Raw genomic sequence first — 139,809 nt, 5'->3', positions numbered from 1 at the left:
ATGAGGCCGTGACATAATGTATGTTGGATGTACAATGTAATTGTAATCACATCTTACATGCCATGAGATAATACAGATTGTACAGCTGTAGGAGTTGTGATAAAGTCCATTGACCTTCAGGGAGTGCCAGTGTCACTTTTTTTTTTTCTTTTTCATCTCTACCTTCTTGAAATGCCTTGTATGCATCATACATGTGCCAGATGCAGCATTCTTGCAACATGACTATCGGTCATAATTGAAGTCACTAAAAAGTAACACTTTTTATTTTCTTAACTATCCCTTTTGTGATGATAAAGATATTTTACAAAGTTCATTGAGAATGATGTATGCTCTGTAAATGGAAATTATTATTATTATTATTATTATTATTATTATTATTATTACACGTTTATTATTGTTGTTATTATTATAACTACTATTAGCAAAACGATTCTGATAGTACAAGTCAGATGAAAAAGTCGTAGTAGTGCTTATTTTTTTTATATGCATTAATATTAGATATTTTGAAATTGAAGTAATTGTCGCTACTAGTATTTTCATTATGATGTGCACATCATTTTCTTTTAAATCATTGCTAAATGAATGATATGGCTGTGTTCACATTGATGTGAATGTGCCATGTTATAAAGGTAGCTGTAGTCTGTAAAATAAAATCCACGTCTCTTTACTCTTTCTCACCTACGTCATGTGTGCTATGCTTTGCGTGATTGAGTAATAGTAGTACTGTACATGTAGTTGGCAAATGCGTCGATATAATGATAATACATTGTATATGTAAGTGCGATTGAGGAAGAAGGGCTGCTAGCAGGCTATACTTAACCCTAAAGGGGCCGGGCTTTTTTGGCTATGCTCAGACCGGGGGGGGGGGGGGGGGGGAGGGGGAGATGGATTCTGCCCCCCGCCTCCCCCCCCCCCCCCCTCCCTCGAGATCTCGGCCATCGGTGGTGCGATCGCGATGAAATTTTGCATGCATGAGACCCACGTCATAATCTACAAGATTGTGTCTTTTAAGTTTTTTTGAAACAATCAATTTCTAATTTTAATTAATTAATTATGCAAATTAAGCTCAAGATCATATTTTAGCCTAATTAAAAGCATTGAGAGTCTAATTTTTGATCTGTAAATCTGTTTTAGCATATTCAACAATACATCACAAAAACTTCCAAAACTCATTTCAATTATTATGTATTTTATTGTTTTCAGAATTATGTATTTCCGTGTTTTTCAACTTTTGTTTTTTTTCTTTGTTTTTTTCATTGGAAATTGTCACTGACCACTTTTCTACCATAATTAGCGTAAAATTAATCAATGAAAGTGATTAATTGTAAAAATAATCAGGTTTTTATGACTTCCATGACAGAGCACTGTTTTCCATAGGAAATGTACACAAAATCACAAAATTGTGCCCGTTTTGGGGCGACATTCCGTTACAAAATGGGCATGGCTTCGCAAAAGTATGCGCGGACGTTGCAAATTTGGTCTCAAAAGTTGCGCAAGACTTGAAGGAAGAAAGTCATGAAGCCTTGCGAAGAGGCCTTCTCGCGTTACAGAATTATAGCGCGAAACGTCGAGGGGGGAGGGGGCGGATTCCGCCCCCCGGCCCTTTTAGGGTTAATGCAGCGCCATCACATACAAGGCCGTTGTTTATATATACATGTATAATCATAGTACCATTGATGTATGTATATGAATATATCATATAATGTATACATCTCGATGTGTAAAGGTGTATGATCTATACATTAACGAGTTTGTAGTTTGAAAGAACATGTGCTCTCCGGAACCATCATGCCCGAGCACCAGTTTAGTCTCAAGCGGAGCAGGCAAAAATACACATCCCCAATCTCACCCTTGAGCCGAAAGCCATAGTGTAAGTCTTAATTGACACTTCTATCAGGGACACACTGTTTATGTTCAGTCTATGAATTTCTGTTAGACACAAAACCGCCTGTCATCATCAAAAGATTGCTCCTCCATAAAGAGTAGCTGACACGGTAGTTTTTCTTATACAGTGTCTGTGGATTATGCAGTCTCAGAAGGTTCCCCATGGAATACTTGAACCCATCCCATTACAGTGGACTTCCGTTATAACGAAGTCGTCGGGACCGGCAGTTCGCTATAACCGAACAAATTAACAATAAAAATACAAAAGGCCAATGATGTTGCAGCCTGAATTTTTATTTTGTTGTAACCTTGTTCGTTATACCGGGAGTGCACTGTATAGTGAAAAAACAACAACAACAAACAAACAATAAGGGCTCTCGGCTTGTTACCATCCTCGCTAAAATTGCTGGGCGGTAGGCTAAACCACTATTTTCTCCAGATGGGGATTCCACACTTCAACGATTCAACAATTGGCCAGGGGAAGCACATCATCGCCACGGATCTCGCCGTCCAGTGCCTTTTATACCAGATCCACCTGTTGCAGGCAACATTAGGGAGTTTTCGCTACACGACGAGAAGGCCGAGAATACGCGGAAGCAATCAGCTGTGACAGTCCCCGTACCCGGATTCCCGTCCCCATATCTAAGCAGTTTCGCTTTCCTGTACAGGACGGAGGCGTGGGGACAAGATCGGTGATTGGCTGGCTGGCTGGCTAGCTCACTCGTGCCCAGCATCGGGACCGAACGCTATTTTGGCCGAGTACCGTACTCGGTTTCAACAGGACGGGACTTTTCTCGGATTTGATCATGCGCAGAAGCAAATTTTACACACGGCACGCTCAACTCCCGGTCGTGTCGTGCTTGCGAAAACTCCCTAATGAAGTGTTGCGACACATACGTACCCTAGACCGTGGTGTGTACGTATCTACACTCGTGCTAAGGGATGCTGGGCGGGCTCCGAGACTAGTCTCGGAGCCCGCCCATGAAGAGCTAATAAGCCGTGTCTTATTTTATTTTGATGCTTGCCACTTATCTCGTCTGTGGTGAAATCCACGTAGGGATCCTGATCCTGAGAGTCTGCACGTCTCTGCTGCAACGAATTCTATAAAAGTTAATTGTTTGCCCTAGTTTACGACAATCTTGGGCGGGAATCTTGGGTTAGCCGCGGTCTGATCACAAGGAGCATAGCGTATTGCTTTCCTCGCCTTTTTTTTTTCATATAGACATGGGTTCCTTCATCATAAAGGGATCGATGCTCGCATCTTCCCACAATGCTCGTCTTTCCCAGCTCCACTCCAAGCTGTAGATTCATGTCACCAGTCAATTAATCGTAAATCTCCTGGTCAGACAGCCTTCGTGAGTGCAGCTTAGCGGATGGCCCCCTTCCCCGCCTTTCTGACCAGCTCCGTGTGGATCATCGCAGTTGATCACGCTGCCAAGAAGCATCCATTGCTGCTACACGCCTTGTATAATGCCACTATAGGCAGGGCATGGGGCTACTAACAGTAGCTCCATGGGCAGGGTAAACAGAGAACTGCGGGTTTTGCAGAGCATAAACTCCGTGAGAGACAGTTCACATGGCTACCATGCCAGTTTGAAGTCCTTGCCTTCATCGCTGGCTGCTGACATTTTCGCCAACCGTATAACCCCACAGCTCTTCAGCTCAATGTGATCGTCAACCATTTTTTTTTTTTTTTTTCTGGGCTTGATATGGACTCCAATCTAACGCTGCCACGAGTGTGGAATCTTTTATACGTGTCACCCATTGAACAGTCGATCCTCGGTCTGCGTGATCCTTCCGCAATCATGGGAACTACCTTTGCGGCATGTGATTCCTGGGTGATGATCGCCTGTGTGTGGAACTACGTCCGTTCTGTGGTGCATCAGACGTCATACGCACTGATTCGGCCCCCAGACTTTGCATCACTCCACCAGTCTATGATGATACATGCCAATTTCGGGTTGAAAAGAAAAAGTTAATTGGCTATACCAATGACCTTTTGAAAAAAAAAAATCCCGGTTGCATCGGTTAGTTGGGAGGCGATCGAGATTCTCCGCCATGAACCCACAGGTTGTACAATCACACCTTTAACCCACAGGTTCTTCAACCACACCTTCAAGGTGTTCAAGGGTTCAAGGTGTGGTTGTACATGTACAATCCGTGGGTTCAATGTGTGGTTGTACAACCCCGTGGGTTCAAGGTGTGGTTGTACAACCTGTGGGTTAACAAGGTGTGGTTGAACAACCCGTGGGTTCAAGGTATACATGGTTGTACATGTACAACCACACCTTGAACCCACAGGTTGTACAACCATCATGTACACCTTGAACTCACGGGTTGTACAACGACACTTTGAACACACGGGTTGTACAACCACACCCTGATTGTTTGATGGTTTGATGGATGAATGGAGGGGAAAGGAAATTTATAATTATTTTGTAGGTTGGATGGATGAATACAGAGATGGTGGGATAGATGGAATGATGGTATGATACACGAATTATGGGATGATTGCAAAAGTTGGATGAAGGAAGAAGTGACGAATGATGGTTGGAAAATGGAACGATGGATACATTAAAGGTACTAGCCCACATTTGCAAACCCACGAAAATCAAAACTGCATAAAACAGGTCCAATATGACTTCAAGTACAAGTTATAACAGTGACATACCTCACCTGTCGCTCTTTGTCTATACCATTCGATAAAAGAGAGAAAATCATCGTTTTAAATCAATTTTCAAACCGGGTCAACCCGACCCAAAATCGAATTACGAGCGCGGGCTATAGCTACGTACATTGTACATGTAACACGTACGTGGACCGGAGCTAGCGAGCGTTATACGCATGCATACGGATTACGGTGCATTTTCATTTATTTTTATGAAAGTAATGGACTAATTGGAACGAAATTTTGCACAGGTGTTACTGCAATCATACCCAAACTCCATGCTAACTATGAGACCAATTGCTGCAGGTTTACAAATGTGGGCTAATACCTTTAAGGAAATGAGATGGACAGATAAATCGATAGAGAGTATGCATTAACACAATGAGGAATTCATTATCACTAAAATACTATGCTTAGCTGCATTGTCAAAAAGACAAGCAGTATTTTTAGCAGCAACTGGAAAAAGCCGTTATTATACACGTTGACTCATTACACTTTCGTCACATCCTCCATAGATCGTTAAATTCAATATATCAACTGTCAGGTCAAAATATTAATTAGTCTTGTGCCTCTGAATAAAAATCATACCTCTATTAAAAGCCATTGCACCCAGCCTATCTTTAATTGGTATCAGTTAATGATTGATGGGTTACGTGATCAGCGAGAACAGAAGCACATACCTAACAAAAGTAACAATTAACCGGTTGGTGCTGCAGAATGAAATGCTGCACATGTGACTAACATTTCTATGTATACCTAACTGATTTGGGTCCGCCTCCATAGTTTGCAGGCATAAACCCTTCCTGTTGGTCGTGAAGGAATCTGAGCCAAGACAACTACATGCACCACTGGCACTGTAGCCGGCTCTACAACACAGGGCTTGATTTATCCAGGGCTTCTATTCAACAGAATAGAATATGATGTATAATACTTTGAAAAGATTAATATGCAACAATGTTACAATCGACAAAATGAAAATATACCACCCACAAAAGGGCAATGCACAACAACAACAATATAAAACTTCGTCATTATTATGCATTATTAATGTCCTTATATACATGAATTTTGAACGTCTGTCTTAACTAAATATCTTCTTTGTATATTTTTTTTTTCAGCTTGAGACACATTTTCGCTGCGAAGACTCTCTGCCAATATTACAATAGACTCACAGGTCCTTCTCGAGTACACTAGATACCAGCAAGTTTTGAGTGATGAGGTTTATTGTGCTCGCAGGGAATTAAGTAATGGATAATTGTGTAGAGTTACATGCCTATAGCAATTAAAGCGGTATTTTAGAAAGTCTACGTGAACCCTACACTTGCACTTTTCATTCTCTTTCATTTATCCTTCAACATTAGAGAGAAACAGTGCTCTTGGACATACTTTAACGAAAAGTTCCTGGCTTCCCTAGAATAAAAGAACCAATTATGCTATTATAGTGATTATAATATCACAGTGATCTACTCACCTGAGCTCAAAGGAATGTCGCAGTGCTTTTTCTGAGACTTTTTTTTTCAGGTCAATCAGTGACACCACTAGAATTCTGTCTTCGTTGCTGACAAATCTTCGCAGGAGATCTCCAAAAATTTTGTAAGCATGACTTGCCATTTGCATCTCAAAATACTTTGGCAAGTCTTATCGCATGAGTTATTAGGGAGCTTTAAATAGATTTGCGGCGCGGACGTTAAGATTTTCAATTTCAATTTCAATTTTATTTTCGTATTTCTCGATGAAAATACATAAAATGTAACAAAATATAATAATACAGAATGTCCAGCTTGGCTATATACAAAAAGAAATAGAAATACAAACATAGTACATAGCGGTCGATGTGTCATTTTCGTCCAAAATAAAAGAATGCAAAGAGAAATACGATGGAACCTACTAAAAAGCAAAGCTTGTTGAGTCTAGGTCCCAACAAAAGCCTAGTGAGGAAAATAGGATGAGGAGCACGGGTACGTAAGACCAAACTAAGGATAAACAAAAGAGAATGACTATTAATACTCGGGGGTACAGAAGATTCTTCTCACATATTTTTATGTGTATGATAAAATGAGAACAAGTAACCACATGCTGCATACTAGCAGTTGCTCTAATAGCAAATTTGACATGGGAGTGATAATGTGAATGCGACATAATTTTAGGGTTTAAACATTCCGTCTTCCATTGGCACGGGGGAAAGAGTCGGAAAATGGAAGACATGAATCAACAATTAGTGGTATAGTGGATAGTGGATAAGACTCCCGACTCCCAATCGGAGAACCCGAGTTCGAATCCCGCCCAGTGCTATACGTCCTTGGACAAGATGTTTTTACCCACTATGTCCCTCTCGACCCAGGTGTATAAATGGGTACCTGGCAATGCTAGGGTAATAATAATAGCAGGGCCCTCTGGTAGAACAGTGGCAACACTGAAGAGGCTACCCTGGGTAAATAAGACCTTATTATTATTATCATTATATGTGATATACCAGCCAGCTGCAATGCGGCATGAAAAAGGAAAGAAAGAAGGGGAAACTATGACGCTATGCGACGCGACCGAAGTTTTATTAGAAGTGGAAGGAAAAACACCGATTGGCAGGAATTTGAGAGAGCATGAAACTACATGTATATGCATAAGTCTGTTCACATGGAAGCAACCGACCAGTATTGCAGAACATCCATGAGCATGATAAAAAGGAATGTTAGTGCACTTGTGTATTGTAGCTATTCAATAGATACTGTCTGAGTTTGCGCTTAAAGGATGACGGTTGACGGATGACGGATGACGGATGACAGTTGCGGTGACCGGTCTCCTCTCTCTCTTCGTCGTGTTGCAAAGTAGCTTTAGATTTCGCGAAGACGCAGCCTAGAGGAGCTCTTTGCATTGTGAATTGAGCGAACGCTTAAGTTGGCCCAGAACAATCGTGAAAACTCAGGCGACGCGAGATCAATTGTTTTGATAAGCCGTCTTGCGCATGGGTAGATCATTTCTTTTTTCCTCTTAACGTCTGCGTCGCAAATCAAAATCTCCCTATCATCAAAATTTTAATCCTACAACTGACATCATGTGTCTGGAATGAGGATATCACAAACGCCTTGTGCAGATGCTACAATGTTGGATTATCTTCGACTGGTTGTGCTTTGTGGAATAAAACACCTCCTTCTGTGTATTTCTGTAGGTCACGTTTAAAAAGATAAACAATGAATCAAATCCTTTTTTTTTCCTGTGACCTCTGTCTTGTTTCTGATTTGTTGGTTGGTTACATAGACCTGTAGATTGATTTAGATTTTTTTAATTAATGTTGATGTCTATTTCAGCAGTAAGGAAGGGGGGAGGGGAGCTTCAATATGCGTAACAATAGTTGATCAATGCACTGATACACAACAACACACGTGACTCATTACCCATGAAGCATCTGTTCTTCTTCAGACTGGACCCCTCCCCCCCCCCTCGTTGTTACCGACGGAGATCACAGGTGTTGTTGTTGTTTTTTTAATCGATAGGTCTATATTTTAGGAAGGAAGAGAGACGGAGATAGGGATAAGAAAGACTGCCAAGAAAGACCGAAGTGTTTGCGTTTTCATCCATTTTCTTTACTACTCTGCTGCCACAAGCTTTGAAGAAGATCTGCGGCCTTTCGAAATACTGTTATTGGTTATGCTATTTGGTGGAGGGACCCGCACCGAATACAATCACAGAGCGATTGTTTCGTCATGCTTGCAATGGACCAATCATGAAGAAACGAAAGGCGCAGCTATGGGTTCCTAGAAACGGAGAAGATGGTAGGCCTGCTTTTATTGCTGCATAAACGAATCGTAAAGGAAAACATCACACGGTTCACCGGATGCCAGTACGTATGGGCTAACCTAGAAACCCGAACGAATGAATGAGAATATTTTGCGCTTTCAGCGTTGAATCGTGCGCCAGGATTTTCGTGGTTCAATATGTTTTGTTCAAAATCTATTGGCACCATGAAGCTCTCAAATCACCAAAGCAACTAAAACTTGCTGATGTTACTATCGACAGTATGAAAAGCACTTTTAAAACCAAAGTCCTCTCGAAGTATTGCATTTTGTGTGTTTTCCTTATAAAAACTGACCGACGAAGAAGCACGAATCTGTTCTGATTCTTTCACCCAGCGAGAACAGACACACGCATTTTCACTCTCATCGTCGAAAACTTATATGACCGGTATCAAAAATCATCCGACGTTTCATAACTTGCTTTAGTCATCATCAATAGACTCTCATTTTTCTTCTCTCTCTATTTCGTTGTCGATCGACATTTTCGCCGACACCATCGTCGCATCATCATGTTTATCTACATGAATCCAGATCTCTTCGTAGCGTTGCTGTTTCTGTTCAGCGCTCTTGCGATCGTCCTTAACGGAGTCACGATGACGGCCGTGCTGTGCTCCAAAACGTTGCGGAAGACCTCCAATATATTCACCTTCAACATCGCGCTGGCCGACTTCACCGCATCCCTGGTGGTAGCCATACAAAGATGGCTGCAAATTTCGGCTGATATCTATGTGAGTCACCCTGCATACTATTTTTTTTCTGCTGATAGTGATCAAAGGATGGTTTCGTGCCAGGTTAAAGTTGTCCGAAAAGAAAGAGATATCATTACGATCACAACAGTAAAAGTCTCTCATAAACCGTTCACGTTATTAGGGTTAATTTCAAATTTCTGAGAATAATACATCTTACGTACCAAACGAATCAAAGTATTCAATTTATTTTGATATTTTTATACTTATCATACTTTTATTTTTTATACTTATCTTTACTAAATGTCAAATAGATACAGCATTAAATGCCAGTATAACATTTAAGTCCAGATTCAAGTTCAACTTTATCTTGTTTGCATCTCCAACATAATCAGTAGCACAAACGCACAATGTAGATAAAAGAAAAGAGATGTCAACATGAGTAATCCAAAAAGGAGACGTTACAGTTTTTATGAGAATTAAAGAAGTGAAACATTTTGAAAGATAAATGATTTAGGAGATGGAGACGGGGAACCCACCAGTTTGTAAAGTGTTGGTCCCACAAGGGCCCCATTTCATAAAAAGATGTTAGGATAGCAACTCTTGCTGGAATGGCAACTTCTAATAGCAATTCAGCCAATCCGGAAGGTGGATTCATGTCGTTACCGTACCATTACAGCAAGAGTTGCTATCATATTAACTTTTTATGAAACGCGGCCCAGATGTTGCTTACTATATAGGCCTACATACAAGAAAAAAAAAGCGTAAGGACAAAATCCACAATATTTGATCAATATTTTGATTCATGAATATATCGTATTGTTTTGGGGTTGATATAATTGAAAAGGTTAATAAATCCATTAGAGACGAGACCAGGATACAACATGACAGGTACATGAGCTATATCGGACACGCCTATAAGTCCTAAGAAGACCACTACAAACGCAACGCTATAAAAATCGGGACTGGTGTTGAGAAAAGAGAAGGAAGAAGAACGGGAGAGAGGAAGGATGGTATAATATAGAATCATTTAAATGCATGCAATAACTTAATGCTCAAATCATGGACATACTATTATACTTATCACATCTATCCTTGGAATAATTATTCATATGATCATGTTTTATTCAATAGATTGTAACAATATTCACCACAGTTTACTTTCAACTATAATGAATGACAAGGTAGTTATCATCACTCGGTGCTTTCCAAAACCTTGGCCTGTTATCATACAAGGCGTTTTGTGCTAACAGTGGCCTCAGTGAAGGTAAATGATTCTCTGCAGATCGCCTGGTAGGTGGTAGGATATTCATGAACGAACAGATTTTGACGAAATATAATATTAATGAAATAGCAGGTAAAGTGCCGTTTTTGAAATCACACATAATCTGTCCCAGTTGAAAACAGTAATAAGTTTTTTTTTCTCTCTCTCTTTTTGATGAATTTATGCTCAAGAAGAAAATAATGACTGAATAAGCGGAGTGTTTTCTTTTAGTTTCGTTATTATTGCTTGAAGAAGAGCAATCTGTCGAAGTATTTGACGAGTATTGCTGCAAGCTAACAAACCGAATTAAATGTAGGTAGGGTAAAATCAGTGAATAACCAAGCATGAATATACAATAGTGGAATAATTGGGAGGTGGAAACTAATCTCAATTTATAACACCAGTGCTTCGAGATATTATTTCACAGATAGTATCCACATGATATTTTCAGGAGAGTTTTATTTTCGACAGTAATCGCCAGGAATTTAATGGATAATAGAGTTAATAATTGTTAATTATGACATTTTAAAACAATTTCATGCTATATTCCAGCATGCTTGTGAAGATTATGATATGAAAGAAATAAGGTAATAATTATGTAGATATGCAAAAATATATAAAAGACATTATAACTATGTAGATATGCAAAATACACAAGAGACATTATGCCACAAGATTTACTGAAATCGTTCATTTATAGAATACAAGTGGGCCTGACAGGCTTCACTGAAGAAATCAGCTGAGTACATTTTGTTAACTCTGAGGCCTGGTCAGTTAAGAAAACATTATTGCTTTGATTGGAAACGTATGAATGATGATATTAAATTTGTCATATTTTATGCGGCAAATTCCTAAAATTAATGTGTGTAGCACTAGCAAAACTGGGTTTCATCTGAACATATCGTTTTGGTGCTTGTTTAATTGTTTGTTTGTGTGTTTGTGGTGTGTGTGTGTGTGTGTTTTTTTTAACTTATGAGCGAGTCGTCTTCCACTGAAATTGATGAATGCATGTGACTTTGGTTTAGAGAGTTGAATATGTGTGCGCGGGCTTTTACAATGATAATGTTGATGATGGTAATGTCTCTCTGTCTTTCAGACACCTTACTTGACAAGGGTGCTCGGAGCTGCTATGATGACAGGGATCCTGAGCACACTCACCGTGGCCATTCATCGGCTGATCATTATCCGCATCGACCCATTTAACAGCCGCAAACTGGCCACGGCGCCTCGTTGCATGGTCGTATGCGTGGTCATCTGGCTCGCCGTTTTCTCCGTGTACATGGGCACATACTACCTTCACGCCAGTTTTTTCTTCTACTTCATATCTCCCATAATGCTGTTGACGGCGATTGGAATCAGCGCGCTCGTCTACGGCATCGTTTACGTCACAATAGCGGCGTCTACGCGCGATGTCAAACTCAACAAGGGCGCCTACGCTCATCGTGTCAGGCAGAACAAGCAGATACTGTGCACTTTCGCGCTCATCGTCTGCTCTAACTTTGCCTGCTGGGTCATCATGTGTTTCTGCATGTTGTGTCTCTGGACAAAGCCCGCCTTCTCCAAAGCATACGACCCACATTATGGCATCTACCGTACCGCCCCGTGGTTCTACAACCTCTACCTCGTTGGATGGTGGCTAGTTAACGTCAACGCCATCATCAACCCCATCATCTACTGGACAAGACTCTCTGACTTTTGGAAGGTCCTGCTCAGTATCTGCTCCTGTGTTCGCCGACATAGGAAGAGGGAAGATCCCGTGTCAATGATCACGCAAGACAGCAAGTGCGACGGGGAGATCGAGGACTTAGCGAAGCAGGCACCAGGAGGAGAGAAAGCTGATGTGCGAGGTTGAAAAGATTGCATCAAATCAAAACATAAAATCGCCGGTAATAGCACCAAAACAATGTTTAAAATTTGTAGCTTTCCAATTGAGAACACAGTTCACGTTGTGAAAATGTTTTTTTTTTCTTTTTTTTTTTTTGCACAACTGTCAGTGATAGTATAGTTTCATCCTCTGAATGTGCTGTGTAAACAAAAAAGAAGTATGTACATGATTGTAATCTATGTCTGGTACTTATTCACTAAGTGCAGTGATTACAATATACAGTAGTATAAAATGAAATTATGCATATTATCACCTGCCCGGCGGAATGTCCCTGGCATGAAGTTTCAACCCGGAATCGAATTTTGGTTTGCGACATAATTTGACAGAGTTTTGAAAGCTCTTTCTTATGACGTAATCATTTTTCGAGGGTCGAAGCCCTTGTCCATTCTGCCTGACAGGCGATGATATTATAATATACAATGTACTATGATATAATCTAACGCAATGTGCGGCTTTCGAAAAAAAAAAATCATGATTATGAATATCTTGTCTTTTTGTTCTTGTCATTTGAATTCCAGAATCAAACTCAAGCAACCACGATACAACTCTAATGATTGCCAAAGTGCAATTACATGTACCTCTTGTTTAATCTTGACTGAACAGGTGTTTGAGAAAAAAAAATGGTAACTTTGGTGTGCTTGTTCTTGCGCTTGGCCAATAAGCAAAGAATATCAAAGTTATCTGTACACTTGGATCATTCTTCTTTCATAATAAAGATCGTTCCTGTGCTGAAAGAGGTTAATATTTCACTGGAAAGATTTATTTCGTAACATGCAAGCATGAAACACACATTCTTGAATACAATAAAAGAAGAGTGATCCAAAGTCTAATCCTTCTGCGTAGATCGATATATTAAAACAAAAGTTTGGTATTGATATGATTTTAACTGACAAGCAAAAAAAAAAAAAATCCTCTTTAAAAGAGAGACAACTGTTGTTAATCACAGCATAATTCCATTCTAGATCAATTTGACAACTGTAGCGTGCAGTCGACTTTGCTCTTCTTTGCTTATCGGCCATGCGCAAGAACAAGCACACCAAAGTTACCATTTTTTTTCTCAAACACCTCCAGGAATAATGTATTGTATTTTGATGGACGAGGGAATTGACTGTTCCTTCTCAATTTAGAAACAATATAACAAGATACATGTACCAATAAACCCTATGATAGTACCCACTTTCGTAATTGTATGATAGGCTATTTATTAGTTGTCATTGAAATAAAAATGTGACCTGTGAGTGAGCCCGTCATCAACTTATTGATCAGTCTCCAGGGGCAATATACCTTCACATTGCCCTCAAGAACAGTCAATTATAAGAATTCATTATTTGACTGATATTTCACGTAACGCTTTGTTTTTGCATAATAAGTGCCTAGATTAGTATGCTTGTAAAGACAGAACGGAGTCTTGTTTATCCATTCATCTGATTAGTTTGAATGTCTTTTATTTGACGTTGTCCTTGTATATTATCTTTTTCATTTCTTTTATCATTCTATCTATTAAAATAATGTACTGCTACAGGTGGCAAACAGAGGCTTGAAGATAAACTTTGCTGCATTGGACATTTGATTGACCAATCAAATGAGACACCAGAACGATTTTTTACACTCTAAACGATTTTCACCTTTTGCGCGCTATTGTAGTTTAGCCTATCACTGCGGAAATAATATGTCGTCTGAAATAATGAAAAGCCAAAATTCTTAAACTGTAACTGAAAAATTCTCATTTTAACGTGTAGGTATTGTATTCAAGATGAAATTTTCACCGTTCGTTCATTACGGCGAGAGCAGTGCATGTGTAGAATAGTATGTGGATTAAGAAAGCAAAATGACACACACACACACACACACACACACACACACAAAAGAAAACCAGCACCGTGTATCAGGTGTTTCATCCATAAATATTGATTGTTTGTTTGTTTGTTTGTTTGTTCTTTTGTTTGATATGTAGATAGATTGATTGATTAATTGATTGATTGACTGACTGATTTGACAGTTTTTATGTCTACACTTTTCATAAAGTAAATAAAACGTTACAAACAAATTGAAGAAAAAAAAAAAACCTTTGAACAGTGATATTGAGCGTATTGTAGTATTCTGGAAAACTTGGGAAATCTTTCATTATCCAGTCAAATTACTGCGAACAAATACGAAGGATGACTGGTTTCGATTTCTGACATGTAGGCATACTGGTCAACGTGTAATTGCAAATTATTTCATACTAAATTTTACTGCGTGGAGGGAATGAGTAGAAAATATAATTAGGGCAAGGGTGAGTGAGTTTGGGTGCGTGTAAGGAAGTGCAGTGTTGACTGTACCTATAGCTCTTACAGGGTTATAGCAATAATAGGGCAAGGTAAGACATCCCGTATAGGTGATTTACTCTGTTTTATGATGCACACCAGATCGTATCTCGAGCACAGTGTCCAGTGCGCTTTCGTTTTCCCACGTTGTAAAGAATTTCAGCGCAATACACATACCCGGATATTTGCTCTTCACTTTTGGTTGAACTCTGTTCGACAGATACATTATTAACGAATCATTAACCAATCAAAGACGTGTAGATTTAAAAACAAAAAACAACAACAACAACAAAAAACTTATGGCATGGAGTGCGTACCATCTTGTTTTCAGCGATGACCATTTTTGTGTTGCGATATGTCATAAGTAAATGAACTTATTTAATCATATACATTTACGCTTTATACCATATTTACGAACGAACTTGTTTGTTCACAGTGCTGGTAAGGTGTATCGCAGCAGGCAAAATGTTCAGTGTCAAAGGATAATTGATTCAGATGATAAGAAGACGAAGAACAATAATAATGATGATAATAACAATAGCAATAGTGATAATGTTCATATTACTACTACCACTACTATTACTACTACAAATAATAATAATAATAATAATAATAATAATAATAATAATAATAATAATAATAATAATAATAATAATAATAATAATAATAGTAATACAAGTGTTCAAAGAGGCAATGAGCTATTACGGAAACTTCGTTAGTTAAGCTTTTGCGAAGAGACTTCACCAAATCTTTGGAATTTCATGAAAGTCATTTCATGAAAGCTTCCTTCTCCGTCTTCCCTTGATAAAACGTTCCGTAGGAATCTAACACTCTCCCTCTCTTTCTCTCTCATAAAGATGGTAATAATGATCAAACAAAATTCTTGATACTATCATAAGATTCGTTATTCTATTTGTGCTCGCCTATAGAGTTGTCGAGTTATCACATTTGAGTGTGCTTACGAGTGGGGGGGGGGGGTTAAAAACTTTATATTACAGGTCTTTAAACAGTACAAATGTCTTGTAGATATAAGTCTAATGTAAGTCTAAAGCTGCCGGTATATGAGAACTTGGTCAGATCTGATCTGCCATTTCGAGATTGATGCAATCAGATTCATCAATCCAAAAGTTCAGAGGATTGGCAAATAGTACCAAGCGATAAATGGCAGTGAGCAAATGATGAGTTGTTTGTGTTTTTTATGCGCAATCTATAAGGCATATAATCTTGATTAAGTTTCGAACGGAATATACATGATACAGGCAAACATCAAATTTGATATGCATTGCGCGTATAAAATACATGATGCTCAAAAGCTGCGGATCAATAACTGTGAATTTGGTAATGATCGTGTAATGTGGATACCACAAACAAATCAAATTTAAGGCATGTATCGTCTTTCTAAACTCTTTGATTGAGCTAAATGATATATAATCTATAATCAAAATAACATGGATTCCTATAAAAAGTAAATGACTAAGAAAATAAATAGGCTCATGCATACACTTCGCTTTCATATTTGAGGGTTATATCTCTATTTTTTTTTACTTGCCAAAGATAGCAAGAAGTAGAATCACTTGCGCTATATACTGGTTCATTAAATACAATAAAACATTCACCTTTATCATTTGTTAATGCACTGACGTTCAATTACATTGACTACTGTTCACATCATTGCATTGTTTCTTGGATGGTCTTGTTTCACCCATATTCTCATTCTCATCTTATTTCATAGTTGTTGATATCGCAGACCTGAAAACTAACAATCGACTTTCACGCAGTCGAATGTATGTTAATGATATAATTCCTGATTCATTCTATGTTATATTTTGTTGGAAAAAAAGAATGAAAATAAAATGAATTCAACTGAATTGAATTGATCTGAATTGATTTGAACTACCATTTTGTTTTCAGTTCTTGGTATGTAGTTGTTAATAAAATCACTCATACTTATATACTCATCTCAAATAATGACTCAGGTAATAAGTAACATACAGAAATGTCCATATCGTAGAGTTTGAAATACTGTTCCGAGGAGGCTACATGTCGAAGGATGAAGTCAACTCACAATAGCTTCGATTGCATTTGCACCCTTACGATTAATCATTCTGTATAATAATGATCCCTCACAAGACAGACATCAGTAGAAAATATAATCTGAGAGTTAATTTTTCCTCATTCAAATATAGCTTAGCTTAGCTGCTACATTGACAAAGAGGGATGATACTTTATATTCGATTCGATATTCTAACCTATCGTTTTGTCGTTTAGTCCATCTTTTTAACCTTTCGATTAATTTGTCCCGATGAAAACGTATCAATTTTCATCCGAGATACGAAAGAAAGCAAAATTCACGGATCATTTGCAGTCTATGAGTTGTTTTGTTTCTTATCTTGTCTTGTTTGTTGTTGTTGTTGTTGTTTGGACGGAAGATGTAGCTCTATTGGAGTTTGTGTGGAGGTGTCTTTGTTTCTCTGCTTTGCTATGGACATCACTGCCCGTTGGCAGTTGCTGATGCATTAAAATCATTCTCCAGCCCCTTCCGTCGTCGCATGAGTACAGCATTGTGGATGCTCTTTTGTCACATATCTTAAACCATAGCGTACAGGAAATTGAAGCGTTGTAGCACTCTTTCGCCAGATACAAATTCAGTCAAGGCTAGATTTCCCGTTTGTTTCTTTTTCCGTACGACGCGTCGTGTCCCCTAAAACTTCATCTGTCGTTTCCTGACCGTCAAGAGCAGCTCCGCCGATACAATCTGCAGCACTTCTGCGTTTGATTTGCTTTCAGTCAATTTTATTCTCTTCATTCTTTGATACTACCTCAGCTCAAAACTTTCTTCCTTGTGTCTCATTGCTTTACTATCTCTACACGTCTCTGTGTTATCACGTGAAAGACTCTGTTGACCATCATGCTTTTGTAATCCAAGAGCCGTTTTCTTGTGGCAATGGACAACATACGATTCGGCAACACCTTTTTAGTATGATGAGTGGTTCACAGTATACAGCCATTGAATACCCCTGCACCTATACACAAGCACATCATTATGAATCTACGTAATAAAGATATAAATAGAATTGATCCGTCATGAAATCACTTTGAGCTGAAATAGCATTAGCGAGTAAGGAATATGGAGGGAACTTGCATTAAAAGCAGAGCTTGTATACAACTACCAAATTTCCTGAGTAAAAAAGGGGAAAAAGTATTTGTGGGTGAAAAACAAACAAACAAACAAACATGAATATACAATCCATCAAACATTCAAAAAAACTGACGACATAGAACGAATGATGACTTCGTCTTTAGACGGATGATGTAATCTGTCATCAGAATCGATGGATTGTCAAACATGGTTGATGTTTTTTTTTATTTCATGTTAGTGCTAAAGCGTAATATGTGTGTGTGTGTGTATAATATGTGGATGTTCGTGTGTATGCGTGTTTGTATTTGTGTTTGTGTTTTTTTAACAATATTTTCAATGCATCCTATTGGCCCATTTTTTTCCCTTACAACTGTTTGTTTTTTATTTTCACTTTTTTTCAACAGAATGTACAAGAAGCAATATGATGAATTTGACATGAACGTCGTTGAAAATATACATAACCAGACAGGGATAACAACATGTTCATGTCTACATGATCAGTACAAAAAAGAAACATACACTCTATATACACTCTGCGAAAAAAAAAGTGGAGGTACCCACTCAAAAAACTATGCTTGTATCCTCGCATATGCTTGTTTCTTCGCATAAACAATCTGATTATCGGTTTTGCTTTGTTTTTTGGTCAGACATTGCCATTAAATATTGCACACGTAGCTTCTCTTATTATTATTGTTTATTCAGAATTAGTAAAACTTATCCTCTACAGGCTCTGCCATTACAATAAATTTGCGTGTATCAAAACAGAACAAAACAAACACACGCACAAGCAAACAATTAGCAACCATGCATCGAAACTATATACCAGCAGTGCTTAATAGTAAGAACATTTAGAATACACATTGCATAAACAACACATAACTATTTAGATAAGGAATTTACACATAACTGTAGATCATAATAAACTGATGACATACAGGGTTTATCTAAAATGTAAAATAACGTAATGATTTTGGCTATACGAGATCAAGTTTTTCAAAAACAAATTATAGCTAGCTTGACCAAGACTAGCACGTCTGTGAAATCACTTATTGAAATTACACAATGCACTGCGAAAATATGATTCGGAAGAGGCTGAACTAGTGGAAAGACATGAATGACGTAAAAGCCAACATTCCACATAAATCGAATTAAATGTATACCTGTCGAAAACTCATCATTTACGTTGTAATGCCCCCGATAAAGAAATACATCTCTATATAAAGTATTGTGCACCTCATGTGAGGCAAAGAATGTCAAGAAACTACTTCAAATTGCATGGATAATCAAAGAAAAAAAACCCAGCACCAACAACAGATCGACACAAACACAAAGTCAGAAATAACTGGACAAGATGAAATTTGCAAAAAGCGCTTAAATGTTCTGAAAAGTAAGACAGGGCTAGACTGTGCTTTATCTATCTTCAAACTGAACAGCTAAAAGATCTTAGTGCTAGCAGTTCGATTCTATACACTATATTTCAGGGGCGGATCCAGGAATCCCATAGAGAGGGGCCGCCTTTACAAAATTAAAGGGGGCGCCCCATTTTTCTTTTTATTTCTTTTGTTTTGGAAAAAAATAAAGGGGGCGCACGCCCAGTACGCACCCCCTGGATCCGTCACTTTTTACAAATCTGTGTAAAGTTCATGTATGATTAACCACAAAAAAAAAAATATATATATATATATATATATATATATCACCTGATATATTTTCCATGGCAAGTGAAAGGTCCAATGAGCATCTGATAAGGATTTGATGAAATACATGCTGAGGCAAAGGAGTTTAAAGTGCTTCGTAAAGATTGGAGTGCGATGCCAGGAAGCTGCGTTACAATATTTACCCCAACAATAGAGCCCAGTGACATTGAATCTTCAGAATCATAGCTTTTTGACTGACAATAACAAGAGCAACAAACCGGGTTGCAGGGAGGAGGAGTGATGATAGTAATGGTGCCTAGGACGAAGTCAAAAGACTTGCCTTCGTGACCGCGTTCTAAATATTTTCCCCCGGTTCTTTTCAAATCAAGCCAGGCTCATGGAAACACAGACTGGTGGCTTTGGAGAACTTTGCGGATGGCACCAAAAAAAAAAAGTGATTATAAATAAAGAGCAGCATTTCATTGCGGAGGGTCTTCCATGTTTTACTTTTTCCATAAATGAAAATATTGCGTTTTTGTGCCCAGTTGAAAGAAGGGAAAAGAGAAAACAACAATAAAAGAAATGATAAAGCCGTATAAAACTAAACAATTTAGAGCTTTAAAGTTGATCCACTCATAAAAAAAAAATGAAATAAAACTAGAATATTCGTATTGGAGTTGAGCATTTTAAGCATTTTGATAACAAAAACAACAACAACATGATATTCATTACAAACACACCCACTGACATTAACTGTTTGATTTTGTTTAAATGAACGTCTTCAAATTGGGAGCACAATGTAGAGATTCAAACAGTCAATAAAATGCTCCGTCTTTGCAAATAATGCTGACCGGAGAGAACATCCGCCTATAACCTATTTAAAGTTGTTTTTTTTTTTAATTATTATTCCTTCATTAATGTTATTCCTTCCAACATACTAAAAACAACTTCCCCAAGGAAAAAAAAAAAAAAAGAGAAACTCTTAGAGGACTCAGCATGATAATATAATCTTAGAATGCCTACAGCGGTTTTGATTGTGAGAAAGATTTCACAACAGGAGCGTGCTCTCTTTTTACAATACAAACTCAAGTACACGTGGACATACACATAATTATACAGTACATACTATTATATTTACATATATCTATAATTCTGATTAATTTGCAAAGGCGACGCGGGGGTCATCCTTATGCACGAGCTTTTATATTTCCTTTGTTTATTTCGGTATTGCTCATTAGTCTATCTCTTCCGAAGCCGCCGGCTCCGGGCCGCCGCGACCGGTGCCGTCGACCACGGGAGAGTATCTTACTTCGAATGGGCCGGATTTCGTCCGCCCTCCGTTTCCGTGTCGACGTCGAGGAGGACAAGGAAAAATAATTTAGATTATGCATAATGCATGATATGCGTGACGCTGAAGAGCCTAGTGTTTTATATTCACCGAATTCTGCGTACTTGATTCTTCCGGTTATCGAGCGCAGTCGTCGTGCATAATTATTCAGTCATTTTTGATGGACACAAACGCACGATATCTACAGGAATCGTAGAGTATGTGGCCTGCACCTGTGCATTGTATGTACGAGCCTGTGTCGCATACCATACAAGGGAGATTTGTGTACTGGACTCTTTCGACTATCGTGCGCAGTCGTGCATATTCAGCGATTGCACTGGACTCTTTCTCGATCGTCAAGCTGATTGTTCGCAGAGACAATGGACACCAAAGAGTATAGAAGCGCATGTAGTGCGCTATAGAGGGCCTCCTCTCTCGATTTTGCGGAGTACGCTCATAGACAGCTGCAGGCGCCATTTTAGGAAGCAAATTGAGTGATAGAGGCCCCGACAAGACAGGTCGACAGGTGAATTGTGACTGTCAAAGATGTATTGTGTCTATGATAATATAACTGTGAACAACGTGTTATCATTCATTTCATATTCATCCTTATCATAATATGCTATATCTATCTAACAATCATCTTTGCACAGTCAAACACCGTCCTCTCAAGCTACAACACAGGGATCATGGGAGAGTGCAAGTGGTGCATGTAGTAGTCTTGGCGCAGACTCCTTTACGACCAACAAGCGTTTGTGCCTGCAAACTATACCTCCTCCTGGCTAGGACAATGGGGGAAAAAAAAACTGTTTTGCGGGTGTGCAGAACACCATTTTTCTTTTTTCTTTTTTTGCCTAAATAGCGTCGTCTTAGCGTTTCCGTCGCAGATTTAAAGCTCGCTAATCCCGGTGACAGTTTGGCATCGGATTTTGATAGAGGGAAGTCAAGAGAAAAATCGAAAGAGATGTCATGTTGACGAGTTGTTTAACTCACCAGACAGCATGCAGCCAATACGACGGGCGCTCATCAGACGCTTGCGCACAGACTCCTCAAAGAGGGTCCGGATGTTGGCGTGAATGTCTTCCTCTGTTCAAAACGAGAAATTCGAGACTTGAGAAAGGATGCACTTGTAGCAAGACGAAATAACAAAAGTCCATCCCAAAATGTCCTTTTCCGTTAAAATAATGCTAACATTCCAGAGGTGATTGTCCCCATCTTCTGAACTTTAACCTGATATGTCGCGAAGTCAAGTTGAACTGACACATTAATCGATCTATATCTCTTTCATGTCTATTCCTTTTTATATCAACAATGTGTTAGGCAGATCTTATGAATTCACCTGAAAGTACGGTCAGGTAGGTATACTTTGAGTATGAGTAATTAATAAATGCATGGACTAATCAAAGCTGTATGTTAGTAAGTAGCTAGCTCAGTATAACTGACTTCAAGATCGGCTAAACCTAGTCCTCTCATCTACTATTCAAAAGAATAGGTATTTTAAAGGTTCCATCACGATTGAATGCAGAATGCAACCAAAGCCAACGCTCTCTGTGTATTGTTGACCACTTCTGCAGTAGGTCCTCCTTGACAAGTGAAACTTGTTTCATGTCATAGAGCAGGGTTGGTGATATCATTCCCCCTTCTCTCATTTCTCTTCCTTATTTTTCTTCTCTTTCTTCTTCTGCATGTCCATCTTTTCTGTCTCTATCCATCTTTTTACAGCTCTCTCTCTCCCTCTCCTTTTCTATTTATCTGTCTATCCTGTATGTCAAAAAAAAAATACAACTGGGACCTCCACAGTGATTTAACTTTAAAAACTTTAAAAATAGTGAATTAATCCAAATAAGATTTCAGGATATGAAACTATAACTTATTACCCACATCTTACAGAAAACCCCACCCGATTTACTTCAGTGGTCAAATAGAAATGAGGATTTTTGTAGAGCATGTCAGGAATCCCTTCCCTCCAAGTTCTGTCCATTGTGTTCACACGTTAATATGCAGTTCCGAGTGCATCTAAGTGCTAAATTTGGAAGAGTCAGACTCATGACATGCTTTACAAGAATCCACATTTCTCCGTGACCACTTAACCAAACTGAATGGAGTTCTCTGCAAAATATAGCTATGATGTTATATTCTAAGACTCTGAAATAGCATTCAGATAGTTTTATCATAATGGAAATTTTCAGTGCGGAAATCTGATTGTAGTTTTTTTTTTTGGGGGGGGGGACATACTGAATATCCATCTCAAGCCTATTTATTTATTTATCTATTTATTTATTTATTTATTTATTTATTTATTTATTTATTTATTTATTTATTTATTTATGTATTTGTTTGTTTATCTATCTATCTATCTATTTATCTATAGTTATTTCTATATTTCTTCTCACTGTAGGACAAGTAATTGATTACACCTTACTTACCGTCAGGTTGGACACTGCCTTCCACAGACGCCCATTTCGGAGTCTGCCCGATGGTGGTGTACAGGATTCGCTCCAGCGAGGACACCTTCCCGCTGGGGAGGAGGTTGAAAGACTGAACGTGACCCGGAGGAAACTGGCTGATGGTAACCTCGGAGTCGTCGCATCCGTGCATCAAACCCAGCAACCCTGCGGAGACAGAGAAGAAAACTCCTCATAGCACAGACCTCTGATTCCTTCGTTGTACAGTATACGTGAACGTAACATGCAATCACTAGTTTATCTCACATGAATGGTATGCATTGTAAACGCCAACAAAGGACCATGCAGAATTAACCCGTTTAGGACGGTTTGCTTTGGCGAGCGAACACCCCCACAGACGGACAGGTTTTCCAAAATCGAGCCCGAACCGAGGGTTACTAAGGGGGTGTGACTTACGGTCCCGCTTTACCCAATCATCAAATTGCCGTGTATGCGGTGTAGGAATCCGCTTTCTGATTGGATGAATAACGACCGCTCATGAATAATAATATCGGTTCCCTTTGCTATCTGGGTTCGCGCGCGCGGTTTGAACTTCACGTACTGTACGATCGTCAATTTACGTTCCCTCGTCAACTCAAATGAATAGCGTCTTTTATTATTGGGCACCAGGCTATGTCGAGGGTGTCGCAAATTTCTACTACATAATTGTCTTGAATTTACTGATTCATGGAGGCAATCTTTTATGGAAACTGTAATCCGTTGATCACAAGCCTTCAAAGTCTTTCAATGAAAAGCGATCGATCGGAGGATTGTGTACAGGCTTGCGTATTTCCATTTACACGACTGTAAGACACGCCAAGTAAATCTCGTATTGTGGCGATATCAAAGGCACACGAACCCACTCTTGACTTCCTGTTGTTCACAAAATTCCTTACCTTAGCTAGTCAATGAATTTTGGAAACAGAAGGAAGTTTATTCATTGTATACAATATTTGAAAATCTGTTACACCTTGTTTGTCCCCGCTACTTGTATCCAAATACAAAGCTCGCGTGTCTGTAACAAAAGCACGTGGCTTTATTTCAACACTAGGCAAACCATCAACGATGTAATATTACAAGTAGAATTGGTGATACTGATTAATCAAAGTCGAATTTCGTAATAGAATAACGTCCACTTGAGTTTATTTCTTGGTTCTGTTTCAGTAATTCCCATAAAATTGACAAGAGCCTGGAATATGTTCAATATTCAAACAAATCTTTGCATCTTTCTAACTTTCTTTGAGACAAATAAAAATGCATAATCCACGCTTGCGCGATACCTGCCATCCCCTGAAGAAGTCTGTATAAAGAAGTTTGCTTTCTGAAATTATCAATCGTGACTACCTACAAATTTCGATCGTGCGACTTATGATAGGTTTTCATTGGATGCATACAAGATATCACCGAGTGGATTTGTGAGTTTATTATCGGGGTTTGATGCTGCTATTTTTCTGTGCGATCTTACAATTCCTTTACAACTTCGACGTAATGTCGGGAAGATAATGATTATTCACTATGTATCAAGTGAAATGAGATTTCACACAGTGATACAAGACATATATTTAATTATTATAAAAAGTAATCACCAACCTAAATGAGTATCGTTATTTCTTACATAGAAAAAAAAAACAAAACAAAACAACTAAGAATAAAACACCGGTCCTGTTTAAGCCAGTTGACAGAACATGTATGAGCTCTTCAGATGAAACAGGGGAGTCTATACGATGAGAAGAGAAAAAGGAGAGAAAAATAGGCTGGTCATCTAAATTTTGTTTGATTGACGGTAGATAATCTGAAAAGATTTTTCAAACGCAATGTAAAATTATACAAGATGAGGTTTGCCTACAACCTGTGTTTTGGTAATATCTTTCTACGTTTTATATAATACATATGTATATGTATATATGCATATATATATATATATATATATATATATATATATATACATATATAAATTTTATGGGCAGAGTATCTTGGAGAAGCGATCATCACCATCAATGATAATATTCAGTCTACAGGTTTGTATATGGGAATGAAGAAGGGGATAGCTGGAAAGGAAAGTGATGAGATGTAATGAGATAAAATGAAGGAACACTAAATGAGACAAATGTATTACAAAGGAAGAGCAAAACGGCAAAAAAGGGCAAAAGGGTACAACATTATGCAAAGATTTTGCAGTCATTTTTTGTGTACGTTTGCCTTCCAATTTCGTAGTTACGTAATTCAGAATAGCCAACAAAAAAAAAGAAAAAAAGATAGCGCCATGAAGATGTTCATTCAACCTCGTTTGCCTTTCACTATGTCCTATCACTTCAAAAAATGTAGCGTTAGCACAATTCAAATTAGAATTCCCATCGAGAATTCAGATTCGCATCAATGTGAGAGAGTATCTTTTCAGACAGGGTCGCAGGTGAGCATTTCCGAGTTCGTCGGAGAAGTTCATTCATATTAGAAACAAAAAGGTTGACCACCCGCCAGCTGAGAGAAGAAGACGACATGACCATGGGAGAACGGCGAGCACATGTCACACAATCTTGAAGGTCTAAAATCATTACATCACTTCAGAAAATAACGAAAAGATGATATGTCTGTTGAAATAAACGACATTTCTCCCGACATTCTTCGATCTCTCATAACAGACGGTTAATTTTGCTGAAATGATCTTCTCTTATGTCATGAGTGTAAATCAATATTATTTTGTTTTATTGTGTATACCAGTCATCGCCCGGTAAAAGACAGAAAATGAAGTACTATTCTCATTCAATAAGCATAATGTATAAAGGAAACGAGCATTTGCTGCAATCGTTTATGAATATGAAAATGCTTCAATGCGATTTCACGAAGTCTAAAGGAATGAATGCAAGAAGGTCTACGTAAATACAGAGATGTATAATACAATTATTATAAAAAAAAAAATACGCAGCCACGATAAGTGCATAAACCACTTCAATAACAGCATGAAAACATTTGATCACATCAATATATGAGATGGACAAGAACATTTCATGCTTTTATTGCTCGAAATTCCTTGCTCCTAAACAAAGTAGAGTGTTCAATTGAAGCGACGTGTTATCACATCTCCGTCTCTGGCAAAACTGAATCATCACTTCGCAAATTTGGTGTGCTTTCTACAAGTTTACATAAACAAAGTTTATTTTTTTAGGCATGAGTTACCATATTCTACTGATTATAAATCGATTGAGCTACAAAACGGTAGTGCGTTGCTAAAACCATTATAACTCAATGATCGCGAAATCATTTGACTTGTGAACTTCCGAAAGAGATGGACTGAAAAACCCAGACTTCTAAACGTATGAATAATTGACAGAGCGACTATAACCGAAAATTAGCATATTATGTAGAATTCATACAAAACTAGAACCAAAAAAGACTAAACAGTCAACATCGCCATTGTCGGTATCGTCGTAATATGGGATGTAATTTTATTTTGACTGCCTCTTTGAAATGCTGCAAACATCAAATACTGAACATCATAATTTTTATTTGTGAATTCTAAGCGTATGAGAGAGAGAGAAAAAAAAAAGACAACTTCTGCCGTATGTCTTGTTTCTCGCTTTATTGCAGCGTATGTGGGTACCCGGTAGGATGAGAAAGCTTATGTTGGTTTATCAGCATGTGCGCGCCTGTAAAATGGCTGCGACTGGCTGGAATGCTCCCCAGGGAGTGGAGAATGAGCACTGTTAGTGCTGGTTGGAACTAATGTATCCAGTGACCGGGGTAATAATAGTCTGTAAAGCGCATTGAAACCCTGAAGTGTGTGAAATGCGCTATATAAAAACCAGATATTATTATTATTATTATATGTCATTGTCGAAGTTTAAATTCTGTAATACCGTCATGTTCGTAACAAGTACATGAGAACTTGCACATTGGATTTTCAACAACCATAAAATCATTGGGGTCCGTAAAAGCGGTTACGTAATACATACGAAGCACATCACTATAGTGCATTCTATGGACCGGTGCAGAATAAAGAGACTGTCTGTAATCGGCCTTTGAACTTCTCTATTATGCTCATAATCCCCGACTTTTCGGATGGCGTCTACGAGTGCGTCTTAGGAATGTTTTTGTATCAACATCCTGTCTATTCAAGGAGGTACAATGTAACCTGATACTCTGGCCACCTGGTGTATTCAAAGTGTTCTTGCCTATAACACGCGCACATGTTACGCTGTGTTTCACCATGATGAATGTAATTGTAAGACCCCATAGTGGCAATATCGGCTCTTGCATTGTATGAAAATGATGACTATTATACAGTATATCCTCTATTTGGTTCGTTGGCCGAGTAGATTTTTTGAACGATCTTATAACATAATCACGCTGTCATTCATAAGTATGAGAGAGAGAAAAAAAGCTTCAAGCAACATCGAAGTTGAGTTTCTCAAACCAATCTTCCATTTGAGTTTGTTTCTTGGTTTTGTTTCAAAAATTTTCATAATGTTGACAAGAGCCTGATGGGATGTTCAATATTCAGATAAATCGTTGCATCTTTCTTGCAATCTTTGACAGCTAATGGTGACTAAACCTGCGAACTCCATGCATTTTTGTATAAAGACGTTTGCTTTGTGAAATTATCCATCATGACTGCCTCCAGATTTCGACCATAATTATATGACTTAGGTTTCCATGAGATGAATAAAGGAGATCAACGAGCGCATTTATTACGAGCTACAATTATTACATCACTTCAGAAAATAAGGAAAAGACGATATTTTTGTTGAAATAAACGACATTTCTCCCGGCATTCTTTGATATCTCATAACAGACGGCTAATTTTGCTGAAATGATCTTCTCTTATGTCATGAGTGTAAATCAATATTTTTTCTTATTGTGTATACCAGTCATCCCCCGATAAAAGACAAAAACAAAAATGAAGTACTAACAATCTCATTCAATAAGCATAATGTATAAAGGAAACGAGCATTTGCTGCAATCGTTTATGAATATGAAAATGCTTCAATGCGACTTCACGAAGTCTAATGGAATGAATGAATGTAGGCATACCTAAATGCAGAGATATACGTAGACATAAAAAAAAAATACACAGGCACGAAAAGTGCATAAATTACTTCAATAGCAACATGAAAAAAATTTGATTACATCGATAAACATGAGATAAGACAAGAAAATTAATTTCATGTTTTTATTGCCCGAAATACCTTGCTCCTAAACAAAGTGTTCAATTGAAGCGATGTGGTTATCACATCTCCGTCTCTCGCAAAATTGAATCACCACTTCGCAAATGTGGAGCGCTTTCTACAAAGAAAAAAAAAAAGAAAAATCGGTGTGTTTTTTTTTTCGGTATAAGTTGTCATATTTGACTGATTATAAATGGATTGAACTCAATGATCGAAAAAAAAAAATGACTCGTGAACTTACGAAAGAAGTGGACTGAAAACACCTCAGACTTCTAAATGTATAAGTAATTGACAGAGCGACTATAGCCGAATATTAGCATATTATGAGGAATTCATACAGAACTAGAACAAAAAAGACTAAACAGTCGACATCACCATCTTCGGTATCATCGAAATATGGGATATTATTTTATTTTGACTGCTTCTTTGAAATGCTGCAAACATCAAATACCGAACATCATAATTATATCTACAATTTTTTGGCGAATGCTAAGCGTATGAGAGAAAAAAAAATGCCATATGTCTTGTTTACTCGCTTTATTGCAGCGTATTTCGTTGTCGAAGTTTAAATTCTATACATTATGTTGGTTACAACACATGAGAACTTGCACATTCGCTTCTCAACAACCATAAAATCATTGGGGTCCGTAAAAGTGGTTACGTAATACATACGAAGCACATCACTATAATGCATTCTATGGACCGGTGCAGAAAAAAGAGACTGTCTGTAATCGGCCTTTGAACTTCTCTATTATGCTCATAATCCCCGACTTTTCAGATGGCGTCTACGAGTGCGTCTTAGGAATGTTTTTGTATCAACATCCTGTCTATTCAAGGAGGTACAATGTAACCTGATACTCTGGCCACCTGGTCTATTCAATTTATATGAATTTACGACTTCAATGAAGTAGCACAATCGACTGCGTTGTTTGTATGCAGTACATCCCCTACTCGGTTTGTTCTTGGCCAAGTGGTTTCTTTTTTTTTTACGATTTTATAACATAATCAGAATATTATTCATGACGGTAAAACTCTTCAAACAACTACAAGTAATAACATCGCTGTCATGATAACAAACAGACACAAAAACATTCACACACATCACATGCATGCAGGGACACGCAAAAGATTTACTTTTGAATTTATTCAATTCGCCGAGTTTTGGCAAATCCCAGGACTCGGCAGCGGAAGAAGAAGGCCAACACTTCATGCCAATAATGGTAAGCAGGTTGTCATGCCGAGATGGCTTTCATAGAAGATCCATAAGTACGACATTGCATTCCTGATATAACACGAAGTAGTATGCTATTTACTTTATCATGTAAATGTGTGCTAATAAGGTAGGTGCGAGCACGCAACGGTCTTGACCGCCGCACGCACGCTTTTCACTTGAGTGTGACAATTTGCATACCGATGCAAATGAGATCGCCAGAGCGTGCGGCTGGTCGCTCGTCATTGGTCAGTTTCCCGACCGTTGCGAAGGTCTGAATGTCGTGAAAATTGCACTCATGTTTGTCAATATTTTGCTTGTTTATAGACATAAGATATGACCAATCATCACAAAATGTTCACAGATGGCAACTTTGATGTATGTAGTCCCACAAAATATAAATCATTTTCAACATAGGCATCGTATTGTTGGTGAAATTCTAAATTTAAAAATGCGTGTTCATTTCACTCTCTCAGCCCGAGTATACTCGGGACCAGTCCACAGCCTGGAAAACGTCAGCCCGAGTATACTCGGGACACGTCCTAAACGGGTTAAGATCATAAAACTTATAAGGTAGTTATTCTACATTTAAAAAAAAAAAAAAAATATATATATATATATATATATATATATATATATATATATTATAATAATATACACAGTGTTCATGAAAAAAAAAAAAGAAGAAATCCATGTGCATAATGCCGGGATACATATAAGTCTTTTAACATAGATATTTTTGTCTGATGAAAAGAAAAGAAAATCTAAAACATACTGCAACATTACTGTAGAAATATCCATGAGAGAATCAAAGAAAAGGAACATAGACTATTGCACTGGTTACCAAAAGTGTCAATGCTAGAATATAGTTTTGGTAATTTTATTAAGAAAAATCTTCACAAAATTTCTGATTTTGATTCAAATGAGCAAATGAGAGAACGAATATGTTGTATCATTTGCATCAAATTATTGTAGTCTTTTAATAATCATGCAACCCGAAATCAGTTATGCTCTGTGAACCAAGGAGGTGCTTCTTTCATGGTTGAACACGTTGAAAGAATTCATACATTCACATGTACTGATTTTAAAGCATGATTTTCTTTACTGCTTTGCACGCAAACCGATATAACTGTTTTGATGAAATAACACCATCATTTTCTATGTGTGATTGTAACTGATATCTTGATAAAAAAATAATCTGAAATCTTGGAATGCGATAATTTTTATGATGTGTCTCATTTTGATGAAACTTCTCCTATAAAGTGATCTCACTGATCTCACTGTACATACATCATCAAAGTCAACTTCAACATGATGTTGCATTCCAATCTGAAAGCACAAGAAGACATGTTTGTACCCTACGGAGGGTGTTGTTTAGAATTACGCAGCGTTGATCCCAATGGAAGCAGAAGCCCGAATCCTTGATCTTACGGTTTTATGTGCAAAGAAGCTCGGGATTCTTTAGGTTGCATCTGATTCTTAGCTCTTTGCGCAGACATCCATGCAGGTCTCAGTACCTTTAGCCTCGGAGCAGATGGCAAGGAACCCGTCATCCTTCAGCAAAGTGAACATAGGCCTGACTCCGTTGGTATCACGAGCAATATGTACCTGGCGCCATCACAGAAAAAAAATGTACAAAATAATATTGTTTCAACGTAACGCTATTGACCTTTGACTTTGTCGTACTTCACCAATATTCAAACATGACTGATATCTTTACCTTATGTGTGATGTAGTTTAATTGGTAATAATAATATAACTCCAAGCTGTGGAAAGATATCGAGATTACACCAATACAATGCCATCGCAGATAACGTGGACAATGGAAAGGCGACCCATAAGTATTGCTTGCGATATGCAGATGAGGCAAAAACATAATAGATTTTATCAACTTCGGAACTCATTTACGGTGAATAGGACCATCAGTGATGCCTTTGTGCAATTATAAATCATTCGATCTGCTGCACTGAATTAACAGATTATAACAGGATCTTATATTTGACATAATATATAAAAAATATATATAGATAGCTTTATAATTGCTATATAGAGAGATGAAGTGCCCCCGCTATGGAACGATCTTAACCCTTTGGACATGCTTTGCACGATTCACTATTGCACTGACCTTCCTAGCGGCCGTGTCAACGATGCAGAAGGCAAAGACGCCGTCGCACATGCTGGCGGCGTACTCCACGCCAGCTCGGGCGTAGAGGTGGAGGATCGCCTCACCATCCATGTTGGTCTCATAAGGGAAGTTGAAGGCATCGCCGACCTGTGTGATTTGGTTATGACCACGCAAACAAACAAAATTATAAACAAAGTGCGGATAATGTTGCTGCCTGAATGTTTACTTCGTTGTACGGAATTTCGTTATAACAGAACTAACGGGAGTGCAATGTCGTACATACTGAGGTAGTTTGTCTTTGTTCATTGCCAAGATTATGATCTGAACATCTGCGACATGCGACACAGGACATAGAATAGAGGACTCTTGGGGTCATCCCTCGAGACCGGCACTCATGAGTCATACAGCCCACGAGTTCGACGTAAAAAAAAACCCAACAACAACAACAACAACAACAACAACAACAACAAAACAACAACAACAACAACAACAACAACAACAAAAAACCCACCCAAAAACAAATAAGGCCCATGAGTTCGCCATTAGGTAAAAACAATCCACGTGTCCGACAATGCAACACGGAGCTTAATGTCTCGTGGGCCTTGTTTGTTTAATGTCGAACTCATGGGCCGTAAGATTCGTGACATGACGTGCACCCGACTCTCGGACCTCCAAACTGACATATATGTACATCATTATCTACCTCTGGCCTTAAGAATATTTCATAGCGCTATACATTTTTTTTTTTATTTGTCATCTCTATCCTCACAGCGTCATGTAACAGCTAGCCCTTTAGGAATTCTACAGTGTGAACAATATTGTGAAGGCACGAATATGTACCGAGTTGCCACGGAGAAAGTGCAGCACATGGAATAATCTAAATCTTGAAGGAAAGCCATAACTCAAGAACAGATTGTCTAATTTTCCTAGAATTAAATCAACTGAATTTTAAACTTTCCCTTTGCATGTCACTAATCGTGGGGCTGAGACGAGCTATGAAACCATAACGCCTGACAATGTTGTACTTTTTTTCTAATTTGCTTGCTTGTTTTGTTTGTTTTTGTTTATTTTACTCTCCACACCTTCTTGTAGTTGTAGATCTCGCCGTTGTAAGACAGAGGTTAGGGAATCGCTGAATTCTCAAGGGCTGCATGCCAAACACGTTCCCTACGACAGCCAGCCGATGGAACCCGAGGCAGCAGTTGTTGAACTCCAGCAAATTCTCTACGCGGAAGGCGTCGCGTCGGGCCCGCGGTGGGCTATCCAAATGGCGCAGCCAATCTGCTTGTACACATCAACTTCGCTGCCGAAAATTGCCCAACTGCCGCACATCTTGGATCGCGTGAGTTGATTTGAACTGTGAGAACAAAGTTAAGAATGCAATCTTTAGAACGTGATGTGATTTCTCGTATCTTTTTTTTTTTCCTCCTGCCGATCAATTTTGAGACGTCGTATGTTCTGTATGAATTGCACATCAACTTGTTTTTATAACACAGTATTTTCATTGCGAAATAGCTTCGTGCAATCTTTGTGCATTTCCTCAAATGTGTGTATAAATATGAGATACGTGTATGATGAGTTAATAGATTTCTAGTAAAGATTTAAGACTGGCGTTTGAATCGAACAATGAGAAACATTGTCACCATCTTTGATTACATTCTTTTTTTTCTCTCTCTCTATCGCTTGCAGAGCCTATGGGAAGGGGTCGCCAAGTCATATAATTTTCATTTTAGTTTGCCTTTTCCCATATTTCCCATATACTGATCACAGATACAAAAGATCAGTGGCTGATGGGCTTTCTAGAAATTCTGTGATGCGCAAGGCTGTCCGTGTAAAAGTGTGATTCAATAGTCAGGCAGGGCCACGGACAGTTTGGGATCTACTCCTATTATTGGTATAGGTCTAACATAGAATGCAAAAAAGTGTTGATCCCCCATCTAATCGGGCGAAGGACTCCCCATGGATGACAGCCCAGGCAGGGACATCTACTCTTGAACAGGTTTTGTTTGAGAGCATGTCCTGATGTAAGCCATCCCTATGTCACTGATCTTTCCACTTTGCCACTTGCGCCTAATAGCCTATAAAGGCATGGGGCCAAATTTACCAAAATATGTGGAAATATTATAGGATTCTCTCTTACATTCGATAAAGGAATTCTTCATAATGAATCTGAGTTGGGGTTTATCCAGGTCTCAGGCCTAGTCTGAGTCAGATAAGAAGTTTTCAGTCCCCGTGAGGGAGTCTTCCCTTGTCCAGACCTGATTTTCCTATGAGGCAAAAACGTCCGTGAGGCAAATGACTCAACATTGTTGACCATTGGCCTGTTTGGTTGTTCTATAATGAATCTTGAAGAAAGGGTTCCATGATGCAACAAACAGAGGAAAGGGATCTATTACTCTGCTTTCTTGCAGTATTTGGGCTTAGATACCAAGATCCTGGCACTAGAAGTGACAAGTTTACGTGTGCATTTAATCCTACGTTCTTTTCACCAGCCTTGGCGATAGCCTTACAGGTTCAGAATTTACCACTTGGGGAGCCATGTTGATTGAATCTTTCCCTGTTTGGAAAGTAGATCAACTCCAGTGAGCCATTCCTCTTCTGTGTCTACAGGAGCAATTAACATAGACATGTTCAAATTGAGTATGGCTCCCAACCGTCACTTCTTCAGGGCCCACTACTATTATTTTCATTATCCCTGCCTGCCTCAGTGTTAAAAAGTTACCGTAGCCTACAGAACCCTATGGGCCCACCGTCAGAGGCTTGCAGGTGATCAATACGCGAGACCGACGTCTCTATACTCTGTACACCATTTCCTAATACCTCATTTTGCGTCACAGAAAACTCCATTTTGTTTTCCTTCAGCTGTGACACAACCATTTACCTTCCTTGTGTGACCCTGGTGGCATTGATAGGGTAGTGGTATGGGTGTTTGAGGTAATCCTCATATATAATCCATTCCATACTGAATTCTGAAATGCCCATAGACTAATACGCAGGCCATCAGGTTCCTGTACGGAATGGGTTAAAATCCTATAGATACTGCCCCAAAGAGAGAATGGTGACCACGCGACAGATGCTGGAAGTTTCGTATGTTATGTCACTGGCCTCACTTTTCTATGTTATATTACCGTCATACGCAAAAGCAAATTCCGTTTGTCATTACAAACTTTGTCACTTTGACCCATCACACAAAAAACGTAATTCCATTCATTGATCACATTAGGACAATTAAACACAGGCTTCGGCCAACCGCTCAAAAGATCACATTGCTACTAACCTTTCATAGAAATGTAAACGAAAATAACATGCGACCAGCTGATTGGGTTCAAGTTTCGGTCCCCGGGGATCGGTTGACCATTCAGACGCACGGTGGCAACTCGTACCCGGCGAGATGTGGAGAAAATAATATCCCTCTATGTCCACTGTATTGGCAGCTGGAACCGCCTGCAGAAATAAGAGCTCTTTTGGGGGATTCTGTACCTTGGTATTGAATTGATAGTTGTGGGATTTGCGATCAAAACAAAATTTCTTTAGGCTCGTCGCGAAGTGCCGTCCTATCGAGAGTATAGGCGCTAATATATAAGTAATACAATACACAGTGACGCGTAAACACCCGAATTCACAATCTAAAGGCAAATTTTTTCTACAAAACCATAAGTATGCCCGTGTAACAATCACACTGGCCAGGTCACGGAGGACTGGTTAAGTTCTATCCAAGGGAAACTAGTTGGCATGGTTACTATTGATGTGCGAAAAGTATTTGATACAGTTGATCACTCTGTACTCCATTGGTATGTGTCCTCTAGCCTGTGAATGGTTAAGGGATTGAGTGGTCACTTTCAGTGCACCGAAGTTAATGCAGTTAAATCCCAACCTTTCAAAATAAAATATTGTATAGTTTAATGTATAGCAAAGGGACGTTATTTTCTTTTGGTTTTGCAGGAGATAATCATAATATACATTTTGTTATTCTGAGGTTTGGACTACTGAACATTTGTTTCTCAATTGTGAGAAATTAACCAGGTTTGGAAATTGTGTAGTCAATTGTGTAGCCCTTCTGCGTTATTCATTGCATCACTTATGTTCTGTTGTACATTGTAAAGGCAATGAAGAAACTCACCTTGTTAGCACTTAATGTTTATGTATATCCATTTATATGTATGGTTCCAACAATGTATATGATATATGTGTATGTATCTGCATAAGCAATGATATAATGCAGGAACCAATAAATCAAATCAAATCAAATCAAAGTTTTTGTTTGGCAATCTTTTCATGTCGATGTTAAAACGCAGGTTATTGGAAAAGGGCAATTCATAAACCATTTAATATCATTGACAAAATGGATGATAGTTGTATTTTCTTAAGGAAAAGAACAGGTCCCATTAATAAGGGAAGTTATTTTTGCATGATTGTTGTATGGTTGATTGCATTTGGTGATCAGGCTCTGTGTTTATTTCTTTGTACGTGTGTGTATGTTTGTGTTTGTTTGTAAGTGCTTATATATCTACTTGTATATATGTGCTTGAGTGAGGTATACCTGGGGTGTGCCTACAGTGTGGGAACAGTGTTGGTGAGGTGAGCGATGGAGGGGTAGAGTTCTGTAGACTGGTATGGCTTATGCACAGCCATTGATTATGTAAATTTTGGATTATTGTACGAATAAGTGTCATACATGTATATTTATAGGCTTTTTGTTGACCCCTTATCAATAATTGATTCCATCGTTTGAAAATTACATTACTGCTGTGACGAGTATAATGAATGCATTTAATGGGTTTTATATTTTTTTGTAATGTATATTGTATACTGTATCTGTCTCAAGATATATTATTATAAATTGATAACAATAATAATAATAATACATACAATTTCTATAGCGCCGTTCTCCACTTTGATTAAATGCTCAAGGCGCTTTACATCAAAGCAAACAGACTGAAGATACAAGTACATCACCGTAATAGAAGAAGATGAAGAAGCAGAAGAAAGAAAAAGACATGAAAGTCTGTCTTCAAAAGACACTGGTCTTCAAAATGCACTGCTAAACAAATAGGATTTTAAATTACTCCTGAAAGATGATATGGAGTATACAGTGTTGGTCCAGCGTGAGCGAAAGCTCGTTCCCCCCAAGATATCATATATTATATTAATATTATATATATATATATATATATATTATATATCTCAAGAGTAAAAACAGTCGTATAAAGACACCGCAGAAGGACTGACGTTTCGGTCAAAGACCTTTATCAAAGTAAGTCTGAACATAAAGAAAATAGATGCAAGAAACATCTAGCTTTTTTTAATGTTCAGACTTACTTTGATAAAGGTCTTTGACCGAAACGTCAGTCCAATATTGTGCCTCCTGTGGTGTTTTTATACGACTGTTTTTACTCTTGATATCTATTTATCACACACCGACGCAGAACTTTCATATATGTATATATATATATATATATATATATATATATATATATATATATAGGTTATATATATATATATATATATATATATATATATATAGGTTATATATATATATATATATATATATATATATATATATATATATAAGTATTATATATTACATACATAACAAAATGTAATATGGTTTCGTTGACCCATTATCATTAATTGATTGCATTATTCAGTTATTATTTTTGGATGAATTTATGAATGCAATTACTTTGTAATGTACTCTAATTAGAAATCTGACACAATGACAGTCCCAAGAATTGTTTTTGTAATATTTTATAATGTGCTGGAAATGTCACGCAGCTACCACACAATAATTGAATGTTCAATTACAATTAAGTATGGATGATGGAATCGAAATAAAATATTGTTTGAAAAATCTTTGAAAAAAAAAATGAATGTGAGGTGTGGCGTATTCACCACAGGAGTCTAATCTATGTTCACTTATGTTAATAGTTCATATTAATTACTTAATGATTTACTAACCACGGATGATACATGTATTCATTTTTCTGGAGAAAGAATTAATCAAATTGAAGCAAAACTTAATGCAGATTTTGAAAATGATAAATATCCAAATGGCTGAAGTGTAATCATCTAGGTTAAGTTAAAAAAAAATACAAAACTATGATTCAATTCAATTCAAATATCCACCATGATAACTGGATCATACAAACGATTTTAAAAGAAAAATCAATATTTCAATAATATCACAATCATCAAATAGGCATCTTGTTGCAAATATCTTGGCGCTTATGTTGATCAATTCCTTTACATTGATCATTTGTGTAAAAGTCCAAAAAATGTACAATGTATTTGTGGAAAACAGCTCTTTTATTTTTGAAGATATTGCCACTTTGTTCTAGAAATCAGTCATTTACAGTAAGCTGGATTATTTCAATGTCGTATGGAAGAAACACTAAGAAATATCATGTTAAAAGACTTCGAATTCTTCAAAATAGATCACTGCGTACTGTACTAAACATAAATTTAACACAGGCTGTAGTTTCCCTACAACTGAACGTCTATCCACAATATTATCCATTGATATGAAGGCCTATAGTTTCGCTCTTCTTTATAGTTCTATTTTGTATTCTCTATCGTGAGATTCTTAGATCTTGGAGTCAAAAGGGGCCTTAGCTTTCGATCCTCGTTGTTCGTCAGAGGCAAAATGACAAACAGGCAGGGACAGCAATCACATAGATTAAGGACTTCACACAACAAGAACCGTTAGGGACAGGCTGGGTACACTGAACAAAGGAAACAAAGGAGGGGGTGGGAGGTCACGGGCAAGGAGCCGAACAGGTAAAGGGAGGGGGATTAGAGCAGGAGGGCGGACAGACAAAAGGCAGAGGAGGGTCAGTGATGATCCTGAGGACCATGGGGGCAACCATTGAAGGAAAAGGATGAATAGGGAGGCAACATCAAAAAAGATAAGGAACAAATTACAAAAGGGATGTGTGATTGCTTTCCCTGCCTGTTTGTCATTTTGCCTCTGAAAAATATTCTGCCAGGATAGAAAGCTAAGGCCCCTTTTGACTCCATTTTCCTCCATTGGCTCGCCACTATTGGATAAGCAGTTTTCAGCAGTTTTTTTTTTTTTTTTGCTACACTACTGTCCTTAGATCTTAGTTGGCTGTATTATGGGGGGGGGGGGCAAAATTTAGATTTGGAAGATCTTTGCGAGAGAGCGGAAAATCCCTCCCCCACACGAAGGAGATTTTGCATTTTCAGACCTGAAATTCAGTGATTTGATATGGTACACACTTTTGGTGAAAACTTTAGAGGTTTTTTATTTTTATCAAACTAATAAGGAAGATAGGTATTCACAAATATGTGAACGACTAAATTGGGGGATACAGCTCTTCATTCGCATGTGGGTTATCACAGCTTCATAATTTGCCCGTACGCGTAGATTTTTTCGGCAAAACTCGAGTCTCCAGAAGCTTGGCCTTGGGCTTCCTTGTACCTTGTACTGAGTTACACACGCCACCACTGTGTTTGAACTGCTCATTTATGGTTATTATTATTAACAAGACTCGTTGAACACTTAGGAAACATGTACATAAAGAAAGAACACCGTATAAACAATAGTTTATCACAAATAATGATAATGTAAAGCACTTACCTGGCGATCAACAGGTAGTAACGTTCTGCTACGTTTAAAGGCTTCCTCTGATTTGGTGTCCAGTTAATACGGTCACTAACGGACAGTGGTTCAATAATACGGTATGGCAAGGAAATAAATTGTTACTATTGCGCGCTTGAACTCGAACTTTGAACTGTTATTCATTCCTTTCTGACGACTCCTTCCGGAGTGTAAGAAACACCCGAAAACCGGGTATAATTTAATGAGATTTTAATGATAAAACAACTAATATAAACAAGAATGATAAGGAGAAAATGACAGTTCAAAAAATAAGACATACATTATAACATATTTACAATATTCCATGTCGTACATGCATGTAAATATAACAGTGTGTGATGACAATATTATAATAATGATATAGCGGAAATCAAATCAGTAGGTTCACAAAGCGATTAGCAAGGTGTATATAATTCCAGGGTCGTTTGATGCACAGTCTATACAACCCTAAATAGTTATAATAGACTTGGCAAGTAGCGAGTTTTGATAAAGTTATCACGTCTTTGGTGGGCGTTTTTTAAAATGTTTGGGTGAATTGTTAGATAGCATGAAAAAAATGTATTTGATCATCGCTGAAGAAAAGAAAAGGACTCAGAACAAATGAAATTTGCCTCCAATTACATTCAAATTACTAAGGTTATAATATCTCATTTCATTTTCAATAGTGTGGTATACAATAACCATGTAGGCCCAATCCTCTCAGACCTAGGAAAATTACGACTATAAACCCTTTCATACGGGAACCTGGTGGCTTGTGTATTAAGTCTATAGGGATTTCAGAATGCAGTATAGAACGGGTTAATCAACAGATGGAAGGCAGTGGTTATCACTCCGTCTGAATTATCTTAATTTAATTAATCATTTCATTGCCATTGAGCTGAGTTAAGTAATATTCAAGCTCAATATTTCCCTAGAAAATCCGTGTGGCAACTTTGCACTAATAAGGCAAATTGTTATGAGCGGAGTTTTGATCGACTTCAATACAATAAAAACACTCCGAAAGAAATCACTTCTACTACTCACCTTGTGCATAGAGCAAGTGTTCGATACATCAGTGGTGTATGGATAAGTTTATGTGCGTGTTCATGTATACATAGATTGTAGGCCTCTTAGCTACACATACGTACATTGTACTGGGATATTTGGAATGTCTTTGCTACAAGGTATGCCACATCAAACTTGTCCCTAAAGGCTAACTGTCTACAAAAACCTTATTTCGTGTTGCCCTTGAGCTACCTTTGTTAAAAGGATGACTGTATGGATCGTACATACAGAATAATTATTATACATAGGGTCAAAGAAAAAAAAATCTCGCTCTCCTTATGGCTGTATTACCAGCTGTATTACCCTTAAACAGCGTCTATTCAAAGACACAAAGGATAGGCAAACAGAGGTGGTAAGGAAAGGATTGTGTACGGGACAGTCGAATCAAAAATTGTGTCCGTTTCTTGTATCTCTTGATTTTTCAGTGCTACCGCTGATGGCGTGAATTATTCACTATGAAAATTATAATGATGATTATATGAGTATATCTACAACTAAGACTGCTACTAACGATGATGGCTATCAAAATCATAATTATCGTAACGATGATATCAACACTGAAAATTAGAAGATTAATGCATGATATCATTTTGCCAAAGTTGCCTCTTTGGTGTTAGCACCGCTCTTCCAGAGGACCCTGCTAGTATCATTTAACAACCGACAGCATTCTTAGGTACCTATTAATAAAATGAATACCTGGGTCGAAAGGGGCGTCATTGATTTAAAGAATAATTTCAATTCAATTCACATTCAAATTATTTTATTTCCATATCAAGGAATACAAAGCAATATACATTTCGCTTACATGAGTACATAATATTACAGGAACATTGAATCACATAAGTTTCAACAAAACATGGATGCAATATTACGATAATATCAGCTTTAGTTTAGATGAATAAACAAGTAAGTAATACAATCTTATTTTGTAACTCTATATCGAAAAGAGTAATATCCTTTACAAGAAAAGCATGGCTTGTAAATTTGTGAATTACTCTTGGAGCTGAGGGCATCTTAAGATCCGTCAAGGACTCCATGTATGAAAATTTTGATATTGTGACGTCAGGCGAAACAAACAGAAAAAAGGACTATGAAAAGGACAAGAACGAAAGCAGAAATTGACGCAAAAATTGCGTCAAAGAGCGTAAGAATGTAGTGGAACTCAAACGAGGGACCTGTGTTTCAAAGTCAAGAACAATCTCATCCACTATACCACACAGTGCTCTCATTTTGCACGTGAGGACGATAGGTGGCGCGATCAAAACTCTGCCGTTCGCTCCCTATGAACAGCGTAAAATGTGAAACGCGTCTAGGGCCGTATGTTGAATGATAGAAATATACAATTCTCGTCATGATTTATCTAGCCATGATACACATTGGACTTACAGAATATTTTCAAAAATAATTTAGTCATTCATGATGAATTTTGTTCTGCAGATGTAACAGGTGGGATATTCTTCATTCAACAAACTGAATAGTTAGGTGTGGCATTCTCTGATAGAAGCGACATCCAAGGCATGAATTTATCTTTTCTCTTGCATGTATCATAGGGTTGTGCGCATTCTGTTTGTCATCCGTGAAATCACGTGACCAAGAAATACACTGATAAAATCGCCTATACATGTTCATCTGTCACAAAACCTTGGCAGATGTGTCACCTTGTGATAAGAAGATACACTCATAAATCGACCAGATGTTCGAGTGTATCCATCGATCACAATTGACATCAATCCGAGGTCATTTTCTTGTATATTTTCCATGGAATATCAACTACCGGTCATACAGCCCCATATTATGTCAGGGTCTGAAAACAGTTGCGTGCATGCAGGCGCGGTCAGTGTGTGTGTGCGCGCAATTGTGTGTAACGTACCCGTGTTTACATCAGGACAAAACGTTATTTTACGATGATTTTTCTTTCTCGTGTGGAGTGAGATGGCTGATACCTTTTAGTCAAAGGTTTGTTTGCATTTTCCAGTCATCTTTGCATGTATGTTCATTTTCAGACTTGAAAAGTCGAGATCGATTTTAAGAGGCCTGCTACCAATAATTGCTTTTTTGATTTGCTTTTTTGTTTGCTTTTGATTTGATACAAAACTCATTACTTACGACGACTACTTCACATTTTGCGTAGTCTGATACAAGAGTATCAGACTACGCAAAAAAAAGAACAAAGATCATATACTGATCAATATTCACTGTATACAGGTCCAAGTATTTGGAATTCCCTGCCCAGTGACGTTACATAAAGTTCATCGCGATACAATACACCTTGAGACTACAATGACAACAATTCATTTTTGAAAGTATTTAGACAGGATCTGACCAATTTCTGTGTATATGGAAGTAATGATATTTTGCGTAAGATGTGTAATAAGCGTGTGTGTGTGTGTGTGTGTGTGTGTGTGTTTAATAAAGGGGATGGCTAGTAACTGATCAGTGGGAATCAGTGGAAATGCTGAGGGATCATTGTTCCAATCCTTGTGGTATTCATTTAAGAGTACATTATATATCTATTGTTGGGTGAAAATTATTTGCTTCAGAATGGTCTCATATTCAAGTAATGTGCAGTTTAATCGCCCCGTCACTGTACAGGCATGCTAACCTGGAAACATTAAACTGCACATTACTTGAATATGAGACTATTCTGAAGCAAATAATTTTCACTCAAGAATAGATATAATTATAATGTTCTCTTAAATGAATCCCACAAGGATTGAAACAATCATCCCCCAGCATTCCCACTGATTCCCACTGATCAGTTACTAGCCATCCCCTTTAAGCTAAGCAGTTTTACGTATTACGTAGTTAAACTTTAATTTTATCATTCAAATGCATCGTGTTTGAGGGTTAAAGGTCCAGTTTACCTTTGGGAGCAGTGATTTCAAAAAATGTTCAAGATATCACATTTGATGCATATGTGTAGGTCTGTTGTATCATAAACCATCCTACCATATGAAATATTTGCAATAAAACCTAAAATATAAGGAGATATCAGGGTTTTTCTCAGTAAACCGTAACTGTATACGGTTTAGTCTGGAAACATTTTTATTATAACTATTGTTCACATTTTGTGTATTTAACAACACTTAACATTGATCATATGAATTCAAATTTTGACAGTGGTTGTTTCTATCCCTAACTCACATTTTAGAAATATTTTAAAGCACTAATGCTTTCATCTGCAAATGGTAAATTATGCCTTTAAGCAATCTGTGTGTTTATGCGTTTTTCTTACAAAAATAATTTGAAGGGTACTATCGTTGTTTAGCAGTTAGATTGTTAGTTACTTGTTTACTAGCTGTATGTACACTTTAACACATCTGTGCATCATGCTGAAATTGTTTTGTATACTTTATATATTCCTGTTTTTCCCTATGTCTATACATGATTTCCATTTTTCAAATTGGTAAATACTTTCATTCATTCATTCATCCATCCATCCATTCATTCATTCATTCATTCATTCATTCATTCATTACTTTATTCTTTCAATTTTCATTTTTTTTTCTTGTTTTAAAACGCCAAGTCACTATTTTTCTTTTCTGTTTTTTTTTTCCTTTTTTTCTTTTTTCTCTAGCAAAATGTGTTTCGTGTATTAAGATTAAGAGTTTTATGAGTACATTAATTGGTGTTGTATTATATTGGTATCACATATTCAGATAGGGCCTCATCCACGTCAAGCTCTGCTTATGATGACAGTCCCCTGTATTGATTTCTCCTTTGTTAATAAGTACAGTATGCCTTAATATGTTATTTTGATTCATATATGTCACTTCAGACTAATGTTATTACGCAAATGATATTTTTTTTTTTGTATTGATTTGTATGTTATCTGTATCATTCTGTTTTCATTTGCAATTGTATTCGGAGAAAGAAAATGCAAAAATAAACCAAACCAAACAATTTACTCAGCACCTGCTTATGTAATCGTTCTCCATCAGTGTGACTCTGTATGCCTATTCAGTCATCAATTCTGTTTGTCCTTCGGTTTTGTTTGTATTTATTTATCTAATTGTTTATATTTGTATCTATCAGTGTATCCGTCTATCTATTATGCATATCTCCACTACTATTCTTGCATCTTTCATTGACATATCAAAGTATGCCCCTTACATAACCTCCAATACAATGATCGTACCCTGAAATGAAAATCATAGTGAATGCTGCTAGTACATGCAGCATCTCTACACAGCCATTATTAGACCAAAGCCTTTCTACAAGATCTTTTTATCCATGTGTCCATCAATCATTTAGACAACCCGCACCGAAAAAAAAAATAGAATAAAGCGAAAAGACGCCGTGTTTTCGAGGAGTCGCGCAAGTGTCAAATTTGACCATCCGATCTATCTTCGAGTGACAGTCAAGTTGTGGGTAACCAGGATATTTTCACTTATCATGCTTATCTGGTCCAGTTTGAGCCGACGTAAGACGTTTAGATGACAAAGATAATGCTTACTTTATGTGTATGACTCTATTGTGTGTGTGTGGGGGGGGGGTGGGAGGCTTGACTTTGAGCGTTCATTTTCAACTTCGCATCCTTTTACGGGTCGCAATGATGGTAGTTGTTCTACTCTTCACCAATCGTGTCGTCTGGATCGCAATTTCGGCCTAAAGCATTCGTCTTTGCGCTGACTGATTAGTCCTCACCGCCGTACATCCGCGATAAGTTTGTGGCGCCAACTGCCATTTAGTCCATCTGGATTGATTGCGAATTGAAAGGCCACTGCAATCGACTAAAAGTTTTTGTTTGCCCAGCTTAAATAAAAAGGGAAAGGTGGGTCAGCTGGGAAACAATGGGTGAGTTCCTAAGCAAGCTCCGGGAGGATATTAAAGGGGAGGAGATTAAGACCCCCTTCACGATTCGCGTCAAGACCGGCGACTGCCGGGGTGCTGGCACGGACGCCAATATCTTCATCGCGCTGCATGGGGCGCAGGAGACGCGGTCGAAGAACGTGCAGCTCTCCGGGGCATTCTGGCAGGACAATTTTGAGCGGGGCCAGTTCAACACGTTCAACCCCAAGGAGCTCGTGGACAGCGGGCCCATCATGAAGCTGGAAGTGTGGCGTGACAATTCGTCCCTCTTCAACTCATGGTACGCTCGGTCCTGTTATATTTGATTGTTTTATATAATACACCTATTCAGTTGGTAGCAGACCCTATAATGTTTTAATCCTTCATCGGAGGCATCCCTGCACACACACCACGTATGATATGAATACATTACTTCCATCAGAAAAATATTTCACTAACTCACACGCATACGCACACAAAAATGAGCAGAAAGTACGAATTAATGGCGACAGATTTGTAATGTTAATTGTGTAACAAGAACATACTTTTATGCAATCTTGGAGATGGTGAACGAGGAGTCAGAGATATACCTAACATAATATAGCGGTGAAATAAAGGAACAAACAGTTCGAGTTAACCGTATACGCTAAGCTTTGCTGAATAGAATAAAGATAACATTTAAAATCAAAATACAAAAAAAAAAAGGATCTATTAGTCCCGAAAGTTTGCTGGTTTTGGATATCTGACTACAACATTACTATATATGATATACTACATTATGCGTCATGTTTACACTATCAAATACGAGAGGGAAATAGTAAAGACTTGAATTCCCTTTATTCTATCGTGTAAATTTAACATAATGATGGCTGATTATTACAGATCGATGCAGCTCAAGAACTTAAGTACAAATTACTTTGAAAGGTGAGCAGGTATGAAAATTGTTAGTATATACATACATATATGTATTATATATATATATATATATATATATATATATATATATATATATATATATATATACATATATGTATATATATATAGTGCTTCAAAATAGCTCTAAAATGTGAGCTAGGGATGGAAACAACCAATGTAAAAATCAATGTTAATGAGTATAATCAGTGTTACTATAAGTGTTGTTGATTTGTGTGAGCAGTAGTTATAATAGTTTATAAAAAGACTACACTTTCATTAAGAAAATAGTGATATATCCTTATATGTTAGGCTTTATTGTGAAATTTTTATATGGTAGGTTGTTTTGTGATACAACTGACCTACATTACTATATGCATCAGAAGTGAAGACTCGAACATTCTTTTTTTAAATCACCTCGCCCGATAGTAAACAGTACCTTTGAAATTTATCCTCGTGATTCCATAATCGGAGATAGTTGCTACAAGCATTAAACATGTTAAATCTCATGTGTGATAACTGTGCCCAAGTAGGCCTACTCCATTGCTTCATTCTATCCTCTTGTCTGCAATCAGGTTCGTGGACCTCATCGAAGTCGAGCGTCACTCGACGAACACGACATACGTGTTTCCGGTCAATCGATGGGTGAAAGAGTGGCCGCGACTGCAACTGGTGGAGTGGGATTGCCGACTTCCCCAGGACGACGTGTATCGGCGCGACCAACGTCTGGCCGAGCTGCGTAGCATGCAGGACAAGTACCAGTTCGACTGGCGTTACCGTGGTCTCATGCCGATGGTAAAAATTATACCATTATCCACGAGGGATCATTTCAGTGCAACGAGTTGTGCCTTGCAAAACTAGAAAACGTATAGGATTAAACCTCCAACCCTGCATGTTCTTTCAAAACTATTCACTGTTTTTGTTTGTCTGTTTGTCTATTTGTCCGTCTGTCTGTGTGGCTTTCTTTGTTGTTGTTATTGTTATTGTTGTTTCCAGTATATCATTCTCTTTGATCGTCATCCCGTGACCCAGCTTTTACATTGACATGGGATCCTACATGCACATGATTGTTTCACTCAAGTAGCATCACGTGACTCGGATTAGCCAATCGGTGTCTTGCTGTCATTTCAGATTCGAGCCGTTCCGGACGAAGAACTTCAATCAAATGGAAATCAGGTGAAAAGAATTTATAATGTTCTCTCTTGACTCTTTCTTTGCCAGAGAATTTGGATAGTCTGTAAAATCTTAAAAATCTTGTCCTTTCCTGAGCAATTTGAGACCCAAAGCATAAAACGGGTAAACTACTTGGTTAAATGCAACGATCCTCGACAGTGGACCTGCAAAGTGGCCCATCTTTAGAAATTTTTAGGTTTCTTCAGGCCTATACAGCAGGGTCGTCGTCGCGTTTTTATAAGGGGGAGGGGAGGCAGTTTATATTTCTGGTAGCGCTTCCGGAGGAAAAAAAAGAAAGTTGGGGCCCAAGTGGTTAGACCCCCCCAAAAGAAAAAAAGAAAAAAAAAAGTGGAGGCCTGGGAGGGGAGCCCCAGCCCCCACGGTTGTGCCGACCCTGTACAGTACAATATCGATCAAAATAGAGCAGGTAACGGTTGAGATAAACGTCGACAGCGACTAACGGGAATTTGAACAGCGTAAAATGACGAGATGCATTGAATTCTGAACAACAAAGTATTGCATAACACCATGTGAAATAAAATATTATAGGTCCTACTTATGACTACGAAATAGCTAGTCTTCTTATGTTGCCTTTCAACTAGTACGATTCGCACCACGATTGATCGTGGAGTAATCGTGGTGATCGTATCCATCGTGGCAATCGCGTCATATCGCTTTAGAAATTTTACAGCAATGGGATTCGACACTCCTTTCTTTCCGCTCTGTCCTATCTGATCCTCTTTCGCCCAAGCCTGTCAACCGAACTGAACTAATTTTGTTAATGTCCATAGTCTGGCTTTGTTTCAGCTGGACGTGACAAAGAGGAGCTTGTATCTCAGCTTTCAAGGGCTGATAACCCGAATGAGATCGATATTTTGGAATTCACTCGACGATTTGGCAGACATATATGGCAAAACTCTCCCGCCTCCAGCCGTGAGTCCAGTTTTATATCTTTTAATTTAATTCGTTAGTTTAACGAGTCTGTGAAAAAGTTTCATTTCTTAATTAGCTTAGATTACAATAGTCTGACTCACTTTTAAGTATGTAGTATTACGAAATGGGCGGATGGTACAAACAATTATTTAGAAGAGAGTGACGTATATTCTAGTCTTTTTCAAGAAGGAGAATTTACTTCCTTGATTACATAAAATGTGCATTAGAATGAAATTATATAATTTGAGTGGCAGACTTTACATAACACAGAACCACATACATGTACTTTGTACTATTTTGTACTAGAAACATACAGTAAGAACTAAAATGTATGCGCTGTTCATCGGTCACCATCATTTTTCTCTATGGCTCTCTAATCTATACAATTCATAAGCCTTATCGCTGAACATGCTTAATTACATGTTTTCTACATTTTAATAATCACTAATTCATACAATCACTTAAAAAATATTGGTTGTTATTTAAAAATGAAAGAACTTTTCCAAAATTGTGAGTCACTACAAAAACCAAAACACTTATGGCGGATCAAAATGCATGAGACACCAGAACGGAACAGCGGCAACGACTGTGGTTTGTGTCATGTTTATGCCTCTCCTTGTTTTCTGAAGTGCCTGGAGTACTGGGAGACGGACACGTCGTTTGGTATGCAGAGACTCGCTGGCTGTAACCCAACGATGATTAGGCTCTGCAAGAAAATCCCGGAGAAGTAAGATTCACAACCCGCTCATGTATCTGGATAGAACATAATTTTCATCACCAGTGATATCATCACCACCACCGTCATCGTCATTATTATCAGCAACAGCAGCAGTATCACCACCACCATCATTATCATCATCATCGGCAACAACACCGCCATTATCATCATCATTATTATCATCATCATCATCATCATCATCATCACAATCAATCAATCAATCACTATCACCATCATCGGACATTATCATCATCAGCATCACCAACAACACCATCATCATGATTATCACCATTATCATCAGCAGCATCACCAACAGCTCCATCATCATCATTACTATTACCGCACAATCATCATCACCAACAACGTCATCACTGGGCATCGTCATTACCATCACTATGACTATCACCATTACCATTACACTCATAATCATTGTAACCAACAACTCCATTAACAGCAATATCATCGTCATCATCATCACCAACACCATCATTATCACCATCTACATCATTACCAACATCGACATTATCATCATCAGCATCATTATCATTAACGCCACGGCCCTGATCAACGGCAGCAACAAAAGTAATAGTTGCCTTCTTATATTAGCAAAATGTGCGTGTGGGAAATGTTCTGATAAATTGAGTTCCTTTCTTGCTAATATCGGAATATATGCTATTAATTCAACAACAACATTTGCGAACGACAATCACACAAAGCAATTTTCAAACTTGGGTCGGGAGCTTCTGCGGAATTGATTGTTTAGTTTAAGAAATCAAGCCGAACCTACCTGAACTGAGAGGTCGTCGTCAAATTCAAGCGTTATTACTCATATGAACTAATAAAATGCGATGAATCTATCTACTATATCTTATTTATCTCTAAAATAAGTTTAATTCGTTTGATTGCATTCTGTATGATGTTAGTTGTTTTGGATTTTTTTCTTTCTTGTTTTGCTTTAACCATCGCCATCTCTCCATCTACTTGTAAGTTTTGTTTTGTTTTGTTTTTTAATTCTGGTGCTTGATCTCCGCATGACCTAGCTTTGTTAATTTATCCGTACAGCACGATGAGCCGGGTTGATAGCATTTACTGACTATAAACAAGTCACATACAGCTATCCATACATGTAAAGGTGTGTGTACGTAAAGGCCCACTTCAGAAGTGATAGCTATTATTTACCCACTGACGACAGGAACTCATTTCGTTATTCATTAAATCTATTGAGAGTTGGAAAGACCTCAGAGGAAAAGATTCAACTACAGATACATAAAAACCACACGCACCTTATGTAAATTTATTTTTGTTTTTGATCTCTGTATCATTATTTCATTCATGTAGGCTCCCTGTCACTGATGCCATGCTACAACCTCTCCTGGAGGGCATGACCAAAGCTAAAGCTATCCACAAGAAACGCCTGTTCATCATAGACTACGAGATCATGAAAGATTTGCCCACCAGGGAGGGCGCCGTGGTACGGTTTGTGGGATATTACTTCAACTTACTGATAACTATTACAGTGATAACAAAATGCTACGGAATACTACTACTACTACTACTACTACTACTACTACTACAATTACTACTACTTCTACTGCTACTACTACTACAACTACTACTACTTCTACTGCTACTACTACTACTACTGATGATGATGATGATGATGTTCTTGTTGCCGTAGCAATGATTGTTCATTTCTTCTTTTCTTAATCGAGGAATAAAAATCGCTCAACTAATCTTGAGTTATACGATAACCACTGTTACGACAATCACAAGTATGTCTTGCGTTCAAATTTACAAAATTTGCCCTGATCAAAAATGTTCGGATCCATCCTTCTTCTTAGTATTATTATCATTCTGCTCCCTTTTTTTTCGGTTTTAAATGAATAGACCTTAATGTTTTGCAAATATCCATGTCGACACTGCGTTTGTAATGCTGCTATCATTTGTTTCGTTTTCCAGCTGCCTGCTCCCATTGCACTGTTTTTCCTCACCAAAGACAAGGAACTGCTTCCGGTGGCTATTCAGTTGTTCCAAAAGTGCAGCGAAGATAACCCGGTAAGATTATCCCAGAGAGAGAGAGAGAGAGAGAGAGGGAGAGGGAGAGAGGGGGAGGGGCAGGAGGGGGAGAGGGAAGGGGGGGGGGGAGTGAAGAGGGAATGCAGATCGATAATCTTTAAACCACTGCTTATACTGCGGATAGAAGATTTGAAAGTGTACTGCCAATTCGGGACTCGCTTCAGATTAGACCTTGCTTCTAAGACGCACTTGACATTATACCTCTATCGTTACCACTTGTAATTCTACGGTATAACATCTCAATGGTAGTAACCCTTTATGTGCTGGGAGTGTACCAATTGCCACAGAAATTCCCATTTCATTGTACACACTGTCCAAAGTCCATGGCACGGCAAGGGTTAAAGCAGTGGTCCTGAGAGCGGTAGGTGCCGAATTAGCATCTCCCCTTGATATAAAAGTCATATCTGGTCACAGTCTTATTTAGTACACGATCTTGATCAGCCAGGCGCCACGGTGACATCATCCAATGTGATGTCGACAATTTGGTCGAGTAAGATTGTATAATAATACACCAAGTGTCTTTTCTCTCTCTCTCTCTCTCTCACACAAATTTTTCCACAGATCTTCCTCCCGACGGATCCAAAGTACACCTGGATGTTGGCCAAGATGTGGTTCAACCTGGCTGATGCCTCCTACCATCAATCCGTGCTGAACATCGGAATGTGCCACTTTCTGATGGAGACGGTTGCCGTGGCAACGCATCGTTGTCTGTCACCGTCTCATCCCTTGTATCGTCTGCTGGCTCCGCATTTCAGATTTCTCCTGGCCATCAATCAGTAATTTCTTTATCAAATATTCCTTATCCACTCATAGATCCTCCTTGTAGCTTAATCATCATATTCAAAAACTTCAGTTATTTAGATATAGCATTATTTGTAAATACACGAAGATCACTGAACTGTATAGGAAGTATCTGAATATCTCATCGGCCACTCACTTTGAAGCCATTGTGCCGCCATCTTACATGGCACATCTCCCATGCATACACTAACTTCTGTACGGAGATCATCCAGGTGACCCTGGTGACAGCTCTGCTGGAAAATGGGTGCAGATCCAGAGTGCGTAGTAACATGACGGCGCGGCGGCTTCACTTGATTTTACAGCGTGAGTGGGCTAATTAGTTATCCAGATAGTTCCTATAGAGATAAGTGATGGAGATACCAATCTTGAACCTTTCTTATCAGTCGTGGCTATGGACCCATGCTGGCGGAGGATGGCTGGATACAAGAAACACTGACCGTGGGCACCGAGGGGACCATAGAGCTCATCCGCCGTTCCTGGAAATCCTGGGACATCTCCAGACAAGGCCACCTTCTCCACGACATGGAGGAGAGGGACGTGGATGACCCGGACGTACTTCCGAACTACCACTACCGGGACGATGGGATGCTGATCTACGAGGCCATCGAGAAGTACGTGCGAACTGTGGTGAACGGCCACTACGGTACGTCAGCAAAAGTTTTATACTTCAACAATATCAGACAATCATGCAGACATTGAAATGGTGATCAGAGGCCTGGTAAATTTAAAGGTTGGTTTTTGTATCTTTTGTACAAGTCATTGAGATTAATGCTAACGCATACACAAGCAGACGGTAGCCTACTAATCACACATTTCATGTCGTGAAAGTGCTCGTACATACCTTTGGGGGATGGGCTTTAACCATACAATAATTAAAGTCAAGATTCAAAGTCTTGAATTATTCAATCATTCTTGTTTGAATAAGTGTTTCTGAAAAAAAAAAAGAAAAGAAAAGAACAGCGGAGTGCATTTCAAATTTTAAGAAGGTGTGATAAATTTATGCGGGATGGAACATGTTCCTCTCACAGTGTGTCCAAAGCCCTACAATGTTGGTTTTGATGTTTAAAAACCCTAAAAATACGTACAGGAGCTATTTATGAAAGACGCACAAATCTTTTGCGACCAAATATCAAAATTTGCAGACCAACACTCTTAACATGATTCAAGTGAGATTGGAGTGTCAATATTGATGAATATCACGAGCATCCGGGGTTTTACATATACAGTGGACTCCCGTCATAACGAAATCCTCGGGACCGGTAGTTCTCTTTCGTTATATCGGAATTTTGTTCTAACCGAGCAAATAGACGATAGAAATACATAGAATGGATGACACTGCAGCCCAAATTTTTACTTCGTTATAACCAGAATTTTGTTATAACCGTGTTCGTTATAACGGGAGTGCACTGTAAAACAGGGAGGTGGGAAGAGAGATTCCACTCCTTCTCTTCCCACCTCATGTAAACATTCCGATCGACCACGAAGAGAAAACATTCAAGGACGTCGCTGCGTGTCGATTACACGCACCGCAGAAGAACGCCGATAAATCAACTCATACAGGGTTGACCACTTCCACAAGTTCCAGCAGCACGCCGCGTTAAACAATGACTAACTGCTCAGTGACCATCAATTATTACAACTCTCCAAATTGAAACAGAAGCAAAAATAAAGTGTAAAAGCGTTCAGATGTTTGAAGTTCGCTTGTTACAACTAATGTATCTTTGAAGTTGGAGTTGAATGATATACATTGATGAACAATATTTTTCAATTATTCGACATGTTGGTGATGATCTACAGGTAGTCAAATGTGGCTTGATCTATATCATAGTGTATAGCTGTATTCACATATTTTCCTAATTTACCTACGGGATAGGTAATAATTATGATATTGACTGGCCTTGAGGGACATACCAGATAAATATTGCCCGGACTGAAAGAATATTGCCCTCGTCTTCGACTCGGGCAATATTCTTTCAGTTTCGGCAATATTTTCTGATATCTCACTCGAGGCCAGTCAATAATTGTGACTGATTTCGGTGGAAAAAATCACAGAATGCCTCAAAATGAGGACTTACGATGCATCACTCTGTTCGCTTCGTGCGAATGGAGTGAATTTTCCAGTTTAGAAGGTTTTGATTTTTGGCTTTATTTTGGTCACTCCATAGGGAACGCAAGGATCATCAAAGATGACCCGGAAGTACTTGAATGGGGTCGAACGCTCGCTCGAGAACCAACGGCCGCAGATCAACTCTACACATGTGGAATCAAAGTATATATTTTTGATGTGGCTTTTCACCCAGAATTGATTGTTAATGTGACGTATGTATAGGGTAAGGTATGTATATTGTATTACACTTTTACATTAACATCCTGTTTCTCTCGGGCAGGTGATCGCGCCATCGTATGTCTTTGTCCACTCAGTGCAATTCTTTTTACATAGTTTCAATAAATGAATAAGTGAATACACTAAATAAGTAAGTAAGTGAGTAAATGAATGAATAAATAAATAAATGAATATATAAATACATGAACAAATGAATGAATGAATAAGTAAATTAACAAATAAATGGATAAATACATAAATGAATAAATATATAAATAAGTGAATAAATACATAGATGACTAACTACCTAAATAAATGATAAACAAAGCAAACCTGAAAAGAGTTCTTATTTCAGACTACCATCAGCAACTTCCCGTTTAAACTGCTATCACAGGGTATCCCTGGAAACGGCCTATTCAAGAATGGTCAGCAACTGACCGCGCTCTTGACCAGTATCATCTACACGTGTTCGGCCGGCCACGCAGCGGTCGCCTTCACACAGTATGAGAACTATGGCCTCCTCCCCTTCTACCCCGGCTATCTCCGCTCCAGCCCTCCGAAGGACAAGGTGCATTTCCACGGCACTGTCAATTCATTTAGATTCGATTATTGTTTTTTTTTAATATAAAAGAAAATGACACATCCTCAAATATAGAAAACCCCTAGAGTGTTAAGGATGTTGTGAACTATCTTTTCTTTTGAGTGATGACATAGCGTTTTAGGACATTCCGACACATGTTTTTACTTAAGACATCCATTTTATAAAATGGCAAAGACCAATTCTTTAAGGAAAATTTGTAACTTTACAGGACAAAATCACAATACATTGTGATTTTGTCCTGTAAAGTTACAAATTAAATTTTCCTTAAAGAATTGGTCTTTGCCATTTTGCTACTGTATTGTTGATGTTTTCTGTTAGTGCACAGTTTTATGTTTGCATGCAATATATTAAACCCACGTAGAATTTACAAAATCGAGTGTACATACAAGACTATAGACAGAATGGGTACGAGCGGTCCAGAATTATTCTAGGTTGCTGTTTGATTTCGATAGAATAGAAAAGATGCTGATCAATGTGTGGTGTGTTCTAAACGGCATTTGCCATGCACGATTTGGTGAACATATTCTGCGTTGTACCATTAACAATGGATACAGCAAGTGAGCACGCGTAATACGAATTCTTTCACATCTGACTATGATTATTATTCTCTGCCCCAGGCCGCTCGTACAGAGGCAGACGTCCTAGATACACTGCCGCCAAAGGACTTGACCATCCGGGCCATTGTGATGTCACGTCTCCTTAGCAACAAGGAGACCAAATCCCTGGGAGATTTCGAAGTCCAATACATGTTCGACCCAATCGGCAAACGGGCAATCCAAACGTAAGTAAAATTTCTTAAACATCATCTTTGTTACTGCAAGTGATTGAAAAAAAAATGGTTAACAATCGAAGAAACTAGCCGCGGTAAAAACAAGAACCAACATATACAAATAATTGATAGGACATGTAAACTCTTCCGTCATGTTTTGTTTACGAGGTCAAAACATTATTTTAACTTCTTCCCCTCCCAGACTCAAACAAGAGCTCAAGAACGCATGCGCAGAGATAGAGCGAAGGAACGCCAACCGGGACACGCCATACCACGTGCTTCATCCCTGCAACATACCAAATTCCATCGCCATATAGACGTGACGTCTCTTCAGGCCCTCTTCCATCCGTTCGTACACTGTCTCCGAGCAACATTTAATAACGAGATAGTCAAAACTTGATTATGTTTTTTTTTGGGGGGGGGGGGGATGAGCTCACATACTGCAGTGATTCCACATTCTTCTTTTTTTTTTAATCTGGATGAGAAAAAATGTAGGTAATGATGATTATGCCCTTTAATGTGAATTCATGTATTATACTTTCGTATGTTTTTGTGTGCGCGTTTCATATCGACAAGCTTCTATTATGCAATACATTCTACGTGCGTTTGCATGTAAAAATGTGCTCTCACTGATTCTTCACTTACATGGGGTTTATGTTGCTTGAAACACGATCAATTTTTACTGGTTGAAACAGGCCCCTGTAAAAGAGTAGCTAAATGGCATTGAGATTCGTTATTGAAGGACTATCTCACTTTAATATAGGGTAATAAATTTGTCATTCATTCATTATTCATTCATTCATTTATGTTTTATTATTCTCGGAACTCGGAATGAGACTGACCTTGGGAGGTATGCGGTAATAGAGTTATCATCCGATGAATTAATATAAATCATGAACAGTATTATTGAGATGTATCATATTATGCTGTGACATCGTTTGTAAATAGAAATATACAGGCAACACTTTCAAATAAACTCTGTTACCGGTTCTAGTGGGTTCATAAAAATAGCGTAATTGAAAAGTCAGATTTTTTTTTTTTCAAATCTCTTCGATGATATCAGTTCATCAACAATGATCAGTAGTCGATGATAATGAAATTTGTTTGAGCAAAGAATGACTCGATGTAAATAATATCGTTTCCTGCCTTACATTCACATATCATAGTAACACGTGATGTTGCAAAGTAAGAAATGTTATTTTCCTTTAAAAAAAAAGAAGATGTTTCACATTGATTGTTTATCTCTGATTTCTTGCTCCAAACTGTGAATCATAATTGATCTTTGATACGTCAGTTTATCTCTGACGTATAAAGCATTATTTGAAGCCCTTTTTATTTCTCCATGAGGAACCCATGTCTCATTGATGCCTGCCAAAACTTGGAAGGGTAGTGATGTTGATTTGTAAAGTCTGGGATAAAGTGCAAACCGTAAATATGCCTCACCTCTGTAGTTATTATGCTGCTGAGTCTCTATTTCGTGTGTACAAGAAAACATTTATTAAAAGGAATCAAACTCCTTAAAAGAAGTCCATCTTGACATTATTGACGTCAGATTCTGCGTTGATACGAGCGGAAAACCGAGTTTATTTGAATATGTAATTGTGCGTTTTTTATGTTATATGACAAGGAAATATGAGAAGATTTCCGCAAATTTTCATTGTTCATGAAAAGTACATTTTTTTATTGACTTGTGAAGTTGTTACAGACATAATTATGTTAAGAGCTCTTTTTTTCCCCTGCTTTCTGAAAGAAGTGAGTCGAGTGCTCTTTGATAATGGTAAAAAGTAAAAATATGTTCAGTTTTCTTTATATTTTCTTATATCTTTGTCCATAATGACGTCATGAAGCGTAGTAGTCTCCTTAACGAGTGATAACGGCACCAAAACTTAAAAAACTCATAACTTTTGAATCGATCGTCCGATTTTCCTCAAACTGTCCTTGATGTGTTTTACTAATATTGCTGCTTTCATTTAATTCACATTTTTGGGCTTCGGTTTCTTTTGATTTTGCGCCACCGCCAAAACATGCAAATACGAGGCACACATGGTTCGTGTACACACTGTAGACAATAAAGAGCTGAGAAAAAATGTTTTTCTCATTTTCTCTGAATTCTTGTCAAATGAGTTTGCAGTCCTGAACAAAAAAAGGATGACTAATGATTTTTTTTTTAGTAGTCCTTGGAGCGGCATAGTCAGGTTATCAGTGTCAGCAATTGCACGCAGTGAAACCATTTCATGAGAGGTCAGTCATGTAAACGGAATGACTATTTATTATTTTGAGATGTCTGTGGGACGCCAAAGATACCAATACTAAAGTAAAAAAAAATAAAAAAAAAATAAAAAAATAAAACCCCTTCACCAGTCTGTTCACAGGGTTAAAATTGGTAAGGTATAACTAAAAAAAAAAAAAAAAAAAAAAAAAAAAATTCAAGATAAGTTGAGTCAAACTATTAAGTGCAATCTGAATAGAATACAGAAATGAATACTAAATTTCGTAGAAATATTGATTTTATTCTCAAAACATGTATCTAACCATATTTCATAACATTTCAAATTACACATCAATCCAAAATATATAAACAACGCTATCCGTATGTTGTACCTTTGTATTCAGCCGTCAGGGAAATGTAGTATAAACTGATCTTTAAAGGGATGATGTAGTTTCAGTTGAAATGGTGCTTGAGGTTTCCAACGTTTTTTTTTTTTTTTATCTTTTGAAATAATGAGAAACCTCATATGAAATATGAAAAAACTCATATAATTCGAAGAGGAACTAAAAGATCATTTGATGAAAATTGGTTTTGTAATGGCTGAGATATCCAAAACAAAGTGACTTTAATGAAAGGTGAAACCCACCTTTCATCAGGATCCCTTTGTTTACTTTAATTTCGTATATCTCGGCCATTTCAAAACCGATTTTCATCAAACATTTTAAAATAAAATTTCAAAAAACGGTTTCCAAGTATCTCACAAAAAGTTAAAAGCTGAATTCTCACCTCAACCAATACTATACCATCCCTTTAAAGTGATCTTATTCGATACAGTGCTAATACTCGTGGAAGACACTTGATTCTGTTTTATTCGCAGTGCGACTATACACAGGCTTTTGTATAGAATCTGAGAAGCCTTCCTAAGAAAAACTTTTCCACATTCATGTAGGCTATGTTCTTCTTTTTGCTTAGAAGATTATTCATTTCAGCCCTCACAGTCGTGTCTTCCCATTATGATATAATATAAAAAATTGATTATGATAATAATTATGACGATCATGTACGACAACTGCTACAGTTGCTAATCAGAAAATGATAATAATGATAATAACGATAAAGAAAACTATCATCGGATCATGATCATGTTGATAATTATTTTAATCGTTATCTTCATGAAATTATCGAGAACAATAATATTAACGAAAGTAGCAATACGGCCTATGACCGTGATAACACTACCACTGCTACTTCTAGTATTACACATACGAAAAGTTATCTTCAACATTAAATTTGTTTTATAATCATTAATAACAACAACACAATTTTTTATCGTCATCGTTATTATCATTGTCATTATCATGACTACCTTTATCATACACTTCACATATTCCTCGAAGAAGACACGCGAGGTGCATATCATGTACATGCGAAGTGAGACCTTATTTATCCAGTATATGATATACACAGGCCTACATTTACCATTCAGCTTTTATTTTGGTCCGTGCATGAAGAAAATGTTTGTCGAACACGTATACATGAACACGTGAAGATCAAGACAATCAGACTTTGGTTACTCCTTATCGAAGTGGCTGCACTGCACCTAGCCTTGCTAGAATACAAAAGAAAGACATCCCTCCATCGCTGGTACACTTGATTGTGGAACCCGAGTCATCATTCATTATCATTGATTATGGTCATTCACTAAAATCATATACTCGGGCCTTTACATGACCAAACGTGCTGAGAAGCCCATAAATTTCTCATCTTTTGTTCCAACCCATCCCGTGTTGTGTGATGTCGAAATAATGCAATGACGCTCGTAACACAGAATTAGATATACTGAGTCTCTAAATCGTATTTTTGTTTGCTTTATTTTACCCTTCTAAAGCAGTACTCGGATAATTTCGAGGACATTTTCGTCCTCCCATTTTTCGAAGGGATCAAAATAGATCCATCAGTCGCGTCAGAGATATTATTTTGCAGCTCCAGTGCTTCATTGGTGTTATGATGCTGAGCCTAATGGATAGTTTCTAGTGAAGACATGCACAATAGAACAGTAATAAACAAACAAACAAACAAACAAAAAACAAATTATACATTTCTACCCTTCTAAAATACCTCAAACTTAAACCGTTTTTAGCCACTGTGTAAATTCTATATCTTTGGTGTCATACTCTAAATTCTCCAATCATCTATTAGTAGCCAACATTTTGCAAACGTAAAAACAAACGTAAAAACAAACAAACAAACAAACCATCCCTCCACTTTTCCTACATGTGGTTATGAGGGGGGGGGGGTGGGCGAGAACGAAAGAAGAAGCTAGCTTGCAAAATTATGTCTAATGCGAGATGGTTATTCATCTCTTTATTTCAACACGTCACCAAGTACACACATATGAACTCATGCATACAAACGAAACAGGCGTCTTCCTTCCTATCTCTTCATCATTTCATGAACTATTTTGTCAGACATTTTTTTTTTCTGACAAACTGTTATAAGCTACTAAAATCCTTGCATCTGATTGGCTGAGAGCAAAAATTTCGAGAACGAAAGAAGAAGCTAGCTTGCAAAATTATGTCTAATGTGAGATGGTTATTCATCTCTTTATTTCAACACGTCACCAAGTACACACATATGAACTCATGCATACAAACGAAACAGGCGTCTTCCTTCCTATCTCTTCATCATTTCATGAACTATTTTGTCAGACATTTCTTTTTTCTGACAAACAGTTATAAACTACTAAAATCCTTGCATCTGATTGGCTGAGAGCAAATTTGTCTGACAAATTTGTCGAACAAAACACTTCATGAAATGCCACTAGAAGTGGCGTTTGCCCGACCATGATGAGAATTCTGGGATTTTCATTTTCTATTTCCCTCACTTTCTCTTCCTGCTTCATAGCAGCATGCGATAAAGTGAGATAGATAGTAAGTTAGTTAGATAGACAGGTAGATAGATAGGGATAGGTAGATGGATAGATAGATAGATAGATTGATTGATTGATTGATTGATTGATTGATTGATTGATTGATAGGTTGATTGATAGGTAAATAGACAGATAGATAGATAGACAGGTAGATAGATAGATAGAAAGATAGATAGATAGATTGATAGGAAGATAAATAGATAGATTGATTGATTGATTGACAGGTAGATAGATAGATAGATAGATAGATAGATAGATAGATAGATAGGGCCTAGATAGATAGGTAGATAGATTGATTCAAACTTGTAGATGGAGAAGAAGAGCTGTGTGTGTGTTTTAGTGTATAATCGGGTGATTTAAATGCAAAATAAGAATTATATGTGCCATACTGGTTGACCCCTGGGCTATGGCCAACTATAGAGGGGGCAGCTACAGTTTGGAAATTGATTTTATCTGCAAATATGTCCAAAAAAAATGTATTTAGATATATGTTTTCACCTCTGTCTCCTTGTCACATGCTGGAATGCGAATGCAGTCAAGTAATTTGATTGTCACTCTCACACTTGAAGGAGATATTGAATGCTATCAGCACCCCTTTAATTACAAGTACAGTGTCTGTTCATGTACTTCGTAATCTCTCTTCCGCTACAGAACACTGAAAACAACAAGAACAACAACGATGGCATTAACAGACAACAGCAACGACAACAACAACAACAAAGAGAAAAGTACCTAAGGCCTACAGAGGGTGAATAAGAACCTAAAGAGCCCCTCGTGTTAACAATAATATAAAACATGATCATTACATTTAATGCTTATTTGTAAGTATCTAATCACATTCTACATTCGAAGCAAGAAAAAAAAAATAGTTTGTATAGTAGGCATCAATAACTTACTCTCTCTTCCTTTCTCATTGCACACATACATTTTAGCAAGAAAATAGAACTACCTACAATATGATTTGACAAAGTCTATTGATTCAATATGCAGTACAGATATACAGTGTGAAAACTACTATCTTTACGCTTTCACGCCATAGAACAAATAAAGGAAGACAAAGGATCAATTAATCACATACAAGCACGCAGGTGGTTTTCTAAACAACCATATTTTCTTTGCCGATTCTATGTCTACTACGTAACTTGACATCATTTTGCGAGAACCAAGTCACGGACCGATTGATCGACCTTGAGCAAAAAGACAACACGTAATGGCATGGTTTGCTCATCACTCGTTGGTTACTTCAGCCATGGAAGTGACCCCAACATCACTACAAAATTCGAAGACAAAATGGCAGATGGTACAGCGCCCTCTCACTCGTGATTTATGTAGTTGAGACATGACAAATGGATTGTTGTTGTTTTGGGTTTTTTTTTTCAGCTTTGTACAATACATCATACTCTCGCTGCAGGAATATTTTAGCAAACTACAAAGACCACGCAAAAAAGATGCATACATCGTGATAAAAATACGTATAATTAAGCTTGGTGTTTGGGTCTTGAAAGAAATCTAAATACGGTGAGTAATATTATTAAATATCGTCTAATACATGAAGGCACCCGGTGATAAGATATACAATGACCATTGAGGCAGTATTTGTGAACAGCATAGTGAGGTGCGAGGGGAAAGGGGGGGGGGTAGGCCCCCGCTTCTCATCTTTCATTCCCCGTTGATCTTTTCCCTCATGTCGACATTGGATTGATTGATTACTTTATTGTCCACCACACTGGAAAATTTTTGTACATTGGATATCACAGCAAAATAAACATCAAATACATCACAGGTACACCACAGATATACAGTATATCTGCCTGAAAGCCTTAATTTTGACATCACAATATCATGTGGTATCCTGCTATTTATAAGTGTAATCTTCTTAGCCACGTACTACCTAGAAATAGGAAATGCCTATAAAATATGGAAACTTTAAGAGTATGACGGAGTAAAATGCCATGCAATAAAACTTTGGCCCTTTCGTTAGATTTACGATTTGTGAGTAAAAATGTTGTACGGCAAACTCCGCCCTTTCCCACCTGAAAAAGAGGAAGGAAATAAAAAAAAAGATAAAAGCGATTTTAAAAATGCGATTGGAAGTTCTCTTTGTTATGTATTATTCAAACGTGGATAAGTCTGTTCGCCAAAAGACATAAAACAGGCACAAGGAATAGGAATATTGTGACAACACACACTTCAGGATAGACAAAGGCGCACAGACACTGAACCGTGATCCGCGAAGATTTCTGACATTTGGCAATATTTAATACTAAAAAACAAACAAACAAACAAACATACGCGAAAAAAATGCGCATTTGGTCCCATTAACCGCATCGACAAGCGTAATACAGAACGTTGTTCGAGTACTGTGCCAAGATAGATCGCCATATGCGAACAAAGTGCGATTGGATACTTGCACCCGCGGCGTTGTCGAACCAAAGGGGTACTAGGTATGCCTAGAACCTCATTGATATGACTTTGAAATGTCCAAGCTACCCGGCCTCAAGCACGCCAAGATATGACTCAAAATGGCGCCCATGGCTTCAATTTTCGTCGTCATCTTTCTTCTCCGCGTTGCCCTTCAAGAGTTCTCTTTGCTCTGATGGAATCTTCTTCCTCTTGAAAAAGCCAGCCTGAAAAACACAAAAACAAAAGAAGGTGAATCTACATGTACAAGAAAGTTTAAAGAGAGCCATTTTCATCGTTGACTATGAAAACATCCGATATCATAATGTGAACAATCAGCAAAGTGCTGGATTCGTCATGAGTGTTTCACAGGAAATAAAACAGGAGGCAACATGTTTGACGTTATCACCAGTGGAAATTGTTTTGTGTCTGAATGACAACATGGTCATAAGTAACCCTTCCCTCCCTTTCCTCCCCTCCTTCGTCTGAGCGTATATGGACGGCCTGAGGGCATATGGACGGACACTAATGTCAATCTAAATTAGACAAAGAGATAGAAACGAAATGTGTATATTAACGCCGTCATAGCAGGTCACTCCAATGCTCTCACTTTCCTTTTTCGACAGTGTGTTCGGTTTTTTTTATATTCGTTTTTGTTTCTTTGGTTTTTATATTAGATTGCAGTTTTCACACCATAATAATTGCTCAGGTTTACAAGCACACGTATACATTATCCATTCCATTTCAAAAGTATTTATGAGTTATATAAACAACACATTAATAAACAACACATTAATAAAAAGTTTATGATATTTCTCAGCCATTTCAAAACCAATTTTTCATCAAATGAACTCCGAATTTCTCTCGGAATTGTATGCTCTTTCTTATTTCATGAGAAGTTTCTCATTAACTCGGACAAAAAAAAGAAGAAGAAATCTGATGCCCCATCTTAACCAAAACTCTAAATAACCACATGGAGATCGAGTCAAAGCCCCCTGTCTCTGTACATAGTCAACTATCATGTCCCTCTTGGGCTTCCGTATTATGTGATATCCTACTAAAATATCACGCAGTAATATCGTGGTCATTTCATATTTTTGCAACAATTCACCGAACATACCACGTTAATAGGATAGGCCTCTACAGTCTCAGAATTTCTTGACGCCGCGAAAGCTGAAAGATATTTTTGTTGGCCAGAAAAATAAGAAAGAAAGTACTCAAACTACGTTCTATTCAAGTTTCAACGTCAAAGCATTTTTCTTAAATGAATAGATGAATAAATGAAAGTACATAAAAAAGGTTAGCAAATAAATACATAAACTGATAGCTGAGATAAAGTATGAATTGATAAATGAATAAAAATACACATTTAAATAAACAAGCACACAAACACAGGAGTAAACATTGATCGAGATTCTTACAAAATGTAGCACGACGATGATGAAGATGAGAATCAGGACACCGCTGAGAGCTGAGACTAGATAGATCCAGAGAGGAATATCCTTCTTCTCCTCCAGCTCCACCAGAAACTGCGGGATGATCTCAGTTCTCACCTAGCAACAGAACAGCATCACAAAATTAACAGTTTGTTTTCGTTTGTTTTGTTTCTTTTTTTGTTTTTGTTTTTACAAATGCGTAAGATTTAAAACTGACAAATCCATAATTCACGATGGTTTTTAATCAATCAAAACACTCACAGAACAGATCACTGACTTGAGCAACTTAAAAAAAAACAAAAAAAAAATGTTGTTCACATCTTCCCTTGCAGTGTTATCGGTCGGAGTTATCTATGCAAATTAGAGAGACTCAAGCTGTTATACCTGATTTGATGTGACGTTTATTGGTACTGTGTAGGACGTTTCATACGGCACGTTCAAAACTCTAGCCTCTGCTGTGACAAATACAGATAGCTCCAGCTTTTTCTGAAAAAGGAAGATAAGGAAGAGACAAGGTAACACATGCAAACTCCTTTGTAGAGAGATACTAGGGAGCGCGAGAATTTTTTAGTTATGATGAAACACGTCGTTATAACGGACTCCCATGGTTGCTACATGTATACACACGTATATGGCAACTGACGTTGGCGACACATTAGGCCCTACTTGCATGTGACAGAGTCGTCTTGTTGGCATATGTTTGTGCCAATAACACAATACTTGGAAAAGTAATTAAGATTTTGCATACCCGTGTGCTATTGTCACTCCAAGTGAAATCACCAGATTGATTAATGAATTCTTGCGTCGAGTTGGTTTTATTGCAACTGATTAACAAATTGCCCTTCATCGACTTTTAAATGATGATGATCCACAGCATTTGGTATAGCGCCATACACCTGTTGTAGAAGCCTTCAAATAAGCACCGATTTTCAGTGTATGGTAGAAGTCACGATTTAGAATAAGAAATCATGGACATACACGCTCGAGATTATCTCGAATGAACAATCTGTCGATCGACGCAAGAATTCATCAATGTGAACAGACACGTAGTTCATAGGTACTGCGTGTCTAAGTGTCTAAGGTATACATCTAAGGTGTCGTGTCTAAGGTAAACATTGTAGATCAGTGAGAGTTTGAGGAAAATCGGACAATCTGTTCAAAAGTTATGAACTGTTAAAGTTTTGGTGCTGCCATTGCTGGATGAGAAGACTACAACAGTTTGTGATGTCACTGCACGACAACAATATGTTTGTTTGTTTGTTTGTTTGGTTTATTTCTGCATTTTCTTTCTCCGAATACAATTGCAAATGAAAACAGAATGATACAGATAACATGCAAATCAATACAAAAAAAAAAAGAAAATATCATTTGCGTAACAACATCAGTCTGAAGTGACATATGAATCAAAATAACATATTAAGGCATACTGTATCTATTAACAAAGGAGAAATCAATACAGGGGGCCGTCATCATAAGCAGAGCTTGACGTGGATGAGGCCCTATCTGAATATGTGATACCAATATAATACAACACCAATCATATATGTACTCATAAAACTCTTAATCTTAATACACGAAACACATTTTGCTAAAGAAGAAAAAAAAAAACAGAAAAGAAAAATAGTTACTTGGCGCTTTAAAACAAAACACCAAAAAAAAAAAAAAAAAATAGCACGCAGCACCATTGACACCCGATCCACATATTGGGTAAACTTGTCCTGAAATACGTACACGGCAGCTACATTAAGTGCCAACTTAACTTGTGTAATTCGTGTGTACTCTCCAAAAAATTATCGATTGAAAATGTTCACTCTTGAAGGAGTAAATAACAGAAAAGAGTGAATTTAGAGTGAAATTGGAATGAATTTTGAGTGAAAATGTTCACTGTCATAAATTTTGGAGTGACCTCAGGGATCACTCCAAAATCTTCGAGTGATCCCCGAGGTCACTCCAAAATGAGTGAAAATGAACATTTTCACTCAAAATTCACTCCAATTTCACTCTTTTCTGTTATTCACTCCTTCAAGAGTGAACATTTCCACTCGATTTTTTTTTTTAAGAGAGAGGTGCGACATGCACTATTGTCTTTAATGTGTAATTTGTGCGCCTAGTTGTGAATACTCGAAACGTGTATTAAGAAATCAAATATTCCCTCTAACCCCCCCCCCCGTTTCTTTCGATCTTGTTGTAACGAAAAAAGCAAATAAAGGAAATAATGGCAGTAAATAACGCAGCAATAATGAATAAACTCTCGCACATCAATTTCAGTATGGGTATCTGATGCAGCTTGCTATAATATACAGTGCGTTGTGCCACAGACATTTATGTTGAAAAAAGAAGAAAAAAAATAGAAAAAACAAGAAGAAACAAGAAAAAAAAATTGGAAAAAAAAAAGACCCGTACCGGTGAATTCTTTTGATTACGAAATGAAGTTGCAGTCATGTTTTCACTCCCCTGTATAAATACACAAATGCATGAGACATTGCTATGAAATGAGTGGGCTTATATCAAAATATACCCGTATTATATCAGCAATTCAAAAGCGGTGTGGGCTACGTCCATTCCTCATCCCCTCATTTTCGTCAAAATAGTTTTTCATTGAAGATGACTACTTGAGCATGCATACACACATTATAATCATGGAGCACGCATTGCGATAAAGGTTACTTCCAGAAGTGTTCAAGACAACGACTACGCCTGTTTTTAGGTTCAGTTATCACGGATTTCGACGCCCACACACGACGCAGTAATATATCAGTTCTCTTTCATACTGCATGTTGCCGAGAGTGATACAAGGGTTTTAAAGGGATGATTATATTTTGGTTGAGATGGGGGAGTCAGGATTTCAATTTGAAATATCCAAAAACAAAGAGGTCTAACGTGGAACTAACCTTCCATTAGGACCACTTTGTTTTACTTTGTTTTGTTGTTGTTGCTTTTTTTTATATCTCAGCCTTTCAAAACCAATTTTCATCAAAATAAACTTTGAATTCCTGTGTGAATTGTATGTTCTTTAATATTCCATAAGTGAATCATGTCGCAAAAAGTTAAAATCTGAATCCCCTATCTCAACCAAAACTATTTCATCACTTTGAGTATTACCGAGCTTTTCTTCTCATTGTTTGGCGAGATCTTACCCGCGTCATGGTGTTTGTCCACACTCGGGATCGCACCGTTATAATAACGTTGTTCCGCACCGCGTTGTTACCCGCCCCCAGCCCGTCCACTCGACAGGTTATCGTTTGGCAATATTGACGCTGGCCACCCGAGCAAGCGATATCCTTCTTGATTCTGTCAGGAGGCACCGTTGAGGGTGGGGCATCCGTTGCCGTGGGAACAGTGGCGTCGGATGTCGCTCTCCGTTTGCGACTACTAGATGCCACAGGTGGAGTGGTCTCATTGCTCGTCTAGGTAAAGAGAGAAAAATAATTAAATATATATATAAAATAATAAAAAAAGGAAAACAATAATAAAATATATTATATAATTAAATATATATATTACTCAGTTAAGCTCTTTTCGAAGATACGTCTACTTGGATGGATGGATAGATAGATAGATAGATAGATAGATAGATAGATAGATAGGTAGATAGATAGAGAGACAGATAGACAGATCAATAGAGATAGATAGATATATAATATGTGGATAGACGAACATAGATTGATAGAGAGATAGATGAAGATAGATTAGATAGTTAATAGATAGATATACAGATAAATAGAATGATATAGATAGATAAATATAGGTAGATAAATAGATAAATTGATAGAGAGATAGATAGAGAGATAGATAGATGAAGATTAGTAGATAGATAGATAGACAGTTACATACATACATACATACATATTTTGTACATACATACATAGATACATGCATGCATACATACTACGTACATACATAGATGAAGAAAGATACAGAGGGATACAGATAATGATAGAGAAAATGATTAAAGATTACTCACCTTGATATCCTCCGGATTCCACTCGCCATCTAAAGTGCATTCTTCGCCTGTATCTACGCTGGCACTGATCAGGTACAGAAGGTAATCAGACTGAGAGCCATCGTAGCGGACTGGCCATAGTAACGTGACATTCGTGTCACCCACTCGGCTGGGGCCATTATTATAAAGCTGTGGTCCAAAGACAAACAAACAGTACACATTCGACTATGATTTATACAAAATAAATTTCAAGTTATCATTGGTGGGGGCGCAGTCCCATATTTTTTTAATGGGAAGTTCACGGTAATAAATGTATTCATTAATTTTGCAGGCTATTATGAATAAAAGAACATAGGAATATATATATATATATATATATATATATATATATATATATATATATATATATATATATATATATATATATATAGATATAGATATATATATAGATATATATAGATATTATACACACACATAGAAATCATACCGTGTGACTATTACATGAAACCACAACAACAGGCAGTGTAGTGTAGCTTCGTATAAGTGGTCCGAGGGGGTATTATACGGACAATTGTAAATCCAATAAAACAAAATAATAACATCAAAGAAACAACAAAAATGATATATGGATATGAGCATGGACACTTTGGAATAACCCACAACCTTTTCTCCTTCTTTGCCTTTAGAATATTAGAAAATCATATATTCTTAGATGTTCTCAACCATCTAACAATTTTTTTTCAGTGTATTCCTTTAATATACACCGTATCTGAAAGCTGAGTATGCTTCCTTTTACATCTAGAAGGAATATGATTCTGACAACAACAACAAAAAAACCACACAAAACAATTTTTAAGTGGTAAAGAGCTGTGGGGGACTTTGATTAAAAAAAAAAAAAACACCCAAACAAACAAAATCAAAAGACACACACACAAACACACACACAAACATAAACACATGCGCGCACAAATTTAACCTTGTCATTATTCCAAGACTGAAATTAACAAATTTGGTGTACATAGATAACGAGCACGAGGTTTACACTGCCTTTCATATGTTTCGTAGATTTTACTTTTCCTATAACACGTGCATCTACAGAGAACATTCAACATGCATGACTGTGTGGGACTACTAACGGGGTGACTGCATAAACTCACCGAGAAAACGTGGGTTATCTCCGGGCCGATATCCGTGTCATACTGCACGTACCGGGAGAGCGGGAATTCGCTTTCTGAGTAAATTAACTTTTCGGGATTCGAAACACTGTCAGAAGAAAACACCGATAGGAAGAGGTTTTGTGTATGGAGAGAATCAGGGAAATAAAACAAGTGCTGCTTCTTTTAATGCATTTCAATTCATATTGTATAAACAGATTACCAGGTCCTGATTGCATGCCGCAATCTATACACGCATGATATGCGTTTGTGTGTTCATGTGCATATTATTATGTTTATGTGTGTGTGTGTGTGTGTGTGTGTGTGTGTGTGTGTGTGTGTGTGTGTGTGTGTATGTACTGTATGTATAATAATAATTATTTATCCATGCAATGCCTGTGTGATGATAAGTTTGTACACACAATCTTATTGGGAAGACAGTGCTGCAAAAGAGTGACTTTTGTTGTTTCATTTTATTTATCACTAATGTCTCAAATCAATGAGGTCCGCAATCTTTCACACTGTCAAATTATCAGTTACAGAGAAAAATTCACACATACACACACACACAAAAAAAAAACACACAAGAGATTTTGAGCGTATTCACGTAGAACCTACTCTGGAAGGAAAATCTGACTATCATGATGTCACAAGGCGGACTGGAGTAAAAATAGTGCAAGTAAAGGCTTCAGTGCATGCAAACTCTTATTATATTATATCATATTATAATATATTACATTATATTATATTATATTATATGATATTATATTATATTATATATAATATAATATACTACACTACCATAAAATAAAATATGATATTATATTCTATTGCATCACATTATATTATATTCTACTATTCTATACTACATTATATTATAATTATCATATTATATGGAATATGTATACACACATACAGAGAAATGCACACAAACATGGTGGATGAATGTCTTACCCGAAGAGCGAGAGTTCGGCCGAGACTTTAACTGCTACCGTGACGTTGAACTCATTATCTGCCGTAGATGCCTCACCTTCAACACTGTATGATGAGAACATCAATTACATCGAAATCACGTCTCCAAGTTTACCGTAATGATGACAAAAGTACTGAACTGATGATATAACTACTACTGCTTCTACCCCTACTACTACCACCACCACCACTACTACTACTACTATTTCTACTGCTGCTACTATCACCACTCCTATGTACTATTTCTATTACTATTACTATCACTATAGTAATACTGTTTCTGCCAAAGACAACGACATAATAGTAAACTATGATAATAATAATACAATGATAATGATAATGATAATGATAATGATGATGATGATAATAATAATAATAATAGTGATAATTTTCATCACTAATAATATTGAAATTACACTTATAATTATGACAATATTAATGATCACTATTGCCATTAAAGGGACTGTACAGTACTGGTTGAGGTGGGGATTCATGTTTGAACATTCCTAAGTGAGATAATGAGAAACCTCTTATGAAATATGAAAGAGCATATAATTTTGAGAAGGATTCAAAGTTTATTTGATGAAAATTGGTTTTCAAATGGCTGAGATACCCCCTAAAAAAGAAGTGATAATATAACAAAAGGCGACAGGCCACGCCTTTTATTATGATCTCTTTGTTTCACCTTGTTTTTGGATATCTCAGCTATGTCCAAACCGATTTTCATCAAATAAACTTTTGATACCCATAAGAATTGCATGCTCTTTGACATCTCATAGAGTGGTTTCTGAATATCTGGCAAAACGTTAAAAGCTATATCCTCACCTCAACCAGAACTGTACACACCCTTTAACGTACTGATAAAAAATGCATCATTATTAATATTCATTCTTATTATCATCGTCATTAATTCTTTTGAAATCTTATTCAGGGGTTTTATCTTTTGTCATGTACCTGCTGACCCCAAATCGAATGCTGATATTGTCTCGGTTTCCCGGGAGGTTGTCGCTGCTGAACTGAATTCTCAAAATGATCTGCAAATATAAGCAAAAAGAAAACGCTAAAACAACACACCAGGTACACAAACGACAAATTTTTGCTCGTCGGCATATAACACACAATACGCATGATTCTGTATGTTTCCTAAAATGTTTGTGTTTGTTTGTTTATTTCAACTATTATTTTACCCTGAAGAAAGTATTTAGATTAAATATCTAAATATTAAATTGAGTTCAATGTCATATATGGATGGCAATCAGATAAATCGAACCAACCACGAACTCAAACTATATCAAAGGTATCGTTTACCATTTCGAGCAGTGATTTAAAAAATGTTCGAGTTATAACATTTTATTTTGATGCATATTATGTAAGTCAGTTGTATCACAAAAATCATAACATATAAAAAAATCACAATGAAGCCTGAAATATGAGGAGATATCACTATTTTTCTCAATAAACCATAACTGTAGACGGTTTATTCTAGAAATTTTATTATAACTATTGTTCACATTATGTATTCGTAACAATAATTCAACATGTATTATGCTGATTTTGCATTGGTTGTTTCTCTCCGTAACTCACATTTAGTGAAGCACTAAAGCTGGGTTTTTGATTCATCTGTAAAGGGTAAATAGGGCGTATTAGAACAAAATGCGTTCAAACAACGCCGGACAACTGTCACGGGTATAATCATGAAACGAAGGGGGGGGGGGGGGGGGGAGGTGGTGTTGGATGTGGGGAGACCAAGGACCAAAAACAGGAAGATAAAGGGTGAAGATGAGAGGAAGAGAGAGAAGATGGTAGTATGCATGGTGGACGCCTCACCGTGCTTCCCGCCGCGAAGGGATTGCCGACGTCACAGACAATCTCCGACGTCTGCATGTTGCTTGTGCATGTCACAATCTGGTCCTGTGAACAATAACAACAGTAATGGCAATAATGATAACAACAATGATGGTGATGATGATGATGATGATGATAATGATAATAACAATAATAACAATAATAATAATAATAATGATGATGATAATAATAATAATAATAATAATAATAATATTAACAATAATACGATTTTATTATCAATATTACCACTATTATTACAAGTAGTAGTAGTACATGTAGTTTAATGTTGATTTTATTATCAATATTACCACTATTATTACAAGTAGTCAGTAGTACATGTAGTTTAATGTTGATTTTAATAATGAAAGCATGCTTTCAATAATCATGATCATTAAATAATAATGATGATAATGATGATGATAATCATAGTAACTAACAGTGCAATAACAATGGTAGTAGTAGCAACAAGAAGAGGGGTGGTTGTTAATAAAATATAAAGATAAAAACAGAAAGACAGCCTCTTATCACATGAGAGAGAAATCCCTGACACCATAACACCATTATGGCTAATAAAAAGCATTAATTGACTTGCTATGATAATTAAAAACGGGTAGACCATGAAGCTTGTAGCTCCATAGGTAGACCATTAACTTATTAGTTCAGCAGTTAGATGCATATCGCTTGAAACTGTACAGATTTCGCTGTACAGAAAAGGATTTCAATAACGACCCGACAAAGAATATTACGGACTAGCCGATTGCTATTATAGATAGTACATTGGATGTTTGTTACACATATGAGTAAACACGATGATTTATTAGGTAACATTACTTCCTTTTGCCATCAAGAGTAGGCCCTATACATCTGATAGCTCAATTTCAATTTATTCATGCATGTTAATGTCATTCTCTTGTATTGAACTGTAACAAAATAGTTTCAGTTGCACATAAAACACATCGAAAACCATTCAAAGAAAATAATAAAGAATCGAAAGCTCCGCCATGGTTACCGGTAACCAAGCAGTATAACCAGTGTCATCATGTTCATTCATTTAGAGATGAGCATCTGATGACCGGACGGAGGATGGCGCTGTTTATTTCTCTCAAACTTCTTCAGTTTTTTTTTTTCATTCTATTCATCTATTTCTTTCCTTTTTTCCGCTTATTAATTGTTCTTCTATATTGCTTTTCTACTCTTCTTTCCTTTCAGTCCTCTTTTCTTCCTTTCTTCATTCCTATTATTTTCTTTCTTTGTTATCATTTAATCTTCCTTCGTTCTCTTTTCCAACTCTTGTTCCATTTTGAGTCTTTTTGACTCTTTTTCTGACTCTACACTTGATCTTTTCATAATGTTATTTGTGATAAGTCATCACGAAAACGTAATTATTGTAATATAAGATTTCTTTTCCTGTGGCAGGTACGAATTCATTGAATGCTAAACTTTAAATTGATACAGTGCACTCCACTTATAACGAAGTCCCCGGGACTGGAGTTTTTCTTTCGTTATATTGAATTTCGTCACAGCCGAACAGTACAGTCCGTGAATGTATATAGGTGATAACCTTTGGACCTGATTTATTAATTCGTTGTAACGAGCATTTCGTTATAACGGTGTTCATAATAACGGGAGTGCACTGTATATAATTTGCCTTCTTCATTATAAGGAAAATATTATAATACATTAAGAAATAAAATGATTAGTAGAAAACTGAAGGTTATATTACCAAAATCGACTTTACGCGCATTCTTTTTTTTTTCTTTTATGATCTCCGACTTTGTACCGCTACCACATTACTGTAATGTTACCCAAAGAGGGCGAGAGCTTACCGCCTGTATTGGGTGAACCCGACGTACTGGAGCTCCTGGGGGATGGCGACCGTGAGTTTGGACAGGTAGGCGTCCTCGGCCGTGTTCGAGATCGTCACGTTGACATACACGGACTCGCTCAGGCCGACCACCAACGCTGTCGTGTCCCTGACAGATATCATGAAAGAAGTGATATTATAGGTACGTAATTTGCGTGTGAAACTTTATGTTATGGTATGCATGATTTTAACATGCAAAAATTACTAATTACATAACAAGACATAGCTTTCTAAAGATACCATTCAAATCATTCTTTATCAACGTTCTTTGATTTTCAGTAGGGTTATCATCAATATCTCAAATTAAAAATGGAAAAAAATGGAAATGGATATACATCTGTTTTTTGCATTTAGATTCTTCATGTGTCAGTATCACGTACGTAGGAATGTTATGGCAAGGAATCAAGGATTCATGATTATCTTTATTTTATTATTATCATACCTAAATAACGCAGCTGTCTGGCAAAGAATTTTTTCTTTTTCTTTTTTCATTTTCCTAGTTATTGTGGTTATGTGGTGGTGACAAAGAATCAATGGTAGGCAGCTACCATGGTGACTTACGTGGTTGCGCGCACGTTAAGATCAGGTACGCATGTCTGATTCAAACAGTTCCGCTGAATTGGAACCTGTATAAAGTCACGCGGATAGAAAATTTATAGAAAAATCCAAGTGTTATAATTCTGCCAAAAACAATAGTACCCCCCCCCAAAAAAAAAAAAAAAAAAAACAACCCCAAACAAACACACAAACAAACAAACAAAACAACACAACATGAACGAAGCATCGAAAACATGAGAAAATTAAACATTTAAATCTTTATTTCGGGACTCTAGCATTTTCCAGGCTTTTTAGTTTGGTTAGAAGTTACTTTAATTTTTATCATCGTTAAAAGAAAAATGGTTATAATGAAAACATTTAATAGGTAAACTATAGATATTTGAATAGTATTTTAAGTATTTTTTTTTCAATTGAATCTATTTCCACAAATATGATAGAATACAATTTCTTACTTCTATTGCGTTGTTACGTCTTTAAATGTTTTCCGTCTTGTTGTTTGTTAGTGTCAATAAAATGATGATGATCATCATTATTGATGAAGTTCAAATGTAGTCTGGGACATGGGACATTCAAACTTATTGGTCATGTCAAGACACAATTTGTTTGATAGGTTGTTGTTTTAAATTGAATTGAATTACAAAGCATTGTTATTACATTTCTCAGACGAAAGGAATCCCGTTTAGATTAAGACGTGATCCGATCATGATCAAATTGGTTTTCAGGATTAAACTTGATATGCCACAGTATTATTTTACATGGCATGGAATACAATGGATCTAGTACCTACCGAGACTGACGAGTATGTGGTTATCGATTCGTCGAGGATTGGAAGGATTTCACCGGGAGAGGGCGTTTCATCGGCCAGTCGGAAGTTGAGAGACACACCGACGGGGGAGAGTTTGTCGACAATGGAGGGCTTGGTGACGGAAGGATATGAGAGAAAGAAGGAAACAGACGATTGAAATGAAAATTGTCAACGACAAGTCAGGACTTGACTATCGATATTCACGTGACAAAGAAGATTATCATCATTTTTGTGACATGGAAGGTTTTAATCAATAATATTGTTACTGTCTCCTCTGTACAAAATGTATTTTTACGATAGCAAAAGTTGATCTACATTTTAACAAACATGTCGGAAAAAGAACCAGTGAGAATCAAACCTGTCATCTACTGTTTTCAGGGCAGGGACACTACCACCAGGCTATCCCTGGTTGCCGGAAGTGACACGATGAACTTGGAACAGAGTGTTTAATATCCAGACACTGAAATTCCGACATTGTTGTGCTAATAGTCCTTGGCAGACAAGGCTTATTGAATAAAATCAAGAGATGATTCACAGCAGAGGGGTGAAGATGAATAGGAAAGATTATCTAACAAGTTAACATACAACTAAACGTATAGCATGACGCATAACTATGAAGTACCTCTCCGACTGACTGTATCTATGGAAATTACCTTTACGTAGGCAACGAGCATGTCGCATTGTCTGACATTGCTCTGCATGGAGACAGTCTTTCTCAGGGACGCTGCGTCAGTACCCCCGACCTGCTGAAACAGGACTCTCTGCAGGGTTGGTCGGGTGTAATCCAGCTGGATGGTGTAGGTAAAATCTGAAGAGCCAGAACAAAATAACACAGAGAAAATCCGTTTCAGTACACCAACCACAAGCTGGAAATGGAGGCGTTAACACAAACTTGTAGTATCTATATTCTTTCACAAAGCGGCTACTGCGTGATGTGAACTATAATGATATCTGTCTTGCATTTCTTGTGTTCTTCTGCCTTCACAAGAATTGTAGAAATGAGTGAAGAAAGATGCAATGCACAGAATGCATGGTGTTCTGTGTTTGTGTTTACTTGTTTGCTTGTTAGTTGTTTTTCATCTGTATTCTTCTAAGCAATCGTGAAACAGTAAAGGAATACATGGACACGTGACAGGAAGAGATCCATAGAGCATCCGACTGGCGCGCAACACAAACTACACCAAAAAGAAAATAAAATAAGAAAGAAAAGCCCCCCCCCCTTCCCCCCCCCTCAAAAAAAAAAATCAAGTCGATCCCTATTTACTATATTTCATAAACCAACATAGTAACGAAGATAAGTAATAGAATAATGAATATCTATTTTGATTTGTTTGTTTTTCATTTGCCATCCCCCCCCCAAAAAAAAAAAAAAAAAAAAGCGGGAGCTGCAGTTGTGGTCATATCAACTCAAGAAAGAGACAACGTCCTCTTGAGTGTTAAAGTAGAAATTGACCAATTCTACACACAGTGCATGGACAGGGCTCCAGCGGTGCGGGCATAGCTTACCGAGAGTCGGAGGTACGCTGGTGCCAGAGTACGTCAAACACACTGACAGGTTGAAGCTACGTGGGACCAACAAACAAGAACAGATATCATGAACACGAAATTCAGGAAGAGCAATCCAGCAAGGAGCGAAAGGTCCGAAAATCTGGTTTATGAACCAATTTTGCACCTCAGTGCCACACAATATCATTTTTGTCACAAACAAAAGTCTACAAATGACATCAACAAAGCATTATACAATGGCATTACAATCAATAGAGCAGCACTACCTTGCATACATATCCGCCTTAAATTTTCCGTTCTTTCATGAAATGGAGTAACAATCAAACAATGTCCTTCTCGTCACTTTTTTTTTTAAATTTACAATATCCCAGCAACGTAAAATATAAGCAAGAAAGGGAACTCTTTCATTTTTGTCAGACTCTGATGAAATCTGAATTTAGTATATCAACTTGGACGTAGCATGAACACAGCTTGGATTAAAATTCTGGGTTCCTAAAGCGTCTATAGCGTCTATAATAATCCATAAAACAACCAACAATTCAGAGCAATATGGATCAATTATGAAAACTCTATTTTTGTAGAACTTCCTTAATTTTTGCATCTTTATTTTGAATTAATTAGCGTATCTTTATATCAGTGAACGACAACAAGCCATAGCTCAGACGATGTTACGCGCACATCATCACTTAGGCCCGAATTCACGAAGGTGGTACAAATGAAACCATGGTTTAAAACCATGGACAAAAACCATGGAGCGCCAAGTGTCGCATGGAATATTTCGTTACAAAATTAGTCATTTCGTCGACAAAATGACCATTTCGTTAATGAAATTATCATTTCGTGGACGAAATGTTCATTTAGTTACAAAATGTTGTCCTTTCGTTACAAAATAATCATTTCATCGACGAAATGTTTTCATTTGTACCACCTTCGTGAATTCGGACCATAAGAGATGTAACTTCCTTGTTGTTAAGAGGTGAATATAGTTACATGCAAATGTATACCTGCTAACTTGGGTACCGTCCTCTAGAGTGTATCCCAAGTCCTTGAGGTTAATGGCCTCCGTCACAGCCGTCAGTGCTGCAGTCACATGAACAACCGGTCTCGATCTGCGGGGACCAGTATTAGATATAACTAAACAATATGTTCGCTCTCCTTTTTTTTTTTGGTTGTTGTGATATGTGGACATGTGGTCACATTTCTAACTAAATCTATAAATTTGGGATTTCGAAAGTGAGATTAACAATGCCAAATGCCAAATAAAAAGAAACATATTATGAAGGTAGAAATTAAGAACCAAAGTAGCAATACTATTGTGAAATAAACAAACAAACAATATAATTAACATATTGTATGTAATTATGTGCAATGGTCTATAACAGATGATACATGTATGTTTTATGACCCCAAAAGAGGATAGTGGTACTTCGATTGCCAGCCGAATGGGAGATCCTCCGTTTCTGCTATCTAGACGTATTTACTTAGCATCTTCCAAGAACAACAATTAATTTTTTGAAGATACTAATGACAAGGATCGATTAACCTTAACGAGTGATACAGTACTGTAAAAACAAAACTGACAATAATAAAAGAAACAATAGCATGAATACTCAATGTAAGATAAAGTTCAGACGGAATGCACTTTGTACCTGACGAGCACGACCGAGTTAGACTTGTAAGAGCCGATCAGCAGATCTAGATATTGTGAATGACGAACGATCAATATTGGGATGAAAAAGTCGATTTGACGTGAGAATCACTGATTTAAGATAATATGGCATACGATAGACATTGTGAACACGGTGAACATAGATATGATAATGTTTATTGATGCAAATACATGTCCTGCAGTCAATAATATTGATCGATGGAATAAAAATATAGGGTGTTGCAAAAACGATTCTATTTTGGTTTACTTGGATCCATCGATAACATTGTTTTATCTTTAGAAAGTTCTGTGCTGTGATGAGCATATGCGTTGTGATTGTGTTTCGATGACCTCCATTCCATAATTCTAAATATAAACTGGTGGCGGGCTGCATTACAATTATCATAAAGACAACAGCATGTTCTAAAGTGTTCAACTGCATTTTCTAGAGAAAGTTCACCTACCCGGATATTGATTGTTGTCCATGTCCATGCCGGCCGACATGGAGAAGCCGAATGTTTGCAGGTCGAGTCCAAAGGACGCTGGCTCCAAGGCCTAGGACGACAGACAAGAACAAGGAAAATTAATCACACACATATACATACTCACACTCACACATACATACTTAAATACAAACAAAACCTATCCTCGTTTTTCTATAAACTGGCGAATGTATTTAAGGAACAATCGAATATGTCATGAGAAGTAAAGAGAGTACATTATTAAGAAGAAAATATTCCTCACAATGTCACGTTGTGTTGTACAGACTGTGTAAAGGTTTTGCCTTTCAATTCGTTTCCACATCAACAGAAAGATCATCACATTTTGAAAATCATTTGGTCGACATGGAAATTCAATATGGGGCGGCACTAAATGAATTCAGTGTCAATTTCAGCAAAAACACTTCCTGCAAAAATAACAACAGCAACGTCAAATAGATTTTGCTGGTAGGATTTTCATTACGAAAAGTCTTCTTCGGGCTTTTATGTATACTGTGTATACTCCAGTGGATTTCTAGCACTCTAAGACATGTTATGTTGCCATCACTGTGAGGCTATTTGGCTGCTGTAAGTTTTGAATAAGCTTCTGTCGACCAGATACATAATTGCTATTATGCATGATATCTACGAACTGATTGTTACAAGATGATAATTGTTTATTGCTTTAATGTGGAACTGAAATGCAAAGCTAAGTTTTACAGAGTATCAAAGGGGAGGGGAGGCATGAAAGCGAGAGGGAGAGGGGAAGAAAATAGTGAAAGAGGTAGAAAAAGAACAGATAGCTTAGGAAAGGAAAATGCGTTCCCGGATGTACCTGAGCTGGTGAAGTAGCTAAACCACGCGATCCGATGCCCTGGTAGATATACACGATGCCCTTCCCCGACTCTCCGCCGTACGGCGAGCTGATGGCTAGGTCTGCAAACGACAAGGTAGAACACATGCACAGATTTAAGTCATCATCAACAACAACAACAACAACAACAAATGTCTGTTTTCCAATGTGTCATTAGAAAAAAAAAATGTGTCGTTATCAAAAACAAAAATTATCAAAAAAAAAGTCATTAGGTTCTCATAATATTAGAAATTGGCAAGTCAGACAGAAAGTTTAACTTGATTAGAATGACTGCCTAATGTTTCGGCCCCTCATTTTTAACCAAAATAATCAAATACAGAATATAGAAATCATAGCAGTATTAATGATAATTAGCACTAATGATAGCGACGATGATAAAAATTAGAATAACAATTAAATAATTTTATGATAATGGTGTTCTCTACCAAGGCTATAGCTAGTATAACAGTATTATCATGGGTATCACTGGTCTTCGTATATGAATCCTGCTGTTAGCCATTGCTGAATACCTATTATTTTATTTGTTTGTTTGTTTATTTGTTTATTTGTTTATTTATTTATTTATTCATTTATGTACTTATTCATCTATATATCTATCTACCTGTCTATCTATCTATCTATCTATCTATTTATCTATCTATCTATCTATCTGTCTGTCTATCTATCTATCTATTTATTTATTTATCTATCTATCAATGGTGAGTGACAAACCTAACAGCATTTCTCTTGAACATCTTAGCGATCAAACGGCTGTGTCAGTTGCATCCGTCCTATGGCTGCATAAGACATTTTGAGCTGATAAAGATATTGCTTCTAAGCCTGGCACTTCTCTCTCCTTCATTCATTTCATTTCATTCATTTTGCTCTCTCTCTCTCTCTCTCTCTCTCTCTCTCATATTTTCTCTGTCTGTTCGCTCTAACTCCCTCTCTTCCTCATTTCATCATTAATGCTTTTGATTATTTTCAACATATTTCTTTCTATCTTCAGGGTCAGGCAAAGCTACAACTCCTTTGTCCTATTTCATTAAAACAGTAACTGATTTCTACATAAATACTGCTGGTCAGCGATTGGTCATAATGCAACCACGTTACTATGGTGAAATGAGCATTGAAATTATTATTATAATGTGAGCAGTGGCGTCACGTCAGGTAGTATTTATGTAACAAATATTACCTTGTATATCGTTGTTTCAGTTACCCTTGGCAGTCCATTGGAGTTAATATTTTCCCGTCGTTACGACACTAAGGGGAAAATATAGCCCCTGTCGGAATATCAAGAGCAATATTACTCATCTAAAAATATAATGTCTGTATGATAAAGGTAAAAAAACCGTTCAAGTAAAAAAAAAAAAAAAAAGCGCTTACAATCGAGCAAAACGTCCTGTATCTGAAGGCACCTCCAGATCACGATTGACTATCAACCTGAATTGAATTGAACAAAGTGTCTCGGAGATAAGTGTTTCAAGTTTGCTTTAAGACTTACAAAGAGAAATAAAGTGGCTGATTTTAGCACAAAACGTGTTTTTAGTGACGTTTACAAAACATATTCATTTTGAAAATCTGAAACTCTTCGGAAGTGATGCAATCGCTGGGTCGTCGACCAGTGGCAGAGTGAGCTGGCAACTCGCTTGTTGTTATGTTGAATGAGGGGGTTTCATTTCGTACCGTTATGCCCGTCTTGGTTGACATCGGACAAGGCCGCCAGAGTAGCCCCGAAACGCGCCCGCACCTGGTTCCCAAGGATTGTGCTCGGGGTAGAAAATCCCCCCTGCGATATAATGATCAATTCACAGTATAGGTCGATCAAAGTAATAGTCGGAGAACAACTGGACAAGAAGCAAAACAATAAAAAACAACGACGACTGCAACAACCTATACAATCACTTGCTGCCTCTTCCATTGCGATAGACAACTTTCTTTCTTGTGTAACTAGAGGCTGCTCATTACTGCCATTGAACTGTTCCAGTAAATTTCCTCATCATTACACGGTTTTGATCAAGATAAAGTGACGACGTACAGGGATGAAAAGTAGAATGAATACATAAACTAATCGGAAGGAAAAAGGCGAAGCATTCCCTTTAAAAAAAAAAAGGTCTCCTTTCTCATGTACCTTCACTGGTCTTTATTATATATATATATATATATATATATATATATATATATATATATATATATATATATATATATATATATATATATATATATATATATAATATATACATATACATATATATATAATATATATATATATATTCATATATTCTTATTTTTTTTCATGGACAAAAAGTTCCCGAATAACTTCATCAAGTTAACCGGTTTATTACGACAGTTTGAAACCTCCTCTGACTTTGTTCAATGATGTACAAGGTTCCCTACGTCACAGACTTAATTAAAGGGATCATACTTTGACAAGGCACAAGTGGGTCTAAAGGAGAGTGCCACCAGGAAATGTCATTTGATATTCAAGCTTGAGTAGAAAGCTCTTTAAACGAGAAACTCTCCATGAATCATTGTTGCTGATTCCCCTGTACGTTTTCATTCATCTCATTTTCACTTCATAGAAGTTTAAAAATCGCCAATTGTATGTGAACTGTGGGAACCACACTTTAAGGGTCCAGTATACCTTTTGGAGCAGTGATTAAAATTTTTTTTTTTCTCGAGATATCCCATTTGATGCATATGTGATATGTGTAGGCAGTTGTATCACAAACATCCTACCATGTATATTTTTCTCAATGAAGTCTAAAATAAAAGGAGATATCACTCTTTTTCTCAATAAATCATAACTGCACACGGTTTAGTCAAAACACATGTTTGTTGTAACTACTGTTCACATTTTGTATGTTTAGCAATGCATACCATTAATTATACGGATTCAATTTTTTACATTGGTCGTTTCTATCCCTAACTCACATTTTAGAACTATTTTGAAGCACTGAAGCTGGGTTTTTGTTTCATGTGCAAATGGTAAATTATCCCTCTAATAAGAAACTCAATCCATGTGGTCAAATTCAGTTCGGTTTAAGGAAATGAATTCTGGTGCCTAGAATCAAAATAAATCAATGGACTAAAAGGGTAAGTTTTACCGAATTTGGAACTTTCCATGAATGATATATTTACACTTTTATTTTCACTTGCTATTTAAGGACGTAAAGTGCATGTAGATCAACACAGGGATGACGGCACCTTAAAGCACTCGATGCCCCATCGTTGCCGATTTCCCATCAGTACCTTTTTCATTCATCTCATTTGCACTCCACAGAAGTTTGAAATCACCAGTTGTACTATGTACAGTATGTGAACTGTGGGAAATACATTTTGATAAGAAACTCAATCCATGTGTTTAAGTTAAGCTCGGTGAAAAGAAATGAAATCTAGCGCCCAGAATTAAAATACATTAATGGACAAATAGGGAAAGTTTAAGTTTGGAAGTTTCCCTTATGACATTTTACACTTTCGTTTTCAGTTGCTTTAGGACAAGTTCACATTCCTGTACATGTGGATTGAGTAAATGAAGCACTATTAGTAGAACATATCAGCGAGAGTTTGAGGAAAATCGGACAATCCGTTCAAAAGCTATGAATTTTTGAAGTTTCTGCTCAGTCGCGGCTGAATGAGAAGACTACTATAGCTTGTGATGTCACATGTGTACAACGATTTGAAGAAAGAATAAAGAAAATTCAACATATTTCCACTTTTCTCTTATAACAAAAGAACACTCGACTTTTCTCTTTCAGAAGGTAGGGGGAATAATATTTCCCTTACGATACGTCAGTAACAAGTCGAAGAAATATGCACTTTATTCAAAAAGTAAGGTTTTGTGATATTCTTTTTTTATTTTCCTTATATCGTTGTACGCATGTGACATCATACACTGTAGTAGTCTTCTTTTCCAGCAGTGACTGCGCAGATACTTTAACAATTCATAACTTTGGAACGGATTGTCAGATTTCCCCCAAACTTTCACTGATGTGTTCTACTAATATCGTTGCATTCACTCAATCCACATGTATATGAAGGTGGACTTGTCCTTTAAGTTTCCATTTTGACATGTCTACACTTTCACTTTCACTTGGATTTTAAGGACGTAAAGAGCATGTATGTCAAAGCAGGGATGACGGCAGGTGAAAGAATGCTTTTCCTACGATGTGACATGAAGGGCAACTAAATAATGGGAATTAAACACCGACTAATCCGAGCAGCACGAATGAGGAGAGGTTATGCGGTTGGTATACTCACGGCCCCGTCGTTGTAGAAGATGTAGACCTTGCCGATCTCCCATCCGTCGGTGGTCTTCTCCTCGTCGATGAAGAACGGGGCTCCGATGGCGATGTCGTTGAATCTGAGGCGGGAAAAAAGTAGGCATGCTTAGTCAGTCATGGCAACAAGCATGATCATGACGTTATGAACATTATAAATATTCATTGGTGATGTAGACCATTTGTGACGTGAGAAGTTTGTATTGTTTAGTTTGAGTGCGGACCATGACTTATATATTATATATTTTATATATATTTTTATTTTTTTTACAGGTATTTCTGTGTGTCTGTGTATATGATTGAATGTCGTCAAGTGTGAGGTATTATGACGTCATCATCATGTCGGGATATAATCATTTCCGCTGCTGAATGAAAGGACATGGTAACTGTTGCTTGAAGAGTGGTTGAAGAAGTATCTGTTCGACCATGTTGACTGTAATTACATGTACCTACCCGTCACTGTTGAGGTCCGAAACGGCTATAGACTGGCCGAAGTACGCCCCCACCTGCGTGCCCGTCAGGTTGAGGTACGCCGTCAACGAGGCGTCATAAATGGATACCTTGTAAGGATAAAAGAAGAATTAGAAGATGAACATACGTTGTGTGTTGCTTGAAGGTTTGCATGGTGAAGTTAATTAGGAAGAAAGATTTGCGGTGACACCATGTGTATGTAGTCCTTAACCGGGTCGTTGTTTGGCAGAAGAGCCTAGAAAGAGGAGAAACGAAGAGGGAAGCGACATATGGGGGTTGTGAGGAGGGCAAAAAGTGAAGAGTGGGAGACAGTAGTGGGCTAGAAGTTGAAGTTGCACTAATGGAGACAGTAGAGAAAGGAACACAGAGAGTGGTAAGGAAGAATAGTGTGAGAATCAAGTAAGATGTTCGGACATCGTTAGAAGGGGAAAGATGAAATAGAAGGGAAGAGGAAGAGGAAGGAGTTGAATGTTGGAGTATCATGGAGATAGGGGAGAGCAGTGAAGATTCATGAAACCAAGAGGAGAGCGAAGTCGGCGAACAGAGTGGCTATGGAATGCGAATCAATGGAGAAAGGACGAATAATCCCTCGAAGGAGGAAGGAGAAAGTAGAGGATAGATGAGAATATGAGGAGAGAAGGGAGAGAGAGAGTGAGAGAGAGGGGGGGGGGACAATGATAAGTACGATTTCTTCTTCTTATCATTGTCCCCCCCCCCCCTCTCTCTCTCTCCCTTCTCTCCTCATATTCTCATCTATCCTCTACTTACCCCTCCTTCGAAGGATTATTCGTCCTTTCTCCATTGATTCGCATTCCATAGCCACTCTGTTCGCCGACTTCGCTCTCCTCTTGGTTTCATGAATCTTCACTGCTCTCCCCTATCTCCATGATACTCCAACATTCAACTCCTTCCTCTTCCTCTTCCCTTCTATCTTTCCCCTTCTAACGATGTCCGAACATCTTACTTGATTCTCACACTATTCTTCCTTACCACTCTCTGTGTTCCTTTCTCTACTGTCTCCATTAGTGCAACTTCAACTTCTAGCCCACTACTGTCTCCCACTCTTCACTTTTTGCCCTCCTCACAACCCCCATATGTCGCTTCCCTCTTCGTTTCTCCTCTTTCTAGGCTCTTCTGCCAAACAACGATCCGGTTAAGGACCACATACACATGGTGTCACCGCAAATCTTTCTTCCGAACATACGTTGGTTTCCCACGCCTTTTTATTTTTTTCGAAAGTGAGAGGGATTTTAATCTTAATTTTGTAAGTTCCCACACCGGATTCGATACATCAATTAACACAAATACAAACATCACGCTCATTTACAAAATAGCCTCGTTAATATCATAGTGTGTTTTTTTCTTATACTTTGATAATAGCAATCTTGAAATTCCCCTCTCGTTACAATATAAAACAAGATTATGTTCTATTTAGGCACGGAGCAAAACACCGTGAATGCTTCCCTCTTTATCAAAAGCAGGAGGAATTTAGATTTCGCTTTTTTAGGTTCTCGGGCCGGATTTGATACATGCATTATGAGTGAGCTAGTCACATCAGTCTTCTTCATTTTCGTCTTCTTTATTGAATTCAACTTCTTCTTCATCTTGTCATCCTCCTTCCCAGAACGACTATCCCGTTGAGATTCAAAGTTGCTTGATGTGTCTTTGGCCACCAATCAAGCCAGAAGTGTTACACCAATCACACTGGTAGGGTATTATATACTTACCATGCCCGCCAGATCGTTGGCCCGAGGGATACCGATCGCATACTCTGGCCGAGAATCGCCCTTGAAGTCCCCGAATGAAACTGCATATCCTTTGGAAACCAAGCAGAATGGCAACCGGGAGTCAATTCTTTGAACAACTGTCTTGCCACGTGTTGTTGGAAAATTGTTCTTTTCTTTGAAGTATCCATTTGCTTAACCTATGTTAGTAGGTTTTTTTTTTTGTCCACAATATCAATAATTGATTGCAACGTAAACTAAAACAACTACAAAAACAGCATTCTTACTTCAGGTGTCCTTTAACTCATCAACCTGAATGCCAGAAATCAATTTATAGTTTGGTGCCATATAATTATTTTGTTACCATTCACTGTTAGTGTGTCAGAATGACAATTCGTTTTCATTCTAGTCATTTGTATACTTCTGTGTAATTGGTCGTTTCCGTTGTAGACTGTGTTTTTTTTTTAAATTGGCAATATTATTCGTTTCTATTTTACTTTTGTGCAGACTTGATATATCAAGCCGGCTCCGTCAAACTTCATGGAATGCAAAATATACAGAGACATTCAGTGTTGCCAATTTGGCGATTTGATAAAACGAAATCATCTGCAGCAGAATTCCCCCAGGACTTAGTCAAGGATGATCATGACGCGGCCCTCTAGATCCATACAGTCGTGATGATCATAATTTATTATCACCACGATTGATAACTGCAAATCAAATGCATTGAGGGTACGCTTGTTATACAGTGCACTCCCGTTGTAGCGATCGCGGTTATAACAAAATTGTCGTTACAACGAAGTAAAAATCCAGGTCCCAAAGTTATCATCTGTACATCTTTTTAAACTCTATTGTTCCGCTTTAATGAAATTTGGATAACAGAGTAACGAAAGAAAACTGTCGATCCCGAAGACTTCTTTTTCACGGGAGTCACCTTGAGTATCAGGAGAACGATGTAGAAAAAATATAATCATAAAGGGAAATTCCCCAAAAATAATTCCAGCTGGGACATCTGAAGAACACTTGACCTCGTTCGACACACATGACCTTATCAGACATTTTTTCCCCTTACAGCGTTCTACGACTGTGACAGCATGGTTAGTTCACGTCCAGAGAGTGCGTGCGTGCGTGTGTGAGCATGTGTGTGTGTGTGTGTGTGTGTGTGTGTGTGTGTGTGTGTGTGTGCGTGTGCGTGTGTGTGTGTGTGTGTGTGTGTGTGTGTGTGTGTGTGTGTAACGGTGTAGTCCCGCCAAATGCAATACCTAGGAATGGGGGGGGGGGGGGAGGTTACTACAATGAGAGAAGGGTTCATGATACACATTAGACAACAAATTATTTTGATCTGTTGTAATTTGTTTGCAGACGAGCAAACACTGAGAGCTTACCAAGTCTGGATATATCGGGCGCGTATAAAGAATTATAATCATTGCTTTCGTGTGCAAATCGGCACGTGTGTAGCACACAAAATGTTCAACAACATTTATACCAACAACAAAATCAACAAACAGCATGATATTACAACTAAGGATATTTTTGCAATTGTTTTACTAGTCTGAAAACGGGAAGTTATACTGGTAGTCTTAACCACATGTCCTAATGCGAGCAAATTGCGTGCTAAAAGAAGATTATAGCGGATGTGGATCGAGAAATTATTACTACTGTGGCGTGCCGCGCTGCCGTCACACACTTGCTTGAATCTGACAGATAACAAAGACTTGAAACAAGAGATGTTCTATTCAAGCAATCTGTAGGCAACAATGTAACATGCTTTGAAACGAAGTTTCAAGTTTCTTGGATTCTGGTTTCGAGGTTTTTTTTTTTTTTTCTTCTGTTTTTTCTTTGTGTCAATTTGCAGGGATTGCTTTCTTTTGTCATTATTGTCACCATTATTATCGTTAGATTTACTAGTAGCAGAGGTAGCATTTTGTAGAGCTATACAAAACCCCACATTGAATGCATTATTTTGTCTTTACTGAGGTATATGACAGTGAGAAAGGGAGAGATAGAGGCTGAAGGAGGAGACTAAGGGTGAGGATGGGAGGTCATCCCACGAGACCGCGTCGTACGGCCCACAAGTTCGACAGAATCATACAGTCCATGAGCTTAAGACCAGGCAAATGAGGCCCAAGAATTCGATACGAGGCAAACAAGGCCCAAGAGTCCGACACTAAGCAAAAGAAAAAAAAAAGGCCCACGAGACCGACATTACATCACTGATGGGCTTAATGTGTCGGTCTCGTATGCTTTTATTGCTGAGTGACGAGCTCATGCGCCTTATTTACCTATAGTATCAAGCTCATATGGGCTGTATGACTCATAACGAAGTGTGTGTAGATATACATGACGTAAATGTCTAAACTTGTGGCAAGAAACCCCATTTAAAAGAATGCTGTCTAATAGTATGTCTTTGTTGGATGAGCAATGACAACTGACAGTCACGAAAGGGGATTTGTTGTTATAAACTAAAAGCCACTGAAAACTGTCTGAAAGCAATGTCGAAAGCAATCAGCTGGCAATAGTGATAAATCAAGGGCGATTTGAACAAGAATACATTCGACCAAGTGTTAGCAGTGACAGGAAGAACGCGAACGACAACAATCATGACAACGAATCGGGCAAACGGATATGTAGAAGGAAATCATAATATTATGTAGAAAACTGTGCCAATGCGTATATTAGGCGCGTTTCTCCACTCATATCGTTTAAAGAAAAGACTCGCAGCACACATTGCTCACGCTGTCAGTCTGAAAAAGTTTCAGTATCGAAAGCTGAATTAAAATGAAAGGGTTAAACACATAATAAGAATTATAATTATGCCTCAATTGAATGGTTGTAGGCTCCTGGACAAAAGACGGTCACCAACTGAACGATATTGCAAACACAAAATGAGCTCTCAGACCGGTTATAGAACATTCGTTACTATGCTGATTACGTTACAATTCTGAATTATGTCGTTAAGTATCATAGTAATATTATGACATGACATTCCACTCTATAGTAATGTTGGCTACTCATGTGAAAGGGAGAATGACACCGAATTATATTACATACACGGGTTGAGTAACTTGATGCGGCAATATTAGTAGAACCCATCAGTGACAATTTGACAAAAATCGAACAATCGATTAAAACGTTATGAAAATATACCTGAAATATAAATGGGATATTGTACAGACGCTAATTATGCATTTGACGTGCATATTGGCTAGAATGGCGCACGAATGAGCACGTAGGAATACTATTAACTATTGTTTTGGTATTCAATGTGACGTGTATTTATGACATTGATTTATAACATACTGATTTTTAACACGGAATTTCACCGTGCCAGAATCAAAAGTATAGTTCACGACTTTGAACTACAACGTGCATACACGAAATCAGTAAATGTCACATGGTACCAATTTCATTAACCACAAATCTTGTTGTAAATAATTATGTGACCCTGCACCACAAAACACTCAAAAAGTCGCCAGACATGGATTCTTAGTTAAGGGCAGATTATGAAAGAGCAGACTCTGAGCTTTAAAATGATGTATAACTCAATTCAAATGGATTCTCCTAACCTATATAAATATTGGAAAGAAAGCACATACTCTGGAAAAGTTTGAACTGAGAAAAGAGGCTGTGAAGTTCAGGGTCTATTCAAGTGCCTAATCTTTATTAAGCCGTGCTACCCGTGCCATGAATGGGACAAAAACCTTGATAAAAACCATTGTAGCAACAACAATGAAGGGATTATCAAATGAAGTTGAAAGTGAGCATGCTTCATTGACACATTCTGTTCATAATAAATGTCAACTTTCAAAGCAGTAGCATCATCACTTCAAAAGTTATTAGAGTTGAAAGTGAAGAGTGTGCAAAGGATTTTCAAGAAATGAAAAGGGGCCTCTAAGAAAAACCTGATCACACTATACTTTACCGAAAAAGGGGTTGTAGAAAAGCTGCTGAAAACCCGCTTTCCCATTCAATTTATGATCCCAAACTTAGGGATAATGTAGAAGAAGAATAGCTCTTTCAGAAAATATGGAAAAGTCAAAACTGACTCGGTTGACCTGTTTCACCTTTCTTGAGTTTGTTTGTTTTGTGATGCACGGTCACCATAGTATTTTACTAGATACATATAGGATCATAGACGATATAGTGTAGTTGATGCAATGATGAACTCATGCAACACGTTTTCTTTTCTAATCTTGTACGCCCGTCCCTTTCTATTGCGAAGTCGTAAGCACTGATAAGGTGATGATATAGCCTCTCCTACTTTGTTTAAAGGTAGTTGCGACGATTATATTACCTATTCCGATATGAACCTTGTCAGTTGCATAACTACCTTGCTCTGCATCTTTTTGCATGAAACTTTTGTCAATTTGTCAAAATGTATAACGCTTGTTCTCATCCTAGCCGTAAGCACAAGGAAAAGAAAATCACGCCATCAGTGGGATAATACGCTAATGATCCATTGCCCATGGTCTAAAAAAAAACGTAGGGCCTACATATTATAAACACACATACAAACACACACACACACACACGCACACGCACACGCACACACACACACACATATATAAATGTATATATATATATATATATATATATATATATATATATATATATATACATATAGTATGGTGGTAGAAAACCACACAAACGAACAAGGAAACCAAACCAAACCTAACAAACGGATGCTTCTGGAACACCGGAAGTGTATACATGATGTATGTTGGCCAAAGTGACCTTACGCAATCCCACTCAACGTACCGCAGCTGACAGATTGAGACAAACAAATAAACATACGAACCGATTTTTTTTTTTCAATGTGTAATGTGAATCCAACACGCAAAGATTCAAGATTAAACAGCAGACGACATCGCGTCAACCTTGAGTCAATATGCCCGATGACTATGAAGGAAAAACAAACGAGCAAACAATCATACAAACATACCAACAAACAAACAAACGCCTATGCATTATTTGACCAATGAGGGCTCATTTCTACGATGATAGGTTTCAAGTCTTACCTCTGTAACTGTCGTCGAACTGTAGAGGCCCTTCATTAGTGTGTCGCTCGCCTTGAAGATCAGTATTTACCAACCAGATCTGACCTGTGATAAAGAAAATAAAAGAACCACAACAGTCAGTTTGATCCCAGAAAAAAAAAAAGTGGCTGCTTAATTTTCGTTGTTGTTCGTCGTTCTAAGTTTTAAAGGGAGGAGTCGCTGCTGGAAAGAACACAGTGTTTCACAGTGTGATACACAATGTGATACACAGTGTGAACAGATTGTGAAACACAGTGTGAACAGATCACGAACACAGTGTAAAATCTCTTAAAACTGTTAAATTCGAGCGTTTTAACATTGTGAACACATTGTGAATCATCAATTCACATTGTGAAACAGAATATTACTGTGTGAATTCTATGTAAAAAACCAAACCACAGTGTGAAATCATCTTCACACTGTTAAAATTCGAGCGTTTTCACAGAGCCAACTATACATGGTGAACACATGCACTGTCAGACACTGTGTTCTTTCCAGCAGAGGTTAAGCAATGCTTTCATGATTTTATGAGTTGAGATTTATTTTAATGATGCTTCATTACTGACATTAGCATAAGTGATCTCAACACGTGTTATCCACACACACACACACACACACACACACACACACACACACACACACAAACACACACAAATAGACTTACGTAATCACGTCACTGTTCAGATATTGTATAACAACTTTTTAAAATTCTTTTGTAAGAATTATACACCTTTTAAATTCTTTTGAATAATACTCCTTTAACTCACTTCCCCCGGCCAATCTTTATATGAGTGCCTCTTCCCTCTTCAATCTTAATACTCTGTCGTTCAACCGCAGTCCTTCCTTCGAGTATATCTTGATAATGGGAACTACATCTAGCGACTCACAGGATACACATACTTCCTGTTGTCTAAAATCAACATTGTACCATTTAGCAGCTGTTAAAACGTACACCTAAATTGTAGAACGAGTTATGTGCAAAATGGTATCACATCAAACCACATGATTATCGATAGTTTAGGCCTTCGATCTGTAAAAAATAAAGTGGACCAAATCGATCCCCGTCACTGATTTGAACGTACCATATAACATCGTATATACTAAAGTAAATCTGGGAATATACAGTTTGTATGTAATTAGCCATATCATGTAATTAAGAACTAACTGAGCATGGTTGAGAGGCTTAAATCATAATTATGCATTTACAAATACACCACATTCGGAGGCTGGATATCAGGCTGTCTTTTAAATTTACGGGGTCTACATTAAAACGTAATGTACACCTCGTTTTGTTTTCGGCGTAAATTCAGGAAACACGTTAAGTTTGTAAGTGATGAAACGGTGTTCTCTTTTTAAGGACCATAATATAGTAAATTATCCCATCCCCCATAGCATGCACATACCTCCAGTTGCGTCACTCTGCCGGTCACTGGTATCACAAATATCTATGATGCCAAGGAATTATGACTTGTAATCACTCCCCCCTCCCCCCCCCCCGCCCCATATTGTTCCTCATCACTTGAAAATTGGTTTACATGTAATCAGCATCTTTACGTGTCAGACGTGTCAGACGTGCATGGCGTAACAATTTCTGTTAAGTATCTAGTATACAAAACTAGAAAACAAAACAGACACCATCAACTCAAAAGTGTGATTTAATGTTTGTCATTCATACTTTACAGCTATTCCCTGCAAAATTACACTACAAATATAGGCAGTGAAAGAGAAAACATGAGAAAACTATACAGTGACTCATGTCAGTGGTGTCTAAAGAAGCTGTTCGAAGTGAAAGCTAGACTATTCGAAAACATTGGTGTGTTATAATTATTATAGGGACCAAGGAGGGACAGACGATCTCACCTTGCCAAAAGAAACTTCCTGGAGCCCCAAGCAGTATTTCATCCTGTGGCGGGAAACATGAGATTTATGGAACTTTTTAGTACAATATACGAACAGAACAAGACTAAACCATTATGTAAACTAACACATTCTGACATCAGAGAGAGAAAGAGAGAGAGATGAAGGGGGGGGGGGGGGAGGCACTCCAGAAAATCATATCCTTGAAAAACAATCCAAATTACAATTTTTGCAGATGAGTTCTTGTCAAAACAGTCTTCCAACTAATTTCCTCACTTCACCGCAGTAATGACGGAAAAAAACCCCATGGAAACATCTTCTTCCCAACAAATGAAAACAAAAAACATGTCCTTGCTGACAAAAATGTACTAGTACTAGAATTCTTATGCGTACACGTAAAAGACAAGTATAATAATTCAACACTGCTATATCAGAACACGTTATATCTATAAAAATACTTCGTCACGATATAAGATAGCGAAATGCACATGACTATATTTCAAGGTGGAATACGAGACTTCCGGATATTAGCCCGTTCTGTCAACATACAAAGATGACACCCTCAATAACAGATACAATACACGGCTAGCTGAAAAATCATACCCTCACTTTTTAACAAAGCGTGGTATAATTTAGGGGCAACGTTTTACAAAGGATGGGGCAGGAAAAAAAATGGTTTATCAACAACCAGCGGGCACTCGTACGTAGCGTACAGACCCGATCGCTAGCGAAGATTTTTTCTTTTTTTAACATTCGGAAGGGAGATTACTGAATTCGATCCAGTTATACAAATCAATGGTCGATGCGACCTCGCACAAACGTTGAATAACTGTCAGTTAAAAGGCTTCACGCATGCGAACACTCAGAGAAACGCAGATAATGGCTACACACACGAATCAGACAAGACAGTCAAGTCATTTCCTAATCCACTCACTGCTTTGAACAGTGATCCCACCTTTGCTAGCACTTATTCGGCAGCTAGAACCCCATTCCCCTTTTATCACTGTGATTGTTACAACTCTTGGAGTAATTCATGTCAAGAATGAGAATCAAGTTGCAAAAAAAAAGAAGAAAACTTAGACTCTTTTGTATTCAAAGCAATTGGAAACCTAATAAGGCAACGACACTATTACTTCATCCTCTTTGCACAATCAATTAATGTCACCAAAACGTAAAAAAAAACCAAAAAACACCACACACACAACAACCAAGATTCCATTCTTCTGAGTGTCATGTTGTCCATAAGAAAATTGCTTAATGTTCAGTTGGTGTGATTTCACTTTATTAAAGTTATTTTTTTAAACGGAGTGGATTAACGTTGATAAACAGAGAAAAGAGCAGAGGAACCACACACACACACATACACAAACGCAAACACACAATTTAGTGAAAGTAATTTGATTTACTAGAATTTAGATTGAATCAAATTAAAAACAAACTGAATCAATTCTATTTCGGAAATGTAGAAGAAAACATAATTATTTCAATTTAGTAAAATTTGTCATAATGCTTGATAGTTTTTAGTAGCCACTATCCATTTAAACTACGGCAATTTTTCTTTTCTGATTATGTCCAAATGGACGTTTTTTGTTATTGTTTTTGTTTTTACAAATTAACTGATTTATACTGATGCACGCCTGGAAACCCATTGATTTCAGTATACTTTGTTGAATTGATTTATTTCAATTATTATTTTGTGTTATCTCATAAATCATTTTTCTGTAAATATCCACTGATCTCAATATACTATTTTCTTTGCTGAATAATTATTGATTGACTCTAGTTATTATTTCACATGTCTCATTTTTCATTTATGTAAATACTGTAAATGGACTGATTTTTTTTTCCTACTTTGTTTTCACAGAGACTTATGTGATTTTCATCCACGGTTGTCCCCAATACCCCACAGGGAGCGACAATTGATATTAATACAATATTCATTGTCATTGTCATTCTCTCACACACATACGCACACACACACACACACACACACACATACGCACACACACACACACACACACACACTTACACACACAGAGCAGCTGGTCTGCATTATACATCGACATGCTCCTGGTAATTAGTAGAAGAAAGTGAACTTATACGACTTGGATGCACACGGATGCATTTTGTTTGGTGATAATCATGCATTGTTCCACATGGATTATAGATAACAAGGATGTGGAGTTCTCTCTCTCTCTCTCTCTCTTTATTTGCTTACCTGTGTGTACATAGTCACTGATAGTCAGTGGCGAGTGCAAGAAAATACCTCTGATTTCCTGTTACGGTTCCGCAAAAACCATCAACCCTTTACCACATTTCTAACTTACGACTACAGTTGTGGATGTAAAACATATCACCCAATAAACTATGTACTGAGTTAGAATAATCATATAGTCCTTGCGTACGGTAATGGTACGGAACTGCGCCGGACAAGACTTAATTCGATGTTTTCCTAGATTTGTGCGAGGGTGTTGCCGTGGTGTAGCTATAACCTTTCATCCAGGAACCAAAAGGAACCGTGAAATCGTATGGATTTGGTCTTTGATAACAAGAAAACAACATGTGACAAAGGGGGGAAAAGCAACTAAAATAGAATATTGAAATTTAAGGCTGACTATTCTTACAATATATTTATCGGCCAGATTCTACATGGCCAAAGGTCAGCGCCATGTATAGGCCTACTTAAGTATGCTCACATGAATTGTTCATGTCAATATAGTTATTGTATCCTTTATTGAATAGTTTATGTTCATTAATATCCACTGATGCATTAATTTGCATAGTATTCATTCATCTATCTATTTATCTATCTATCTGTCTTTCTATCTTTTTATTCATCAATCAAAATATGCTTGTAAGAATTGTTCTTATCAAATGTATTATATCATTAATTGAATAGTTTATGTTCATGAATTTTATCTACCGATACATCAATTTACATATTTATTTATCTATCTATCTATCTATCTATCTATCCATTTATAGCTTCCAATCAATCTATGAATATATCTATATGTTTGTCTGTCTGTCTATCTATCCATCTACCTGTCTATATACCTCTTAAGCACCCTACGTAGTTATGCTGCTACCTGATAACCCAACTTGATCATTCAGAAGCTTACAAATTTTCCGCCATTATTTCTCAAATATACACTCCTTTTACCTGCGTGATATCTGCAGACAGTCCGGCTTCGCAATGCGAAATCCCAAATACACTCTGTTGACTTTCTGTACGGTGTAAATGAAGAAAAGAGAGATATTATTTTTTTTTCCATTGGAAATCATAAAAGCAATCACAACCTTAACCCTACAGTAGTAGTAGTAGTAGTAGTAGTAGTAGTAGTAGTAGTAGTAGTAGTAGTAGCAGCAGCAGTAAGGGTGGCAGTAGTATTTTATTGTTGGCCTACTACCACTATTATCATTGCTATACTAACGACAATTTTAACAACAACAACGATAGTAATGAAAGCAAGTTTTAAAATGTGACTGTCAATGACTGTACGATGGGTTTGAAAAAGTGATGGATGTCACCGCTACTATAACTAATATCAACATTATAATGTGTGACCCTGCATCACAAAACCAACAAAAAGTTGCCAGTCATGGATTTTTAGTTAAGAGCAGATTCTGAAAGAACAGACTTTAAGCTTTAACACGATGTATAACTCAATTCAAGCGAACTCTCCTAACCTATCCTAATATTGGAAAGAAAGCTCACACTCCGGAAAGTGTGAACTGAGAAAAGAGGCTCTCTGAAGTACAGAGTCTATTCAAGTGCTTGATCTTTAACCAAGCCGTGCTATCTATTCAACGCAGTAGCATCATTCTTTCTGAAGTTATTGGAGTTGAAAGTGAAGAGTATGGACAGGATTTTTAAGAAATTAAAAGAGGGCTCTATGAGAAACACCCAGTCACACCATTCCACTAAAAAGTGTTCGAGAAAAACTGCCGAAAACACAAGTTCCTGTTTGTTTTATGATCCCAAACTTTAGTATAATGTAGAAGAAGACTTGCTTTTACAGAAAATATGAAAAACCTCAAGATTGGCTGGGTTGACCCATTTCACCTATTTTCAGTTCTAACACAAAATCAGTGCATGCGACTTTTTGTTGGTTTTGTGATGCACATTCATATATATATATATATATATATGTATATATATATATATATATATATATATATATATATATATATATGTATATATATATAATGTACATTTGAGACGTGGTGGGCAACGAACATTTAACATTCACAAGGAATCTTGAAAAAAAAGCAACGGCAATTCCCCTAAATTCGGGTTGAAATGATTATCATGATATAAGACTATGCGTTTGTGCGTGTGTGCTATCTTCGATTGCACCCTATTTCCTATGGATAACCTGATGTAAGCGAAAAGGAAAGCATACTGTTCAAACCTGACAATTACTGGTCGGGTAGTATAACACAGGAAACTAGAGTAACAAAGGGAGCTAGAACATAATTATGCTCGAAATAGAAAGAAACATAAAACGTATACCAGTCAACTTACCATCGTTATAAAATTATTTATTGAGTCATACGAAACTGGACGCATTTATCATCAGTGATTTTAGGTGAGAGATGTAAACTTTAATGAAAAGAAATTATATCTGCACCATCAATCTTACAAATGGATATGTCTCGTCGAAAGTGATCGTTCATTTCATACACTCGGAATACTCTGCCCTTAGTGATCCTAATTATTGATTAACTCTATTATGGCAACTGGGAACTCTAGTGGGACCTCCAGTGGGAGCTATCATTGTGGCTACAGCGAATTAGGAAGGATTTGTAAAATATGCAGTCATAGTTTCAGAAACGCCAGAGCATTGGTTCAAAAAATATTTTCAACTTTAAAATGAAAATCAAATCAAATCAAATCAAATCAAATCAAATCAAATCAGACCAGATCAAATCAAATCAAATCAAATCAAATCAAATCAAATCAAATCAAATCAAACCAAACCAAACCAAACCAAACCAAACCAAATCAAATCAAATCAAATCAAATCAAACCAAACCAAACCAAACCAAACCAAACCAAACCAAACCAAATCAAATCAAATCAAATCAAACCAAACCAAACCAAACCAAACCAAACCAAACCAAACCAAATCAAATCAAATGAGACCAGAAACTGTGCTTTGAATGAACTATGCAATGCAAAATGCATGTTAACTGGTATTGATACATAACACAATGTTCCGTGATCATCACTTACTTGGCCAACAGAGTATAATGTAAATAGGTCTAATTGTGTGTTTCACATAAAGTATTTCAATCATTTTTTAACTATATTTCATTAGAATGCTATGGATACTAAAAACAAACAAACAAGGAAAACTTCAAACGCTGGATTCTGTCAATGTCATCACCCGTCAGTCATTGTTTAATATGATAAAACAAAAGACATCGGAATGCACTTCCTTCCCCCAGACTGAGCATAACTCACATGTATTCCTGTAACGCCTTTTGTTAATCAAAATAGTAGCATGAAAACATGGAAAACATGACAGATGCGTAATCGTTAACATTAATCAACACCCCCTCTTGAAATCCGTGTTTGTGTGCCTTTAACATATTTCAACTAGAAAAGCACTCTGAGAGCGCAGACCTCCGCCAAGCAGCTACTTTCCACCGATGATCTTGCAAAGAGATTTATCTCCACCACTGGGGAAGAGCTCTTTGGGCTTTTCCAGTAACGTACTTTTGTGCGCGTTTGAAAACCTCAAAAATGCGCAGCTTGAACTCCCAAGTTCATTGACCCTACCTGTCAAAATATCAAAAATCCTTCATAAATTCCCCCAAAATTCTCGAATCACTACCAAAATTAATCATTTGTTACTTGTGTCATTCTCAACCTTTCCTGTAAGTTTCATCTAAATCCGTTAACTACTTTTTGAGTTATTTTGCACACGGACAAACAAACAAACAAACCAACAAACAAACCAACGGTAACGAAAACATAATCTCCTCCCTTGGTGGAGGTAATTAACAGTTCAAGGGAGTACGAATTTGTCAGTTTGTAAAAAAAAAAAAAAAATGATAATAAAAGAAGAAGAAGAAGGAAAAGAAGGGAAGATGTTTGGGAAAATTTTCCCTCCCAACTAATATTCATATAAAGCAAGTATAATGTATGTGACCGTCTCAGCCGGCTGCACGGCGTCCGAGAGACTCGCATATCGAGCATGTACGTAATAGTGAGATACTCACGGACTGAAGTTCTACACGGCTCGTACGTCTCGATTTGCGAGAAGTTGTTCCTGGCGACAAAGCACCCGCCAATCGGCTCTCTCTTGGCCGTGGATGCTGACTCGGGGACGATGAACCACGTGTACAGGGGACGACACGCCTTTGAGAGAAGAACAACGGTAACCATAGTAACAGCATTAGATGCGGTGATGGCGCTTTGGGATGATAATAATCTATTTCTTTATACTTTGTCAAAACTTGTTCGGTTGTTGTTTTTTGTTTGTCTGTTTGTTTTTTCTTACCCTTAAAAATAAATGCCTTACATAATCATAATGTTCATTTTCGAGATGAAATCATCTCGACAGTTTAACTCAATTTGCGATTTTACGAGTTCCTGTAAGCCCCTTCCCCTTTTAAATGGTTAACTATACTGATGCTAATTCGGTCATGTCTTTTTCCTCCTTCAAATCCCTATCTTTATCTCTATTTTTAATTTTTTTCCCCATTCATTTTGAACATGGCTAAATTTAACTTCACGACAAAATAGAAATATGCAATGACTGCAAAATGTCACTAGAAGCTATTTCTAGTACAACAAAAGCTGAATGAGAGAAATAAGTGTTTCCCCAAGAACTACACGTATTAGGAACATTTTGTCATGTCATGAGGATTCCCAACGACTTTAGTGATTACCATCTTCTTTTGGGGGCAAAACAAATTTGGATCTTTTAAGGGCAAACGGCATCCAAAGACGTGTACCTCGAGGTCGTTTTATCTGCTTCAAAACCTTTTGCAATCTTCTTTTGACTGCTTAATTTCTGGAAACATTTTCACGAAGTTCTCATGTTGCCAACAGCGAATTCACACATGGCATGTGTCTACTTGAGGCAGAGTTCCACCATAAAATCTCTCTGAATCACAGAGTCGGCGCTTTGTCTCATGCCTTGTAGTATTGGTTGAGGTGAGGATTTAGCTTTGAACGCTTTGCGAGATATTTAGAAACAACTCTATGAAATGTTAACGAGCATACAATTCTAAGGAGAATTTAAATTTTATTAGATGAAAATCGGTTTTGAAATGACTGAGATATCCAAAAATAAGGTAAAAACAAAGAGATCCTGATAAAAGTCCTGGCCTGCCACATTTTACTAGGATTTCTTTTTTTCTTGATATCTCAGTCATTTCAAACCAATTTCCATCAAATAACCTGTGAATTCCTCTATGAATTGCATGTTCTTTCATATTTCATAAGAGGTTTCTCATTGTCTCAGAAAACACACACACACACACACACACACACACACACGAGTTGGAAACCTGCATCCCTCCCTACAGGTAGGAACACAGTGTCCCTCAGTTTTTTTTTCACAGTGTGTTTACAGTGTGTCCAACGACTACGTGAAAACGCTCGAATTTAAAACAGTGTGTAGATTATCTTAGAGGTTTTCTCAGAGTGTTCACATAGTATTGCTCTGTTTTACACTGTGAATTGATGATTCATACGTGTTCACATTGTTAAAACGTTTAAATTTATCAGTGTGAAGAGATTTCACACTGTGTTCACACTGTGTTCACACTGTGTTCTCACTGTGTTTCTCACATTGTGGGACATTGCGTTTTGTTTTGTTTTTTTTTTTGTTTCCAGCAGGGCTATCTGAACCAAAAATGAACCATCCTTTTATGAATGAACGAGCGACTTCATCTTCTATCGACTGACTTACCAACACAACGCCGTCCTCACCGCTGCTCTTCACGGAGGCGCCAAACCACTGGCCCGATTTCGTGGCGACAGCCTCGTTTCGCTCGTTCACATCATTTCCTTTTTTTTTTTTTTGATACGCAAAATGAGATGAAACAAGATGAAAATACTTGATTACCATATCTGACTTTCTAAAATTTCAATTTACTCAATATAAATCTGTTAAACAGCAACTATACCCTTTGGATGTATAATGTTAAAAAAACAACACTTGAGAATCTTTGCGAAAGTAGAAGTAAAATTTATGGCCAAAACATACCTTTTCTTCTTTCGTAAACTATTTTTACTATAGCCGAGGGAAACTAAAAACAAATCAGTCATCGATGGTATCACGATCTAATTATGTCTAACTTTTTTTTTTCGTTTGTTTCTAATTTTAGTTTGAAAATGAGTGCTTTATTTCAAGTTCCACATGGTTAAAACCCGTGCAAATGGACTTTTTTTTTTTTTTTTAGAGCCCACGACTTTTACTGGGAAAGGTGGTTGTCTTTTAATCAAATGCTGCGTCATGTGTAGGATTGCAGATGTAAATTGGTATGGACTCAGAAAGATATTGTATAATAATGAGATTAGATCTAGCATTTCTGGTCTATATAATTTCCAAATGTGGACACTTTTTTTTAATACGTCGTATAATTTCATTCATTGCATTCAGAATATTAAATTTTAGTTCACCATGCTTTCGAAAGCACGTCGCGAAACCCTCTTTATGTTTATCAATATAGGGTATTGTATCTGCATCTGTAGCTGTTTGTGAGAGTGTATGTATACATGTGTTCAGTGTAAGTAACCTTTTCTGTGTCAATGGGGCAAATGTGCACAAATCTCACAAGGAAACTTATGGACAGGTAATTAATGTTTCACGCAGAAGGTTCAAAGTGTGCATAGGTATGTGTAGGGATAGTACCTCTTTTATGTAGGCTAATGATATGAGACGTTTGTGTCTGTGCGTAATTCCATGTTTATAAAACAACATAACACAACAAAATCCAACAAACATTATAGTGGATTGCTGGCATTTAGGATTTCAAATCATTGCCATGGTATTTGTAATCATTGCATGTTTCCAACGGACCAAGTTTTACAACAAGACAGAAAATACTGCAGGAAAATTTAATGGAGATCATGACGGTTAAAGGGGATGGCTAGTAACTGATCAGTGGGAATCAGTGGGAATGCTGGAGGATGATTGTTCCAGTCCTTGTGGGATTCATTTAAGAGCACATTCAATTTCTATTGTTGTGTGAAAATTATTTGCTTCAGAATGGTCTCATATTCAAGTAATGTGCAGTTTAATGCTTCTAGATTAGCATGCCTGTACAGTGACGGGGCCTTAAACTGCACATTATTTGAATATGAGACCATTCTGAAGGAAATGATTTATATACATTTATATACATTTATATAACGTACTCTTAAATTAATCCCACAAGGATTGGAACAATCATCACCCAGCATTCCCATTGATTCCCACTGATCAATTACTAGCTATCCCCTTTAACTGTCAAAATGATATAGTTGGCAGAGATCGAGTAGCTCGTCATAAACTAGATCTAACCAGCTCAAAGAGAGGCAATACTTCGTTTCCTGACATTAACAAGTCTTTACGTGCACACGCTCCTTGCAAACACTTGAACATTATTTTTTTATTATTATTATTATTACGGTAGAAGACGATGGCGCGATAGTCACTGATAGTGTTTGCGAAAATTCTAAACCTCTAAGATTATTTCCCTGAAACCTTAACCGGTGAGCGGGTCTATTTATGAAACATTTCTTTCGCCGCAAGAGCGTGAGATGATACAAAGGATTTCAAAGAAGGGTCAGTGGGTCATTGGACACTGCTGGACTCTGGTCACCTTGATCGTTAAATTGGCTGAGCTCCCTGCATGGGCTTGGATTGTCGTACGGAGTGACGGGACATTGGAAGAGGGCGCCCCCTCTGTCAACATCCGGGTCTGCTGTTTGATGTTTTGGCGCCCCGACAAGCATCCTGGATGCAAAGACGAGTGAAGAAAAAAACAAGATTAAAAACATGCAATAAAAGGGAGATGAAGAAAAGAAGAAGAAGAAAAAAAAAAACAGCAAAACGTAGGCAGGTGACAATCACGTTTTATACTAATGAAATGAGCTTGGATGAAAGGGCGACTTTATTCGAGTCTGAGGTATGAGTTAGGAAAAGAGGAGAAATTGCAAAACAATTCCTGAAGTATAGTTCGAAATCATGAACCTCCTGAGACATTATTGGTCCGTCTTGTAAATGTATCATTTTCATTTTTCTCAAAATCGGAGCTCCACGGTCCCCTGCTGTTTCTTGCATCATAGACCCGTGCGTTAGGAAAGTGATAACGTGATTTTACGTGTGCGTGTGTGAGTATGTGTAGGGTTGTGTGATCGTATGTGTGGATATAATTATTTTATGTGCCTAAAAAAAGTATAGTACAGGCAATATGGTCGCCTATGCCGTCTCTCTCTTGCAGTAAGTTCTTAAAATAACTAATCCGCACAAGCATGAACAGTCTGACCAGATTTGGAAGAGTCGTTCAAGAGGAGGCGTTAACCACATTACGCTAATTTGCGCCTCACAATGAATAATTTGGTGTTAATAACTGACAGACAGTAAGACGACCTGCCCTAACGGTGAAAGCGAACTATCAGCGCACATTACCAGATACAATGTAGGTTATTTGAGGAACAGAATCAATTTCCAGAAAAGCAACAAGAACATAAAGAGAAACAAACTGAAATGTGCTTGAGGAAGGATTATACTTGGTGCATTCTGGAAAACGTACTAAACGTCTTTTAACTGAGCGTATTACTTGCATGAAGGAACAATATTCTGTGCATTGTACATGTAGTACCGGTACTTTGTAAAGAGAAAATCGTTAACACAACTTTATTGATATAATCAATTTGGTACTGAGTAGAAGGACGTCTAATTACAGAGATTGCCATATACCATAATTGCGCATGAAAGTGGCACACGTAATCATAAAACCCTTTTAGTAGCTCTTGACATATCTTACTTTGAATACGCCGAAACGGAAAGTATGGTACGGGCAAAATAAGCGTTCATCATACAGAGCAGCTATGGTGAAGACATGTATACAAGTTGATCATTGTTGATAGCAACATACTATATCAATGAAGATGTGTACAACCGTGAACCATAGGGGAGTATGCTAAGTGCACAAATGAAAATAGAATGAGCCACATTCACCATGAACTATATACCATGAACTGCATCAGGCACATCAGGAATCCGTAGGGAGGGAAATGTTTAAGAGACGCAAATCAACTATTCGATATTGAGTTTAAGTTCTTTGCGATTTGTAAGGCTGCAAGAATTGTCATCAACACCATTGCAAGAGTTTGTGTTTAGTGCCTTGATATTCCCTTCGTACTTATATTTAGCTCCTTGGAGCGAAAACCAGTGGACACGATCATTGTATACCATGCAATACATTAACGAGTCTGTATAATGTATATACGCAAGGTTCATGGGATTAACGTCATATTGCACTATACCCTGAGGATCGCACGCGCAAAACCATTAACTGACAATGTCAAGAGCACTAGATTTGCTCTTGCAAGTATCAAGATTTTACCCTGGGTGTGAGATTATGAGGTAACGCCTTAACTTGAAACTGGACGAGAGGTTGTAAGGCATAGTGACTCCTTGTGTATTAGAGCTCATGTACGTCTATTATAACAGAGAGTCCATAGAATCATATTCAAAGGTTTAGAGTTATTTGCGACAATTGTTTGGGTTTTTTTATATTACGTCATAAAAAATATACAAATGAAGTTAATGACTTTGCAAACATACAGACATGACAGAGAAATGTAGTGGTAAATATGCATCAACCTATGCAAAGGAGAAATCGGAGAGAATTTCTCTTTCCTTACCTTGCCGCAGTCATAAGATATCCATTAAAATATTATATCATAAGTTTACACAACAAAATCGTCGAACCCTCCACAGACTGCACTCTTAGCGAAGAAAGACGTGTTTTTATAATAGCGTGTATGGTTATGAAAAGTATGAATAATGTCATAACATGATCTGACTATGCAGCAACTTAGTGTCTACTGTGTACTGTGCAAATAGTGCAGCTGTGACTGTTATTGTTTCCTGCTGAAATTATAGAGCCTTATCCAATGCACAGTGTGCAATGGTTTTGATGATATATCGCTGAAGAAAAAATAACTGCAAATGAAATCGACTGCTAAAGAAGTCAGGGGCAATAGTGTAAGAAGAGGAGACATGTGATCTTAAGTTCTTGCCCGACTCACGTTACTGCTTGGTGGGCTGGATTTTCACTCTTTGTGCTGGTATGACGTCCGTGTTAAAGCATTGTGCTATCACTTACTCATTTCTGTGTGTTTCATTTATTATCAACACTACTGTCTTTATATCTTATCACTGTACTTGATGATACATTTCGGTCAATGAGGGGCGACAGAGTGTCTCGGTATATATGAACTAGTGATGGCATTTCTACCACAAGCTCAAGCACGACAATTCAGCAAGTCTCATCCCCTTTGAAAAGTGTTGACAAAGAGCAGGTGTTTATGGAAAACGCTCGAACTGTCAGCACTATGGTTACAGTTCGTTATTCTGAAGGTTCGTTCATCTGAAAATGAAACAAGGTTCGTTATTCTGATGGTTCGCTAATCCGAAAATGAAGAAAGGGATATCTTATTCCGAAGGCTCGTTAATCAGAAAATGAAAAGACGGATCGTTATTCGAAAGCGAAAATAATAAGATTCATTATTCCGAAGATTCGATAGAACGCACTTCAATTTCGTTTCGAATCAGTAAACCTTAATTATTCAATTTTTCGGATTAACAAACATCTTGGTATAGTAAATTTGTGTGTATCGGAGTAACGAGCCTTCGGAATAACGAACAGCACCGCGGCACCATTATGTCTCGTTACATAACCTCTTAAAGTGAACATTATGCTGGAATCAAGCACGTGACGGAATAAAAGCAGCAGTGCCACTATTAACAACAATAGCAACAACAACAACACAAAAACCGCCATAATATCTCCAGAAGTTCGAATTCTGATGAACAATACTAGAGTCATGCAGCCTAAGAGCATGCAGACGACAGCATGACAGATTGCCACAACTGGCGGAAAAGAAAAACCCAAAGAAACAAACAACTTATAAAATAAAAGTCACTTGTTTGACGCACGTTTGATTCGCAATACACAAGAGACCTATTTACAATCTTACATAGCTTTTTCGCACTTTTGTACGGAGAGAAACGAACTTTTATTGCAACGAACCGTCTGCTATGTATTTCCCGCTGGCTCAGTAGTAGGTTGCATAAAATATTATATAAATGAAATACGAAAATGCTGCTCATAATCATGAATTGGCCCTGTTTCGACCCGTGGTTGCACCGTGCAGCAGTCAAAATAGTACTAAATTCCCGGCTTCATGGATGCTGCACGAAAGTTGTTTTATAAAACTGACTTTTCTTTGCGAGCTTTTTATATTAAACTTCACAATTTATAAATACCATCGATGTTTTTCTGAACGTGACTCGACATCGGATTGGATAGGGTACTGGAGGTCGACTTGTGTCTGGAATCGTTATTACGCCGCCAAGAGTAGGTCTGTTATAGCGCGATATGTCAAAAGTTCAAACCACATAAAGCTATATACACAACTATATGTGAGGTGAATTGTGCATGCCATCATTTACATCAATCAATCACTATCCTTAACAATGCAAAACTATTTAAGTCATATCCAAAGTAGTCGAGATCAATCTTATTCGAGACGAAAGTTTGGCCACTCCTTATGTCATTTTGTGCTTCTCCTGAACATGGACAAAATTTGCAGTGGACCCCCATTTTTTTTTTTTTGTAGAATACAGATAATGTATAACAAGTTTGGTTTGGAACTACATGCTTTCAATAATTATTCGTTTATTACCTCTACTTTTCATCTTACAGTCAATCATTGCGTACTCAAGATCATTGTATTTTTCTTATTATGATCTTGGAAGAAAACACAAAATAGTAAAAATTGAATAGACGTTTTACATGAAATTTCTTTATGGAAACATGCATGAAGTATTAAGGAAATACCGCCTTGATCCGCTTTGATTATATGAGCAGCCGTAGTTGTAATGTGAGTTGATCATGTAGGCCTTAATACTCTCTAGACCTATCATGTCTTTAAAGTTCAACTGCTATTACAAGTTATTCTTAATTACTTCTGATTTGCATGTACTCGTATGTACTCAAGATCATTTGTGATTTTTTTAATCTATTATATTCTGTGGAAAAAGAAAATGAAATAAATTGAATTGAATTAAATTGAACTAGATTGAACTGAATTGAAGTAAATTGAAGTGAATTGGATTGAATTGGATTGAATTGGATTGAATTGGATTGAATTGGATTGAATTGAATTGAATTGAATTGAATTGAATTGAATTGAATTGAATTGAATTGAATTGAATTGAATTGAATTGAAATGAATTGAATTATCTCACCTGCGCTCAGGATAGTGGTACCCAAGTCATCTTTGCGAATACAAGCTACCGTAGATTTATATTCTTCAAATAAATCCATATTGACCTTCCTGACCTTGACAGATGTTAAACGTGACAACCTCTTGGTTTTAGCATGACACAGACGGTGTGTACAACACGTAGAAATAAGAAGGCCCTACTTGAAATTGACTGCATATTTATTTATTTATTCATTTTTTTCTTTAAAAAAATACAGGGTAGGCACACTCATTTTGCTAACTTCTTTGCAGTTGCGCTCGATTATACAAAAATAGAATGACAAATAATGATATAAATGGAAAGGCAAAATAGAATGACAAATAGCAGTATGATTCACAGAAACACAAAATATACAAGGTTGGAGTTCTTCGGCATGCAAACAGACGTCAACGCTCTCGTCAAAATGTGATGAATTGATGCTGTGGTATTGCGAATAAGATGATAAAAAAAAAAATTGTGTAGGCTATCCCTGATAAAGAAAGCCGTCTTCCCTTTCTTCGTCTTCTTCCAGACTTATATATATATATATATATATATATATATATATATATATATATATATAATTATATTTTTTCTTCCTATTGAAATCTGATACTTTGGTGCCCCCACAAAGAAGAAATACCCTGAGTACGTGGTCCAAAATTAAAACAACCGTAGCAATCCACTTTAAATCTTAGTGGAACGATCGGGCCATAGCAAACAAAAGCCATTTTGAAGTTGACATTTGAAATGAAATTTATGTACCTAAAAATCGATAACACACATGAAATATTGAACAAACAAAGGACATATTTAATACAGCATGATTCCAGAGACGGATTACAGTCTGGATGGACCTTGAGCGCCTATCTGATCGTGTTCTCTCTTATAGCACAAACGTTTTCCTTTTTTAAACAACAATTTGTTTTCCACCCTGCACAAAACTATGCGAGTCGACGTTTTGACATCTTAAATTTGCTTTTGCTAAACATTGATCTGTTCCCCATTGCTACCAACTTTGTTTCTCGTTCATCATTGGTATGAAAAACAAGTGCAACTTTCGAATTCCATACCTAAATTCTAATCCCAAACTTTTATTCATATGGAACTATGCATTACTCACCATTGAGGTCGATCGTACTCTATCAATCACCGTCAACTTGAACTTAGGAGTGGATTTTTTTTAACTTATAGATGGCTGCCCTTCCGTATATTTGTGCTCTGGCTTTAATCATTTTGGGTACACTGTATAATAGTCACCAAAGACTGGCACGCAGGCCTTGATGACTCACATCAAGTTGGAGAGCGCAAAGTTTGGTTTGATTTTGGCAGGAATTGACACAATTTGACGTTTGTCATTGCCAATTGCACTCTGTGGCAGGATAAAGCAGAATATCACATTTCCTCATTTTTCATTTCGAAGTGGGACCGCGCGCTGTGTACCAATCGCACGTGCGACCTTGAGCGAGAAAAGGTGAATGGAAAACAAAACAAAGCAAAGCTGGTTTCTCTCCCAACCACAGAATGACATTATTGCTCCAAAAAGTGGCCACTTTGATAGAAAGTAAACGTATGAAATTGAAGTCGAATAGTAGTTCCTTTGTGAAGCTCCTGAGTGGGGACTTATCACAAAAGGCACGCACGAAACTTGTTCACTTTACTCTCCTGATTCAATGTATACCCTCAATGAATCAAATCGGACGTATCCCTCTTGGCATTCAAATTGTTACGATGGTTACAGCCAGGACCAGGAAAAAGTCCTCATTGAAAGAGCATCTTCAAGGCAATGGAGCCAGCGGGATATGTGACACGATTCGTTACCGTCAGTCCGAGCTGAGGTTAACTTTCAAAAACGTTACAATTGCTCCCTTGAGAAGTTAGAGAGAATGGAGAGAGAGAGAGAGAGAGAGAAAATGACTTTGTATCACGGTCAGTCAACCCTAACTTGGCCACGACTTTCAAAATTCTATTGACATACCAGGACTCATAGCTGCCCGCGGTAATGTCAGGGTTAAAAAACACAATAACCCGTAGGTTTACTTTTGGAAACTGATGCTAATCCGAGCTGAAGCTCGTTGACTTGCGGAGATTGCATCTCGACGAATTAATTCTGTGATAACAGAGCTTTCATCATAGAGCTGTCGCGGTGATTGATGAATGGTCTAAACGAGCAGAAAAGAGTACGTAAGGCGGTGAAAATTAAGCGCAAGGGGGATGGAATTGAAAGAAGTTGAGATGTTGCGAAGAACAAGGAGAAGGAAAAGAAAGAAAAGAGAAAGAAGGTAAGAAGGAAAAAAGCAGAAGAACAGAAAACGGGAGACTAAGGCGAGAAATTGAATTAGAATTTAAAAAAATAGGACAACAAATATCAAAATAGAATGAATTCGAAGAAACAAAGACAGGAAAAAGACAGAGATAAACAAAAACAAAGAACACACACACACACACACACACACACAAAAACTACGACGATACATTTTTTTTTATGTTAGGAAATTTTCCCAAGAACCCCATCCTCACAAAAATAAATAATAACGTAAAGAAAACAGTCTTATGTTTATATTTAAGTGCTGACATGAAATAATACCTACATCAAAACAAGACCAAAAAGATGCGGTCGCTGATAGCCGTATACTAATTATTGTCGTGCCCCGGAACTGTTTGGCACGAGGCCACATCCGGGTGACAAAGAACCAAGTATGAGGTGGTCGTGACCTAGCTACTAACTTTTCCTTGATATTGCACGTATTTGTGCATGCATCTAAATTTGATTGGCTCTTCACTTACTAGCAACCCCCGCTGCATGTGTACATGTGCATGTGCAGAACATTTGAGTTATGATCACGCTCTTCGTTGTAATCCACATACCTATGATTTTTTTGTCCCCTTTTCTGAATCTATTCACTCTTTAAAGGTCCTGTTTACCTTTGGGAGCAGTGATTTAAAACATGTTCAAGATATCACATTTCATGCATATGTGTAGGTCTGTTGTATCACAAAACATCCTACCACATCCATTTTTTGCAATAAAGACTAAAATATAAGGAGATATCAGTATTTTTCTCATTAAACCGTAACTGTAGATGGTTTAGTCTGGAAACATTTTTATTTCAACTATTGTTCACGTTTTGTGTATTTAACAAAATTTAAAATCGATTATACGGATTCAAATTTTTACAGTGGTTGTTTCTATTCCTAACTCACATTTCAGAATTATTTTAAAGTACTAATGCTGGGTTTTTGTTTCTTCTGCAAATGGTAGATTATGCCTTTAAGAGTCTTTCAGAGGCTTTTGTGACGTAATGGATAAGATCATGGACGCTCATTCTTGAGGTCTGTGGTTGGAGTTCCTTGTTGCTGCAATTGTTGTGTTGTATAATCAATTCACTTTGAAATCCTCATCATTTAGTCCAACGGAGGGGATTTAACAATTTTTGTGCTTTGACTGCCAATTAGCACAGAAAGCTCATAGTATTGTACCAGGGAGGTTTCTTCTCACCTCCCTGGTTGTACGCACACTGTCCATCGAAGACCCTGGCACAGATGGGGTTAAAACCCTTGGTAGCTCGCTCCTAATCAGCCAAGAGCTTCCGAAGACCACGTAAAATCGGTCCCAGCGTAATCCTAGATTGAAGCTTTAGTAAGTAAAGTGCTGTCGCATTAATCTTTTACATTCACAGAATTGGTTAACTCTTTGTTTGTATATGTATAGCTCGAGATAACCTTTTTATCATCCTGATTATCCCATGGGTTTAGGGAAATTACCCCCTGGGCAATTACCCCGGACCTTTCCCCTGGCCCTAATCCTAATCCTGAACCTAATCCTAACCCTAACCCAAACTCCTAACCCTAAACCTAACCCTAATCTTTCCTTTAACTTTACCACTAACCAGTATTTAGCCGAGGGGTAAATTGCCCTGTAATTGCCCGGATGCGCCCTCTGTTCAATACTAGTAGTACGTACTACGGAGTGATATAACGAGTCGTTCAACGTTATAATCTGTTTCCACGAACAAGGACTTTAATTTGCAATTTGATAGAAAAGGCCATTGTATTGTGTAAATATGAAAATCGAAAGTTGGGTTTGAAATCTTATGCCATTAAATAGCAGTAACATAATTTATGTTTTTCCCAAAATAGTGCAATTACTTGTGATGAATACCCCGAAGCATCGATTTCTCAAGTCACTGCACTGTAGACACTTCGGGGTGGGTATAAAGTGCGCTTACTATCAAATGATGAATCAGGTGAGAGAAATAGGCGCTTGCCAATCTTCTCGCGATATAAACCCAGACAACTGAAACTCAAGTGTACTCAAAGAGGTATCACACACCTCCTTGGTAAACTGGTCAAATCCGCGTCACATCCGTGAGAGCAGACATAGGAACTGAATGTGGGTTGTTGTTGTTGCTGTTGTTATTTTTTTTTGTATTTTAAGCATACGATTACACTAACTATGATTATAATTGTGGGTTGTTGTTTTTTTTTCCGACGATCGAATCTCGATAATCGATTTACAGGTGAAGGTAATATATTATGTCTATACAACGCAGTTAACAAAAAGGTACCGAATAGGTAGAAGAGCGGCTCGGGGTTGCAAGCCATAATGATGATAATCATACACCTAAGCAGCTGCCTGTTGCTGCAATAACATAATACCGAAATGGCTGAAGTTATTGGCATATTGTGGGAAAGTATTGTTTCCCGTCTCATCATTTTTCTCTTTCTGCCAACTCATGCCATTTGTTGTTGTTGTTATTGTTGTTGTTGGTTGCATGGTTGGTGGTTGTTATTGTTGTTGTTGTTGTTGTTCCTGCTGCTGTTGTTGTTGTTGCATGTGCGTGTCCCTTTTCGACTTGAGCTACTACTTTACAGGGAAAACGGACTGATTTTCTGCTGATTGGTACCAACCCGGAGCGGGGTCATCCCACGAGACCGACACCCACGAGTCATACAGCCCACGAGTTCGACATTGAGAAAAGGTCCATGAGTCATACAGCCCATCAGTTTGACACTTGGCAAATAGGACCCATGAGTTCGACACTAGGTACTAAAAACAGCCCACGAGTTCGACGGATACTGTGTCGGTCTCGTGGGCCTTGTTTGCTTATTGTCGAACTCATGGGCTGTATACCTGTCGGCAAATTACACATTTCTCAGAAAAAGAGGAAATCAGGTATATCTTAAATTTTGTCCACATCGTATACCCAGGATGCGAAACTTCCACCGCACCTGAAGGGGGCTGTTGGACCGATTCCAAGCCATCGGAGGATGCGGTCGAAAGTGCCTGGCCTCAGGGAAATTCTGTGCCTATTCAAAGGACATTTGATAAGAAGCACTAAAATCTTATAATATATACAGCGGTGTAAATTTGATGAAAATCCGATAAGAATTAAGGAAGTTACGAAATCGTGAACTTCGATCAGCTCATTTTTACAAAACACTTCCCCCAACAGTCAAAAGTATGTGCAAAAGAGTCTGTTGATGATGTAATTTCCCCACAACTTTCCATAAATAGTTTGTACACAAAATCTCGAAATGTCCATTTTTTTTTCATCAAACATATTCATCATTTTGTTTTCTTAATCCAGGAACAATATAATGTCTTACAAATTCATGGTAGAAACATTGAATTCTCGTCGATTTTTGAAAATGATCAACGAAAAATTGTGAGGTGAAGACATAATTAGCTCAGATTTAGCTCAATTCTGAAAGAGCAGACTTTAAGCTTTAAAATGATGTATAACTCAATTCAAGTGGACTCCCCTAACCTATCTAAATACTGGAAAGAAAGCACACACTCTGGATAAGTGTGAACTGAGAAAAGAGGCTCTAAAGTACAGGGTCTATTCTTAACCAAGCCACGCTCGCTGTGCAATGAAAGCGACAAAACACAGGATGTAAAACACCGTAGCAAAAACAATGAAGAGATTATCAGATTAAGCTGAAATCGAGCATGTTTTATTAACATATTCTGTCCATGATTAATGCCAACTTTCAAAGCAGTAGCATTATCCTTTTAAACGTTTTTAGACTTGAAAGTGAAGAGTGTGCAAAGGATTTCAAGAAATAAAAAGGGGTCTCTAAGACATACCTGATCATTCTACCCCCCCCCCCCAAAAAAAAGGTTTGTAGAAAACTGCTGAAAACACACTTTCCCATTCATGATATGATCCCAAACTAAAGAATAATGTAGAAGAAGGATAGCTCTTTCAGAAAATATGAAAAACTCAAGATTGACTGGGTTGACCCATTTCACATTTTCTGAGCCCTCCCGTAAAATCAAGGGGTGCGACTTTTTGTTGGTTTTGTGATGCACTGTCACAACTGTTCGAGACTTGTTTTGCCCCCCACCCCCCCCCCCAAAAAAAGTATTGAAACTGCATAATTTCCTATCTTCTAATTCTTTTATCCGATTTTGATCAAAATTTTCACTGATCTGCTTAAAAAAAATCGTACGTCTTTTTCAGACTTACTTTTAACTTAGCTTGTATATGCCCCTTTAAAGAGATGTAATTCACGAAGAGTGAGGAGAAATATCGGTTTAATTCATGCAACCTTTGACCACACCGATTGTAATGTAATGGATATTGATGTTTTCCTTGTTACGTCCTCTTAGAACAGGATAAACGTATGGGTTCAGGTGAAACAATACGCTGTCTTCATAATAGATTTCCTTTTTCACAAAGTATGGTCATCACCCATCATGTTATTATAACACGTGGACCTCTAAGACGTTGATTATCTTAAAAAAAAAAAAAAAAATCATGGTTGAAGTGTTATTCTGTAGGACACATAGTGGTGACCCTGGTAGGCGTTTGGTGGAGAATTCAACACCTTTAATTGTATTTAATGAAAGCACTTGTGAATGAAACCGTATTGGATGGACAATAGAACAGAAACCAGAACTGCACAAGTCATCTGGTATTATGTGAATAAAATATTTTCTTTGAAGATGGGTCTCTCTTAAACTCGTAGCCCTTAACCATTGGGTCACGTATACCTAATGCTCCTTTGCATTTATTGTTTGAAACTATGGAAGAGCATGACATTTTCTATGGGAATGTTTAAAGAGTTGATCAGAGTACGCCTGAAATATTTAATGGAAGAGAAAAATCAGAATACATGACATGTACTATTATAGATGCGTTATACGGGAAGTCATATATGAAGATTTAGTCATATTACATCACTTTCCTGATAATTACAATCTAGAATTCCGTGAAAAGTGTTGTCTCTTCGTATTTTCATCAGTGTGACGTTTTGTGTGTGTGTGTGTGTGTGTGTGTTGGTGTTGTTGTTTTTTTTTTTTTTTTGAAGCTGAATAACTGTGATGACGCCTCGAGAAAACTTTATAAAGTTATAAAGTTAAACGTAATAATTTTGGACGTTAGTGTTTCATATGACGTGGAATATGTGACTCAATAGTGTTTTGATGTTGACTTTGATATTTTACCCGTAATTATTTAATGACCAGATTCTAAATAAACGACTTTGCCCACCGATGGCCTTGATTGGGTGTATAGGCCTACTGCATGCAAAAATAGTCTGCGGTTATTAAGTCAATAGTGCCTGTAAATCTCTACTATGTTTTATTGTTTGTTTGCGTGATTCTTTATCTATTTACAGTGAAATCCTCCAAATGTCATCGTGTGCAGTAAAAATAGACTTTTTCCCCCATTTTTGACAACAGGGATGGTTTGTGATATCACTGGCGATTTTTTTATTCTTTTTCATCCGCTTTCATTATTTTCCCATTACCCCCGCAGTACCTCTCTTTGTCATGATTCTTTGTAACACGCTATATACTGTGATTTTCACAAGGGGAGATGAAGGCAAAAAAATAATTTAAATGCAGAAAGAAATCATCGAACGTATATAACCCATCTGCTTATGATATACCGAGATGTCATGGTCAATATCTTCTCTTTGAAATATAGATAACGGATAGAAGACCTGGGGACATGGGGAGTATGATGAACCCTGACTCAAGACATCGGGCCTAATGGGGGTGAGCTTCGATTTACCGGCTGCTCCCTAATGACTGTGCGGTATAAAGTGAGATATTGACAGCCTGGTAATACATCAACTCATATTCCACAAAATTCTTTTGTCTGCATGGCTCCAAGAACATAACTTCCTTTAGTCATATACCGTGGAGATTATAGATTATGCCATCTGTTATATGTTTTTTTCATAAGAAGAACAGGAATCGCGAGTGTGACACGCACACACGAAACACACACATAAACACACACACAGGGTGAGTGCTTATAGCATAATACTGCACTCTGAAGACACAGGACTCGGTCTGTATCCGGATTTAGGATTCAATGAGGCAAAATTTTCGTGACAGTCATGGGGGGGGGGGGGAGGTATCACATGCCCATCATTACATTGGGAATGATAATCATAACCAGAGTCTGGAATTTTAGAACGATTAGGACAACGGGGGCTTTATTCAGTAAGGAAATTAAGTACAGGCTTTGTTCACATCACGACTTATTACATTGGACTTTTTAGTAGGCACCTAATCACTTGTTCACCGGGGTATAGTTCGTAGACACTACTGTTAATGGAGGAGTAAGGTTCTACACCTAAGTTCAGAATGCAAGAAATACTGCAGATTGATGTTGAATAACCATGAATGAGCAAAATAATGATGATGATTAATTATTGTTGCAATTATTAAGATAATGTCCCTTGTTATTATAAACGTTTTACTATTATCCATATATTATCACTATCATCGTTATGTAATCATCATCATTCAATTATCATTATTTTTGTTACTATCACCATTATAATATTCATCGCTTTTAATCTGAGCATAGCTCTTCATTTATTATAGGCCCTATAAATACTATTATATATATCTTTTCCCTTCTTTTGGTCGTCACTTCTGTAGTTTATTCTTTTCTTCTTTCTTTCTTTTTTTTTTTCCTCCGATGAGTGTGCTTTCTGTTAGGGTAATCTCATCAAAACCGAAACATGCCAAACTCAAACACACTTTCAAGGATCATCCCCAACAATCGAATTTCATAAACAAAATTCTCTCGATCTGTTTCCTTTACAACTCTAGAGCAATCATTTATTCATGGGATAGTGACAACTGGATTGTGCTGATACTGTAGTGTTTGTCTGTACTTATGACAAAACAAAGTGGGAAGCTGTCGAGTATGATAACGCAAGTTATGCAGACTGACATCATAACATTTCGATTCGGTCTGCTTTTAAGGGCGCACATTTATTATCATGATTATGTGCCACGACTTTTCCGTCCTGTACAGCTGCTCTCAGCCTGATAGCGGATTGGTATACAGCAAGGTGCTTACCCATTCCATATGCATGTGATATACGCGGAGCTTGTACGTTGTACGTGTCCGCGGAATGACTCCAAAACTGCATTTAAAAAAAAAAACAACTAGAAATGTCGCTACGGCGACTGGTGTATGCCTCCGCCATAATACATGGTTCTCCTAATAGGTCTATAGTACAATGTCTTGACAATGTGTGATGACAGTTTCACACAATTGGCAAAATATTAAAATGACAGGTTTGAAACAAATGTGCTGAATGTTCACTTTCCTAGAACTAGGTTCAATTGGATGAATGATTAAAACGTCAGAGTGCAGGTATTTGGGGGAACTGATGATTTTCACTTGACTTTTGACCCTTTTACAAGTTTATGCATTGAGTAATTTTCAAGGTATTGAGAAAAAGTATAATTTCAGTATCAAATGGTAAAATAGTATTATCGAAACCTGGCCTTTGACCTTTGACCCCACAGTTCCAAAGAGAATCACTGTTAGGTAGAACATGCATAAATATGTAAGTTTCATGACAATACCTTGAGTTATTTTTGAGATATGGAGGAAAAAGTGCAATTTAGCACTTTCACTTGACCTTTGACCTTTTGGCAAGAAACTTCCCACAGAATATATATTGGGTTATACATGCATACATCAAGTTTTAAAAAAATCCTTCAGGCACTGCATAAATATAAGGAAAGTAGTTATATTTTCAGGAGTTGACCTTGACCTTTGACCCCTGACCTTTGACCCATGACCCCAACTTCCCTAGATAATCACTGCCCATCGGTACAAGCATATATACTAAGTTCCATGAAGATACCTTGAACCATTTGCGAGATATGGAGAAAAACATGAAATTTCAATTTTTTTTTTCACAAAATAACCTGTGACCTTTGACCTTTGACCCTGTGACCCTAAAATCCACACAAAGTATCATCCCCCAAGGATATACCCTCATACCAAGTTTGATGCAAAACCACCACACGGTTCTTGAGATATCGACAAAAACAAAACGGGACGGACGGACGTACGGACGTACGGACGTACGGACGTACGGACGGACGGACGACCCGAAAACATAATGCCTCCGGCCACTTCGTTGGCGGAGGCATAAAAAAACTTCGTTCTTTTTGCAGGTCTTGCTGGTCGCATGTTTTCGTTCATGTATTTTACCCCTCTGAAGTTTGCCGAGAGTTGAACCCCAATCCCATACCAGTGTCCTTTCACCTACCGGGATCAGAAATCTAGACAAGGTTTTCATCCGCCCTGCTCTGGCAGACACCTGTTTTCATGACTAAGTTTGGTATAAGAAGCGATTTTGGCAAAAATTCATGCCGTTCACACGAACCAGCCCCATGTCTGTACATGTTGGCATTTGAGTAATGTTTACCTCATCATGAACAGACTCGTTAAGACGAAAGAGGTTAGACATAATTATGTCTTTTGGCTTATAGAAGGTTTAAACGGATAGTCTAAAGCTCTGTTCTTGTGAACCCTCTGTGTGCTTTGCGTGCTAATTGGCACGGATAATCACATGGTGTTATCCGCACTCGTCAAAGTCAATGGCACAGAAAGGGTTAATCTTGACTTTGATCACACGAACGAACCAGGTTTGATCTGGTTGCGCAGCGCTTGTTGGCAACTGAGCAACAATTTTGTCGAGTCATAGAACTCCCTGCGTTCCGCAACTTCCCTTCAGCCAAGTTCAACAAAACAAAATACACACAGCACAAGGAAACCAAATAAAAATAATGATAAAAAAACACACACACACATACACCACCGAATTGCTGAGTCACATAAACACAAGCACGTACGCACTTCAGTCAACGACAACGCCTTTTAATTGGAATGGTGTAATCGACAAAAATAACAACAATCAAATCAAATCAGATTCTTTGATACCCAGCCAAGGTGGATTTCAACAACAATAACAACAACAAATATAGGACTGAACATAGGCCGAGGGCCATTCTAGACACCACGTCAACATCGCCACAAAACGAGCGTACCCAGGAAACATGATGTGCACGCATAAATCATGGTGAAGTAGTGACGTCCATGTTGCCAATAACATATTCTAATGAGAGCGATTTTATTTCGATCGATTTCGATTCAATGCTGCCTTTTGTGTTATTCCAGCAGTAGAAATGAAGATGTAAACCTGATACGTCATTATGTGGTCAGCTTGATGATAACAAATGTAAAAAACAAACAAACAAAGCAACTTTCAAACAATTCTTTATTTCCTCTCATGAAATCAACAATTATGTTCCAGAAGAGATTAATGAAGGGATAAGTGATGTTTGTATACTGTGGGACCCTGAAGTTGATGACATCACCCTGAATGAAATTGGCGACTATGGAATAACAAATGAAAATGACAGAAGCAATGTTATCTTTGAAATTTGGTATCTTGCCTGGAAGTTCATCAAGGCAGGGTGTAAGTTGAGAATGAGTTTATATGAAATAGTTTGTTTTTTCTTTCTTTCATCTCCCTCTCTCCCTCCCCCCCCCCCTCTCTCTCTCTCTCTCTCTCTCTCTCTCTCTATCAAACATAAACATTGTCATAGTTGAAACACTACGTGCTGCACAGACACACGTGTCACAGATACAAACGCAATGCGGGAAAATCGTCATTTGTCGTAGCGATTCAAAATGTGCCAAAGTCCGTTCTTGGGACAATGACTCGACTTCTAAAACTGTTTCTCTTTTAAATTATGTCCTATAAAACTGTAACACCGCGTTGTACTCCATAACATAGTTCTCTTTGGAACAGTTTTGAAACGAGTTGCTGATTTCTAAGTCAAACACGGTATACTTAACTCGTTGAGGACGAGTCCCGAGTATTCTCGGGCAAGTGTTAATGGGAAATACGTGTTGTAGCAAAATCAGCCCATCCTCATTAAGTTATTCTCGACTTACGCGTCGAACAAGAATGTTTCGTTGACTATACAATAATATTGTTCTTTACTCTCTTTTATAGTGGTAAGGAAGAAGTCACCTGTGTAATTTAAGATGAGATTACGTCTCAAGCAACTCTCTGTCAGCTTGTATTCCTTCAAACAGAATATCCAAAGGCCATTTTCTATGTAAACTAATGCACTTTCACTTGAAGCCATGAAATGTCGCTACTATAAACAATGCTAAATGTCACTACTCTCTGTCCTCTCCGATCGTATTCCATTCGTCTTCCTTCCCACTTCCCATTTGGCTTCTCATCTCAGCCCTACCTTAAAATATTTCGCTTCACTTGTCTATACATATAGTATGCTGTAATGCGTACTTTGAGACATTGTTAACAAACTGTGCATTATTTAGGTCCTCACAATGGTGATTAGCCTGCTCATTATCATGAGGATACTAGACGTAAATAAAGCGCTACAAAAATGCATTAAAACAATGTTGCTAGGCAGAACTGTTTCGACTGCTGCTGATTTTTGCTGAATGTATGAGCATAAACCCGTAAGGGTCCAAGTTTTACGCTGACATCAAATTTTTCTGCTATCTTTCACAACCTGTCACAACCTGTTCAACTGTTGATTCCTGAACGACATTTTCATCATATTATATATTCTGTTAAGTAGAGTCGTGTTACAACTTGACAATAAGCATGTCCCGTTTAGAGAGTCTCGTCTAATTGTGAGGCCCTATGGGCACATGATGCATGGGTACTCCTTTTTTGCCTACTGTGCGTTAAAACGAAACAAATATCCCCCATCAAGCTGGAAATTTCCCGTCAATCTATTTTGTTCCGATTGTCAGCTTTTATAGATAATCGATTCAGCTGCCAACAAAACAATCCCACCATTTTCATAAAAAAACCTCGGGGCTTTACCTCGGGGCTTAACACGGTGCTGCGCGTATTATGATCTCATTCTCTGATGTTTTCCAATGCACCCGTCATTGGAACGATCTTCCCTCATTGAATTTATGAAAAGTGGATGTCACGGAAACGATCATAGAATGATTGATTCAAGGCTAAAGTTCTTCGAAACATGAGATTAGGCTGTAAGCTTTAAGTACATGAAGTAACTGATATATATGAAAGGTAAAAGACAGAAAGAGTAATATAGTATATAAGATGAGACATTACGCTCATATTTACTTTATTAAGGAGACACATAACCTTAGCCAGACAATTTGATAGCAGGCTTTTTTACAGTGTTGAAATGAAATATAAATCAGAAATCAAATCAAAATGAGCTGAGCTCGGGACTACAGATCGCAGACTCGGGGCCCCACTGCCAGATGTCGTTCTTGGCTCAGCTTAAGAATCCCCGGGACTTGGAAATTCCCACTCGGTGTTAAGTTGTACATATTTGAGGGTCGAGTTCAGCACCCTGTTCCTTGAAAAAAAAAAAAAAAAAAAAAAACTATATTCACCCTTGTACAAGACTTTAGTAAGATATCCTCCATTCTTCCTCTCTTTATCTCACTTCAGGAGGGCCTCTTTTTTTTTGCGGAGTTTCAAGGAATGGAAAGGAGATAGAAACCATGCAAAGGTCCGCTTAGTCTTGCTGCTTTTTTCCTATGAAGCAGGGACTTTAAACCTATAGAGCTCAAGCTATTTTGACCCGGCCTTCCCAGGTCAAGGGGGGGGGGGGGAGAGGGGGCACATTGTACCCTTATATAGAACTTCTATATTGTGTTTCAACGTCTTATTTGTCACATGGGTAGAGCAACTCAAATTCTACATGACCGTAGATGTGAACTTTCTCAAGGTCACCCACTGAGGGCGCTATTAACCAAAATATAAAGAAATACATAGGAAATATGCGAAAAAACACGATTTTTTTTTTTGATAATTTTTGTCCCTAGTATTTTGGACCAATCATTTTCATATTTACCACAAATCACAAGCAAGTCAAAATTATTCATTGTTTGAGATGGTTAAAATTTCTCAAAGTCATCACACGGGGCGCTATTCATAATAGTATAAAGAAATGTATTTGACACCAATGAAGTATTGTTTGGGATAGGTACATGTATAGTTATCCCATTTCATATTTCATATTATCAAAATTTTGAGTTTGCAGAGTAACGATCCGATAAACAAATGTTATTATAGGCAACTGTGTGAAAGATTGAAAATGACACAAAATAAGATGATTATATTTGAAAAATACTGTTTTGTTAATCATCTCTTTTATAGATATTGTTTGATGCCTATGTCACATAAAAAAAGAAAATATAGGAAAACATCTAAGGGCTTTTCACAACCATAATTTCTTCATATTTTGCTAATTCGGCAAATTACAACCAAGAAAATACCCATTTCGTCCACTGTTGTATCGTTTACTGAAACTAAAACAGATAAACACACAAATCTGACTGATATGGTTGTGAGCTAACGAACAATATCACACATGGCTAACCTATGTGTCAAAATATTCGCAATAACAATTTAGGGAAAGTCACCAAATCTGGTTGAAATTCGATAAGGGACGTAGGAGTGACATTGAAAATATGTGCCCCCCTTGGGCGTAATAGGGTAAAAAAGGGGGATTCCCCCCACTACAGGAGAAGTGTAATCGAATTCGAGAGATCAGTCACCTTCAATTTTCTCTCCGAAGAGTTTCACGTGCACCCAGACTTCTGCACATATTGAGCATCCGTCTCTCAACATGATGAAAACAAAAAGGATCAACACGTTCATGAGAATATTCATGATGTCGGCATGGGTGTACAATGTATGTGTGTGTTAACAACAACTTGGAATACAGGCAGGTGATGTGTGTTTACAGCTTTAGTAGAAAGTGCATGGCTAATATTTCTTCTTTTTTTTTTTCTTTTACGAACTAAGAGAGGTAATTGTCTTCTCCCTTTTTCTCTCCCTCTTTCGTACGATTTCATTTACAAATCTCATGTTTCATGAGCGTGACAACCCGCAAAGTTCGAACGAATCACAGTAGACCGTCAACAAGTCTAAAGTTGGACATTCTCTTTCTCTCACCACCCCCTCAAAAAAGAGAATAAAGTCAAATATAATTTGAATTCAAGAGTTTTATCGCAAAATGGTCATAGCGCCATTTTTAAACATTTCAAAAAAAAGGTCCATCATCAGATAGAGCCAAATTGAACCTTTCCAGTAATACCTCACTTGAAGCATAACAAGGAATATTCTAGAAGATACGATTAAAAACGTCCTGTATTTTCTCATCATTTTCTTTGTTTTTTTAGCAGATTTAATCACAAATGTCTAAACTTCACAAGAATGGATTTAGCTCATTTTGTGATAAAACTCTTGAATCTATGATATTTTCTTGCATGAGAGGGAAGTGCATGAGATAATGATGTTTAGCAGCAAAAGGCAGTAGGAGCAGCCTTATTACACAAGTGATTGGTGTATAGATACGGCAAATCAAGAGCTGAGAAAAGTGACAAATTGCTCCACTTGTAGTATGTGTATAATGTGTTTGTATGTGTGTGTGTGTGTGTGTGTGTGTGTGTGTGTGTGTGTGTGTGTGTGTGTATGTGTGTCAAAGATATGGAGGCAGACAGACAAATAAGCAGACAGACAAATATATGAATGTGTAGTGAAAGTGAGTATGATGGAAGAGATTCATGTTACGTCTGCATGGCTGTGAAAGTGAACGACTCGACTTTAAATTCCTGAAATAATAATGCTACCGATTTGTAACGATAAGATATCTATGCCAATTTCTGATGGGGCTGTGTTTCAGGAACTTGGAAACCGAATAATCAGTGCATGGGTGGGACAGCAGAGTACATGGTGCCAGGTAAAAATGGCAGGGGTAAAAATGGCAGAGGTAAAAATGGCAGGGGTAAAAATGGCAGGGGTAAAAATGGCAGGGGTAAAAATGGCAGAGGTAAAAATGGCAGGGGTAAAAATGGCAGGGGTAAAAATGGCAGGGGTAAAAATGGCAGGGGTAAAAATGGCAGATGTAGAAATGGCAGAGGTAAAAATGGCAGAGGTAAAAATGGCAGAGGTAAAAATGGCAGAAGTAAAATGTCACAAGTAATGAGAGCGATTTCGTCAGATATAAACGTATGAAGAGGTTTTGAATGATAACCTAGTCAGAGCAAACTGTATTTATCGAATTATCAAATCCAAATTGCAGATTTGAAGATTATTGATTTAATTATGTTTTAAAAAGATTAGAACACTCCCATTTTTCTGAGTTTGATTCAAGTGCAGTGGCGTAATCTGTCTGTTTGCAGAGAAATAATAAACCAGCTAAGAGCCTAGTAGGCCTATGGGAAATTATTTGTATTATTAATTATTATTATTATTATTATTATTATTATTATTATTATTATTATTATTGTTATTATTATTATTATTATCATTATTATTATTATTATTATCATTATTATTATTATTATTATTATTATTATTATTATTATTATTATTATCTAACATATAAGGGGGTTCCAGCAATGCTGCAAAGCCCTTAAACAGTATAATCCTACGTTGTTTCGCCCAATGAAGTTATCACACACACACACACACACACACACACACACTCACACACACGAACCCACTTTTGGTATAAACATATACGCAGATACATACTCTCACATATACACACTCTTACACAAACGAATTCCGCTCACGTCCAGGCTAGTATATTGTCATTATTTTTCATTTTTTGAACTGTTTAGTGTAAAGAAGTGAAGGAGACATAGTCGAAGCAAACCGCTAATTTTTCACTTGTTCAATATTATTTTCTCACATTCAGGTTTCGTATGAGCCTATTAATCTCACAAGGCCTGATCACGACATAATGTAGAAGTAAAAATACAAAACGCAAAAAAAAAAAAAAAAATGCAGCAGATGTATCGGCAGACATAAGTAAGCTCTTGCAAAATATTTTATTACGTTGTTCAAGTATCACATGGCGTAAAAACAAATATTAAAGCTCTTGCAAAATATTTTACTACATTGTTCAAGTATCACATGGCGCAAAAACAAATATCTCGAAGTTTAATGAACACTTGTCTTTGTGGTCACTTTACAAACTTATGCCTACTACAAATGGAGACGAACTTTAGCAATAAACTGTTCTAGTGAGAGTAAAAACTGATAGTTTGCCATGGGATTTCTTTCAATCATTGTTGAACGAATCCGCAGGCGAAAAAATGTAAATGTTTGATGCCTTTCAAACTTAGCTGTTGCTCCAAAGTCAGATTCCATTATGTTATCAACATGTTGTGTTGCCAAAGATTGGTAGATTCAGCCACCGAAAATGACGTTGTTCCCTCGTTATACAACAACAGTAAGAAAATCCAATCCAATCCCATCCAGGTAGATTGAAATCACCGCCTATGACTACCATGATCGCGATTCAATTTACACAGGGATCGCTGAAGCTCTGCAAGACTCTCTTTACATGTGCCGCGGGGAGAAATGTAACACTGCCCTTTTAAATTTCTCCCAGTGGTAACAGAAACAGTAAAAGATCCCTGCCAATTTTTCACACCTGCATGTCTGTTATCAAGCAATTTTATTTTCAGAAGTTTGCACATTTTTAAAATACTTATTAACATAGTATGGACCTACCAGATCTAAAGTAAGTTTGATATTTTACTGACAAGATACCTGTAGAGCTGTATAGTGGTTAATATGTCCATTTTCAGGTGTACCGAGGCTCATCTTTTTACTGATATAATTGGATTGTTGACTGGCCGAGCATTTTTCAAGTTACATGAGTGTCCCATATTTCTCCCCGTGTCCCATTTCTCCCCGGTCTCCCCCGTGCTTTATTTCAGGAGAAGGCACGAAAAGCGCGTAATGCGAGAAAGGTGTCAGAAACGTGAAGAAAAAAAAAAAGAAATCTTCCTCGTCCTCTTGCATTTCAACGACTAAATTCTTATCAATGGCATTCTTATCTCTAGCATTTTGACCACTGACATTTCGACCACTACTGACAACTTACCTCTGACATTTTAACCACATAATAATTTACCTCTGCCATTTTTACCGCTGCCATTTTTACCTCTGGCATTATTACCTCTGCCATTTTTACCTCTGCCATTTTTACCTCTGCCATTTTTACCTCTGCCATTTTTTCCCCTGCCATTTTTACCCCTGCCATTTTTACCCCTGCCATTTTTACCTCTGCCATTTTTACCTCTGCCATTTTTACCTCTGCCATTTTTACCTCTGCCATTTTTACCTCTGCCATTTTTACCTCTGCCATTTTTACCCCTGCCATTTTTACCTCTGCCATTATTACACCGAACCGAGTACATGACAGTATGTATACACTGCTTGAAATAGATGACCCACTTGTAGCCATAAAAAGAAGAGTATAGGCTCAGATAGTAGAACGAAACACAAGTTTTGATCAACTTAAGCGTTTGAATGAGATGACCCGTCCATGTTAGTTTATCACAAACATGCCGTTGTGGGCAAGAGTTCCTTTATGTTATTCATATCTTTCTTAACTTCAAGATTGTATAAGACTAATAGGTCACGTGCCATTAATTATCGGCGCGATACAGATACGTCACAGACGAGATAAGATTATGCATTGCCATCCAGACACAACGATGTTCGGAATACAAATCGAGGTCATTGTGTGTCATTGTTGGCAGCGTAATAGCTATTAGGAAAATACATCTTAAAGGGATAGTGTAGTTTTGGCTGAGATGGGGATTCAGGTTTTAGCTTTTTGCGAGATGACTCATTTTAAGAGCATACAATTCTAAGAGGAATTCTAGGTATATTTAAGGGAATTGGTTTTGAAATGGCTGAGCTATTCAAAAACAAAGCAAAACAGAGTGGTCCTGGTAAAAGTTTGGACCAACCTTTTATTAGGACCATTTTGTTTTCCTTTGTACAAGAATATCTCAGCCACATTCAAACCGATTTTCTTCAACTTTGGATTCCCATGGTGCTGCTTTACAAATACCTAATGTGTTGGTTTGGGGTTTTTTTTTCACACCTCGTGTTATTTTCGAAAGATAAACAATTAGTGCTTATACAATGACACCCGTGATCATCAGTATGCTACCGTAACTGCGTATAGCTAGTATCTTCATTCGCTTTAAGCCGTGTCGTGTATGAATGCGAGGTTACGGTTTTAAGACTGAGAGGTAGAGAAAAATAAAGAAAACATGATTCCACAGATTATTGTACGTTACGTAATCGGGAAAGTCGGTGAAGATGAATACAATTGTACCTGCAAAAATGAGCTGTCACTTTGAAATATTCCAAGGCCGCGTGTATATATAGCTACGTGAAGATAAGGTCTCGCTGTCTTTACAGTCAAACAGTTTTACTATCATGGCAATAGATGAACGTATCACACGAAAGCACTGCAAAGGATTTTCCGTTTGGTTTACACAAGGAGGTACTAGCTTTACATCTCAAACCTTCAAGTAATGGGGGGGGGGGGGGGTCTTTCCTGCTGAGAAGAAGGCAGTGTTCACAGTGTGAAAAATCAATAGTGTAAAATCTCTTCACACTGTTCAATTCGAGCGTTATAGCATCGTGAACACATTGTGAACCATTTATTTACAGTGTGAAATAGAACATTACTATGTGAACACTCTGTAAAAAAACAAAAAACACGCCACAGTATCAAATGATCTTCACACTGCTAAATTCGACGTTTTCACATAGTCGACTATAGCCGACACATAGTGAACACTCTGTGGTACACTGTGCTCTTTCCAGCAGGGAATTGCTGGAATCCCCGTCTTGTCAAAGGTATATTGGCAACTCTGAATATTTTGTATACCATAAATTATATTGAAAAAAAAAGATCCTATGGGACTCGATGAACTCATTAGATCTGAGCATGATGAAAAAAAAATATATTTGCTAAACTCTGGCAATTTGGAGAGAAGAAGAAAAAGTAACATGGCCTCAGGTTTTTTGCCTATTCACAAATCGTGTACGAAAAAAAAAAAACAAAAAAACAACTCAACAAAGCAAACGCCAAAGGATGTCTCGCCTGCATGTCGTAATCTTCTACGGTTGAATAACTTGACACAGATTCCAAGCAGGGGGTTGCCATAAAGATCTGAAGAAGTTGAAGAAATTTACCCTTTTGACATTTGACATTGTCAGACCTTACCATTATTGAAACTTCGATACACCTATGCTGACATCTATCATGGTAACTCACTTCTGTGGAAAATTATTGAAAGTGCACCAAAATGTTTTGAATATATTGTCTTTCAATGCAAGTTCATTGACCTTTTGACGTGTGACCTTGTCGGACTTCAACAACTTTCGAACTTGACCGGCATTTATAGGTGATGTAACTGCAGTGGTGTGAGCTTTGTGATCATAGCTCTTTTGAGATCATAGCTCTAAGAGCTAGAAAGTTATTTAGAGTACACAAAACAGTGCTTATCAGGAGAAAATAAAAAGTTCATTGATTTTTGACCTTTTACCTTCTCGGAATTCACCCCTATTTGATCTTGAACTGCCTTCTGAGGTGATGTAACTGTGGCGTGAGTTTCGTGGTCATAGCTCAAAGCTGTGGAAAGTTAACGAGAGTACACCACAATACTACGAGGCAGTGCTAACCGTGTATTAAAAGTTCATTGACCTTTTGAGCTTTTACCTTGTCGAACTTCATCAATATTCGAACTTGACCGGCATGTTCAATTGATATACCTGTCATTAGTGGTGTAAATTTGTTCTTCATATCTCAAGGCTGTGAAGAGTTATTGAGAGTAGACCTACATCACAATACTATAGTAAACAGCGCTTATCGGGCAAAGTGCATTGACCTTTGATCTGTGACCTTTTCTCCCTTCATCAGTGCTTCTGGATCACGTGGTATATCTTAGCCACTTCTTCATTTCAATTTTGAATACATTTAACTTTCTTTCATGTTTGCTGCGTTAGTGACTGAATAATATATTTTTGTTTGGGCTAAATTCTAATTTGGTTATCAACTCAGCTTTGTTTTGTTTTATACGTGAATCCCTGCTCTTCCTTCCTCGTTCTTCACTGTTCTTCGTTGTCCAGTAACTGCGTTTGTGCATTTTTCTTCATTTCTATTATTTCAGTGTTTTGTTGTTGTTGTTGTTGTTGTTGTTGTTGTTGTTGTTTCGTGTCACCGCGTGTATATCCTCTCTTTTAGTCACATTTTCCTGGTATACAGGGCCAAATAGTGTCTGTGCCATAATATTACTATGTTATGATATATTTTACATGTATGCATTCTAAGATCATAGTAAACATTGTTTACGGTATGTTTATCAGCATCATATATCAATGATAATGTACAATGGTATATAGATGAATTTAATATGAATATATTTCATTGGTATATTACTGCTACTGTTGTTTTCATTCCAGTGTTCCACTTCCTACAAGCTTGGCTTTTTAGTGCATGGTACACTCTTTTCCCTCGTTATGATAAATTTTTATGATAAATTTTGTTGTTGTTGTTGTTGTTGTTGTTGTTATTGTTGTTGTTGTTGTTGTTGTTGTTGTTACCATGACGAAGTGTGGATTGTTTCTTTCTTTTTTTGTTGTTATAATATCATTCGTGCATGCACTTCATATTGTGTTCGATGAACTGTCCTTATCAGATGAATGAAAGTCAAATTGACAACTTGTAGAGTTTTGAATGATGGAAATAAATAAACCATCGAATTGAAAGTCGTCGTGTCGAGTGATAAGCCTATTGGGAATTAAAAAAATGTCGGAGGATTCTCTAATGAGGTCATCTCGCAAGTGTTTGTGTGCACAAGACTAGTGTTTCGCGAAAACATGGAAACGATGAGAGTGTCATACTATATAATAATATTTCCTCGAAAACAGGTCATATCGATCGAAAGTACAAACACCCAATGGAGCCATGGTAGGCATGCTTCCCTATAGTACCTAATTCCTCGCATTAATTTTGCTAATAGGGTGAAGGAAGTCATGCGAAACGTGAAACGCAAATGATGGTGTAAAGAAAATAAATGTGCAGGAAAAGTCAACAACGAATGTGGAAGCAACAGGGAAAAATACGGGGGGGGGGGGGCAGGATCCCTGATGTTGATACGAACTTCGCCTATAATAGTATAGCTCTGATACTATACAGTCGCCCATGTATATAATATCACTTCTAAGCGCCCGTCAGTGTTTATGGATGCTGCGATGTACATTGTCTTTGACCCTAAATGTATGATTCCGCACTGTCACTGCATTAAGTACCATTCTGTGCAGGGGTACACGTTGAAGTATCCTATTTTAGAACAGTCCAATAGTTACGCACTCGCGCATGAAGAGATGCAAAAAAAGTGAGAAAACAAGTATTACAATACTCTAAACTTTGTCAACACTCGATCTGCTGTATCATTATGAATGGCAAGTCGAAAATGGAATGCATTTTGGAAAGCAGGGTGTATAAAGTGCATCATGGAACACTGTAGAAGTTGTGTTGAATTGTTGTGTAGAATGGGCTTACGTATCTTTCAACCCTCTCTCCCTCTCTCTCTGTCTCTCTCTCTCTGTCCCTCTCACTTTATAGAATAAACACGGTGCCTTGAACCGCTTAGCTGCGGCATGGATCACACGCACTGTTGAGCTAGAGGCATGCATGTATATTGACAATGGTATACTGTAAAATACATGCTCACTTCTTTCAGTTTACCCATTATAAACATGTCTTCTTGGCATCGTTGATTCCAACCCCTATAATTATGATTATATAAATATATATATATATATATATATATATATATACAATAATTATATATCATTTTTTCAACCCTTGCGCTTTTCCGAAAAGGAGGAACAGTAAGAGGAATGATGTCAAAGCTACGCACCGATTTCTCCTTCCTTTCTCATATATCACATATGATTTATATGTATATGTAGATTATATATATATATATATATATATATATATATATATATATATATATGCGTGTGTATGTATGTATGTGGGTGTGCGTGAGGAGGTGTATGCATCTAACGTGTACATAAACTTGTATGCTAACATATTTATGTTCGTACAAGCATGGCATATCTTATTGAAATATCCGCCCGCATAACTGCATGCATGAAATACACGCTTTCATTCCTTAAATATTGATATTTAGTGACTTTACCCAAAATATTAAGTCGGCCAAAACCGAATGGAAGTACCACATTGCCAAATTCGCGTGTGTTTGGTCTTAGGCCCTCACATTCCGGAAGTCGGGCTACGGAAGTTCCGATTCCCTATATCTGTCCATTATATACCATCTGATAATGTCCGGTGATAATGGGTTGTGACGCACGTTACTTGTTTATATATAAGGTGTAATGATAGTGTAGGTCCTGGTGGTGACAGTAAGTCCATAAAACGAATGAAAATTAACTGTACTGCACAAATTTGGTGTGTGATAATAATTGGATGACAGCTTAAAGGGGATGGCTAGTAACTGATCAGTGGGAATCAGTGGAAATGCTGGAAAATGATTGTTCAGAATGGTCTCATATTCAAGAAATGTGCAGTTTAAGGTTTCCAGGTTAGCATGCCTGTACATCAGTGACGGGGCGATCGTTAACGGCCCGTTAAGGATATATAATGTACTCTCAAATGAATCCCACAAGGATTTGAACAATCATCCCCCAGCATTCCCACTGATTCCCACTGATCAGTTACTAGCCATCCCCTTTAACTAGAAACGTGACGGTGCCACTTGAGACCAATGACCATCTAGGGAGAGGGGCTGAAGAAACAGTGGTCATTCTCGTTTACTGGACATCGCGAGGTATAATTATTGTCATGAAGACAATGTTTTGGACAGTCATGATAACATGAGGAATGGATGGATGAACGAATTGATGAATGTCACGAAGGAACGAATGTCATACACTGATGAATGAATGGATGAATGTCATGAATTAATGAAAGAAAGAAAGACAGAAAGAAAGTATGAATGAATGAATGAATGAATGAATGAATGAATGAATGAATGAATGAATGGATGAATGAATGGATGGATGGACTGATGAATGAATGACAATACTAAGAGTAAATAATGTTAAACGGTTTTTTTAACATCATCACCGACTATAGTTAATTGTCCTGTCCGAATAGTTTGGTGAAAGGCGTTACGAGCATATCTGGACATACCTTACAATTGATACATGCTTATGTCACATAGAAATCAAATTACGAAATAATTATACAGCAAGTGTCATGGTTTTGATAAGTACTCACAAGTTCTCTCCGTTCTCTCTGTGCATCGCTATCGAATAGCCAAAATAGCTCGTATTCCCCGGGATGCTCTGGACAACGGGTGCTTGGGTATCCATATTAAAGCCACCGACTCCAGCTAGAGACATGCAGAACAGGACCACCGCCTTCAACGGGTTCGCCATCCTCAACAAGTTTGAGCCAACGAAGTCCACAAGAACCGATGTCCGGCAACTCCGACCAAAGACAACAACTTGGTGGAGAGAGTTGTATACGCTCTGACGGGTTTATAAAATCAAAATCCCAAACATTTAAACAGGCAGAGAATCACTGCATCGTAGTTTCACGCTGGGAAGAGAAACAAGAGATAAAACAAGCTATTGTACGTCCAGTACCAGTAAAAAGAAGAAGTGGGACTTGCAAAGAACTCGGAACCAGTGGGTATGGTGGTCCGTTCCGGGAAAGCCAGCAGCCTACAGCAATGTTCAGACTGGCGCTTGGAGTTGGTTAGATTCTGGAGCAGTACTGCGGGTTGAATGAAAGGAACTCACTGCGTGGAACAGCTGTGCAGCCCAGTGAATATTGCAGCGCAGCGAGTAGGCCTGTATCAGTGGGCGCCCTATACAATAGCGAGGTCCTGGGGATAGATCACTCGTCCTGTGAGCCAAGCTGCAGCTCAGTGGCAGCGAACAAAACATCGCTGAACTCAAGCGTAACTCTGATTACATGGGACTCCACAGTGGTTCTTGGCTCTTAGTTCTAACTTTTCTTCCCAGCCCCCCCCCCCCCCCATGTTTTTCTCTCTCACACACAGGGACATACACACAAAACATTTAATCTTTTTTTAAATCTATCTGCAGATCTTGCGTGAGTGTTCGTTTCTAACAACTAATATTATCAAAATGGACGTTTTCGAATTCTTTTCCTTGCACCATCAGATCTATTTCCTTGTTTTACTGTATAACCCCTTTAAAAAAAAAGGAAAGACATTACATATTATTAACATTGGACCGAATTACCAGAAGGAAATGGATAGGAAATAGGTACCGGAGTTTAACAAGCATCCCCCAGCTGGGCTTATTCACACTCTCTTTGTCTATAATAGGCAGCCATGCACCTGCACCGGAAGTTCCTGCTTCCTAATCAAATTGGACTTGTGTAAGGTTCTTAGAGTGCTAAAGCAGGTCCCAGAGAAACCCACACCACCCCCCATTGCTTGCACTTGTTCCTGCAATTATATCAGACAAGGGTTGTTTCTAACCCGCCCATACCAGCATGGATCACAAATTTTGTTTGAGGAGAGTAAAGTGATGTCAAACTAGAATGGTTACCTTATTTATGAGAATGCAAAAGTTTATCACCCACTTTCCAAGAATCTATAAGTCTGTCTTCTTGGCTTATCATTTTCCCCCTTAACTCCTATCTGCGTTCTGCTTTCTCTCCTTCTTCTTGGCACTGCTTTCACATTCCCTTAAAATACAGTCCCATATTTCTTCCCATACACAGTATTTTTGTGTGTCTGTTTGTCTAATCTTACAATGTCATATTGGCTACATCATCACATTAAGTTTATTATTCATATTTTCTAATTTTACACTCCATCCTATCGTTTCCTATTTTGATATCATCTGATTCCTATACTTTCAAACAATCTTTAGCCCCCCCCCCCCTTTTTTTTTTAAACGACACGATTAATCTTTCATTACCTGTCGCGACAGTTGTGGCAGGGCGATGTCTTCTGTCTCTCTGACAATATTGCGCGCACACAACATTGTTACTGGTGTCTCACTTTTAAAGAGCGCCCTCATATGGTAGCTGTTTGGATACAGAAAAGAGTGGGATTGCATTCTCATTGCCTGCCAGAACTGAAAATGAAATGCCAAAGTGAATTAAAAAAAAAGGAAAACCAATATCTTTCGTATCTTTATGCAGATGACCTAATTTCACTCCAGCCCTGAAATTTGCAAAGGAATGGGAAAGGAATTAATCAGCTCAAACTCCACTCAAGGGTCCAAAAGTTTCCCAAAGTGGAAAAAATTACACGTTTTATGCAACAACAAAAAAAATCGAAACCAAAACAAACAAACAAATGTACTAATCCCCTTAAAACTGAAAGAGACCTAGCCCAGGCTCCAAGTGAGGTGCATTCCATAATCATCGGATTCACCCTAATTAACCACACCTAAGTAGAATTGGCGATTGCTTTTATGTTATGATTTTTGAAACAGTTATTAGTATTTCGTTATATTGTTGGGCTATTAAAGGTAATCGCTGGTCTATTCTATTTGCATGATCATTTTCATGTCCAGTACCGGTACCTATTTGACCGCGACGATTCTACGTTTACAGTGATTCTAGGTCGGGTGACGTCATGACTTGCGAACAGGTTTCATACTTGGTGAACATGACAAGTGGACTACAACTAGTCGGCTTCCCCACAGAAAGGGAAAGGCGTCCTCGTTCAGTCCACATTAAAGGTATTATTTACCATTTGCAGATGAAACAAAAATTAAGCTTTAGTGCTTCAAAATAGTTCTAAAATATGAGTTAGGGATAGAAACAACCAATGTAAAAGTTTGAATCAGTATGATTAATGTTAAGTATTGTTAAATACACAAAATGTGAACAATAGTTATAATAAAAACTGTTTATCGACTAAACAGTTATGGTTTGGTGATAAAAATGGTGATATCTCCACATATTTTAGGCTATTTATTGCAAAATTTTTACGTGGTAGGATGTTTTGTGATACAACTGACCTACACATATGCATCAAATGTGATATCTTGAACATTACATTTTGAAATCACTGCTCCCAATGGTAAACTGTACCTTTAATCGAATAGCCCTCTTTGTTCGGCAGGTCCTCGTTGAAATGAACCTGGTTATCGCCTCGCCAAAGCGACTTTTGCTCAAATTTGAGGAGAATTGCCCGTACCCCCCCCCCCCCCCCACCTATACCTCCACTTCTTTCATAATTCAACACCGGAAACAAGACAATCAACCATTTCCGCCCCCACCCAGGCCACATTGCTCTCTCTGATTTTTTTTTTTCTTTCTTTCTTTCAATTGACAAAATCTTAAGCCTGATATGTCGACCGTCAACCTTAATGATAAAGAGCATAAAGGTCTATAAAGAATTCAAAGCTTATTTGATGGAAATTGGTTTTGAAGTGGTAAAAACAAAGAATACCAGAGTAGTCCTATTAAAAGGTGGGTCTCGCCGTTTTTAAGAACCTCTTTTTTTTGGATATCTCAGTCATTTCAAAGCCATTTTTCATCAAATAATCTTCGAATTCCTGTCAGAATTTTCCTTATTTCTTTTTCACAAGAGGCTTCTCATTATCTCATAAAAAGATTGGGAAACCTGAAGCTCCATTTCAACCAAACCGATATCAACCCCTTAAACATCTTGTTCACGGATGTCCACAGTGAGCTGTATTACAAAACCGGGCATCAAGTTATACCCTTTGCTATAGCAAGTAATCTCTGTCACGACAATGTACGGCCACCTGTTTACCACTGTGTATTCTAATTGTCAGTAGTGGTGCTGTAAAACAATAAGGATGACGGTGACGGAAGCCGGAAAAAAAGGGGGAAATGGAGAAACAGAGAAAAATAAGGAAATAGGATTATCAGGCCAATCCTTATCACATGTTCTCTCAGTTTTGTCATTCTAACTTTTGCATCCGGAAATAGTCTGCTCAACCCCAGTCGATTACATCTTTCGTTTCATTTCCGACTAGCACATTCTGGCTTTTTTGTTTTGTTTTGTTTTGTTTTGTTTTGTTTTGTTTTGTTTTTGTTTTGTTTTTTTGTTTTGTTTTTTGTTGTTTTTTGGGGGGTGTTTTTACATTGGCTGTCCAGTAGTACGTAGGACGTCTCATGCGCGAAACAGATCTCACAAAAGCAAAAAACCTCACATGTATGGAGATACAACAACAAAGTGAATAACATAGCATCATTAATGACAGCCGTATTCTATCCCCTATTTTATGAAGAGAGAAATTCAAGATTAGCAAATAAACATAAAGATAAAAGGGAGGAGGGGTTAGAAGACAACAAAACAAAAATCGACCGACGCTCCAGCGTTATTCTCTCATGCACATTTTTAACGTACGACGGAGGTGGCGCTAAAGCATAAATGTTCTGCGTTGACTGCCTTCACACCAGCCTTTATGTGATGTTTTGTTTTGTTTTTGTTTTTTAATAGGGATGAGGTAGTAGAGAAAAATAATAGAATACCATCTAGCAACCCAATAAGGACACATTAGTGTACTTTTCCTGATATATAGAAATCATCTACTTAAAATCATAATTTATGGAGAATGTTTCCCAGTATACACAGCAATATTATTTCCTTTTCCCTACTTTTTTTGAATTGAAAACAAATAAACAGGCGTTAAACAAACTTCCGGATTCATGTTTATCAGCAAACAGAGTACTCGAATAGGGACGCGTTAGTGGCATTCGGATTCATGCATTGGGCAGACGTGCGTTCATAACTTTGCTGTGCTTACAAACATGATTATAATCGTGTCATAATGCCTTATTCGTGTATTATTACTACGTGGATACAGCTGACATAGTACACCACTGTGAGCAGATGGTAATTTTTTTTTTTTTAAAGACAATTACGAGTTCTTTTACACGATTCCCTGAATTTCAGAAGTTGACCGGTGTGGTTTTATTACGTGAGCATTCAACCCAGAATATTTCCTGGCAGTCTGAACTCGCCTGCAAGCATTTGATTTTATTTCCCTGTCAGTGAAATTTCAATATTCGTTATCATGTCGTTGGTATGGTTTTTTCTTTTTTTTTCAGAAGAAAGTGGACGAAGATGACCCCCTCCCCCCCCCCCCCAAAAAAAAAAAAAAAAATGTTCAATTCAGCGAGAGCCATTAATGTGATGGTGCAGTATCGTTGTTTCAGCAGTGAATCACATTAAACTAAGAAGGGTCAAAATAGCACGTCACCTGTTGAAGAGCGCACCGATTATTGTTTGATTTTTCAAATCTTCAAGATTTTCAAATCTTCAAGATCTTCAAATTTTTACAGCGTGCTAAATGTGTTATCCATTCTTCTATACTAGAGCCCTTATATCATACTTTTATTGACTTCACTTTTACTGACTTTATTCAAGTGTTCCAGAGATGTTTTGGTTGATGTCTCTTCTTTTTATTTTCTTGTTTGAAGAGATATGTTAGTGCATTCAATCGATGAAAGTTTCTTCAACTCAGACAAAATTTAGAGAACATCGACAAATCTCCTTTTATTGACATAAGTTTTTTTTTGACTCAGAAAAACTTTTCAAGGTTAACCTCTTCTTTCTCCCATTTCTTTTCATGTTTCCCATAAAGAGCATCAAGACGCTACAACAGTGCTTTAAATACCAGGAGCTACTGTCATGACTGTTGTCGCTATTGTTTTTACTATCATTATTATCATAATCATAATATCATGATCTTGGTGAGAAGAAAACAGTAGGCAGTGTAAATTTATTTAATGGACCGGTGATTGATCCAAGAATAGTAGACAGGTTTTTCTTCGCTCAATTGCACCAACTATTGATAGGTCGACTGGTTTCTATTGAATTTAGACAAAATCAAAGCTGTCTGTCTGACATCGGAGGAAACGAAAGGAAAAGCAGACATGACTGATTTCCTGGGGAAAAAAAAGTCTCGCCGAGGTTTCCAAATCCTCCGTGTTTGAATCATGTTTGTACCTGCATGCTTGTATTGTAACTGGGGTTGAGGGAAGGTGAGTGCCTTACTAGGATAATAATGTCAAAAGATCGACAAAAGAAAAACAACAGCCAAGACATCTCAAAACTTATATTTATAATGAGCATTCCACAGGAAGAACGTAAAAGTCTGTATGTTTTTTTTTTTCTTCTTCGAATCAGAGTTAACCTAAACAAACATGCTGTAGTTCATTCTGACAGTCTGTTTACAGTGGCTGGTTTCCATGGCAACCAGGCGCCGGATGGGGTTTCACCTAAGACTTTCCGCGTGGGCTTCAGTTCGAGGCCAGACAATTCTTGTCTCGTGTCCACAGATCCGGAGTAGCCGCTTCTAGGTGTGATTGCACACCTTATTTCGGGAATCTGCCAAAAAGTTCACCTGCTTGTTGGTTTTTTTTTTTGTTTGTTTTTTTTTAAACCGGAACTTCGTCAATTCGGAAAAAGAAATACGGTCTTCTTCTTCATTGAGCATTCACGGTCAACGACTTTTCTAATTTCGGTTAGATGCGAGATATAGTCCAGAGCTCAGTCCACAGATATTATGTAGAGTGAGTGAGAGGGATAGAGTGGGGATCACTGAACCCTTTAAGTTTAAACTGCGTTAGTGAGGTGCAATTTCACTGGGAATGTGTCACATGTAGTTGTTGGCGCGGTTGACTGTCGAGTTGTTTGGCGGGCATCATCAGTCTCCAAGAATGGCTCCTTGCTTGAATAACGTACTGATTGCGAGGCTAAATATCGTGTTCGTGACTGCGCTGCTCGCAGACCACATCGTGGGCCAAGCTGCTGCCTCACCAGCCGGCAGCTTGAGTTCGTCATCCCAGTTGGGGACGGACTCTTTCGAGACGGATGACGGGTCCGACACCGAGCAATGGGCGAGAGCGAATGAAGGGAACCAAATGGACACGACAATGCATCGGACAATGAGTGACTGCTCGTGTGAGGTCGTCCGCAAGGCGATGAGCGATATCCGTGAGACGAGAAACGCTTGCATCGATGTCGCGAGCTTCTTCGACAACCAAGACTCGAAGGTCCAGACTCTTGAGCTGGCCGTGGAAGGACTGGCAAGTATGATCGAACAGATGCATGGAGACGGGTCACACCAGTACGAGAGTTTTTACGAACAGACCACCACCAAAGCACGTAAGTCACCTGACATAGATAGATAGATACACACATACACACGTACAAGCATACATACATACATACATGTATTGCAAAAGCTTTATACACGTACTTTTAGAATTTGAGGACTCAATTTGAAAGAAAGAAGATGTCATTGCATAATAAACATAAAAAGGTGTCTGTCTTTGTGTTGAGAAGTTGGAGGCGGTGGATTTTTTTTTACCACCTTTCTTGCACATCAGTGCATATAACTTGGTGCGACATCTGTCAAACAGGAAAACCGTAATAGAGTGAAGGTAAACAGAAGCAGATATAGAAACGTTTTGCGGACATGACTGCGTTGTAGCGATTATCTTAAAGGATAGTGTGGATGCTATCATTTTAAAAGGAAAGTGACATGAGATACGGCAGTAGACTATAATCCTGACAAACTACCTGAGGCCTGTTGTGAATATTGACAATTATTTCACTTTCGTTACCTCAGCACCCTCACCAACCATTGCAATGCACGGTATTCCTACTGTCAGTTTTCAGTTATTGTTTTCTCTGTACAAATTCACATGCATTATTTCTTTTGCTAAAGAAAGTGAGATTTATGTTTATATACTATTATTTTACTGTCGAAAAACGAAATCAATTTGAATTTGAACTTGAACTTGAATGTTTAGAATGATATGATGATTTCTTACAACATGTCACAACGTCAAAAGTGAGATACTATGGCTCGAATTCACGAAGGTGGTACATGGACAATTTGTATGGAGCGCCAAGT

General features: G+C 37.6%; 3 protein-coding genes across 3 annotated transcripts; 1 reads left to right on the top strand and 2 right to left on the bottom strand.

Annotated features, from left to right (window-relative positions):
* Window positions 1–20,940: 20,940 nt before the first annotated feature.
* LOC140244058 (asparagine synthetase [glutamine-hydrolyzing]-like) lies at window positions 20,941–34,065 on the bottom strand. The gene is made up of 6 exons (XM_072323707.1): window positions 34,051–34,065; window positions 31,526–31,672; window positions 30,918–31,008; window positions 23,011–23,196; window positions 21,578–21,670; window positions 20,941–20,945 (listed from the first exon to the last, which is right to left on the bottom strand). The coding sequence occupies exons 1-6, from the start codon at window positions 34,063–34,065 to the stop codon at window positions 20,941–20,943; spliced, it is 537 nt and encodes a 178-aa protein (XP_072179808.1).
* A 10,918-nt stretch (window positions 34,066–44,983) lies between these two features.
* Window positions 44,984–55,604, top strand: LOC140243241 (polyunsaturated fatty acid 5-lipoxygenase-like). Its single transcript, XM_072322911.1, has 13 exons — window positions 44,984–45,282; window positions 46,469–46,688; window positions 47,025–47,069; window positions 47,874–47,999; window positions 48,629–48,726; window positions 50,056–50,188; window positions 50,677–50,772; window positions 51,355–51,569; window positions 51,978–52,237; window positions 53,760–53,863; window positions 54,312–54,485; window positions 55,136–55,299; window positions 55,490–55,604. Exons 1-13 carry the CDS (start codon window positions 44,984–44,986, stop codon window positions 55,602–55,604), a joined length of 2,049 nt encoding a protein of 682 aa, XP_072179012.1.
* Window positions 55,605–62,758: 7,154 nt separating this feature from the next.
* LOC140244054 (integrin alpha-8-like) lies at window positions 62,759–132,532 on the bottom strand. Its single transcript, XM_072323705.1, has 29 exons — window positions 132,194–132,532; window positions 103,085–103,218; window positions 101,188–101,285; window positions 99,488–99,626; window positions 96,420–96,484; window positions 93,260–93,302; window positions 91,382–91,465; window positions 86,367–86,455; window positions 84,622–84,728; window positions 84,149–84,251; window positions 81,575–81,677; window positions 79,871–79,971; window positions 79,021–79,111; window positions 78,558–78,603; window positions 77,913–78,017; window positions 76,909–76,964; window positions 76,056–76,210; window positions 75,385–75,513; window positions 74,601–74,665; window positions 74,002–74,148; window positions 72,158–72,218; window positions 71,285–71,364; window positions 70,313–70,396; window positions 69,362–69,467; window positions 68,226–68,393; window positions 67,399–67,668; window positions 64,646–64,747; window positions 64,247–64,378; window positions 62,759–63,052 (listed from the first exon to the last, which is right to left on the bottom strand). Exons 1-29 carry the CDS (start codon window positions 132,352–132,354, stop codon window positions 62,963–62,965), a joined length of 3,114 nt encoding a protein of 1,037 aa, XP_072179806.1. The 5' UTR covers window positions 132,355–132,532; the 3' UTR covers window positions 62,759–62,962.
* Between the last annotated feature and the right edge of the window lie 7,277 nt (window positions 132,533–139,809).

This window comes from Diadema setosum, chromosome 20, assembly GCF_964275005.1.
Source record: "Diadema setosum chromosome 20, eeDiaSeto1, whole genome shotgun sequence".
Taxonomy (NCBI): domain Eukaryota; kingdom Metazoa; phylum Echinodermata; class Echinoidea; order Diadematoida; family Diadematidae; genus Diadema; species Diadema setosum.
Note: the sequence above shows the minus strand (reverse complement) of the source record. Positions and strands in the feature narration are given on the sequence as shown.

Bases quoted from the DNA above. Each gene is read 5' to 3' on its own strand.
- LOC140244058 (XM_072323707.1), bottom strand. The intron at 31,009-31,525 runs GTCAGTGCAATA...TGATGGCGCCAG, and splicing joins TTGACACGGCCGCTAGGAAG to GTACATATTGCTCGTGATAC. The intron at 21,671-23,010 runs GTAAGTAAGGTG...CGTTTTGAACAG, and splicing joins AGGCAGTGTCCAACCTGACG to AGGAAGACATTCACGCCAAC.
- LOC140243241 (XM_072322911.1), top strand. From the start codon at position 44,984: ATGGGTGAGTTCCTAAGCAAGCTCCGGGAGGATATTAAAGGGGAGGAG. The intron at 51,570-51,977 runs GTAATTTCTTTA...CTTTCTTATCAG, and splicing joins TTTCTCCTGGCCATCAATCA to TCGTGGCTATGGACCCATGC. The intron at 54,486-55,135 runs GTGCATTTCCAC...TCTCTGCCCCAG, and splicing joins CCAGCCCTCCGAAGGACAAG to GCCGCTCGTACAGAGGCAGA.
- LOC140244054 (XM_072323705.1), bottom strand. From the start codon at position 132,354: ATGGCGAACCCGTTGAAGGCGGTGGTCCTGTTCTGCATGTCTCTAGCT. The intron at 99,627-101,187 runs GTAAGTCAGTCG...CTTCTCTCAAAG, and splicing joins GTGAGGACGGCGTTGTGTTG to GCGTGTCGTCCCCTGTACAC. The intron at 81,678-84,148 runs GTGAGTATACCA...ATTATATCGCAG, and splicing joins TCTTCTACAACGACGGGGCC to GGGGGATTTTCTACCCCGAG.